The sequence below is a fragment of the Pinus tabuliformis genome, chromosome 4_2, assembly GCF_031772625.1.
Source record: "Pinus tabuliformis cultivar Carrire ecotype Pingquan chromosome 4_2, CPIR1, whole genome shotgun sequence".
NCBI classification, from domain to species: domain Eukaryota; kingdom Viridiplantae; phylum Streptophyta; class Pinopsida; order Pinales; family Pinaceae; genus Pinus; species Pinus tabuliformis.
This window is the reverse complement of record NC_142304.1, coordinates 672,807,097-672,951,275: the sequence shown is the minus strand read 5'-3', so window position 1 is coordinate 672,951,275 and position 144,179 is coordinate 672,807,097.

The following is a 144,179-nucleotide window of genomic DNA, read 5'->3' as shown; positions in this document are numbered from 1 at the left end:
GTGGTGGTGCATTCTTTATGGGTTCCAGATTAGTATCTTGGTTCAACAAGAAACAGAGTTCGATTTCTTTATCTACAGTTGAAGCGGAATATGTGGTTGCTACATCTTGTTGCACTCAACTCCTTTGATGACGCAGACCTTGCAAGATTTTCAAATCACTTGTACACCACCTATCTCCATCCTATGTGATAATACAAGTGCTATCAACATTTCAAAGAACCCAGTCATGCATTCAAAGACAAAGCATATACCTATCAAATATAATTTTCTTCGGGAACAAGTGCTTGAACAAAAGGTCAAGTTGGAGTATGTTCCTTCTAAGGAACAAGTTGCTGATATACTCACCAAACCATTGCGCAGGGAGACCTTTGAATACCTCAGGCAAAAGCTGGGGGTAGTTGATGCATCATCTTGTTGTTGAATCTCATCTGTTTCAAAGATTGTTGGTTGTACGCGAGTTTCATATGGGGTATACGCGTACATTTGCTGGGTTATGGATTGGTCGAAGATTGAATGGCACAAGTTCAGGGGGAGCATATATTCTTCTAATAATGCATTGTTGGCATTATGGTAGAAGATCTTGGAGGAGAAAGTACAGGAGGAGAGCATGGATGCTGATCTGAATATTGCTGCTAATATGTCAAGGTCATGTATGGTGGATTATGGTTCTTCTTGAAGAAATTTTCTTTTGCAGATCTGGTCTATAGTGAGGGGGAGCTCATTCAGAAATTTCAGCAAGCAATTAGGGGGAGTATGGACAGCAAAGGAAGAGAATATCTTGGTCCACCCTTTGCCCTTGATGTCAAAGGGGGAGAATGAATTTGAGGATCTTGGGGTTGCCATCAAGTCCAAAGGGGGAGATTTTTGGCATTATGATTCAGGTTTAGCACTATGGCATAGGTGTTGTACTTGATGGCAACTCACTCAAGTGGCAAATCTCTATTCTGGCTCTCAAAATGATGGAAAATAGGGGGTTCGTAGGTACAGCATTCAAAAGGTGTGGACCCGCAGGCACGCCGTTCACCAAGTGCGGTCATGTCCGCAGGTTATCCGAACAGAAGGTGCGGACCCCAGTCCACTCACTCCAATGCAGAGAAAGCGTGCACACATGGGAATTCTTATGTCTGGCCCATGGTATTTAGCCCGACGTTCATGATCCTATGGTTTTGGCCCGTGGTATAGGATCTAAATTATTGAACCCTGGTTTGGATCCCTTGTATTTGTTTTCGATGGTTTTGTCCCATGGTGTGAATAAGGGCTTGCCTATAAAAAGGAAAGGAGATCACTTGGCTAGTCACTTGTGAAATTTGAATATCTTAAGATCTGAAATTTTGGGTGATCGGTTTGAAAAGCTAGATCTAAATCAAGGTGAAATTTAAGGCAAATCTATTAATTGGTCGTGATCTCTCGGGCGCATGATCAGATCTGTGGATCTGACTGTCTGTGGCACATTGGAGGACTGTTAATTTGGCTCTATTCAGAGGTCCGCAGGCGATCCACAGCGTAGGTGCGGGGGTCCGCAGCGCAGCAGAAGGCGCAGGTGCGGGGGTCCACAGCGAAGCAGAAGGCGCTGGTGCGAGGTACGCAGCACAGCAGAAGGCACAGTGTGGAGGTACGCAGAGGAACAAAAAGATCAAGTGCGGAGGCACGCTCTCAGGCAGACAGTGCAGGTGCGGATTTGAGCAGAGGTACGCAGTGCAGCAGAAGGAGTAGGTGCAGAGGTACGCAGAGTAGAAGAAGGACTAGGTGTGGATCTATGCAGTTTAGACACAGAAGAGCTGCGGATATTCGCAATTTTATATTGGTGAAGTTGCAGACTTTTCTTGAAATATTTGTTGGCTGCCTTTTATCTATTGTTGACGAGTTCTGGGTTTAGATTACTGGTATTGCTGTTCTGGTTACTGCATTCTGAGAAGTTATTGGTTGATTGAAAAAGGAGATTGGTTGATTCACATGTACTTGATGATTATTTGATGTTTATGGATCCAGTTTTAAAATTTATGAAAAGTGGTCCTTGGAAGAAAAGAAGTAGGGGGGTTGTAGCTCCCTTCCAGGAGAGACTGGAAAATGAGAGAGGTTTGTAGCTCTCAGCAGGTTGCAGCCTGCGTACTGGTAAAGGACTGCACCAATACAAAATCATTGTAAAAGAAGTTTCTAATTGCAAGAAGATTGAGACATATTGTAGCAGGTGGTTTTCACTCACATTGGGTTTCCACCATATATCTGGTGTTCTTTGGTGTGATTATCTATTTTTCTTGTTCTTTCTCATTATTATATGGTACTAATATACAAACTAATGATCAATATCTAAAGAAAAAATTAAAGTATAAATCTGGAAGATATATTGAAAATAATTTGATAATACTGATTCACCCCCCCCCCTCTCAGTATTATTTCCAACATAGATTTGAAATATTATAACTCATGTGGATTTTTAGAAATGTGAAAAAGATGTTGAAATCTTCCAGCCAAGAACTCCCATTAAACTTCATTTTCTAGAAACTTAAAGTAGTAATGAATAAAACAATCATGAAAATCAAAGGGATTCGTCAAGTGTTTTTCGTAATTTCAAAAGTTTATTATTAAGGGATTTACAATCATAGATAATGAAATCATGACATGATTCTACAACAAACTGTTTGAAAGAGTGTCCGGAGGCTACAAGGAATGTGTAACACCATTTATTTACGTGCCCTTTGAACATGAGAGAAAATAACCCATAGGAAACATCCTCAGACTAGATGTCATGCCTGTACCCAGAAAAGAAAATGTGTACTTGAGCAAGGTTGTTCCACCCTCGCCAATGAACTTAAATTTGGACAAGTCATTTAAAATGCTCACCGAGACTTTAAAATTTGTAGAGTTAGAAAAACATGTCAAGGTTATGATTTTTAGAGAAGTCATCAAATGTGTTCAAAAATTCAAAATAGACTTCAAGGGCTCATATTTTCATCTGGTCCTCCTTCTAGCACCAGAAATGTTGATGGTGTTGAACCCGCCAACATTCAGGGGATCTCTCGGATATGAAGTCCCAACTAGACCTCACACCATTTGGAGTAGAAGTCTTAGGAGTGGGTGGTAATGTTATTCCTTAACCGCGGAGATGCATAGAGAAAAGTATCATAACTTTGGGTAAGAGCAAGTGTGTGAACTTGCAGAGATTCAAGTGCGACGTATGAAGATTCTATTGTGGCCAACAACAACCCCCCTTCTTATTTAGTTTTATTACTAATACTAAATAAGTGGGGGCCATTATTCAAAAAAATAAAAAAATAAATTAGTTCTTGTATTCCCTTTTTGAATAAAACTTACTATCATAAACTTATGAGAATACCCGAAAAATCTCAAAACACTGAAGTTTTATGATAAAGTTTGAATAAAATCATTCCCTTAATAAAAAGCGTCACATTGCAAAAAGGTAATGGAGGCCTTCCTACAAGCGGAATCAGAAGATTGCAAAATCGTGATGTGAAATCACGCATCAAAAGACCCTCATCACATCGCATGCCTCAAATATCACTTAAGCTAAAATGCCTCAAACCTCCAATATGTGATGGCACATCTCGCAAATCGCATTTCGTAGAAAACACATTGTAACGAATGATTGCCACTTGCAACGATTTGCGATGTTGTAATCCGCGATATTGCGATCTGCGATATTGTGATTTTGCAATATTGCGATCTGTGATATTGCGAAGCAAATCACAAAATTGCCTTATCGCAGATCTTCAGGGCTCGTTATTCAAAAAAGCGTTTTCCATAAACCGATGCCCAGTTAATGTTAATTAATGAGTTAGTTGGCAATCATTAATGAAATATGGTTTTGATCTAATCGAGGAGCCATTTCGTAGGGTGATATATTTTATATGTTTTCAACATTTAAAGCTTTCCTATCACCTTTTTCTTATCATTACTCTTGCCTCATTTGTAAACTGCAGGAGCAAAGAACAGAGAAGTATACATAGCAGTGTTTAGAACATTATGGGAAAGAAGGGTAAAGCTTCGAGTTCTGAAGATAAAGAAGTGATGCCCTTATACACGGACACCACCTGTAATAGAGATTCCAGCATTACTACTTGGGAGGGCATGTACAGTCTACTCGAGGAAGAAAATCCCAGGGTAATGGAGGTTACAGCAACTGCAGACTTGCACGGGTCATCTGAGGCATCTATTACAGAACTGGCATGATCATTCTTGCACCGGATAGCGGCAAGGCCCAAAATTCTTCCATACATGGACATGGTCAAATGGGTAATAGACTATCTTGACGTAACAGACAAAATTTAAAACTCAGAACCAAGAACTCACGGAGTCGTTATTTCTACAAAATTTAAGGTTTATATCCTCTAACAAAAAGTGCGTAAGAGGTGAAAATAGAACCAATGAAGCCTGGACCGAGAAACGGAGGTAGTTTCCGATGCGCGATCGCCAGGCAAAACCCCTCCGGAAGGAAAGCCTCTAATCGCTCAGTCGCCTGTAAGCCTAGAAATTTGTAGGAAAAAGTGCTAAAGGCAAAAGGCAAAACTTGAACTCTAAAACCACTAGTATTTATCAAGAATATTCTCAAGTGGTATGTAAATATCTACCAAATGTACAACATCTACAAACAAGCTAGAGACAGAAGGCTCAAAGAAAAGCAGAGTCCATCAAAAGGTTAACCAAGTTGAATTGGGATTCTTACTGGACGTACTTGGTAAAACCACACAGCCAGTACATGACTCTCAAATGTACCATTAATTATACTGAGAAGATGGTGCTAGCTCTTGCCGATTTCGTTTTCGCAGGACAACTAAAGTCGGAAGTCGGCCAGCCAAATCTCCTCAAGAAAATGTTGAACGCTTGTGACTACAAGGAACAGATACATAGATAGTTAGTTGTCAGTTTTAGTTTTAAATTTAGTTTTAGTTTTAATTTTTCTTTATTTTTTCCTGAAATGAGGACGGTCATTTAAACAGCATCCTACATTTTTGTAATAAATTATTTTTAGATTTAGCTAGTAGTATTTAAACCCTTCTCATGCATTTAGAGAAGGGTCCTGAAATTTGTCAAAAATTTGTCCTCAGAACATGCACTTCTACACCCTCCGAGGAGGTTTTGATGAATGAATGGAACAATGTTTATTGATATCTGCATTTAATATCTACTACTAATGTTGCACTTCTGTACTCTTAGTAGATGTTGGATTAAGAAGAAATAGATCATTATTGCTGAAGCTCATGAGTAGAACTAGTTATAAATGGTACTTTTATCTCTTAACTATTTCTGCTTATGTGTTAAGGTGATATTCATGTTCAGTTATTTATATATGAATGCTTGAATGCTTGAGTTATCATTTGGCACTTCTGTATGGTGATAACTATTTATTTATGCTTTAATATATGAGTAACTTATTATGCGATATGTTTTTCACAATTGTTTCGTCTAACTTTTTATACGAAATGGTTTATCTTTATTGGATCCTTTTCTCATAGCAGTTGAATGATCTTTATTACCAATTTCCATTTGAAATTATTGTAGATCGCATAACAGAAAGATTACATCCCAGGTTAGTTTTAGAATTAGATATTTCTGTTCATTAGAATACAATTGCATGTTGTTAGATTAGATTTAGAATAAAAGCATTTTACTTAGGAATTATTAGAAAGGAAATATCAATTCTCAACACACACACACATAGATTGGGAAACTGGTCCCATATCCCCAGTCAGATCCACTATACCAAATGGAAAAGGAGTTGCTAACCAAGGTCTGGACTGGATGGGTATCCCCCTTGTTGTAGACCCGATTTTCGGGGCTTCAACATATTTGGCGCTAGAAGGATGGCCCCGAACTGTGAATGACAAGTAAATCTAAATCTAAATACCATTCTGAGAGTAAACCGCCCTCACCATCTCCCCCGACTTCTCCATCGCATTTAGAATCTTTAAATTTTGAGCAAGAATTCGATAAAACAATAAACACTGCCACAAACCCAAATATTTCAGAGAAATATGCTATTGAACCTCCTGAAGTTGAATATTTGATCCATAAACTTCAGTGATTTTCTATATCACCCCAAATATCTAAAAAATCTCAAGGTAGTGTGACTTTGCAATATAACCCTGCTCAGCCTCTTACCAGATTGAAGAGTGAAAAGTTTGGTATTGAACCAACCGAGTTACCTCTACCTACAAGGAAGAGAGCAAGGAAATCACCTAAAGGGTATGATAGTGAGACTCTTTCATCATCATTATCCATCTCAACCTCTCCATCGCAAAGTCAACCATACACCCCTCCACTTTAGATTATTGTCCACTAGTCCACTGGAACTTCCACATCTCCTTCTCAATCATCTGGAACTGTAATATCCTCATCTTCCCAACCGCAGGGATCATCTTCTGCACTTTCGTTTGTTAGTAGTTTAACGATGGCCCAAACTCCATGGAATAACCCAGGGGCAGTCTTAATGCCTGCGTCCTTGAGTCAAATATTGACCCATCCTGAAAAATGGCTGCCTAAGTTTAATCCTGAAGCAGGCATGCTAGCAGAAGAACACATTAACAACTTTATGTTATCCATAAATCTCAATGGGGTTACTAATGAAGACTTTGTTGTCCGGCTCTTTCCTTACACTTTGCAAGGAGCAGCCGGATCATGGTATTTCTGATTACCATCTGTATCTATCACAAGTTGGGATATTTTCCAAGAACAATTCTTAACTAAGTTCAGTGATGACAGGTCTACTGCAACATTGATCAATGACCTGTCTAACCTTAGGTCTGAGTCAAAGGAACCTATCAAAGATTTTAATTCGCATTTCAATAAACTGTTGAACAAAATTCCTACTGCTTCCAAGCCTAGTGAAGAAGTTCGAAGTGAATGGTACATATCTGCTCTACCATCAAACATAGCAATCTTTGTCGATAGGGCTAACAAAACAAATTTAGCTGACAATATGAAGGAAGCAATAGCAGTTGAGAAACGTATCATAGCCTTAGAAAAGAAAAATGTTGTAGATGAATGACAATCTAAGAAGGTTACATTTAAAGAAGATCCAAAGAAAAATCGAAAGACCCATTCGATCTAGAAGGATTGCAGAAAGTTTTGAAAACCATGTCTAACGAAATGGTTGACATTAAGAAACAAGTAGCAGAAACTTCTTCTAAAAAACCATACAAGCCTTATAGAAGAAATCCTTTGACTGATTCAAAGCCTCCCAATGTTATTACAAATGTTGAATCAGAAGAAGAAGAAGAGGAAATTGCTAACGAAGAGCCTACTGATGAAGAAGAAATTGTAGAAGTACAGGGAATGTGGGATTTTATCCTCCTATACGAAGAGGATCAAGAGGCATCACTAGTTAGTACTAGAAGTAGAAATCAACTTGATCCTCCTCAACCTACTCCTAATTCAAAGAGCACAAGCTCAATGCCTAAGGATAAAGTCGCAGTTAAGAAAACATCACCCAAAGCGACTCAAACAAGCCCAGTCCAAACAGATTCACCAACTCCATCTAAAACGTTGATTGTTTGTAATGAGATGGAGTATAATATTATAGAAGACATGAAGAAGACTAAGGCTAACATTAATTTTTATGAATTGAGCAAGTTAAAACATCAGCAAAAGATACTTTTGAAAGAATTGCATGCAGTACCAGTTGCACCTATGCCCGCCGTTGTAATCTTGCAAGCTTCCCATGAGATGGGAAGACCTCCAACTAATGTGACTAATAGAGTTGATCCAAATTATATCACTTTAATTGGAGGAAGGTCAAGATATCATACTCCCCCATTTCTTCTTACTTACGAAGTTTTCAACAAAAATTTGCATAATTGCTTAGTGGATTTAGGAGCTTCATCTAATATCTTACCTAAATCAATATGTGCAAAGCTGAACATTCAACCTCAAAAATCAGTAGTACGCATAGTTCAGCTGGACCGGTCGCAAGTTGAAGTGATCGACGAACTAAATCAGGTTACCATAAGGCTGTCATCTAACTTGAAGGTATGTCAAGTTATCGACATTTTAGTTGCAGATATTCCAGAATTTTATGGCTTAATTCTTAGCAGAGATTGGTCTGAAAAGCTTCATGGATATTTTGCAACTGATTGGTCGCATATGTGGCTCCCTTACAATGGTAAACCAAATCAAATAAAGGTTGAGCGAGAAAGACATCAGAAATACATAGTGACATAATTGGAAGGAGAAAATGAACCTGTAGCATACAACAACAATATAATTGGCAACTATTCTGTTGATTCCTTCTTAGGAAATTTCAATCCTCATACTTCACCTTACTTAGAACATTCTATTTTATCTCAAGTAGAAAATTTTTCTCAAACAGATAGTTCTAAATGTATTAATTTCATAGATAGTCCTATAAGTAAATATTTATTTTGGAAGTTATATTTTGACGGTTTTAAGTCTAACGAAAGAGCAGGAGTAGGATGCGTATTAATCAGTCCAGAGGGAAACAAAACTATGCTAACTTGTATACTTGAGTTTGATTGCACCAATAATACTGCAGAGTACGAGGATTTAGTCCAAGGATTATACAAAGCAATCGAATTAGAAATCAAATATCTACAAGTCTTCGGAGATTATGAAATTGTTATTAGACATTTACAAAATACTATACATTTCCTATCAGGTCATTTAAAGCATTATCTCTTTAGTACAAGATCTGACTGAACATTTTATAGCATTCAATATCTCATCAATTCCCAGAATCCAAAATGCTAGTGCTGATCTCTTGGAAAATGTAGCTTCCAAGCTCATTCCCTCAGAAGACTTTAGCCCTGATAGATTTTTAGTCAAATTAATCTTTAGACCCTCGATTCCTGATAACATTACGAATTGGAGGATATTCAACGATGATCCTGATATAGTAAGCTTCCTCACATCAGAGGGATCTTACACCAATCAGATAATTGATGAGGACCAACATGACAGACAATTGCAACAAGATAACACTAATAATGCTATGCCAAAGTCAGTAGTCAAATTGGAAGACCTATATGATTTGAAAGATTGATTCAAAATATTTGCCAATTCAAAACTTCAAAGTTCAACTTTGAGCTATGAATTAGTAAATCTAGGAATTGATACCAAGCCGCAGAATATCAATCTAGGTCTTGGCCTAGCTCCTGAAGAAATATTAACGTATGTTCGTCTCCTGAAACAGTACAAAAACGTCTTTTCCTGGAACTACGACGAACTTAAGACTTACGACACTTCTATCATTCAGCATACAATCCCAATGATAGAAAATGAAAAACCTGTCCAGCAAAAACTGAGAAAGATCCATCCTAACCTAGAAAACCAGATCAAATCTGAGCTCAATAAATTATTGAAAGCCAAAATCATTTTTCCCATTCGACATTCTAGATGGGTTTCCAATATCGTTCCTGTTAGAAAGAAAAACGGAGATATTAGAATTTACAATGACTTTCGAAATCTTAACAAAGCCTGCCAAAAGGATAATTTTCCTTTGCCTCCCATGGAGAAAATATTACAAGTAGTTGCAGGATCAGAATTAATGTCCTTTTTGGATGGTTTCTCTGGCTACAACCAAGTTTTGGTCCACCCTAATGATCAATTAAAGACTACATTCAGAACCAAATGGGGCACTTATGCATATCAAAAGATGCCTTTCGGTCTGATCAATGCTGGTGCCACATTTCAAAGGGCCATGGACATCGCATTTAAGGGATTAGTAAACAAATTAGTAGTAATCTACTTGGATGATATAACTGTATATTCCAAAAAATGAGGTAATCATCTCAAATATTTGAAACAAATCTTCCAACACTATCAAAGGTACGGAATTTCACTTAACCCGAAAAAGCCCTTTTTTGCATTAAGTGAAGGAGAAATTCTTGGATTTATAGTGTAAAAATTTGGAATCCATATTGATCCCGACAGAATCAAGGAGATTTCTGAAATACCCTTGCCTCACAATAAGAAAGCTATGCAATCCTTCCTTGGCCAAATTATTTTTATAAAGAGATTTGTTCCCGACATTTCAAGAATCGTATCTCCCTTACAAGCAATGATTAAAAAGAATTCAATCTTCAAATGGGGCCAAGACAAATATGAGGCATTCAATCTGATTAAACAAACGATTGTTAACGCCCAATCTTTGGCCACTCCAAATTTCTTCGATCCTTTCATTTTATATACATTTGCCTCTGATAGATCATATGCTGCGGTACTTACTCAAGCAAATCAAAATAAGGCGGAAGCCCCAATTTCCTTTTTCAGTTCAAATCTACAAGGGGCTGAATTAAATTATTCTGACGTCGAGAAGCAAGCTTACGCTGTTTTCAAAGCGATCAAACATTTCAAACCCTTCTTACTTAAAACCCATACAAAAATTATTGTGTCGTTTCCAGTGGTAAGAAATATTTTAGTACAGAAAGATGTGGGTGAAAAGAGAGAAAATTGGGTTACTGCTTTACAAGAATACGACGTCGAGATTAAACCAGCAAATATTATAAAAGGTCAAGGTTTTTGTAAAATGCTAGCTGGAGCATCGCTCATTTCCAAAATACCATCTGCAGAAGTACAAATGTATGAGGTAAGCCTAAACGATCTTGAATCATTATACGCTGATATCATATTTTATCTAAAGAATGGATATGCTCCTTCAAACCTAGATTATACAAAGAAAAGAGCCCTAAGGTTGAAAGCTAAGCAATATCAGCTCGTGAACGAGGTACTTTTTAGGATGAATTATGATTTTGTTCTCCTTAGATGTCTTGAGAAATCTGAAGCTGAAAAATTGTTGCAAGAACTCCACAATGGACCAGCAAGTGGACATTATGTTGGAGATGCTACTGTACATAAAATCCTGCATGCAGGATATTATTGGCCTACACTATTCAAAGACGCACATAGCTACATAAGGAAATGTCAAGTTTGTCAAACTGCTATTGGGAGACAAAAGAAACCATCATTTCCTTTGCAACCAGTCAATATTGAACAACCTTTTGATCAATGGGGATTGGACATAATAGGTGAGATCGTTCCTCACTCTTCTAAATAGCATAGGTATATCCTTACAGCTACACATTATTTTACTAAATGGGTAGAAGCAGTTCCTCTCAAGACAGCTAATGCTTAACACATCATTGATTTCACAGATCAGTTCATAATCACCAGGTTTGGTTTACCCTCTGCTTTAATGTTTGATAATGCATCGTTTTTTTCTGGCAATGCTATGACTGAATTTGCACTCAAAAGAGGTTTTAAACTTAAATAATCTGCCAATTATTACCCACAGGGGAATGGATTAGCTGAATCAACGAATAAAAAATTAATTAGAATCATTGAGCGAACCATTGATCAAAATCATAAGAATTGGCACAAATCCTTAATATATGGTCTATGGGCAGACCGAATAATGCAAAAAACCTCCATTGGCACTTATCCCTTTAATTTAGTTTATGGAAAAGAAGTGGTCCTTCCAACTCATCTAGCGATTCCCTCTTTGGCCTTAGTTCAATATATTGACGAAACACCAACCTCTTCCTTACAACTAAGGCAGCTACAAATCCTTAAGCTAGAAGAGCAACGAGAACAGGCTAAAATAACTCATGCTCATCACCAATCATTAGTAAAAGCTTCTTTTGATTCGAACATGATATCCAGAAAGGACTTTCAGATTGGAGATCTAGTTTTAAAATGGGATAAGGCTCACGAGGGAAAGGGAAAACATATGAAATTTCAACGAATGTGGCTTGGCCCTTTCCAAATTGCAGAAATCATAGGTCCATATTCTTTTATGTTATAGGATTTGACAGGAAAAAGAGGGTCTTTACCTATTAACGGGCAGATCCTCAAAAAATACTTTCCATAGGAGATCATTCTTCTATTTTTGTAAATTAGTTTTTCCTTTTAGTTTAATAATAAAACCAGTTGTAAATGGTTACGTTTGGAATTCAAAAAAAAGACAAGTATTTATTTTAGATTTTGTTTTTTTTTTCGCTTGTATAAATAGAACTGATTTAGAAAATTGGACATTATTATCGAAAGATACAGTCAAAGGCGATAAGGTAGAATATGATACTAGTTTCAACCTTGTAAATTTTGATAAAAAACGACCTTTAGTGGGAATTTGTTTTATATCAGTCAAATGAAAGGTATCAATAACAAAACAAAGATTCTCTGTAGAAAATCTCTTTCCAAAAACTCTACAATTGTCGTCCAGAGCTATTCTTAAGGAAACAATGACTTCCTCCCCACCTAGGGAATTACGAGCTTCAACGAATAATACAGCGATACACTTTAACTTAAAGAATAAGAGGTCTCGTCATGAGTTGACTTATCATGATCATAGATATTATAGCTTGTTGACTTTGGCAAACTTCATATCACAACAGGGAAATGACTCGAGATTGTTGCAATCAAAAGACAAGGGATCTCATCACAAGCGAGCTTGTTTAGCAAAGTTATAAATCAAATGCATAGCACTGTCATAATTTGGCTACCAAACCAAGGCATTGTTCTTTGAGGATTAAAAGAAAATAAAAGCAATAAGTGTGGATATGGATTTCCCTTTGAAATTCGTACATTTCTCCAAGTAGGATACAGGATCATTGCTGGGTAACAGGTAACCTTGTCGAGGCTATAAATGCCTGCTGGCAGCAGAGGATCTACCCACAACAAATGAGCATATTTAAAACTGATTTACAGAGAAGGCTTTGCTTTTATCTTTATAAACCAAGTAGTGACTGATGTAAATACAATGACTAGCTCTAGGAAGTAAATAACCAAAGTTAACATAGAAGAAACAAACTATCATTGACAGTTGAAAGCATGGTGAACTTTATCTTTCTATAATAAAGTTTGATTTTCTGGAAAATTTTCTGTTTTGGAAGTTTAGAAAATTCAAAAGAAAAGCAAAGATAACTGGTTCTTCCAAGTGAATCGCCAATTGTTGTGGCCAACAACAACCCCCCTTCTTATTTAGTTTTATTACTAATACTAAATAAGTGGGGGGCCTTATTCAAAAAATTTTAAAAATAAATTAGTGCTTGTATTCCCTTTTTGAATAAAACTTACTATCATAAATTTAGGAGAATACCAGAAAAATCTCAAAACACTTAAGTTTTATGATAAAGTTTGAATAAAACCATTCCCTTAATAAAAAGCGTCGCATCGCAAAAAGGTAATGGAGGACTTCCTACAAGCGGAATCCTAAGATTACGAAATCGCGATGTGAAATCACGCATCAAAAAACCCTCATCGCATAGCATGCCTCAAATATCACTTAAGCTAAAATTCCTCAAACCGCCGATATGCGATGGCGCATCTCGTAAATCGCATTTCGCATTGTAACGAATGATTGCCACACGCAAAAATTTGTGATGTTGCAATCCGCGATATTGCGATATTGCGATCTACAATATTGCGAAGCAAATCGCAAAATCACCTTATCGCAGATCTTTAGGGCTCGTTATTCGAAAAAGATTTTTCCATAAACGGATGCCCAGTTATGCACGTTAATGTTAATTAATGAGTTAGTTGGAAATCATTAATGAAATATGGTTTTGATCTGATCGAGGAGCCATTTCATGTAGGGTGATATATTTTATATGTTTTCGGCATTTAAAGCTTTCCCGTCACCTTTTTTTTATCATTACTCTTGCCTCATTTGTAAACTGCAGGAGCAAAGAACAGAGAAGTATACATAGCAGTGTTCAGAACATTATGGGAAAGAAGGGTAAAGCTCCGAGTTCTGAAGATAAAGAAATGACGCCCTTATACACGGACACCACCTGTAACAAAGATGCTGGCATTACTACTTGGGAGGGCATGTAAAGTCTACTCGAGGAAGAAAATCCCAGGGTAATGGAGGTTACAGCGACTACAGACTCGCGCAGGTCATCTGAGGCATCTATTACAGAACTAGCATGATCATTCTTGCACCGGATAGCGGCAAGGCCCAAAATTCTTCCATACACGAACATGGTCAAATGGGTACTAGACTGTCCTAACATAACAGACAGAATTTAAAACTCAGAACCAAGAACTCACGGAGTCGTTATTTCTACAAAATTTAAGGTTTATATCCTCTAACAAAAAGGCACGGAAGAGGTGAAACTAGCACCAGGGAAGCCTGGACCAAGAAACAGAGGCAATTTCCGATGCGCGATCGCCAGGCAAAACCCCTCGAGAAGGAAAGCATCTAATCACTCAGTCACCTGTAAGCCTAAAAATTTGTAGGAAAAAGTGTTAAAGGAAAAAGGCAAAACTTGAACTCTAAAACCACTAGTATTTATCAAGAATATTCTCAAATGGTATGTAAATATCTACCAAATGTACAGTATCTATAGACAAGCTGGATACAGAAGGTTCAAAGAAAAGAAGAGTCCATCAAAAGGTTAACCAAGTTGAATTGAGATTCTTACTGGACGTGCTTGGTAAAACCACACAGTCAGTACATGACTCTCAAATGTACCATTAATTCTGCCGAGAATATGGCGCCAACTCTTCCGATTCCATTTTTGCAGGACAGCTAAAGTTGGAAGTCGACCAGCCAACTCTCCTCAAGCAAATGTTGAATGCTTGCAACTACAAGGAACAAATACAAAATAGTTAGTTGTCAGTTTTAGTTTTAAATTTAGTTTTAGTTTTAATTTTGCTTTATTTTTTCCTGAAATGAGGACGGTCATTTAAACCGCATACTACATTTTTGTAATAAATTATTTTTAGATTTAGCTAGTAGTATTTAAACGCTTCTCATGCATTTAGAGAAGGATCCTGAAATTTGTTAAAAGCTTGTCCTCAAAACCTGCACTTTTGCACCCTTCGATGAGGTTTTGATGAATGAATGGAACAAGATTTATTGATATCTGTGTTTAATATCTACTACTGATGTTGCACTTTTGTAATCTTAGTAGATGTTGGATTAAGAAGTGTTGGCATTATGGCTAAAGTGTTGTCCTTGATGGCAACCCATTCAGGTGATAGATCACAGTACTTCAAGTCAGCAGCAGAGATTGATGATCAGCTATCAAATATTGAAGAAAATAAGGGGTACGCAGGTACACGTTACATAAGGTGCGTACACGCAGGTCGGTGTTACATAAAGTGCGTACATACCCGCAGTTATCCCGTTCATGAGGTGCGTACCCCCAGTGCACACATTTCAAGGCAGAGAAAAGCACACGTGGGGTTTCTTATGTTTAACCTTTGGTATTTAGCCGACGGTTTTGTGTTATTATGGTGTCGGCCCGTGGTATTGATCCATGATTTAAGGAAGAGCTTTCCTATATAAAGCAAAGGAGATCATTTGGCTTATATATGTGTTTGGGTTGAATATCTTATGAGGGCTAGATCTGAAATATTATGATCTCTTGGGAGTATGTCTAGATCTAAATAAGGCGAATCTACTGATGGATTGAGATCTCTTCGGCGCATGTTCAGATCTGTAGATCTGACTGTCTGGGTTATTTCTGAAGTCTTGAAATCATCTATGCCCGAAGGTACGCAGGTACAGTGAAAGAAAAGTGCGTACATATGCAGGAACGAAGCGTTTTGGGTGCGTACATACGCAGGCACAGAAGGGTTGCAGGTGCGTACATACGCAGGCACAGAAGGGTTGCAGGTGCGTACATACGCAGGCACAGAAGGGTTGCAGGTGCGTACATACGCAGGCACAGAAGGGTTGCAGGTGCGTACATACGCAGGCACAGAAGGGTTGCAGGTGCGGAGGTCCGCAGGCAGTTCAATGGATACAGTGCGCATGTAAGCAGGCGAGCAGTTGAGCAGGGTGCGTACGTAAGCAGGCGAGCAGTTGAGCAGGGTGCTTATGTAAGCAGGCGAGCAGTTGAGCAGGGTGCTTACTTCTCTTAAAATCTTTGTTTATCATTGCTGTGTTCTGGGTTTGGTCCTATTATTGTTGATCTGGTTACTATAGTTGACTGGGTGATTCTCTTATACTTGATGATCATTTGATGCTTATGGATCCAGTTTGAAAATTTATGAAAAGTGGTCCTTGTAAGAAAAGAAGTAAGGGGTTGTAGCTCCCTTCCAGGAGAGACTGGAAAGCGAGAGAGAGAGTTGTAGCTCTCTGCAGGTTGCAGCCTGCGTACTGGCAAATGACTGCACCAGTACATAACCATTGTAAAATGAGTTTCTAATTTGAAAGAAGATAGAGACATATTGCAGCAGGTGGTTTTCACCCACATTGGGTTTCCACCTTACATCTTGTGTTCTTTGGTGTGACTATCTGTTTTCATTGTTCATGTTCATTACTCTCAGTATTATTTCCAACAATTGGTATCAGAGCAGGTCCTTCAGAGAAGCTTGATCGCTTGAAGGTAGATCGTTCATCATGAGCAACTACGAGAGAGAAGCATCAATCAGGCCACCGGTTTTTGATGGGACAAACTTCAGTTATTGGAAGGTAAGAGTTACTGCCTATCTTCAATCTCTTGGTACAGAAGTTTGGGACATCGTAGAGACAGGCTACGCTTTTCCTTCAGCCACTCCTACAGATGCAACCGAGAAAAAGAAGTATGAAACAAATGCGAAAGCAGTCAGTACTCTATTAGGATGTATCTCCCAATCAGAATTCATGAAGGTAATGCACTATAAATCCGCAGAAGAGATATGGGACAAAATCGTCACGAGCTATGAAGGAGATGAACAGGTAAAACGTGCTAAACTTCAAACTCTCAGAATTCAGTATGAGACTCTCAAGATGTATAATGATGAAAGTGTGGCTAACTATTTTCTTCGGGTAGATGAGGTTGTTAATTGTATGAAAAATTTGGGTGAAGAAATAAAAGAGGCTATTGTGGTTGAAAAGGTTCTAAGATCATTGTCTCCCAAGTTTGAATCTAAAGTATCTGCAATAGAAGAAAAGGAAAATCTACGAATCCTTATTATGTCTCAGCTACATGGAATTCTAACTGCTTATGAAATGAGAAAGGGAGGTCCATCAGACAGAAGAGAAGCTGCTTTCAAGGCATCAGGTAAAGGAGATTATTATGAAGCAAGCCACGTCCCAGAAGAAGAAGAAGAAGAATCAAATTTTGTCAGAAATCTTCAAAGGGGTTCTGGAAGGTTCAGAGGTAAGTTACCTTTTAAATGCTTTTCTTGTGGAAGAGTAGGTCATTATGCTGCAAAATGTCCTTATAAGGATAAAGGAAAGGAACCTGCTAGATGGAACAAGAAACATAATGCAAATAAGAAAAGCTACTACACTCATGAAGATAGTGATGGTCTATCAAACAGTGATGAAGATGAATGAGGTAATGAATATAAGTTGTTAATGGCATTTGAAGATGATGATTATATGGATGCTATAGATGTGGATAACCTTTATGATGAAATTACTAGACTCAAGAGATGTATAGAAGAAAAGAATATGATCATTGATACTCTACAATTTCAAATTGATGAAAAGGAAAAACATCTTGAAAAATTAGAAGGTGAAATTGTTGGTCTTAGAAAAGAGATTGAGAAAACAAAAGCTATTAATCTTAAGTTTGTCAAAGGGTCTGAAACCTTGGATGAGATTATCAATGTGCAACGGTCTCCTCTAAACAAGACAGGTCTGGGCTATAATGGAGAAACTTCTCAAGCATCCACCTCAAAAAGTTATCTTGATGCAGCAAGAAGAAATGAGCAAAAGCACAATGAAGATCATCAGGTAAAGCAGGGACGAATTACAAACAGAAACTATCAGGGGCAATCCATCTTAAGGGTGAACAAAAGCTACAACCAGCCACAGGTAAAATCTTCTCAATTTGGTTCAAGAATAGATGATAATAGAAATTACAATCAATTGGCTGGTAGATTCGATAACTGCAGAAGTTTCTTCAATGGACAATGCTTTTCTTGCCATAACTTTGGTCACAAAGCAACTCAATGTGTTGCATATAAAACGATCATGACTAGGGAAGCTCAAAAACAAAGAAGTATGACGGGGATTACAAAAAGGACCTATAACAACTTTTCGGTTCTTGAAAATGAAGTTGAATGTTCTATTTGCAATAACTTTGGTCATGAAGACTCTGAATGCAGGAGCAGGTTTCAGCAGAAAAAGGAACAAGCCTCAAGCACCAAAACATGGAGAATAAAGGAACCTCAAACAGAAAGATGTGGGATAGCATTTTATGCAGAGGGACAGGAAAATCTATGGTACATTGACAGTGGATGTTCGAAGCATATGACAGGTGATAAAGAAAAACTTGAGTCTTATTCTGCTCTAGAAAAGGGAAAGAAAGTCTCTTTTGGAAATGATACTCCTGCAACTATAAAAGGAAAAGGCATTGCTCAGTTAAAAGAAAAGGTTAAGGCTAGAAATGTTTTGTATGTTGATGGATTGAAGCACAATCTTCTAAGTGTCAGCCAGATGTGTGATCAAAGAATCGAGGTTATATTCAGATCAAATGGATGTCTTGTTCGTGATCTTGATACAGGTAAAACAGTGATCAAAGGAAAAAGAACTCCAAATAATCTGTACATATTTGAAGAAGGACAACAACAATGCTATCTGAGCAAGGATGATGAGCACTGGTTATGGCATCGGAGGTTGGGACATCTAAGCTTTTCACAAATAAGGAAAGCATGCAAATATCAGGCAGTTTGCGACCTTCCAGATATCAAAATTCTTGACAACACCATATGCAAATCATGTCAGTTTGGAAAACAAACCAGAACTAACTTTCCAGAGAAAGAAGGATTAGCTAGCATGCCTCTTGAGCTAGTACATACAGATACATGCAGTCCTTTCAGGAAAAGAACACCTCGAGGAGAAGAATACTTGATATTATTCATTGACGATTTCTCCAGGTTTGTCTGGTTAGGACTTATGAAGCACAAAGATGAAGCATTCGAAAAATTCAAATCCTTCAAAGCCTTGGTTGAAAATGAATCAGGTCACAAAATTAAGTGCCTCAGATCCGACAGAGGTGGGGAATTTACTTCAAATGAATTTTTCAATTTCTGTGAAGAACATGGGATAAGAAGAGAATTCTCTACAGCAAGAACTCCTCAGCAAAATGGAGTTGTGGAAAGAATGAACAGAACAGTCCAACAAATGGCTCGTGCTATGCTTGATGAGTCAGGAACTCCCGCAACTTTCTGGGGTGAAGCTGCACATGCTGCGGTTGTTATTCTGAACAAAACAAATGTCCGGGTGAACAGAACTCAAACTCCTCATGAGCTCTGGAGTGGTAGGACTCCTTCGGTAAAGCACTTCAAAATCTTTGGGAGCAAATGCTATATCAAGAATACTGATGAGCAGCTTGGCAAACTTGAACCTAGAGCAGATGAAGGCATTCTTCTTGGTTACTCTCCACATAGCAAAGCATACAAATGCTACAATAAAAGACTTGGTAGAATTGTTGACAACATTGATGTAGTGGTTGATGAGAAGGGATACATTCCTAGGCAAGTACATCATGAAGACATCGAAGAAGATGAAGGCTACCCCCAACGACAGAATGATGAAGAAGAAGAACCTCAAGAAGAACCTCAAGAAGAACCAGAGGAGCAAACAAGAATAGAAGAAAAGACTCCATCCAGATATGTTCAGAAGAATCATCTAGAATCTCAGATTATGGGGCAGAAAGAAGCAGGTGTACAAACAAGAAGAACAGTTGCAGAAGCATCAAGCTATTTGGCATTACTCTCCTCTACTGAACCACAAAATGTGAAAGAGGCATGCAAAGATGAATGTTGGGTGAAAGCAATGGATGAAGAACTTGAGCAGATCGAAAAGAACAACACTTGGGAGCTGGTTCCTAGACCAAAAGATAAGAATGTTATCGGAACAAAAAGGAGGAGGAATCTTTTTATCTCAAACCAAGTATCTCAAACAGATTTTGAAGAAATATGGTATGGAAGATGAAAAACCAGTATGTACACCCATGGTCACAGGATGTAGCCTCAGTGCAAATGATGAATCTGCAACAGTACATCAACCAACCTACAGATCTATGATTGGAAGTTTACTTTATTTGACAGGTACCCGACCAGACATCATGCATGTAGTTGGAATAGTTGGAAGATTTCAGGCAAATCCGAAGGAGACTCATCTTCAGGCAGTGAAGAGAATTTTCAAATATCTTCAAGGGACTCAAAATTATGGCTTATGGTATCCTAGAGATACAGATCTTACACTTCATGCTTATACAGATGCAGATTGGGCCGGAAGCGTGGATGACAGGAAAAGCACAAGTGGTGGTGCGTTCTTTATGGGTTCCAGACTGGTATCTTGGTTTAGCAAGAAACAGAGTTCGATTGCCTTGTATACAACTGAAGCGGAATATGTTGCTGCTGCATCTTGTTGCACCCAACTCCTTTGGATGATGCAGACTTTGCAGGATTTTCAAATCACTTGTACACCACCAATCCCCATCTTATGTGATAACACAAGTGCAATCAGCATCTCAAAGAATCCTGTTATGCATTCAAAAACCAAGCACATAAAAATCAAGTATCATTTTCTCCGGGAACAAGTGCTTGAACAGAAGGTCAAGTTGGAGTATGTTCCTTCTAAGGAACAAGTGGCTGATATTCTCACCAAACCATTGCCCAGGGACACTTTTGAATACCTCAGGCAAAAGCTGGGGGTTGTTGATGCATCATCTTATTGTTGAACCTCTTCTGATTGATGGTACAGGTTCAGGGGGAGCATATAATGCATTGTTGGCATTATGGAGGATGTGCAGAAGGAGATCTTGGAAGTAGCTACAATATGTCTCTATCTCTTTCATGGTGGATTATGGTTCTTCGTTGCAGATCTAGTTCATATTCAGGGGGAGCATGTTCTTAGGGGGAGCATAACCCTTTGCCCTTGATGTCAAAGGGGGAGAATGAAGCTGAAGTTTTGAGGTTGCCATCAAGTCCAAAGGGGGAGATTGTTGGCATTATGGCTAAAGTGTTGTCCTTGATGGCAACCCATTCAGGTGATAGATCACAGTACTTCAAGTCAGCAGCAGAGATTGATGATCAACTATCAAATATTGAAGAAAATAAGGGGTACGCAGGTACACGTTACATAAGGTGCGTACACGCAGGTCGGTGTTACATAAAGTGCGTACATACCCGCAGTTATCCCGTTCAGGAGGTGCGTACCCCCAGTGCACACATTTCAAGGCAGAGAAAAGCACACGTGGGGTTTCTTATGTTTAACCTTTGGTATTTAGCCGACGGTTTTGTGTTATTATGGTGTCGGCCCGTGGTATTGATCCATGATTTAAGGAAGAGCTTTCCTATATAAAGCAAAGGAGATCATTTGGCTTATATATGTGTTTGGGTTGAATATCTTATGAGGGCTAGATCTGAAATATTATGATCTCTTGGGAGTATGTCTAGATCTAAATATGGCAAATCTACTGATGGATTGAGATCTCTTCGGCACATGTTCAGATCTGTAGATCTGACTGTCTGGGTTATTTCTAAAGTCTTGAAATCATCTATGCCCGAAGGTACGTAGGTACAGTGAAAGAAAAGTGCGTACATACGCAGGAACGAAGCGTTTTGGGTGCGTACATACGCAGGCACAGAAGGGTTGCAGGTGCGTACATACGCAGGCACAGAAGGGTTGCAGGTGCGTACATACGCAGGCACAGAAGGGTTACAGGTGCGTACATACATAGGCACAGAAGGGTTTCAGGTGCGTACATACGCAGGCACAGAAGGGTTGCAGGTGCGGAGGTCCGCAGGCAGTTCAATGGATACAGTGCGCATGTAAGCAGGCGAGCAATTGAGCAGGGTGCGTACGTAAGCAGGCGAGCAGTTGAGCAGGGTGCTTACGTAAGTAGGCGAGCAGTTGAGCAGGGTGCTTACTTCTCTTAAAATCTTTGTTTATCATTGCTGTGTTCTAGGTTTGGTCCTATTATTGTTGATCTGGTTACTACAATTGACTGGGTGATTCTCTTATACTTGATGATCATTTGATGCTTATGGATCCAGTTTGAAAATTTATGAAAAGTGGTCCTTGTAAGAAAAGAAGTAAGGGGTTGTAGCTCCCTTCCAGGAGAGACTGGAAAACGAGAGAGAGAGATGTAGCTCTCTGCAGGTTGCAGCCTGCGTACTGGTAAATGACTGCACCAGTACATAACCATTGTAAAATGAGTTTCTAATTTGAAAGAATATAGAGACATATTGCAGCAGGTGGTTTTCACCCACATTGGGTTTCCACCTTACATCTTGTGTTCTTTGGTGTGATTATCTGTTTTCATTGTTCATGTTCATTATTTTATGGTACTGACATGCATAAATAATACAAGGAACAAATAAGGAAGATTTATTAAAAGAGTTAGATAATACTGATTCACCCCCCCCCCCCTCTCAGTATTATTTCCAACAAGAAGAAATAGATCATTATTGCTAAAGCTCATGAGTAGAACTAGTTATAAATGGTACTTTTATCTCTTAACTATTTATGCTTATGTGTTAAGGTGATATTCATGTTCTGTTATTTATATATGAATGCTTGAATGCTTGAGTTATCATTTGGCACTTATGTACGGTGATAGCTATTTATTTATGCTTTAATATATGAGTAACTTATTATGCGATATGTTTTTCACAATTGTTTCGTCTAACTTTTTATACAAAATGATTTATCTTTATTGAATTATTTTCTCATAGTATTTGAATGATCTTTATTACCAATTTCCATTTGAAATTATTGTAAATCGCATAACAAAAAGATTACATCCCAGGTTAGTTTTAGAATTAGATATTTTTGTTCATTAGAACACAATTGCATGTTGTTAGATTAGATTTTGAATAAAAGAATTTTACTTAGGAATTATTAGAAAGGAAATATCAATTCTCAACACACACACATAGATTGGGAAACTGGTCCCATATCCCCAGTCAGACCCATTATACAAAACGGAAAAGGAGTTGCTAACCAATGTGCGGACCGGGTGGGTATCCCCCTTGTTGTAGACCCAATTTTCGGGGCTTCAACAGGTTCCAACACATAAAGGGAAAAGGAAGTGCGCCCCTTAAAAGCATGTAATAGTACACAACTTGAAAGGAAAACACGAGAAAAATGACATCAAAAGCTAAGATACGGAATAGTCCACAAGTTAAAGTGATGAGTTAATCTAACAACATGCATTCAACAGGATTCGTACAAATGCAAAAAAAATAGTTCATAAGCATATGCGTAAGTTAAATAACATACATTTCCAATACAACAAGAATAGTCCTACTATATTAACAACATATGCATGAAAGTGTGATGGCTCTGATTTTATTATGATAAGTGAAAGTTTCATCCATATATAAACCATTGATGACCACTAGCCCCAATAGTGGAACATTACGATCAAGAACCCCTACTCCTCCAAAGAAGTATACTTGCTCTACACTATGGAGAAGCCAAGGCTCTTCACAATACTCCCAAGCTCTTTCTAAGCCTAATCCTAGCCAAAAGCTTGGCTCCCAAAATATTGTTACATGAGTTATGAGGTTCTATTTATAACAAGAGGGGGTGACTCTTCAACTCCACTTTGTGACCTTTGGACTACCCTCATGACTCTTCAAATTCTTTACAAAATGGCACATTACATTACATGATGGCTCTTCATATTCCAATATTGACACTTGGACTTTCACTTATAACATAATTATAAATAATATTACATTTTCCACTCATACCCATATGAGACAAAATAGGGTAGATACAACTTGACAGCTTAACAAGAAACAACACTATGATGTTGGAGTTTGGGATAAGTCTAGCTTAACAAATTCCACTTGCTACTTCTGGGTCACATATTGGTGACAAGCTCGGTATTGTATGATGGTGTCCCAAAACTGCTTAATGGTGTCTTGCTGGAAGCAGAATATAGCCTCCATGGCATCTGGGTACACTAACTTGGAATCTGTGTCCAACTTGGTTTGAAGCATGAGCATCATTGTTTTGACTTTGACAGGACCACCGATAAACTTTTGCATGTTGTGTGCACTCAGATTCAAGTCTTTTGTTGTGGCCTCCTGTCTTAGCTTCTCCAAGTACTCTTCGACCTCTTGTTGGACTTGATTCTTGGGTTTAGATTTCACGAGGGAACCGATTGATGGGAACAGGGAAAATTTTAATGATGGAAATTTATTTTAATGTTTGGAAACCTTGGAAAATCTCACAAGTTCATAATATGCAATATGCAAAATGTTTAACAATATTTTTGTGAAAATATTTAAATTTCTAATAATTTTATGCAATCTCTATATATATTTTTGGCAATTTTTACACTGAAACAATTTTATACTATAAATTTTAGGAGAATACCTTTTAGAAAAAATGGAAATTAGCGAATCTTTTTTTTTTTTTAAGCAGGGAAAATTAACCTAGTTGCGAATATTATCCCCTAAAATTTTCCCTGGATGGGATTTGGTGTGTTCTCACGAAGACATCCAAACTATTGTACCACCACACATATGAGGCCTATGCATTGCTAATCAATGAGGTGAGTTGCTTGTTGTTATGAATCAACATTCAAACCTTCACTTTCTCTAGCTCTTCCTATTGCTTCGCTTTCTTCACTAATTCATGCGAGGCCCCTTTGAACCACATTTTCCACTCCTGTACATGGGTGATGCTAGCATGTATGTTTTTGAGAGTTTGAAAACTCTTTGCTCTATTGTTGTAGGCTATGCAAACATATAACTACTTTTTTCATGGTAAAAAACATGTCATAGAGCTTCCACATGGTTTCTTCAAGTGTTTATACTTCAAAAAGCATCACTGCTCTCGTCTCCCCTGATGCAAAAACTACATTATGCGCTACTACTCAATGTTTTTCTGCTTGTTTCCTAGTAGCCTAAAATTTTTGTGCCTGTTTCTATTGAACATTTGATCTTGTTTCTCATGCATATTCCAAGCTAGCCTTGACAATGGCAATTGGATTCTTCCTGGTATCTGACACTATCACCCTTTCTTTGAAGAATGCAAGTGAAATGTGATCTAAAGAAAATGCTTCCTCGACACTTGTACAATCATCTTTTGGAACTCATTGAATGATAGAATGTACCCATGCATGACTGAACCATCATCAACAAGAACAACATCTCCTTACTCGCTCAGGGTTAGCTCTACTGTTGAAGGTGGTGGAGACTGAGAGATGACCTGTGGTGCTCTTAGCATCAGGTAAACATCTTCATGTTGCAGCTCCTATTCCAACTTCATGTCTGTCATTTCAATCAATTGCTTAATCTACTAAGAAAGTTCCCAATTCTGCATCTATTGATATTCCTCCTCAGTTATTGGTTGTCCTAATTCTTCAACCTATATCGGCGTTGCTTCCTCTGTCATGGTGCCTTGCCTTTGTTCTTCTTCTTGCTTTTTCTTCTCTTCTCATTCTCTCCTTCTGAACTCATATTCTTCCTTCATCTTATTTTTTGTCTCCTCAACTTTAGTTCTGCTTCCTGTAACCCCTGCTTTTCTCTCTTCCTCCGTTGTGCTCTTTGCGTCCTTTACTTCCTCTTTACTTCCGCTACCAAAGCTTCTTTCTTGATAATAGGATATGATTTCATTTTGAAACTTTTCTCTCCCTTTTCACTATCAACAATTTTCCTCTTTCCCTTTTCCTACATGGGATTGTTTCCTTCTGCTGTTGTTGCTTCTGGAACTGCTGTTGTTTGTGGAGCAGCCTTTGAGTTCCTTTCTATATTTCCCTGATCATTAAGCTTGAAGTCATTGTAGTAGTACCTCTGATGGTCCTCCTATGGCCAATGAAATTCCCTGTTGATCCATGGAAAGTAAACTCTCGTACATTGGTCCTTGCAAATACTATTCGGATCATACAAATTAAAGTCCTTACTATCGAATTCAAATCTCACTATTTATTTATCCTCGGCATCTATGACTTTCAAGTTCTTTATCTCGTATAGTATGATTTGTAAAGGAAGAGTGGGCATGGTGCTTTCTTCTCCCTATGCAGTGCTGCTGACAACCCTGTAGTGAGATGGTATGATACTTCTTGCACGATCAGTTTGTCAATGGAATACCTTTGTAAGACATGTGGAGGCTTCTCTCCACCAAACACTCAGATGAAGGTACCACCTAATGAGGCATACCAATCTGAAATGTTTACTATCGCTTCCATTGCTTCTCGGGAGATGCAAGGTGGATCTTATTCAAATATAAGCTTATATGGCAGGATGATAAAGTGGTGAGTTAGCTATGTAATTAGTCCTCAATAACTACATTTTGAAAGAAACTTCCAATAGATGTTCACAACAATCTCTCATGGTGTCCATGTCTAACTCATGCTAGGGAACTATTCTTGCACACAGATTGCATCCAGTAAGTATGTGGACATATAGAACCTTGCTCACTCATCCTTGGGCAGATTTCGAGCCTGTGCTACATGGGCCTTCAATTTTTGAGCCAACAGATCTAGCCAGTTGAATGACATCCCATCATTCACCAATTGATCCAATAAGACTACCCACACTTTAGGAAAGGTTTATGTGCTCTCTTGACCATGGATTCTGCAAGCGAAGATAATCAAGAGCTAGTAAGCCTTCTTGAGGGATTTTGTCTTTTGCACATGGGTGGGTGTCTATCGAAACTTTTATGCCTCTTTCTCCCAGCGTTTGAAAATGTATCTTGTGTTCACGTAGTTGTGGGTGGCATAGAAGAATGATTCCATGTGCTTTACTGGCTCAGGCAAGTGATACATTTGTTGAAAGTCTTCTGCCCTAAAGGTGGAAAGCTTCTACCCACTCACACTAATCAATGTCATAGTATGGTCATCCATATGTGAAAAAATCCAGCTGATGATGTGCATGCATGGGGAGGCGACATACCTACATGCAACCTTGAATAGCCTTGACTATCAAACATTGATATAAACCTGTCGATCCTCTAAATCTACCTCAAAGTCCTTTACAAAAGTGTCTTTGATATGTTTCCATGTCAATGTTCTTCCCTTCTATAGAAACATTTAAGTATCTGCATACACTAGTAAATCAAGTGATGTCTTCTCAACTGCTTCCCCAGTACTACTCTCAGTGGTTTCTTTTGATGCAACTCTCTTAGATGGCATGCTAACAGTGACTATTGGAGAGGTGCTCAACAATTGTTGTACACGTGGGACATAGAGGGAACTCATGGCAAGAAAATGTCGTTTTGAAGTAAAACAACTTACAAGGCAAGTTCAAGAAGAAAATCGGGCACTAGATGGGAAGGATTGTTCAATGTTTCCTAACAAGGGGGATTGGATACCCACGGGAACTATGCACTGCACAGTCCCAACTACTAATGTGGAAGCCTGTTGGTTGAAATTGTCCAATGCATAGTTCATCTTGGACAAAGGCCCGGGAGAGACTACACATTGCAGAGTCTTAGTACCCAAGTTGAGAGGCTAGCTCCTGGAACTACGCATTGCGTGTTAAGGGAATAAGTCCCCTAGGGCTTTGGGTCAGAACCCTAGCAGAGCAGGAGTAATCTACAGTAAGAAACAAGCATTCAACTCAGGCAACATGCTTAAATGAACTAACTATGAGTAGTTCCAGCCAGGGTTCAAACCCTCTACAACTCCTGATGATCTTCGAATCTGCAAATCAACCAATTCGAATACACATAGCAGCATATAGATAAAGCATTTTAGTGAAATCAACTTTATATCATATAATGGTTAGTTATACATCAAAATAGTCATGCATACATAAACCATAACGATAACATCTGATGCATAAACAAAGTCAATATCAGGAACAAGACAAGGTTTCTTTTATTGTAGAAAACTATAATAAACATGGAAAGAGTTCACTTGAGTCTTCCTCTTCCAGCTCCAAGTGGAAACATCCTCCAGGTCTGTCCAGTCCCAGTCTTCAACAACCTCCTTCCATAACCAATACCATGATATCTCAACCAAGTGGGAGAATATCAACACTCAAGGAAATAAGGGTTTCCTGAACTTGGGGAAGTGCTTGAAGCACAGGGATACTTCAGACTTGATTAGGGGATAATCTCATTATATTAATTCTATCTCTTCTCTCCTCCTTAAGGCCTTCCCATAGCAGTTTTTTTATACTTCTCCCAAATTATTTTTTTAGTTGGGAATAGTTGGGCCATGGGCACTAGGAGGTAATCAACAGGTAAAACCCGTGAACTCTACCCATAGTTAAGGAGATTTAATTTTTTTAAGTGTTTTAACACATATACGCAGGTTGGGTATTGACGAACCCATGTGTACACACTTTTAACACAGGGAAAAGTAGCGTAGAGGGAGTAAAACATTGTTTTTAAAATATTTGGACCAAGTCTAGAAGGAGGGGTTTCCCTAGGCCATAAACCAAGCATCACAAATACAAAGGGTGATATTTGGAGCTATAACAGATGCCCCCTAATATATGAGGTCAGAAGGGGTACATGGTGGCCGAAATGTATTAAGTATATGGAAAGGAAACCTGTCAAAAACTGAGAAGGACTTCACCAGATTTTAGCTTGCCAAGCCAACAAAAGAAGATCAGAAAGAAACAACTTTCTGAGGCGTTCATACCCATGCTCAGAGAAAGTAAAGCATGTCTGCATATCGAGTACAAGTGGATCCATTATGTATACAAGTATAAAGAACTAAAAGTACATAATGGATCATCTAATTGTGATCGAACGAGTACATGTCTGAATATCACATATAAGAAGATGATCAATGAAGCTGATCACCGATGTCAAAAACTAATCCCAATAGTACCAAATGAACATGATGGAATAAGATGATACTACATTGCAACTCAGATGCCAGCATATAGGATGTCGCTGTGAAGGACTGCAACATATAAGGTGGAATGGTGTCAACTAGCAGCAACAGGAGCAACTGACAAGTGAACCAAAGAATGTTGATGCAACCCGAGGTCTTCACCGACTGCCATGGTACATTTCTACACAATGGGAATAAATGATCTGAATTCGACCATGTGAGAAATCATTTTATTATCGGTCATTGATGTATACCATTAACAAACGCGAGACTACTCACCAATAATGATAATGAGAGTCAAGGTACCCAGTACAATCTAACAAGTGCAAATAAATGAGTCGAGGTTGAACACCTAGAAGAATCTGTCAATTAGGGGACAATGATTGTTTCCCACTGTCGATAGTGAAGGATCTACCACTGATGATTGCAAACCCCAAGGTACTGCCAAATGGACTCTAGATCTTTGCCCCAGAGCAATGAGTCGTAGTCGATAGGAAAAGATCCACTAGAATGAAGGAATTAAGGCATCCTTCATCAATCTAGCACGAGTGTAATCTGTAGGCCAATAATGTGGAAGGAATCAGACGAAAAAAGATGTAGTAACCCAACCGAAGCACGTTTCCAGCATACACAAGATGTAGCTAGAGCACGATAGAAACCCTCTAAACCAACCAATAATGAAAGCTGACACATAGGCGAGGAATCCAACAATAGGGTCAAATGGAAACCAAGGCACTGCATGAATCCCAACATGTGATAATGAAAGTTGATGTCGAACACAAGGGAAACCACTCAGTAAAAGACCCATGATACTGATCGATGCTGAGCACAAGGTGACCTATCAATAATGAAAATAGGGCCAGGGTGTGGCTCTAAGCCTACCCTCAGAGCAATATGTCATCGTCGATAAGGACAAGACCCACCAACAAGAAGTCAATGGAGACCTTCTCAAACTAGCACGAGTAAAGGACCAATATAACTGATGTGATGACAAACAAGACACTGACAACCAGGGATGATCAACTGAAAAATAGGTCAAGAGACACCACAGAGAGGTCGACTCAGGCTTACTTCCCTTGAACAAAAGCACGACTCAATGATGACCATGTGGCATCATATGATGACTCTATATAAGCTCATCATGCAGGAGGCACGAACGAACTCTCCATATGATTGGAAGAGGTAATCAATCGGAGGAGAACTGACTCAATGACAAGGTTAAGGCGTACCTAAGTTAAAATAAATCTCACCCAAAATGGAGGAGAGACTTTCTTTTGAGTGCTTTGTTCAAGGGCGACACAACTGACTCTAGCTGCCAACAATATATGGAAGTGTTGTCTCGTTTCCGCTCTTTTTTGGAATATATAATTTTTTTGTCTTTTTCTTTAAGTTGTAAAAAGAATAAAAGAATGCTATAGTATAGTGGAAAGAATGAGTGTCAGTGAAACAAATGATCTAGTTCCTGGGATGGGAACATCCCTATGCTCAATGCAGGGAGGTGAAGCTGGTTAAGGACACTCAAAGGGATGTTACTTCCACGAGTCTGAGGGCGTGTCAAGTTGCAGAGGCTAAGGGATTGCAAGTTTGAGTTTGCAGAAGACATGATCAAAAAGTGGCTTAAACACGAGTCCAAGTGAAGTCATCTCAAGGCCAAAAGGTGAAAATGGTCAAAAAGCAACGCTGTAGTACAACTCAACACAAAGGAGCCTCTAGAGTATAAGGCCAGAACGAAGCGAAGAAGCAAAGAGGAATGAGTCTTCAACGCAAAAGTCATGGCGGGACTAAAGATGACTCCCGAGTCTACTCAATAAAACAACATGGGCAACCAATGTCAATGAGGTGCTAACTACGATGCCCATGTAAAGGATGGCTCTACCATCATGTCATGATTTAAAAATCGGCGAGTGAACATGGTTTACTAACCATAACACGATGGGATCGACCCTATGGCAAGTGTATCAACAAATGGAGGCTAGTATGCAAAATGCAACGGAAAAAATGGTTTCCCTAACCTATATGCCAGTGAGTAAATGATACCTGCCATGACGGGTCAGCAGTCATGGAACCGATGTGAAATTTTGAAGAAGCATCCAAAATGTCCTGAAAGAAAAACCTATTCCCAACAATCCAAACTCACAAGTTAAAATATTCATGAGACGAAAAAAATCAAGTTTTGAAAAAATTTGACATTTTCAAAGCTATAAAATGACCTTTTGACTCACCATTTGTACCATTTGTGTTGATAGCAAAAGCTGTGGAGAAAAAAGAGCAAACTTGCCCCCCAAAGAATTGGATGGTTCAAATTGGATCAAAATCATCGGGTAACCCCCAATTCAAGATTGCATTACTTTTTGAATGTCTTTAGAATTTTTAATTGAAGTTTGACCATAGGAATTTATGTTAAAAATTTCAATGTGGCGTATACATGGGTTGGATATTATAGACCATGTATACGAAGGCCCTACACATGACTGTGTGTGAAAGGGACCTGCGTATACGCGGTTTGAAATTTCAACACAAAAATCTAACTGTTGAAACTTAATTTTCTTTCAAGATGACAATCACATGGAGAGAGAGGGAGCATACTACCATTGATAATGAAGTTATGAATGATCAACAAGCCTTCGATGCATTGAGGGAATGTGGCTTATTGAAATTTTTCAAAATTCCCAATATGAAGGCCAACACCCACTTGCTTGAAATGCAAATCCACTATTGGAGTATCGAAGATGATGCATTTATGATTGATCAAATGCCTTTGAGGATATAGGTAGAAGATATTTACTTTATCACTGGTCTCTCCCGAAGAGGAGAAGTTATACATTTGACTGGCTAGACACGAGGCAGTCTTTCAGTGGAAGACTACATACATATATATTGTCCTAGGCATCCGGAAAAAAATTGAAAGCCAGATCCCAATAAAACATGTGGAGAGCTTGTCCCTGAGGATTTTATTGTTCACCATAGCTAGGATAAACAGATCAGCCTCATTGCACCAAGCGTCACGAGTATCCATGAGCTTGGTTGTGGAGTGTCTCACCACTGTTTTTGATTGGTGTACACCTCTTCTTACCAATATGAAGAGCCAGTTGTCCTCCATTCAGAAAGGACAGACCAAAAACTTTGGATATGGGACCATTTTGTACTCCTTCTTCGGGAAGGTTCCTGGGCTGCGTCCCAGAGTATTAGTCTCTATCAGTAGCCCCCGAGATCCTCGGATGGGTAGGTGGGCCGACCTGATGAAATGTCTTGGAGGCGAGGATGTGCCGAGGACTTCTTTCAATGATGAGTTATTCTCCTGTGGGAACAAAAAATCATCACTGTGGACAACTATCCCTATGCTGGCATGGATTTCAGAGGAGATCTGGATTTGGTGTTGCCAACAAACGGAACATGGGGAGAGATAGGTAACCATTTTTTTTTAATTTTTATCAATTTTAAGATTTTTTTTTGTGATTTTTAAATATGAAAATGAATGTAGAAATATTTTTGATGGGATTAAAATATTGATATAATGATCATGTTCCAGATGTAGGTCTGGTAAGACCAGACGAATTTCCGTAGTACAGACGTCGCGGAAGAGGTGCCAAAGAGGTGGCCGTAGAGACAAAGAGGGTCTTATACACAGTCCAAAGAAACTTGGTGAGATTGACTCACCTGGTACCGATGGTGGCTTTAGAAGACCTACCTGAGGAGATGCAGTGCCGTGTGATAGGAGTACCACCGAGACTGGGTTTTCATTCTTCGGCGTGTGGCCAACACAATATTCACCTTCTTAGCCGCTCATCCTGAGCCGGCTCATAAATAGATTGGACATGATTATGGGCATTTAGTCTCAATTTTGTATATTATTTTTGAACACTTTATGTACACACAGGAAGTTTTATGATATATATAGATATATAGATATATATATATATATATATATATATATATATATATATATATATATATATATAGATATATCTATATATATATATATATATATATATATATATATATATATATATATATATATATATATATATATATATATATATATATATATATATATATATATAGATACAGTTCCAAATTTTTGATGTTTGTTTTTATCTTGATGAATGAATGATATGCCAATCTAATGATTGATTAGCGATAGAATTCGTTAATGAAATTTCAGATCATGGAATGTGAAAATAAGTAATAAAAACAAATGATCATTGCAACATCCTCACTCTAAGAAAATTGGCGATATAAATAAGGATCCCGAACCTAATAAATGTTATTCAATTGTGACACTACCAGCTGTGAGTCAAGGTACACTACCAACGAATCAATTCGATAAGAAATAGCTTCGAATAGTAAATTAATGATGGAAGTATATTCGGAAATATTATTTGACGCAAAACCAATACACACTCCCCTTGACACCATCAACTGACCAGATGGATAATAAATCACCCAAGCTGTGGAAGTGAGATTCCGAGTGTACTGACTAGCACCATCGGCGAATCTGAAATAGACCAAGTTATCCATCAACACCTACCAAAGCAGATAAAAAAAGTGTCGATATCACAAAAACTCCCGATAAAATATGTAAAAAAATACAAAATATACAAAGAAGCCATTGCTCAGTCGTAACCTAAGCAAAGTACTTCTTAAGGTAGAGCCCATTTCGGGGCTCTGCCAACTTGTTTCCTTCAAAATCGACTAATTCATAGGCCCCTTTTTCTAAAACTAATTTCACTATAAAAGGACCATACCACATAGACTTTAATTTTCCTTCCCCCAAGGCGTCTTTATCTTGGTCATAAACCAAGACAAGGTCGCCTTCATAAAAGACTCGAGGACAGACAACTTTATCGTACTGAGTTTTAAACATTTTCTTATGAGCCTCATTGATTGTGGCGTCATCTCAATGCTGCTCATCGAGATGTTCCAAATGAAGGAGGTGCTCTTTGACACTAGAGGTCTCTAGAAGGAGCTCAATACCCAGCTTAAGGGATGGAATTTCACACTCAACAGGAAAAATAGATTCTAGCCTGTAAACTAACTAAAAAGGTGTAAAATCGGTGGCAATCTTTACCGAGGTTCGGTATGCCTAGAGAGTTGGATACAACATGAGATGCCAATTGGAGCGATTTTTGTCAATTGTCCTTTGCAGGATCGTCTTGAGGGACTTATTCATGGCTTCAACTTTCCCATTGGCCTGAGGATAATACGGAGATGAATGCTCCTGCTGGAAGCCCAACTTAAGAGCCAATTTGGACATCAGTTGGTTCTAGAAGTGACTGCCATGATCAGTGACAATCTCTCTCGGGATACCAAAACATGAAATAATCTGATTGAAGAGGAACAATGCCACTATCTCACTATCATTTTTATAAGTAGGCATGGCCTCAGCCCACTTCATAAAGTAGTCTACGACCACTATAATGTACTTGTGATTCGCCGTTGAGGGTGGATTACAAGTAGTAAAGTCAATACCCCACTTTGTAAAAGGACCGACAGTGATAATAGATAAAAGAGGAGCTAGATGCACACGCATCTTCCGAGTATAGACTTGACAAGGGTGGCAACGTTTGACCACTTCAATACAATCTTTGAAAATCGAAGGCCAAAAGTAGCCGACGCGCAAGATTTTTTGGGCTGTTGCAAGCCCAAATAGATGACCACCACAAGCTCCACTGTGGAAATCATTAAGCACAGACTCTGCTTCCTCTAAGGTTAAACAATGCCTAAGGATTGAATCAACCCCTTGACGATATAATGTATCACCAATGATGACATAGTTCTTAGCCAGGTGACGTAATTTTCGACGTTCATCCTTGGAGGAAGCAGGAGGGAACTTTGAAGTCTGGAGATAGATTATGATATCTCCATACTAGGGATCTTGTGAAGAGATGAGGAATAGATGTTCGTTTGGGAAAATTTCCTCATAAATAGTATCTTCTCCACAAGGCAGCTCGAAAATTAATTTCACAAAAACTAATGATTTCTTAGACTTGGCTGACAAGAACTCGAGATCGAATTCTTGTAAAATAACAATCCATCAATTTTATTTGCCCCCAATCACTCGCCTACTGAGGACAAATTGGAAAGGATTGACCGCCGCTAAGACAAATGTTTTGCGTAGCATAATATAATGGCGAAGCTACTGGACAACATGGACAGCTGCCAAGGCCAATTTCTCAACCGAAGAATAGTGTAGTTCAGGGCCTACCAAGCCTCGACTCAAGTACTAAATCACATGCTCTGTGAGAGCATCATCTTCTTGAACCAGAACAATACCTATGGTTGATTCTACGGCTGCGAGATATAAAAGGAAATCTCTACCATAATCCGGTGGACTCAAAAGCAGGGTAGAGATTAACGCCTACTTCAAGGCACCAAAAGATCATTGCGCAAAGTCATCCCATAAAAATGGAACTCTTTTCCTTAGCAAACGCATAAATCCTTTAGTTATCTCAGCATAGTTTTCTATAAACCATCTCAAGAAATTTGCCTTCCCCTAAAGACTTTGAAGTTGTCAAATGGAAGACGGGGGAGGCAACTGAATTATTGCCTCAACCTTGAAGGGATCAACTCGAATCCCTTCAGTTGATACAATGAACCCTAACAACCAACCAGATGTAACAACGAAAATGCACTTATTTGTATTCAACCAGATCTTGTAAAATCGACAACTCTCAAAAATTAACCGAAGGTGAATAGGATGATCGATTCTCTTTCGAGAACGAGCAGCTAAACCATCCAAGTGTGCTTCGATGACATGCTTGATGTCGTGGAAAGCGTAAGACATGGCCCGTTGAAATGTAGCTCTAGCATTTTTAAGACCAAAATGCATCTTTTTGTACATAAAGGTACCCCAGGGACAAATGAAAGTTGTCTTATGTTGGTCTTCTAGACGGATAGATATTTGATTATAACCATAGAATCCATCCATGAAGGAAAAAATCTCATTACCCGCACATTCATCAACTATCTGATCAATAAATGGTGTGGGGTAATTATCTTTCAGACAAGCTTTGTTCAAATCCCTAAAGTCAATGCACACTTAGATCGTTCCTTGTTTTTTATCAACTGGGACTGGATTAGAAACCCAATCCATTAGAGGAACGGGGTATATGAAACCTGCCTTGAGCAGCTTTTCTACTTCAGCTTTAATAGCTGTTGCTTTCCTAGGATTGACCAGCCGAAGCTTCTGACGAATTGGCTTAGCATTTTCATACGTCTTGATCTCATGCTGAACGATGGATGGATCAATACTAGGCATTTCTTCATAAGACCAAGCGAATACATCCCAAAACTCTTTAAAGAGGTTGGTGTAGATTTGAATCTCTTTAAGGAACACTCGGCTCTGATGAAGAAATTTTGTATCACATTAGGTTTCCTAGAGATGTTTATCGGTACGGTTTTTGAAATGACCAACATATTACCTGCAACACGAATGTGTGTTGGAGCTAAAGGGTTTGAAACCATACAAACATCACTAGTAAGAAGATTGGAGAACCTGGATTCAACTTCCTGCAATGGGGGAAGAAAATATGAACGATGATGTAAATCTTCCCATGGTCGATCTACATCCGTCATTACTTCTAAAATTGCTTCCTCATATGGTAAAATCGTACCTAAGCAATCCATAGTAGAAGTAGAGTCAAGGGTCCAAGTCCGGGCCACATCACCATCTAACTCTTCTTCTGAAAAAGGAGTAGGATGGTCATCTGCAGAGTTAACGATAGACTGATATCTAAGCTCTGTTGTAGACATAGGGAATGTCGTTCCACCCACTTGTCCTTCATATAATGTGGTTGTAGGTGAAGGCAAGGTCCAAGGGTCTGAAAAATAACGAGTCTGCAAGAACTCTTCCTGTGAAGACTCTTTGGAGGACGAAATGGCATTGATTCTAGCTATAGGAGTGGGAGGATCAAAAGTACCCATCAATGAAGAATACATCCCAACTCCTAGATTCTCGATAGGTTGACGGGGGTTATCCACCAATGGAACATTAGAATCCAAAGTTGCACGAGGGTCAACTGGAGAATAATCCAATTGATCAACTTTAACAATTCTCCCCTCATGAGAAAAACAAAGGACACAAAACAGAGTCAAAACGATGACATCCATTTCATAAATCCAATTCTGTCCTAAGAGGAGGTTGTAATCGAGGTTGGCATCAACGATTTCTACTTCGATATTAACGACCTTTCCTCCAACACATATAGGAAAGGTCGGGATAATCTCGTGCGGCCTATGAGAATGTCTATCAAATTCCATCAAGAGAGTGGTGAAGGAACAACCGAAGGCGATCCAATGGCCTTCCAACATGACATAGACATTACACATGTGGAAGCTCCCTCATCTATGACTGTTCGAAAAATATTATTTTTCCAGTAAGTAGACTTTATTTGAAAATCCATATGATGAGGAAGTCTCTTTTTGACAATGAGCATATCAAAGTGAGCACTAAGGAATTTTTTGGATCAACTGCCCCAATCGCTGAAAGCAAAGAACTTTGCTAAGCTGGACATGACTGGAGTACCTCTAAAGCAGACATAGCACATGGCCTTTGAGCCAGATCTTCTACAATGGAGTAGTTCTAGGCTTCCCTAACATTAGGGTTGATAGTCGCATGTTTGGTGGAACCTTTCGGTATCCCCAGTATAGACTCGACAGAGGGTCGCTCAATATGAAGTGGATCCATAGTTCCAGGAACAGATTTATCCTTAGATATTTCTGCTTCACCATATATTGTGACCATGTAGCCACATTGACATTAGAACTCATCATGAAAACATTTGAGGAATTGTCCCCCTCCTAGTTGCCCCCTGCAGAGGTATCAGGATTTGAGTTCATGCCAGCAAGTAGCTGCTGCCCTTAGGGGAAAGGGTTAGTTAAGACAACTTAGGAGCTAGAATACCCTTGCTACACTAACAAGCACTAAGCATCTTGAATTTTCGAGCAAAGATGAGTCAAATGATCTCCATTGCATAACTTTCATGGAAATTTAACTTTCTTCTTAGACTCTTTTCCACCCTCACCGGGACCATTGTCGGGCTTGTTCTCATTACCCTTCCCATCCTGATTCTTATTTTTACCTCGTCCCTTCTTCTTCCCATCGGAATTTTGATTTCCTTTGAGGTTATAAGCCTGAATAGTGTTTACGGAAGAAGGTTCGAAAGGAGAAGGAGTAGATGGTACAACTAGATTGGAAGAAGTAGTTTGTAGAGACAACTGCTACAATTGGTTTAAGAGGTTCACCGCATTTGCATCAATCAATCCAACAATACCATCAACATGAGGGCTTTGTTTCGGTTTGTCTATATCAACCATGGATCTAGGAGCATCAGGAAAGATTTTCTGAAGAGTCCCAGACTGAGAATATATCAGTTCTAACTACTGGGCATGAAAGATAGCCTGCTCCTCCGAATAAAAGTTGGACATAGAAACATCCTTGGAGATCTTGGGTTGTAATGATTTTAAAAACCATTCGAGATGGAATTCAGGTGGAATTTCAGCTTTGATGAGCCTCTTTCTCTGTCTCCATTCTTGGATGTGATCCGAAATGTGAGTAGCCGTGTCCTGATGAAAATTGGCCAGAATTTCAGTTCTGGCTTTGTAACGGATGGGCAAATGAAAATGGTTTAAGAAAATGTTACCCAAATTGGCGAAAGACGTAAAGGTGCCCCATGGAAACTTTATATACCACTTAACTGCATTCCTAGTTAAGGTGCACTGGAATAATCTCAACCTGATTGAATCATCGATCAGGGAGTTAGATGAACACCATAAATGGAACGTGGTTACATGGTCACCTGGGTCTTCACCACTCTTCCCTTCGAATTTTGGAATATCCGATGGAAGTTTGGTTGGGACCGGAGGCCAAGCCGAATTGCATCTGATTGGATCGTTCGTCAACTTAGTCAAGTCTGGCAGATTAAGTGTGGCCAGAAAAGGAAGTCGTGGAGGACCTTGGGGGTTCCACCTAGATTGGGAGAGGTTCCCAAAAGTCTGAAAAGAATGACCTAGATTTTGAAAGGCACCAAGTTGCCCAAAGTAATTAGTAGAACCTACTGAACCAAAAGGTGACCCTTGTGGTCCAACAAAACTCAGAGTTTGACCAACTCCAGCCAAAAAACCTCTGTAACCAGCAAAGTTTCCCCCTAACGAATTATTGTAAGGAGCTAACAGCCCCTGGTAAGGGTTCTAAGCATTAGCTAAGGGTGGAAAACTTCAAAATTAATTGACCGAGGAGTACGGCACATTCCCCTGTTAGCCAAAAAACGGATTCCCAGCTCTGATCCCACTAACTACAGGGTTAGTCCAACTCTGAAAGGGATTACTACCTTGACTCGTGAAAGGAAAAGGCGTAGATCCTGCCGTTGGATTGGAATGTGGTATATGATCACTTCCAAAAGGGAAACCCTGAAAAGGATATGATCCACTCATCATGGACGTAGAGGCGATTGATGGTACATTCAATGGAGCTGAACGAATACCTTGAGAGGGCATTCCAAAAGGGAAGAATCCAAAACTCGATGCATTAGCTTGGGAACTTCCACTCATTGACGGAATGGAAGTAGACCCAAATAAGGATGTGGTAGCAGTAGACCCAAATAAGGATGTAGAAGGGATGGAAATAGTTCCTCCCCCTTGCACTGATATAGGAGTCTGCATACTTGTAGCACTCGCGGTGGATGCCATGCTTCCAATAGTGGTCATCGAAGGGATAGATGTGTGTGGAACTGGGCTTTAAGAACTGTGTGTCGGAGTTCCAACGTATAACAATACGTCTGGATGATCAGAAGGGAGAGGAGAATTCAGAGCCGCAATTGACTCTAAAAGCTCTTCTACCTCAATACTATCTTCTGACTGGAAGAGCACTCGAGAAAGAATTGGTGTGTTCCTCTCTAGCTCTGTGGTAGTACCAGGTCTATCTTGTACAATAATGCCCCCAAGCGGAGGATCAATCTCCGATGCGCCAGCTGCCACTGGTTGAAAACCACTGGCAGAATCACTCCTACGCCTTCTAGGAGAAGGCTCTAGACTCGCAGGTGAAAGCCCACGAAGTCTACAGGACCGTCTAAGTGATTGGTCAGCCACTTTGAATTATTTTAATAAGATCTACTTAAAGACTCAAGAAAATTGAAAGCTAGGCTAACTAGGAGCACAAAACACACACTAAAAATGTGTCTAAAGAAATTAGCAGTCAAACAACTTCCAAGTATTTCTACTTCGGGTGATTAGGACTAGACACCAGAATACAAGAAATTGAATAAAAAGGGCCTTCTAAAAATAGACTGGGGTAATTACGCCCCAAATCTACTAGTGAAGGTATCAGAGGTAGTTACGTTGACCTCCAGACAACAACCTTTGCCGGTGCAAGCCCCCAAGCTTCATAAGGGTTCCCTCTATAATTATCGTTAAACGTGATGCAATGTCAACCTCAGGTGCCATGGGATTCCCCTCCGCAACCACCTGTGTAGATCCCTAGGATAAGCAACTAAAGATACAAACTCATATCAAAATCCAGGTGGAATAGTTGTGAGGTAAGATCAGACAAGTAAGAGAGGGGGTATCTATCATCCTTATCTTCACAAACCCTTTTGCTTAACTCCCAGTCACAGAGCTTTCCTGGTCTCCCTAACGCTATTGGATTTCACTCTTTATTCAGACTTCTACATTTTACAATTTAGAGTGGCCTTGAAGAGTTTACTCTCCTCTCGCCTAATCCAAGGCCCTAAATAAACCTAAAACTTGTTGGTGTATACTGATTGACAATATAAAAATTTATAGCTTATTTTATTAAGCGCTTGATTTTAAGAGGCTGTTCTTTTTAAGTCAAAGGGACAATATGGAAATGAAACTGATGGTGTTTTTATGACGCAAAAGCACTCAACATGCCACTAAAGACTCAAAGACAGAAAACAAAGCATAAGGAAACTTTGTAAGTTATCAATTCAACACGAATGAAAACTTGAACAAAAAAGGTGTTTCAACTTGCACTAAATGATCCAAAAGTAGCAAAATATCTTTGAGAAACTGATCAAGAAATCAGGAAAGACACACTTTCAAATTCATCAACAAGAAATTTTCGAAAAGCAAGAAAAATTGTATAGCCACAAAAATGATGAGAAGCAAAGCAAGAAGACCAATAATGAAGTTTGACACAAAGATTACAAACAATATTCTGTTCCGGAAGACCAGAACAATCAAGAACTTCTATAATAAGCCTTGTGTGTTCAAACACAAATCATAAAACTTGCTCTAAAGCAAACCGAGGCAAAAAAAATTTCAAAGCAAGAGAGAATTCAAAATAGTAAGCTCACTGAATAATTAAAATCTGAAGACAGAAACTGACCACTCAAAAACCACACAGACCAAGAAACAAATCTTTCTAGGCAGAAAGATTTGAAAAAAACATGCAAAAAATTGTATATGCAACTATGTCCCAACACAGGTGCATGTACACACGCTTCTACCAAAAGAAACTCGCGTATACGTGGTTTCAGTTCACAGAAACAGGCATGTGTACGCTTTTCTAAACAAACAAAGGTGCATATATGCAGTTTTACAAGAAAAATAAAAAAATGAGGCCTGATCAAAAAGATCAGACTTGAAGTCTGAGTTCCTACAGGAGCAGGTAATATAGTCACAACAAGCAAACTAAGAATTGAGCCCTGATTGGCACTGAATAACCCAAACTAGGAATAACAAGATTGTTATCCCCAGCGGAGTCGCCAATTTTGTTAAGGGAATAAGTCCCCCAGGGCTTTGGGTCAGAACCCTAGCAGAGCAGGAGTAATCTACAACAAGAAACAAGCATTCAACTCAGGCAACATGCTTAAATGAACTAACTATGCGAGGATGAACATACCTGGATGTCCTTCGTTTGGGTAGTTCCAGCCAGGGTTCAAACCCTCTGCAACTCCTGATGATCTTTGAATCTTCAAATCAACCAATTCAAATACACATAGCAGCATATAGATAAAGCATTTTAGTGAAATCAAATTTATATCATATAAGTAAATGGTTAGTTATACATCAAAATAGTCATGCATACATAAACCATAATGATAATATCTTATGCATAAACAAAGTCAATCTCATGAACAAGAAAACATTTCTTTTTATTGTAGAAAACTATAATAAACATGGAAAAGTTCACCTGAGTCTTCCTCTTCCGGCTCCAAGTGGAACCATCCTCCAGGTCCGTCTAGTCCCAGTCTTCAACAACCTCCTTCCATAACCAATACCATGATATCTCAAGAAAGTGGGAGAATATCAACACTCAAGGAAACATGGGTTTCCTGAACTTGGGGAAGTGCTTGAAGCATAGGGATACTTCAGACTTGATCAGTGGATAATCTCAGTATAGTAATTCTATATCTTCTCTCCTCCTTAAGGCCTTCCCATAGCAGTCTTTTTATACTTCTCCCAAATTAGTTTTTTTAGTTGGGAAACAGTTGGGAAAAGTTGAGCCACGGGCACTAGGAGGTAATAATAGGAAACCTGTGGACTCTGGCCATAGTTAAGGAGATTTAATTTTTAAGTGTTTTTAACACATTATACACGGGTTGGGTATATACAAACCCGCATGTACACACTTTAAACACAGGGAAAAGTAGCGTACAGAGAGTAAAACATTGTTTTTAAAATATTTGGACCAAGTTGGAAGGAGGGTTTGCCCTAGGCCATAAACCAAGCATCACAAATACAAAGGGTGATATTTGGAGCTATAACAGTGCGTAGTTGGAGCTAGCTTGAAATATGCACTACATAGTTTCGGCTGTGCAAAGTGATATCCGGCCAAGGGAAACCCATATATTCCCAAAGGAAGTGTGAAAACGATAATATATGAGAGATAGTGTGAAGATAAGTGAAGATATAACTATGTAGATGAATGCATGTGAATCAAGTGAAACAATTGATCAAATGGAAGGAAAATGAAGTAAGTGAGGAGAGTCTTTGCAACAACGACCATTAGTGCAAAAAGAGGAAAACTAATGCAACACTTGGAAAAGGCAATCTAAAACTTAAGAAAGCACTTCTATAAGTTAAAAAATTCAAAAATCCAGTAGCCATGATGAGAAAAAAGTGAAATAACACTCACACAAGCCAAACAATAAAAAGTGACATAAAAAGAAGCAAAAGACACTGAAAGAAAAACTCACCTGGAAAAGCAATGACGATCGTACTGAAGGTTCCTTGATCTCCTCGGGAATGCTAGAGATCCAAGATCAAATATGTAGATGAACTTTAGCAGCGTTGATTAAATAAATTTGGACAAATTAGGGTTTATGACGCGTATGCCTAAAATCAAGGAAAAAGTGACACTTGTGGAAGTTTCTAAAAATAACACAAGTACCTCCTTCGGGATACTAAAAATAGATCCCTATTTTTTAGGGATGTTTTTTTCTTTTTTACTTTTGTGCTTTTTCTGGGGAAGCTTGCCATGCACACCACCAAGAAATACTGTGAAGTTCTGAGGAACTGTGCAACTTTTCAGCTTGGTGCACTGCGCAGTTTCTAAGCTCAGTGAGGGTTCACATTTATGGGATTAGTTGTTCGATGCTCCTTCATGGTACACAATTTTATGAGCTCAAGGCTCATTGGCAGTTAGGACTGTGCAATTCGCATCATCAAGGTTGCTTACCCTTAAGGATTGCGCAGTTTTCTGGGGGCAAGCCTAGAAATGTTGTGGGACAAAGTCAGGAGATTAGCTTGTGAGCTAGAAAATCAACTAAGTAAGAAAACAAAAGCCAAAATGAAAATATGAGTCTAAGTCGAAGCACCAATACTTGGATCAGTGCAAGATAATTTGTTTGGTTAATAAGGAAGGCTCCAAAATCAAAGAATAGGCAAAATAGGGTGGTTGTTTCTGCTACAACAGGATAATAAATTATCACCCAAGTACCATAGTCCTTACAAGGTGTTGCAAAATATTGGTGCTATGGAATACAAATTGGAGTTTCTTGCATCTTCCTGAGTAAACCTAGTTTTCCATGTTTCATGCTTAAATAAGGTTATTGGTGACAAACTCCCAATTCAAACAGTATCTCGAGAACTTGACAAAGAAGGAAAAATCATATTGGAGCCTGAAGAATCATTGATAGAGGGAAATGTTCCCCTAGGGCTTTTTGGGTTGAAACCCTAGCAGACTGAAAGTTATCTATTCAAAGAAACATGCATTCACACAGCCATTATGCTATTATAAGCAAATTCTATGATAAGGGTACGTACCTTTGGTCCTACGTTTGAGAAGGCCTTAGGGTCCAAACCCTTCTTGGAGTTCCCTTCTTCTCTTTTGTCCTGCAAAACAACCAATTCAAAGAACACAGCAGTACATGGACAAAAACTTATAAAGAAACCATCTTCATGTTATAAAGAAAGGTAGTTAGTTATGAAATCCAAACAACCATTTACATATGAATTCTAAACATGAATATCATTAACATAAAGAAGATTCATTTCGGGAACCAAGACATGTGTTTCTTTTATTATAGACAAATAAAGTACATAAAAAGGAATATTTTCACCTGAGTCACCTTCAGCAGGCTCCAAGCAAAGCTTCCTTCCGGATCCGTTCCAGCCTCAAGCCTCTAACAAACTCCTTCCATGACTCTCTCCATGATGTCATAAATGGTGGATGAACATCAACACACAAGGAAACAAAGGTTTCCTGTACAAAATGGGGGAAGTGCAGAAGGCACAAGGGACTTCAGACCTGGTCAAGGGAAAAATCTCAGCATAATAACCTTTCTCTCTCTTCTCTCCTCCTTTAGGCCTTCCCTTTGAGGTCTTTTTATACCATCTCCAAAGTAGTTTTTTAGTTAGGAGTTGGTTGGGAACAGTTGGGCCACGGGCACTAACAGGTGATCAGCAGGTAAAACCCGCGATCTCCGCCCAAAATAAGGAGTTTTATATTTTTTTAAGTGTTTTAATACATACACGCGGGTTGGATATACACAGACCCGCGTATACACGCGTTTAACTCAGGGCAATGTCGCGTATAAGGGATAAAACACTGTTTTTTAAATTTTAGGACCAGGTCTGGAAGGAGGGGTTGCCCTAGGCCATGAGTACAGCATCACAAACCATAAGAGTGAGATTTGGAGCTATAACAGATGCCCCCTAATATATGAGGTCAGAAGGGGTACATGATGGCCGAAATATATTATGCAAGTACATGGAAAGGAAGTCTGTCAAAAACCGAGGAGGACTTCACCAGAATTCAGCCTGCCAAGCCACCAAAGGAGATCAGAAAGAAACACTGTCTGAGGCGGGCATACCCATGCTCAGAAAAAGTAAAGCATGTCCGCATATCAAGTACAAGCGGATCCACTAAGTATACAAGTATAAATGACTGAAAGATACATAATGGATCATCTGATCATAATGAACAAGTACATGTCTGAATATCACATATAAGACTGTCAATGATGCTGAAAGATGCAACGGATCACTGATATCAAAGACTGATCCCAAAAGGTACCAACTGAACATGATGGAATAGGATGGTACTACACTGCAAACTCAGGTGCCAGCATATAGAATGTCGCCATGACTGACTGCAACATATAAAGTGGAGTGGTATCAACTAGCAGCAACAGGAGCAACTGTCAAGTGAACCAATGAATGCTGATACAACCTGAGGTCTTCACCGACCGCCGTGGTACATTTCTACACCATGGGAATAAATGATCTGAAGTCGACCATGTGAGAAATCGTTTGATTACCGGTCATTGATGTATACGTTAACAAACGCGAGACTACTCACCGATAATGATAATGAGCGTCAAGGTACCCAGTACAATCTAACAAGTGTGAATAGATGAGCTGGAGTCGAACACCTGTAAGAATCTATCGATCAGGAGACAATGATGGTTTCCCACTGTCGATAGCGAAGGATCTGCCACTAATGACTGCAAACCCCAAGGTACTGCCAAATGGACTCTAGATCTTTGCCCCAGAGCAATGAGTCGGAGTCGATAGGGAAAGATCCGCTAGAAGGAAGGCATTAAGGCATCCTTCATCAATCTAGCGCGAGTGTAACCCGTAGGCCAATAATGTGGAAGGAATCAGACGAAAAAGATGTAGTAACCCAACCGAAGTACGTTTCCGGCGTACACAAGATGTGGCTAGCGCACGACAGAAACCCTCTGAACCAACCAATAATGAAAGCTGACACAGAGGCGAGGTATCCACCAATAGGGTCAAATGGAAACCAAGGTACTGCACGAATCCCAATGTGTGATAATGTAAGCTGATGTCGAACACAAGGGAAACCACTCAGTCAAAGACCCATGATACTGATCGATGCTGAGCACAAGGTGACCTATCAATAATGAAAATAGGGCCAGGGTGCAGCTCTAGGCCTGTCCTCAGAGCAAGATGTCGTCGTCGATAAGGACAAGACCCGCCAGCAAGAAGTCAATGGGGACCTTCTCAAACCGGCACGAGTAAAGGACCAATATAACTGATGTGATGATAGACATGACACTGACAACCAGGGATGGCCGACTGAAAAATGAGTCAAGAGACACCGCAGAGAGGCCGACTCAGGCTAACTTCCCTTGAACAAAAGCACGACTCAATGTGACTATGTGGCAGCATATGATGACTCTGTATAAGTTCGCCATGCAGGAGGCACGAACGAACCCTCCATATGATTGGAAGAGATAACCAATCGGGGGAGAACTGACTCAATAACAAGGTTATGGCGTACCTAAGTCAAACTAAATCCCACCCATACGGAGGAGACTTTGTTTTGAGTGCTTTGTTCAAGGGCGACACGACTGACTCTAGCTGCCAACAATAAATGGAAATATGTCCCGTTCCCGCTCTTTTTGGAATATTTATTTTTTTGTCTTTTTCTGTTAAGCTGGAAAAAGAATAAAAGAATGCTATGGTACAGTGGAAAGAACGAGTGTCGGTGAAACAGATGATCTAGTTCCTGGGAAAGGAACGTTCCTATGCTCAATGCAGGGAGGTGAAAACTGGTCAGTGACACTCAAAGGTATGTTCCTTCCACGGGTCAAGGTGTGTCAAGCTGCAGAAGTCAAAGGTATGCAAGGTTGATTTTGCAGACGTCATGGTCAAAAGTTGGCTTAAACACGAGTCCAAGTGAAGCCGGCTCTAGGCCAAAAGGTGCAAGTGGTCAACATGCAATGCAGTAGTACAACTCAACACAAAGGAGCCTCTAGGGTATAAGGCCAGAACAAAGCGAAGAAGCTAAGAGGAATGAGTCTTCAACGCATAAGTCATGGCGGGACTACAGAGGACTCCCGAGCCTACTCAAATCGGAGCAGCATGGGCAACAAATGTCAGTGAGGTGCTAACTAGGATGCCCATGTAAAGGATGGCTCTACCATCGTGTCATGATTTAAAGAATCGGCGAGTGAAGATGGCTTACGAACCATAACACGATGGGATCGACCCTATGGCAGATGTATCGGCAAATGGAGGCTAGTATGCATAATGCAACGGAAAAATGGTGTCCCTAACCTATATGCCAGTGAGAAAACGATACCTGCCATGACGGGTCAGCAGTCATGGAACCGTCTCGAAACTGAAAATCGTCCAAAATGTCCTGAAAAACAAACCAATCTCGACATTCCAAGCTCCCAAGTTAAAAGTCACATGAGGCCAAACAAAATAAAATTTTGAAAAAATTTTGCATTTTCAAAACTTATAAAAAGCATTTTGGACTCACCATTTTTACCATTTGAGTTTGAGAGCAAAGATTTGGAGCAAAAGGAGCAAACTTCCCACAGCCAGATTCAACCGTTCAAATTCGTCAAAAACCTCCAGGTAACTCTTATACTTAGCTTGCAATTGATTGTGACTGGTTTTAAGATTTTTGATTGATGTTTCACCGTTGAACTTTTGTCAAAATTTCCTCGCGGCGTATACGCGGGTTGGTAATATTGAACCCGCGTACACGCGGGCCCTATACGCGACTGTGTGCACAGGGACCCGCGTATACGCCGCGAACCATTTTTAAACAAAAACTAATGGTTTTAAATCAATTTTTTCTCAGGATGCCTGTCACGTGGCGTGAAAGAGAGCACGCAGCGGTAGATAATGAAGTTATGAACAGTCCAGAAGCATTAGATGCCCTACGGGGATGCGGTTTGCTTAAATTTTTCAAATTGCCAAATATGAAAGCGAACACGCGTCTGCTTGAGATGCTCATTGATTATTGGGATGTCGATGAGGAAGCTTTTATGATCGATCAGATGCCGCTCAGGGTAGAAGTGGAGGATATCTATTTTATCACGGGCCTTTCCCGAAGGGGAGAGGTAGTACAGTCCCGGGGCAGGACACGGAGTAGCCTCTCGATAGAGGACTATGTACAGATATACTGCCCGGGACATCCCAAGAAGGTTGGGAGCCAGATTTCCATCACACATGTGGCGAGTTTATCACTTAGGATAATCCTGTTCACCATGGCTCGAGTGAACGGATCATCCTCTCTGCATCAGGCATCACGGCTAAACATGAGCGTGGCAGTTGACTGTCTCACTACTGTGTTCGACTGGTGTACTCCTCTTCTGGCCAACATGAAGAGCCAGCTCACTTCTATCAGGAGGGGACAGACAAAAACTTTGGATATGGGACTATCCTGTGTACTTTCTTTTTCGAGAAGGTTCCCGCACTCCGCCCCAGGGTAGCAGTTTCCATCAGCACCCCACGCGATCCACGCATGGGCCGGTGGGCTGATCTGATGAAACGTCTGGGGGGTGGGGAGGTCCCAAGGACTGCCTTCGACGATGACTTCTTCACCTGGTGGGATCAGCAGATCATCGCCGTGGATGACTACCCCTATGCTGGGCTGGATTTCCGAGGAGATCCTGATCTAGCGTTACCACCGAATGCAGCATGGGGCGAGATTGGTAAGATTTTTTTGATTTTATGATTTTTTTTTTTTTTCAAATATAATGATGAATTTTGAAAAATATTTTTTGATGAGATTCAAATGACTGATATGATGATCATGTTCCAGACATTGGGCCGGTACGACCAGATGGATTCCCGCGGCATGGACGGCGCGGCCGAGGAGCCGAAGAGGCGGCTGCTGATACAGAACGGACTCTAAACAACGTCCAGCGACACTTGGCGAGACTGAGCTGCCGAGTACCGATGGCCGTCATAGAGGACCTTCCTGAGGATATGCAGCGTCATGTGGTTGGCATGCCACGTGACTGGGTTCGCATTTTTCGGCGTGTGGCCAATGCTATAGTTACATACTTAGACGCTCATCCTGAGCCGAGGCATTAGATATGCCGGACATGATTATGGGCATTTGAGTCCCAATTTTGTATATTTTTGGACACACATATGTACACTCGAGACGCTTTACGATTATATATATATATATATATATATATATATATATATATAGTTTGACTTTTTGATGCTTGATTTTATTGTGATGAATGATTGATGTGCCAGTCTAATGCTTGATTAGCGATAGAATCAGCTAACCAATTATGAGATCTTGGAATGTGCAAATAATTAATATAAGTAAATGATCTTTGCAACAACCTCACCCTTAAATACTGGCGATATAAAGATGGATCCCGTACCCGATAAATGTTATTTAATTGAGACACTATCAATTGAGAATCAAGATACACTACCAACGAGTCGATCCCATGAGAGATTGCCTCGGATAATAAATTAATAACAGCAGTATACTCGGCCATATTGTTTGAAGCAGGACCGATGCACACGCCTCTTGATGCCATCAATTGACCAGTTGGATAATAGAGTACCCAAGCTGCGGAAGCAAGATTCCGAGTGTGCCGACTAGCACCATCGGCGAACCCAAAATAGACCAAATCATCCATCAACACCTGCCACAGCAGACCAAAAAGTGCTGATATCAGAAAACTCTCGATGATATATGTACAAATATACATAAAATACAAAGAAGCCATTGCCTGGCCAAAACTAAGCAAAGTACTTCTTTAGGTAGAGCCCATTTCGGGGCTCCGCCAGCTTGTTTCCCTCAAAGTCGATTAACTCATACGACCCTTTTTCTAAAACTCGTTTAATAATGAAAGGACCGTACCACATAGGCTTAAATTTGCCTGCCCCCAAGGTGTCTTTATCTTGGTCATAGACCAAGACAAGGTCACCTTCAGAAAAGACTCGAGGACGGACAGACTTATCATACTGCGTTTTAACCCTTTTCTTATGAGCCTCATTCATCGTGGCGGCATCTCGACGCTGCTCATCGAGATGTTCCAAGTGAACTAGGCGCTCTTCGAGACTCGAAGTCTCAGGAAGGAGCTCAACAGCTAACTTAAGAGATGGAATTTCACATTCAACCGGAAAGATAGATTCCATCCCATAAACCAACTGAAAAGGTGTAAAACCAGTAGCCGTTTTGACGGAGGTTCGGTATGCCCAAAGAGCCGAATACAACATAATGTGCCAATTGGACCGATTTTTATCGATTGTCCGTTGGAGTATCGTCTTAAGAGTTTTATTGACTGCCTCGACCTGTCCATTGGCCTGAGGATAATAAGGAGACGAATGCTCCTGGCGGAAACCTAATTTAAGAGCCAATTCGGACATCAGTTGATTCTGGAAATGACTGCCATGGTCAGTGACAATCTCTCTCGGGATACCGAATCTTGAGATAACCTGATTGAAAAGAAACAATGCTGCCGTGTCACTATCGTTCTTATAAGTAGGCATGGCCTCAGCCCACTTCGTAAAGTAGTCTACAGCCACGATAATGTACTTGTGATTCGCCGCTGAAGGCGGATTACAAGTTGTAAAATCAATACCCCACTTAGTAAAGGGACCGACGGTGACAACGGGAAAAAGAGGAGCTGGATGCGCGCGCATCTTCCGAGTAAAAATTTGACAAGGGTGACAGCGTTTGACCGCTTCCACACAGTCTTTAAAGAGTGAAGGCCAAAAATAGCCGGCACGTAAGATGCGCTGGGCTGTAGCAAGCCCTGATAGATGACCACCACAAGCTCCACTGTGGCAGTCATTGAGCACTGACTCTGCTTCCTCTAAGGTTAAACAGCGCCGAAGGATTGAATCAACCCCTCGACGGTATAATGTGTCACCAATGATAACATAGTTTTTAGCCAGGTGACGTAATTTTCGACGTTCATCCTTGGAGAAAGTAGAGGGAAACTTCGAAGTCTGGAGATAGACAATGATATCTCCATACCAAGGGTCGAGTGAAGAGATGAGGAATAAATGTTCGTCGGGAAAACTTTCCTCATAAACAGTATCCTCTCCACAAGGTAGCTCAGAAATTAGCTCCGCGAAAACCATGGATTTCTTAGACTTGGCAGACAAGAACTCGAGATCGAATTCTTGCAAAATGACTATCCATCGATTATATTTGCCCCCAATCACTCGCCTACTGAGGACAAATTGAAATGGATTGACCGCCGCTAAGACAAAAGTTTTGCGTAGCAGGATATAATGACGGAGCTGCTGGACAGCATGGACAGCTGCCAAGGCCAACTTCTCAACCGGAGAATAGCGAAGTTCAGGACCTATTAAGCCTCGGCTCAAATAATAAATCACATGCTCGGTGAGAGCATCGTCCTCCTGAACGAGAACCATACCAATGGTTGATTCTGCTGCAGCGAGATATAAAAGGAAGTCTCTACCATAATCCGGTGGACTCAAAAGCGGGGCAGAGACTAATGCCTTTTTCAAAGCATCAAACGACCGCTGCGCAAAGTCGTCCCACACAAATGGAACTCCTTTCCGTAGCAAACGCATGAACCCTTTAGTGATCTCGGCATAGTTTGCTATAAACCGTCTTAAGAAATTAGCCTTCCCTTGAAGACTTTGAAGTTGTCGAATTGAGGACGGGGGAGGCAACTGAACTATTGCCTCAACCTTGAAGGGATCAACCCGAATCCCTTCATTGGACACGATGAACCCTAACAACCGACCGGACGTAACCGCGAAAACGCACTTGTTGGGATTCAACCGGATTTTATAAAAACGACATCGTTCAAAAACCAATCGAAGATGACTAGGATGATCAGTTCTCTTTCGAGAACGAGCAGCGAGATCATCCAAGTATGCCTCGATGACATGTTTGATGTCGTGGAAAGCATATGACATGGCCCGCTGAAAAGTGGCTCCAGCATTTTTAAGACCAAAAGGCATCTTTCTATATGCAAAGGTACCCCAGGGACATATAAAGCTGTCTTATGTTGATCTTCAGGACGGATAGAAATTTGATTATAACCCGAAAAACCATCCATGAAGGAAAAAAATTCATTACCCGCACACTCGTCGATAATCTGATCAATGAATGGCGTGGGGTAATTATCTTTCGGACAAGCCTTGTTTAGGTCCCTAAAATCGATGCATACTCGGATTGTTCCTTGCTTTTTATCCACAGGGACTGGATTAGAAACCCAATCAGTAAGAGGAACAGGGTATATAAACCCACCCTTTAGCTTCTCAACCTCAGCTTTGATAGCTGCTGCTTTCCTAGGGTTAACCGGCCGAAGCCTTTGACGAACGTTTCGCGTTTTCATACGTCTTGATCTCATGTTGAACTATAGAAGGATCAATGCCAGGCATTTCTTCATAAGACCAAGCAAATACATCACGAAATTCCTTAAATAGGTCGGTGTAAATTTGAATTTCTTCAGGGGAACACTCAATTCCGATGAAGATATTCTCGATGACGTTAGGGTCCCTAGAGATGTTTATAGGTATCGTTTTTGAAATTACCGACATATTACCTTCGGCACGAATGTGTGCTGGAGCCAAAGGGTTTGAGCAACAACATCACTAGTAGAAGAGCTCGAGAATCTAGATTCTACTTCCTGCAATGGAGGAAGAAAGTATGAACGATGGTGTAAGTCTTCCCAAGGTCGATCTATACCCATCATTACTTCGAGGATTGCTTCTTCAGAAGGTAAAACCGAATCTAAGCAGTCCAAGGCAGAGGTAGAATCAAGGCTCCAAGCCGGGGCCACATGACCATCTAACTCCTCTTCGGAAAAAGGAGTAGAGTGGTTGTCTGCAGAGTCTACGATAGACTGATATCTAAGCTCAGCTGCAGATATAGGGAATGCCATTCCATTTACTTGTCCTTCAACTAATGTGGTCGTAGGTGAAGGCAAGGTCCAAGGGTCTGAAAAATAACGAGTTCGAAAGAACTCTTCTCGAGGAGACTCCTTAGATGATGAAATAGCATTGATTTTAGCGAAAGGAGAGGGAAGATCAAATGTACCCATCAATGAGGAATACATCCCTACTCCTAAATTCTCAGTCGGCGGGCGAGGGTTATCCACTAAAGGGACAGTAGAGTCAGAGCTTGCTTGAGGATCGACTGGACAATAGTCCAATTGATCAACCTTAACGATTTTCCCCTCATGAGGAAAGCAAATGACACGAAACAGAGTCGAAACAACGGCGTCCATTTCGTATACCCAGTTCCTTCCTAATAGGAGATTATAGTCTAGGTTAGCATCTATGACTTCTACTTCAATATTGACGACCTTCCCCCAACACATATAGGAAAGGCCGGGATAATCCCATGCGGCTTATGAGAATGACCATCAAATGCAGTCAAGACGGTGGGTGAAGGAACAGCCGAAGGTGATCCAATAGCCTTCCAGCATGACATCGACATGACGCATGTGGAAGCTCCTTCATCTATAACGGTGCGAAAAATATTGATTTTTCGGTATGTAGACTTTATTTGGAAAGCCATATGATGAGGGAGTCGCTTTTTGACATTTAACATGTCAAAAGTGAGCACTAAAGAGTTAGCTGGATCGACTGCTCCAATCGCGGAGAGTAAAGCACTTCTCTGAGCCGGACACGACTGGAGAACCTCTAAAGCGGACATGGCGCACGGACTCTGAGCCAGATCCTCCACAATGGAGTAATTCTGGGCGGCCCTAGCATTAGGATTAATAGTCGCGCGTTTAGCGGAACCTTTCGGTATCCGTGGTATAGTCTCGACAGGGGGTCGCTCAATATGAAGGTCAGTACTTCCGGGAACAGTCTTGTCCTTGGAAGTTTCGGCTTCACCATAATCACGTGACCGAGTAGCCACATGGACGTTAGAACCCATCATGAAAACATTTGACGATTTTTCCCCTTCCTGGTTGCCCCCTGCGGAGGTTCCAGGGTTTGAACTCGCGCCAGCAAGAAGTTGCTGCCCTTGGGGAAACGGGTTGGTTAACACAGCTTGAGAACTAGAAGTCCCTTGCTGTCCTAACAAGCGCTGAGCGTCTTCAATCTTAGGGCAGAGATGAGTTAGATGGTCTCCACTGCACAACTTGCATGGAAACTTGACTTTCTTTCTCGACTCATTTCTACCACCACCAGCGTTGTTGCCGATTTATTTGCATCAGGCTTCCCATCCTGGTTCTTTTTCTTACCTCGTCCTTTCTTTTTCCCATTGGAATTTTGATTTCCTTTGGGGTTATCAGATTGGACGGCATTAATTGAAGAAGTTTGGGAAGCGGGGGATTAGACGATGTGACTTGGTTGTTAGAAGCAGTTTGCAAGGACAACTGCTGCAATTGATTCAACAAGTTCACGGTAGTTGTGTCTACTGACCCAACGATACCATCCGCGTGCGGACCTGGCTTCGACTTAGCTACGTCAACCTTAGATCCAGGAGCATCTGGCAAGTACTTTTGTAGGATCCCAGACTGAGAGTAGATCAATTCTAATTGCTGGGCCCTAAAAATGGCTTGCTCCTCAGAATAGACCCCAGACATGGAGACATCCTTGGAGATCTCGGGTTGTAAAGACTTCAAAAACCACTCGAGACGGTACTCCGGAGGGATTTCGGCTTTAATGAGCCTCTTTCTCCGTCTCCATTCCTGAATATGGTCAGAAATGTGGGTTGCCTTATCCTGACGAAAGGTGGCCAGAAGTTCAGTTCCGGCATCATAGCGGACAGGCAACTGGAAATGATTTAAGAAAATATTGGCTAAGTCAGCGAAAGATGTAAAGCTGCCCCCTGGCAACTCTATATACCATTTGGCCGCATTACCAGTCAAGGTGCGCTGAAAGAGTCTCAACCTAATCGAGTCATCGATAAGGGAGTTAGATGAGCACCACAAATGGAATGTGGTTACATGGTCGCCTGGGTCTTCACCACTCTTCCCTTCGAATTTTGGAATGTCCGAAGGGAGTTTGGTTGGGACCGGAGGCCAGGCCGGATTGTACTTGATTGGGTCATTTGTTAACTTAGTGAGATCTGGCAAGTTCAACGTTGCCAGAAACGGAAGCCTAGGAGGACCTTGGGGATTCCACCCAGACTGGGCAGAACTCCCAAAGTTCTGAAAAGATTGTCCTGGAATTTGGGAGGCACCAGGCTGCCCGAAGTAACCAGTAGAACCGGCTGAACCAAAAGGCAAGCCTTGTGATCCAGCAAAATTCGGAGTTTGACCAACTCCGGCCGTATAACCTCCATAACCAGCAAAGTTTCCTCCTAAAGGATTGTAAGGAGTTGATAACCCCTGATACGGATTCCAAGCCGAAGCTAGGGGAGGAATACTTTGAAATGAACTAACCGTGGAGTACGGCCTATTCCCTTGTTGGCCGATAAACGGATTCCCAGTTCCCGCGCTACTAACCCCAGGGTTAGTCCAACCTTGGAAAGGATTGCTGCTTTGTCCTATAGAAGAAAAAGGCATGGATCCTACGTCGGTTGGAATGTGGTATATGACCACTTCCGAAAGGAAAACCCTGGAATGAAGCCGATCCGCCCATCATGGACGTAGCGGCACTAAACGGAACCGATGGAATACCCTGTGAGTGGGTGCCAAATGGGAAGAATCCAGTACCAAAAGCATTGGTTTGGGCATTTCCACTCGTGGACGGAATGGAGGTAGACCCAACTAAAGATGTGCTAGCAAAAGATCCAAACAAGGAAGCAGAGGAGATGGAAATCGTTCCTCCCCCTTGCACCGATGTTGGGGTTTGCATAGTCGTAGCACTTGTAGAAGCCATGCTTCCAGTAGTGGTCATCGATGGTAAGCGCGTAGCGTAACCTGGACTTGACGGTCTATGCGTCGGAGTCCCAACGTATTGTAATACGTCTGGATGACTAGATGGTAGTGGAGAATTCGGAGCCGCTAACGACTCTGAGAGTTCTTCTACCTCTATGTTATTCTCCGCTTGAAAGAGAACTCGAGAAAGGACTGGAGTGTCCCTCTCTTGTTCAGAAGTGCCAGGCCTTGCTTGGCCGCTAATGCCCCCGAGAGGAGGATCAATCCCCGATGCGTCAACCGGCGTGGGACGGAACCCACCGGTAGTATTGCCTCTGCGCCTTCTAGGAGAAGGCTCTAAACTTGGTGGCGAAAGACCACGAAGTCTTCGAGACCGTCTAGGAGATCGGTCAGCCACTTTGAATTTTTTGTTATGATCTAACTAAAGACTCAAAAAATTGAAAGCTAGGCCAACTAAGAGCACAGAGCACACACTATAAAGTCCCTAAAGATACAGCCAGTCAAACAACTTCCAAGTATTTCCGCTCCGGGTGATTAAGACCGGACACCAAAATACGAGAAAGTGAATTAAGGGGCCTTCCGAAGATAGTCTGGGATGATGAGGGCCCAGTCCTATCAGCGAAGGTATCAGAGGAAGTTACGCTGACCTCCTAACAACAGCCTGCGCCGGTGCAAGCCCCCAAGCTTCGCAAGGGTGCCCTCCAGTAGTACTGTCGAGAGTGATGCAACGTCAACCTCAGGTGCCACGGGATTCCCCTCCGCAGCCACCTGTGTAGTTCCCTAGGAGTAGCAACTATGGATACCAACTCGTCGCAGAAGCCAGGCGGAACAGTCGTGAGGTAAGTTCGGACAAGTAGGAGAGGGGGTATCTCTCTTCCCTGTCTTCACAGACCCTCGTGCTTAACTCCCAGATCCGGAGCTTTCCTGGTCTTCCTAACGCTATTGGATTTTCTCTCGTTATTCAGACTCCTACGTTTGACGTTTATATGGCCTTGGAGAGTTAACTCTCCACTCGCCTAATCCAAGGCCCTAAAATCCTAATCTTGTTGGTGTAACTGACTAAAACAAAAAGTTCTAGTGAATTTTAGTTAGCGCTTGATTTTAAATTAGGCTGTTCTTTAAGTCACAAGGTAACGGAAGTGAAACTAGTGGTGTTTTTTGACGCAAAAGAAATTAATAAAAACTTAACTACATGCACATGCACTTTTTCGTTTTTTCGATGAAGAGCAATTTCTATAGGGTTCAGAGGTACTTCTAATAAAACAAATTTTTCTTTTCTTTTCGTTAATTCACACTTCACACTCACAAAAGCTAACAAAGCTATGTATGCCTAAAAGGGGATGCAAATCTATCCTAATGCAACAAATATATGCGATGCAAGATTTAAAACTACTAAAAACCAAAAATGAAAGTTGCTTGCTTATCAAACTTTATCTTGCCACTTACAATGTCTAGATGGAATATGAGATGCTACCATTCATTTCGTCTAAACACTAAAAACAAGTTCTAAGACAAACATAAAGCACTTTCACTCACTAAAAGGAAACCAAATGAAAAGCAAGTTCAAGAAAGCAAAACTAAGATTTTCAAAAGATTTTCTTCAAAAGCAACAAACAAAAAGTCTTTTAAAAAAAATGCTCTCAACAACACTGAAACTTGTGATTGAAGAATAGGCAATTAAACACTTTTGCGAATCAACACCACTCAATGGATGAAAACCAACAAAAATAAATGTGTTTAAAATCGCTCTTAACAATCAAAAGCAGCAATGAAAGCTTTGGCAATGAAAACCAAAAAGATCAAAAAGACAAATTCCAAGAAAGTGTCAATCAACAACTTTCATGAAACAAAGAAGTGGATGGTCACAAAAAGCGATTTTGTCAAGCAAACAAAAAGTCACCAAAAGCAAGATTAACACAAAGATTGTGATCAATCTCCCTACCCTGATGAATCAGAGCAGCCAAGATTCCTAGCAAGAAATCTTGCGTGCTTTAGCAAAAAACGATGACGCTTGCAATCAACAAAAAACAAGACCAATACTCCTTATAATCAGAGAGAATTCAAAACAAGATGCTCGCTGTAAAACAAATAACTGATACTGGAAAATGACTGTTTCAGACTGACTCAAACCACCAGACAAACCTTCAGAGACAAAAAGATTTATAAATCTTGAAAATTGCAATATATACGCGACTGTACTGATGTACAGATTGCGTGTATACGCGACTGTATCTGAGGAAACCTGCGTATACGTGGGTTCACTCAAAGAAACAAGCATATATACGCTTCTGTAACTAAGAAAAACAGCGTATATGAAAAGCTTCAAGAAAAAAAAAAAAAAAAAACAAACTGAAGAAACTGGCAAAGCTTAAAGTTCAAGAACAGACCAGACAGTAACAGCAAGCAGACAAGGCAGCTGAGCCCTGATTGGCTTGAAAACACCCAAACTAGGAACAACAAGAGTGTTGTCCCCAGTGGAGTCGCCAATTCTGATAGAGGGAAATGTTCCCCTAGGGCTTTTTGGGTTGAAACCCTAGCAGACTGAAAGTTATCTATTCAAAGAAACATGCATTCACACAGCCATTATGCTATTATAAGCAAATTCTATGATAAGGGTACGTACCTTTGGTCCTACGTTTGAGAAGGCCCTTAGGGTCCAAACCCTTCTTGGAGTTCCCTTCTTCTCTTTTGTCCTGCAAAACAACCAATTCAAAGAACACAGCAGTACATGGACAAAAACTTATAAAGAAACCATCTTCATGTTATAAAGAAAGGTAGTTAGTTATGAAATCCAAACAACCATTTACATATGAATTCTAAACATGAATATCATTAACATAAAGAAGATTCATTTCGGGAACCAAGACATGTGTTTCTTTTATTATAGACAAATAAAGTACATAAAAAGGAATATTTTCACCTGAGTCACCTTCAGCAGGCTCCAAGCAAAGCTTCCTTCCGGATCCGTTCCAGCCTCAAGCCTCTAACAAACTCCTTCCATGACTCTCTCCATGATGTCATAAATGGTGGATGAACATCAACACACAAGGAAACAAAGGTTTCCTGTACAAAATGGGGGAAGTGCAGAAGGCACAAGGGACTTCAGACCTGGTCAAGGGAAAAATCTCAGCATAATAACCTTTCTCTCTCTTCTCTCCTCCTTTAGGCCTTCCCTTTGAGGTCTTTTTATACCACTCCCAAAGTAGTTTTTTAGTTAGGAGTTGGTTGGGAACAGTTGGGCCACGGGCACTAACAGGTGATCAGCAGGTAAAACCCGCGATCTCCGCCTGAAAATAAGGAGTTTTATATTTTTTTAAGTGTTTTAATACATACACGCGGGTTGGATATACAAAGACCCGCGTATACACGCGTTTAACTCAGGGCAATGTCGCGTATAAGGGATAAAACACTGTTTTTTAAATTTTAGGACCAGGTCTGGAAGGAGGGGTTGCCCTAGGCCATGAGTACAGCATCACAAACCATAAGAGTGAGATTTGGAGCTATAACAGTCATGGGAATAAGAAACTCACACCTACGAAATAAATCAATTTTAGAGTATCTCATTAAGTGGAAAAACTTACCCGTTGAAGGGTCCACATGGGAGAATGATAATTTTGTACAGAAGCATCCATAACTACTCAAGCGTTGATAACGACACTTTTTTTAAGGACAGGGGAATGTTAGGTAACTATAATGCTAGTGTAGATACCTTAATTTTATTGTTAGTGTAGCCCCCTATTGCTATTGTTGTACCCATTTAGTCTCCATATTGCGTTTTTGTTCCCCATAGAAGCACACTATTGTTATTGGTGTTCCCTTACATTATTATTGTTATGTAGGCTGTGATTATACTGTGGACCCTTAGACTCCTATATATACTAAGGAGGTTTTGTCATTTGTATCATCCAAGAATTGTTCATTTATGTAATGTAAAGGAGGTTTCCCCCTCGAATATGATAATTTTTAAGCGGTTGATCTATCTTTTCTTCTATTTTGTGAGTTGGTTGCATAACACCAATGGAGATAAAGCTCAAAACAAGATTAGTGAAACTTATTTAGGCCAACCAATTCAAATTAAATGAGGGGATGGGTCATAGAGGAAGCCCATAGTATGTTGGAAATGCGGGAAAACCATTTGTGCAGAGACTTCCCCTAGATACAGAGAAATCAACCGAGACTACATATTGTTCAAGAAACACGGATGGAGGAGGACATTGCTCAAAAGGTACCTGGAACCCAATCGGCCATGAAAAATAGACAACTTGGTCACCTGGAATCAATGGCCAAGATATCTAATAAGTGTCACTACATGCCCATTTTTTTACTATATAAATCAATGTAATTAAATTGTGAACGAATTGTACAAAGAATATATGAATTGTGTAAAGGGCTGAGGTTGAGCTTGTACTAAAAAAACATTGAGAAACACCAAGAACCATGGGGATGGAGTGTTTTTATTATTGAATGTTTATAAAATTCATGAATTATCAATTGACTATTGGTTGGGAATAGTCATGCCACCTTGTTATGGTTTTATATCATTGTCGTGAGATGTTATTAATTTTCTTTCATTTTCTCCTATTTGTCTTCTACGTTTTGGCTCTTTGAAATATTTTTGGGTATGAAGATAAGATAATGAATATTTGGGGAAGAGATGAGTGGATTCTGACAAATAAAGTAGACCTGAATGAAGCCCAATGTATGTGTAAAGGGAAGTTAAATGTAGAAAGGAGTATGAGATTTAAGTGGGTTAGTTGAGTCCATAAGAATAAATGTGACATTGACTATAGAATCGCGGGAATGGCATAAAAGGGAGGTTTTATAAACTTTAAAATTGAATAACCAATATGTATATACATAGAAATTCATCCTTGTGTTATGAAGCAGTGAGGAAGAAGATATGTTGTTGGTATGACAAGCTTCTAGTTGAGAACCATCACAATAGCAGGATAAGAAAATTTTTCTTTAAATATTATGACTATGGAAAGAACAACAAAGAGTTGTAATTGTCATGTTCAGGAAACATTTTAAGGTTACTTAATATGTTCCTGGTAGTAGGGAACACCATTGGGCATATGGGAAGGAAGGGTCATTATTGGGAATCATGAGTAATGGTGCTCCTGAGAGTTGCAGCGGCATGAATAAAGAGAAATAAATGCAGTCTAAAAAAAACGTTGGTGTGTGAACAACAAGAAAAAGGAATGTTGATTTTGATGAATTGTTGTTCTCAATGTTATGCAAGACTTGCATGGATACATGAGGTTCTCTCAACCTTGACATTATGACATAAGTAAATATGTGTTGAGTTCATGAACATGTTGATGTATCAATAAAGTGTGAAATACCATTGTGATTGAAAGATCATTATCAGGGCTCATCCTTGTGAAAGAATGACTTATCATGTTTCTAACTCATATTGCAAGGATTAGCCTCATGGAGGGATCAATTCATGAGGGAATGTTTTGATTTCATTGTAATTCCATATACAATGAATCTCATGACAAATTCTATGTTGTGATGAAGGACATTCGACTGTCCAATTTAGGTGAATGATGTTGATGGAAAAGAGGAACAAAAATATATTGAAGATATCATAGTGCATATAAAACACACCAAAAAGATGGAAAAAGAACCAATTAAATGTTTACTATTTAATGGGTATATATCCATTGAGTTATTGGGAAAGAAACTATGTATGTGAAAACTAAATTTAAGTGGAGTTGTAACTATAAAGCTCCAAACAATTTTTCGTTGTTTAAAGAATATTTTATTTTGTGTTCAGTCATTGAACGCTAAGGATGATGTTCCTCCAAGGTGAGGGGATTTGTGACATCCCTAGGCTAATTTCCCCTCATTCTAAATGTTTCATATTGTTTGGTAACGTAATTGACCTTAAATTACTTACATGAATTATCAACCAGGGCTAGTAAACTAATGAAGTGTATGTGCATTGTATGTGCTAGAACTCTTTTATTACTTGTTAGTACTTTGTAATTCCTTCAGGCTGAGGAGAGGAACCTAGAGGTAACCACAAATTTCTTTGGTTTGAGAGATGGTCTTCTCCAACCAGAGGGGGCTCCCTCACTAAACAACATAAAGTTTTAAGACTTTATAGCACAATTTCTATAGAGACCGGGTCTAGGAAAAATGATTTATATGTATCGAGTTGAAGTAAAAATGGTATGGAAGGTGATAGCTCATGATCAATTGTTTTGTCATTCATTTTACTTATGCAAGTAAAATAGACATCTTCTACAAGGCATTGTTAGGCATGATTTTGGACACAGTAGCAGGCTGTAGTATAGGGGAGAAAAAAATTAAGAAATAAATCTTTCCTATGCAAATAATCATACTATTCATTCATAAGAAAGAAGGATTAAACAATAGAAATAACAGTGATAAGTATAAAACATTTAATTTGCAACTAAAATCTGAAATCATTTGATGATGAGCACTAGTATTGTAGCAATAATGTTGCAACTCCTGGGGCTATCAACTTTACTTTATCAACCTGGGGTTCGTACAAACTTGGAGGCGACAGTATTGTATACACAAGTAAATGTGATGGGTCTGCTCTTTGTCACTGCTAAGTTGGCGATAGACCACTAAGGTTTTTCAAACCAGGCTTCTATTGATTGAGAAGAATCTTGATTACCAATGAGGAAAAAGGGAAATATACACTAAAAGAAATCTTGTCCATTGCGGTAAGGAAAAATATTGAAATCAAATGCTTAAACACACCATTCATCCAATCCAACTGCTAAGATGCTTTGCTTCAGGAGAATGCTAAATTATCACATGTCCAATCCTACTATCCTAGGAATGCAATTTGAAACATCAAACATTCTATTGTTGTGCATGTAAATGAACAAAATAACTATTTTTTCCTTTTTGTCTTTTTTGTATGAAAGTGTGAAAGCTAACTTCTTTTGGTGATGTGGTAGGTGGATTAGGGATGATGGTGAATGGTCAAATGGATTGGGAGGCAATTAGGGGTCCTTTTCTAGCTTCCTAGGGATTTTTCCACAATTCGGCCTCAAAACAGGCCACTACAGGTCAACCTACAGGATGTCCTAATTCGTCCTATGGGATGTCCTAATGCTCCTACAGGATCCCTTGTATTCCTACAGGATACAACCAAGAGCAAGAGGAGGGATTTGGAAGGTGATATAAGGCTTAGGGAAGGTGGATGGTGGATGAAATGAGGCAAGGGGGTGCCTATGACTCCTTCAGAGCTCAAAACCAGAGTTGTGATATCGTTCTATTTCTCAACAAGCTTGGAGAATTATTCATGTGGAATGATGAATTTGGTGAGGGATCTAGTGAAAGAAAGTGATAACCATGTATGGATGAAGTTAGGATTGGGTTTTTGATCATGAAATCTCTTTGTACTGCTGAAACTCCTGCACTACATCAATCATTCATATTTATCCATAAATCATGTAAACAAGAAGCTTTTCAATTAACTAAGGAAAACATAATTTCATGAGCTAGTTGCCTATTTCATGCATGGGAAAAATTGCAGAATAATATGAAACCTTGATGAGATCTAATGTAAGACTAAAGATAGCAGAAATGAAAATTAAATATTATTCTTGAAAACTAGTAGAATGTTGACCTAAGTAACAGAAAACCCTAAATTCCATGAGAAATCAGAATTCTGTCTTTTTGAGGCTACATAGGAGTTGTTTCCTCAAACCATGGTCCCTGAAGAGAGGAGTGAGGCCAAATCCACCTACTAATATATTTATGATATTCCTTTATATTCCTAAGCTAATGCTGAAGCAATACACAAATGGAAGCAAACTAATCAGATTCACAACTACTTGCAATGAAATGATGCTAAAGACAATTCAACCATTAATCTATGAAATCAACTAAGAATACAAATACAAGAAGAGGAGCCCCTGCTGCTAGGGTTCGGCCCTAACCCAAGAGATTCAACCCTCTGAGTCAATTCAGTGTTGGATCAAGGAAATGCTTATTCTCATTATCAAATTAGAAAATTACATAACAATGTCTTCCACATGTCTTGAACTCGAAAGTGCCTATTGTTTTTACATAAAAAAAATTGAATCCTAATTAGGCTCTAGGCCTCCTTATGTATACAACTAAAGTCTCCAATGACTTCCTTAAATCTAGGGAGTCTTGGCTCCCAAAATCGAGATGAACTGGCTCTTTAACTGTCACTGGCTCGGCTTCCTTTTGATCTTCATGACTTGGCTTCTTGTAACTTCGAGCTAGTGTGATTTGATGGAGGAATATTTGAATCAGTGAGGAGTAAATGAGGAGGATATATCCCCTACAATCTCTCCTCCTTGTCTCATTTGAGTTTCAACCCTTAATTAGCCAAAATTTCCATGAATTTCTCTCAAAAACCTGCAATCAATGCACATTAGTCCACTAGGCATAATATCTCACTTTGACTCATCTCATTAAGCAAAATATAATCAAAACATGTAAGAAATTATGAGAAGAGTTGATTTGAATAAGCTAGGAGGTGTATTAAGGTCCATATAGTTACCCAATGATGAGGCTCATCATCACCCCCCTACTGAAAGTGTTTCTCATCCTCTGAGCAACTCAATCTATATCCATGTCTTTCATTGCTCTAGTGGCCTCCCTAACATCCCATGCTTCTGTTGTAGTTTCCTCTTCCTATGCATAGAATCCTGCCTTCCTCTCTATCTCCTCCCACTGCTTTCTTTCTTCCTCTTCCTTTCTGTTGAAGCCCCAAAAATCGGGTCGACAACAAGGGGGATACCCGCCCGGTCCGGACCTTGGTTGGCAGCTCCTTATCCGTTTGGTATAGCGGGTCCGACTGGGGATAATGGGACCAATTTCCCAATCTATGGGTGTGTGTGTGTAGAATTGGATGTTTCTGATCTAACAGTTCCTATATAATCTATTCTAATTCAAACTTTAATCTAATTCTATGCTATTGTAATATAATAAAAACAACACATCTAATCTATGCTAACCCGGGATGTAATTCTTTTATTATGTGATCTAAAGAGATTTCAAATAACAATTGATAATAAAGATCATTCAGCAATTATAAGAAAGGAAATCAATTAAGATGAACTATTTCGCATAAAAAGTTAGGCAAAACAGTTGTGAACAACATATCGCATAATAAGCTATTCATACATTAAACATAAATAAATAGCTACCACCGTACAAAAGTGCCAAATGGTAACTCAAGCATTCATGCAATAACATATAAACAACTAAAAACTGTATATCACTTTAACATATAAGAAGAAATGGTCAAGAGATAAAAGTACCATTTATGACTGGTCCTACTCATAAGCTTCAAGCAATAATGATTTATCTCTCCTTGCTCTAACATCTACTAAGAGTACAAAAGTGCAACATCAGTAGCAGATATCAAATGCAAACATCAATAAATCTTGATCCATTCATTCACCAAAACCTCCTCTGAGGGTGCAAAAGTGCATGTTCTGAGGACAAGTTTTTGATAAATTTCTGGACCCTTCTCTAAATGCATGAGAAGGGTTTAAATACTACTAACTAAATAACTTAATTACACATATTCAGGATAGGGTTTAAATGGCCGCCCTTTTCTAAGCAAAATTATTTCTAAAAATTAAATCTAATATCTAACTATTTCTGCATTTGCTCCTTAATCTTGCGAGCATTCAATATTTGCCTGGGTAGAGTTGGTTGACTGTCTTCCGCTTTTGGTTGAGCTAAGAAAACAGAAATGGCAAGCGCTGGCACCATTTTTTCCAGCAAAATAGCAGATATACTTTGAAAATGATTCTCTGGCTATGTGGATTTACTGTTATGCTCAGTAATAACCCAAATTCCACTTGGTTAACCCTCAAATTGCTTCTGCCTTTTCTTTCTTACGTTTCCAGGCTTATGAATGACTAAGAAGTTAGGGACTTTGCTTTTTGAGCAATTTTCTCAGTGATGCGCGATTAGCGCCTAGCGCTAATCGCGCATCGAAAACTACCTCCGTTATTTGATCCGGGACTTTCGGTGCGTTTTTCTCCTTTAGCTCCTTTCCTTCACCGTGTATAAGCTTCAAAATTCTGTAACATACTACTTTCGTGAGCTTCTAGCCTTGAGCGTTAAATCGCCTATTGATATCAGCATTGTTCAACTACTCATTCAACCATGGCTCTGACTGACAGATCTGTAATGGATAGCTCAGTAGCGCTTTGGAATTTGTGGCTCTGTTGCATGTGGTATCTGTTCATGAGGGCATCTATTTTCTACTTCCGAGCATTGGAGCTTTACCTTTTTCCTTAATCGCTCCCTGCACATTGGTTCATATTGTTTCTGTTTTTTCATTCCTCCAGTTCACACATAAGGAGAGAGTAATGATAATAAAAATCGACAAGAAAGCTATGAGCTCTATGGATGTAAAAAAAACATGCCACCTGACATGAACTAACTCTTCGAAAAACATAAAACTATCTTTCATTAACACTTGGCGTACATTCATTAATTTTCTTTAAAGCGCATATCCAATTTTTGGTTTATGGACAACTTTTCTTGAATGTTGAGCTGGGGAAAATCTGCGATGGACAATTTCTGCTATTCGTATCACAGCATCGCATCATCGCGTTATCTAATTTTCATCAAGATGTGTTATCGGAGGGTTGCCCGATCACGTTTATCACAGAATCGCAGATTGTTGTTTCGCGCGATTGTAAGATCGCCGATCGCAGTATCGCGTTATCGCAAGATCGCAGATTTGCTATAATCGTTAAATAGTTATGTGTTGTTTATGCAATGTTGCAATATGCGATGTCGCATATCAGCCATCGGCGATTTCTTAAGTTTTTCGAATATGAGCATTTCTTAATGCATGAGATGCGATGGATTTCTCATCGCACTTTAGCAGTTTATCATTTTACTCACAAGGAAATGTCCTATCCTCTTCGCGCGATGCGATATTTTTTTAAGGAGTATAATACATGAGTTTTAGTTGAATTTTTGAATTTTTTGCTAAGGGTCCCCACTTACCTAGTGTTATTTCTAATACTAAATAAGGAAGGGGGTTGTTGGTGGCCACAACAATTGGCGATTCACTTGGAAGAACTAGTTATCTCTGTTTTTCTATTGAATTTTTCAAACTTCCAAAACAGAAAATTTTTCAGAAAATTAAACTTTGTTATGGAAAGATAGAGCACATTATTCTTTAAACTGTCAATGATATTTTGTTTCAACCTCTTTTTATTCTAATTATTTGCTTCCTCAGGCTAGTCCTTGTATTTACATCAGCCATTACTTGGTCTTGTAAAGATAAAATAAAGTCTCCTCTGTAATACCAATTTTAACTATGCTCATTTGTCGTAGGTAGAGCCTCTGCTGCCAGCATGCATTTATAGCCTCGACAGGGTTACCTGTTACCCAGCAATGATCCTGTATCATACTCAAGGTGACCTACAACTTTCAAAGAAAAATACATATCCACACTTATTGCTTTGATTTTCTTTTTATTCTTAAATAAAAATGTCCTAGTTTGGTAGCCAAATTATGACACAGTCACTCACTTGACTCATAACTTTGCTGAACAAGCTGGCTCGTGATGAGACCCCTTGTCTTTTGATTGCAACAATATTGAGTCAGTGCCTTGTTGTGGTAGACAGCATTGGCAAAGTCAGCAAGTTATAATATCTGTGATCATGATAAGCCGGCTCGTGATGAGACCTCTTATTCTTCAAGATATAGTGTATCCTTGGATTATCCCGCTGAAAGCTGCGATTTTTCGTAGTAGGGAGGAAGTCATTGTTTCCTTAAGATAGCTCTGGACGACAATAATAGAGTTTTTGGAAACAGTTGTTCTACAGAGAATCTTCATTTTGTTATTGATACCTTTAATTGTGCTGATATAAAACAATTTCTTCACTAAAGGTTGCTTTCATCAAATTTTTTGAAGTTGATAATAAAGATCAATTTTCCAAAAGATTTGCTATTTATACAAGCAAAAAGCTCAAAATCTGAAAGAGAATTGGTGTCTTTTTCATAAATACCTAATGTAACCACTCACAACTGGTTTTATTATAAAAAGAAAAACTATTATACAAAAATAGAAGAATAATCTTCTATGGAAAATATTTTTTGAGAATTTGTCCATTAACAGGCAAAGGATCCCTCTTACCTGCTAAATCCTGTAACACAAATGTTGATGGACCTATGACTTCAACAATCTGAAAAGGGCCAAGCCACATCCTTTGAAATTTTGTATGTTTTCCCTTTTCTTCATGAGCCTTATCCCACTTTAAAACTAAATCTCCCATCTGAAAATCTTTTCTGGTCATTATGTTTTAATCAAAAGAGGATTTTACTAGCGCTTGATGATGAGCATGCATTTTCTTAGCTTTTTCTCGTTGTTCTTCTAATTTAATTATTTCCATTTGTCTCAGCTGTAAGGAGGAAGTGGGTACTTCATCAATGTATTGTACTAAAGACAAAGAGGGAATGGCTAAGTGAGTCGGAAGAACCACTTCTTTCCCATAAACTAAATTAAAGGGAGAAGTGCCAATTGAAGCTTTTTGCGTTATCCTATCTGCCCATAAAGCATATACCAAAGCTTTGTGCCAATTCTTTTGATTCTGGTCAACTGTTCTTTTAATAATCCTGATTAGGTTTTTATTTGTTGACTCAGCTAACCCATTACCTTGCGGATAGTAATTGGATGAATATTTAAGTTTGAATCCTCTTTTAAGTGCAAATTCAGTCATTGCATTTCCAAAAAAGTATGACGCATTATCAAACATTAAAGTGGATGGCAATCCAAACCTAGTGATTATGAATTGATCTATGAATTCAATAATATTTTCAGAATTAGTTGTCTTGAGCGGAACTACTTCTACCCATTTTGTGAAATAATCTGTTGCCGTGAGGATGTATCTATGCTGCTTAGAAGAGTGAGGAACGATTTCACCTATTATGTCCAATCCCCATTGACTGAAAGGTTGCTCGATGTTTACCGGCTGTAGTGGCAGGGACGGCTTCTTCTGTCTTCCAGAAGTAGTTTGGCAGACTTGACATCTCCTCACATAACTGTGCGAGTCTTTGAACAGCGTGGGCCAGTAATATCCTGTGTGTAAGATTTTATGTGCAGTAGCATCTCCAGCATAGTGTCCGCCTGTTTGCCCATCGTGGAGTTCCTACAAAACTTTTTCAGCTTCAGTTTTTTCAAGACACCTAAGAAGAACAGAATCATAATTTTTTCTGAAAAGAATATCATTTATGAGCTGATATTGTTTAGCTTTCAATCTTAGAGCTCTTTTCTTAGTATGATCAAGGTGTGAAGGAGCATACCCGTTCTTAAGATAATAAATGATGTCAGCATATAATGATTCGGCATTGTTTAGGCTTACCTCACACATTTGTACTTCTTCAGATGGAATTTCAGAAATTTGCGATGCTCCAGCCAGCATTTTGCAGAAGCCTTGACCTCTTACAATGTTTGCTGGTTTGATCTCAAGGTTGTATTCCTATAAGGAAGTAACCCAATTGGCCCTTTTCTCACCCACATCCTTCTGTACTAGAAGATTCCTTACCGCTGGAAACGGTACTATGATCTTAGTATGGGTTTTAAGTAAGAAAGGTCTGAAGTATTTGACCGCTTTGAAAATAGCATAAGCCTGTTTCTCCACATCTGAATAATTTAGTTCAGCACCCTGTAAATTTGAGCTAAAAAACGCAATTGGAGCTTCCGCTTTTTCTTGATTCGCTTGAGTTAGTATTGCGGCATATGACTTATCTAAGGCAAATGTGTATAAAATGAAAGATTCTGAAAAATTCGGGGTTGCTAAAGATGGAGCATTAATAATAGCTTGCTTGATCAGGTTGAATGCTTCATGTTCATCTTGACCCCATTTAAAATTTGAATTCTTTTTAATCATGGTTTGCAAAGGAGACACAATTCGAGAAAAATCTGGAACGAATCTCTTTACAAAATTGATTTGACCAAGGAAAGATTGCATGGCTTTTTTGTTATGAGGTAGGGATATTTCAGAAATTTCTTTGATTCTGTCGGGATCAATGTGAATACCGGACTTTGACACTATGAATCCTAGAATTTTCCCTTCACTTAGTGTGAAAAAAGATTTCTTTGGGTTAAGTGAAATTCCATACCTTAAACACCGTTGGATTTGTTTTAGGTCTTTGAGATGGTCGCTTCGCTTCTTGGAGTACACTGTTATATCATCCAAATAAATTACTACAGATTTATTGACTAAACCTTTGAATGCGATGTCCATGGCTCTCTGAAATGTAGCACCAGCATTAATCAAACCAAATGGCATCTTCCGATATGCATATGTGCCCCATTTAGTTCTGAATGTGGTTTTCAACTGATCATCAAGATGTACCAACACTTGATTGTATCCCGAAAATCCATCCAAGAAAGACATTAGTTCTGAGCCTGCCACTGCCTGCAGTATCTGCTCCATAGGTGGAAGAGGAAAATTGTCTTTTTGACAGGCTATGTTAAGGTTCCGAAAGTAAATGCAGATCCTAATATCTCTGTTTTTCTTTCTAACAGGTACCATATTGGAGACCCATTTGGAATGTCTGACGGGAAAGATTATCCTGGCTTTCAGTAACTTATTGAGCTCAGTTTTTATCTGATTTTCTAAATTGGGGTGGATATTTCTCAGCTTTTGTTGGACAGGTTTTTCATTATCGATCATAGGAATAGTATGATGGATGATAGAAGTGTCGTATGTTTTCAGCTCATCATAATTCCAGGAAAAAACATTTTTGTATTGTCTTAAAAGACGAATATACGCTAGTTCCTCTTTAGGGGCTAGGTTGAGGTCTAGATTAATGTTTTGTGATTTAGCATCGGTCCCTAGGTTTATTAATTCGTAGTTCAAGATTGAATTGTAGAGTTTTGAATTGGTAGACCTCTTAAACCGATCTTTCAAATCGTATAAGTCTTCTAACTTGACCACCGACTTAGGTATAGCATTATTTGTGCTATTTTGTTGCAATTATCGATCGTGTTGGTCTTCGTCAATTATTTGATTGGATTATGATCCTTCAGACGTGAGGAAATTTACAATATCAGGATCATCATTGAATACTCTCCAATTTGTGATGTTGTCAGGAATGGACGGTCTAAAGATTAATTCTATTGAGAATCTATCTAGAGTAAAATCTTCAGAGGGAATAAGCTTAGAAGCTATGTTAGCCAAAAGGTATGCACTAGCGTTTTGGAGTCTGGGGATTGAAGAAATATTAAACGCTATGAAATGCTCAGTCAGATCTTGTATTAAAGATTGATAGTGTTTTAAGTGGCCTGATAAGCAATGTATAGTGTTATGTACCTGCTTAACCACAATCTCAGAGTCTCCAAAGACTTGAAGATACTTGACATCTAACCCGATTGCTTTGTATAGGCCTTGAACCAAAGCCTCGTATTCTGTTGTATTGTTTGTGCAATTGAATTTGAGTCTGCATGTGAGGATGACCTTTTCCACTTTTGGACTAATCAGAACGCATCCTGCTCCTGCTCCTTCATTAGATCTAGAGCCATCAAAAAATAATTTCCAAAACAAAGATGTATTTACAGGTTTATCTAAAAAATTAATACATTTCGAACTATCAGTTTGAGAAAAATTTTCGACTTGGAACAAAACATAATTTTCTAAATAGGGTGATGCATGAGCATTGAAATTGCCGAGGAAAGAATCTACCGAGTAATTGCCAATGATACTGCTGTTATACGCTACCGATTAATTTTCTCCCTCTAACTCCGTTACTATGTACTTCTGGTGTAGCTCTCGTTCAAATTTTATTTGATTCGGTTTACCGTTGTAGGGCAGCCACATGTGCGACCAATCGGTTGCGAAGTATCCATGGAGTTTCTCTGACCAATCCCTGCTAAGAATTAAGCCATAGAATTCTGGGATGTCAGCAACTAGAATGTCAATAACCTGACATACCTTCTGGTTGGATGACAATCTTATGGTTACTTGATTTAGTTCGTCGATCACTTCGACTTGAGATCGATCAAGCTGAACTATGCGCACTGCGGATTTCTATGGTTGAACATTTAACTTGGCACATATAGATTTGGGTAAAATATTCGATGAAGCACCAGAATCTGCCAAACAATTGTGCACATTTTTATTGAATATTTCATAAGTAAGGAGAAACGGGGGAGTGTGAGATCTTGATCTTCCTCCAATCAAGGCGATGTCATTTGGATCAATCTTACTAATCGCGTTAGTTGGAGGTCTTCCCATGTTGTGGGAGGCTTGAGAAAGTACAGCGGCAGGCAAAGGTGCAACTGGCACGGCATGTAATTCTTTCATCATTATCTTTTGTTGATGTTTCAACTTGCTCAGTTCGTAAAGGGTGATATTAGCCCTAGTCTTTTTCATGTCATCAATAATATTGTACTCCATTTCATCCGACACTATCAGTGTTTTCGATGGAGTCATTTCATCTTCTTGGACTGGGCTAGTTTGAGTCGCTTTAGATGTCGTTTTCTTTGTCGCGACTTTATCCTTTTCTGCAGAGCTTGCGCTCTTCTGCTTAGGGGTACTTTGGGGAGGATCAAGCTGATTTTTACTTCGTGCACTAACTGGAAATACTTCTTGATCTTCCTCTTGTGGGAGGATGAAATCCCACATTCCTTGTAATTCCACAACTTCTTCGTCATCGGTCTGCCCTTCAGTGGCAATTTCCTCTTCCTCTTCCTCGGATTCAGCATTCGAAATGGAATTGGGTGGCTTTGCATCCGTTGAAGGACCTCTTTTAAAAGCTCTGTAGGGCTTTTTTTTAAGAAGTTTATGCTACTTGCTTTTTTATGTCGACCATCTAATTGGACATGGTCTTTAGAACTTTCTGCAATTCTTCCAAATCAAAAGGATCTTTTGCTTGTTTCTTCTTGGAGTCTTTCTTGAAGGTGACTTTTTTGGACTTACGTTCCTCTATCGTGGATCTCTTTTCCAGGGCTATTATTCGTTTTTCTACTGCTATCACCTCTTTCATGTTATCAGCTAAGGTTGTTTTATTTTCCCTGTCCACGAAGATTGCTATGTTTGATGGCAGAGCGGTAATATACCATTCACATAGTACTTCTTCGCTAGGCTGGGAAGCAGTAGGAATTTTGTTAAAAATTTTGTTGAACCGTAAATTGAAATCCTTAATAGGCTCTTTAGCTTCGGCTTTAAGATTGGATAGGTCATTGATTAACGTTGTCGTTGATCTGTCCTCACCAAACTTGGTTAGGAATTGGTCCTGGAAGATTTCCCAACTTGTGATGGATCCGGAGGGTAATGAAAAGTACCATGACCCGGCTGTCCCTTGCAGTGTATAGGGAAAAATCCGAACAACAACATCTAAATTAGTAACTCCATTGAGATTAATGGAAAGCATGAAGTTGTTTATGTGCTCTTCTGCTAGCATGCCTGCCTCAGGATTGAATTTAGGCAGCCATTTCTCAGGATGGGCTAGTATTTGACTCAAGGTTGCAGGCATTAAGACTACGCCAGGGTTGTTCCATGGAGACTGGGCCATTGTTGAACTGCTAATAGAGGAAAGTGCATAAGATGATCCCTGTGGCTGGGAGGATGAGGACACTATGATCGTAGATGATTGAAGAGGGGTTGTGGGGGTTCCAGTGGATGGATGGACTATGATCTGGAGTGGAGATGTGGATGGTTGACTTCGCGGTGAAGTAGTTGAGATGGATGATGCAGACGAAAGAGTCTCACTGTCAGACTCTTGCGGTGATTTCCTGGCTCTTTTCCTGGTGGGAAGAGGTAATGCGGTTGGCTGGACGCCAAACTTTTCACTCTTTAGCCTGGTTAGGGGATGAGCAGGGTTGTACTATGAAGTCACGCTGCCTTGAGATTTATCAGACCTCTGAGGGGAGATGGAAAATCGCTAAAGTTTGTGAATCAGGGATTCAACTTCAGGAGGTTCAATGGTAGATTGGTCTAAAATATCAGGGTGTGTAGCAGCGGTTGATACTTGAGCGACTTCTGATTCTGGATTTAAATGTAATGGGGAAGTCAAGGGAGATGATGAGGGCGATTTACTCTAAGAATGGTATTCAGATTTTGATTTATTTGCCATTCATAGTTCAGGCCCTCCTTCTAGCGCCAAATATGTTGAAGCCCCGAAAATCGGGTCGACAACAAGGGGGATACCCGCTCGGTCCAGACCTTGGTTGGCAGCTCCTTATCCATTTGGTATAGCGGGTCCCACTGGGGATAATGGGACCAGTTTCCCAATCTATGGGGGTGTGTGTGTAGAATTGGATGTTGCTGATCTAATAGTTCCTATCTAAACTATTCTAATTCAAACTTTAATCTAATTCTATGCTATTGCAATCTAATAAAAACAACACATCTAATCTATGCTAACCCAGGATGTAATTATTTTATTATGTGATCTAAAGAGATTTCAAATAACAACTGGTAATAAAGATCATTCAACGATTATAAGAAAGGAAATCAATTAAGATGAACTATTTCGCATAAAAAGTTGGGCAAAACAGTTGTGAACAACATATCGCATAATAAGCTATTCATACATTAAACATAAATAAATAGCTACCACCGTACAAAAGTGCCAAATGGTAACTCAAGAATTCATGAAATAACATATAAACAACTAAAAACTGTATATCACTTTAACATATAAGCAGAAATGGTCAAGAGATAAAAGTACCATTTATGACTGGTCCTACTCATAAGCTTCAAGCAATAATGATTTATCTCTCCTTGCTCTAACATCTACTAAGAGTACAAAAGTGCAACATCAGTAGCAGATACCAAATGCAAACATCAATAAATCTTGATCCATTCATTCACCAAAACCTCCTCTGAGGGTGCAAAAGTGCATGTTCTGAGGACAAGTTTTTGATAAATTTCTGGACCCTTCTCTAAATGCATGAGAAGGGTTTAAATACTACTAACTAAATAACTTAATTACACAGATTCAGGATACGGTTTAAATGACAGCCCTTTTCTAAGCAAAATTATTTCTAAAAAATAAATCTAATATCTAACTATTTCTGCATTTGCTCCTTAATGTTGCGAGCATTCAATATTTGCCTGGGAGAGTCGGCTAACTGTCTTCCGATTTTGGTTTAGCTAAGCAAACAGACATAGCAAGCGTTGGCACCATTTTTTCCAGCAAAATAGCAGATATACTTTGAAAATGATTCTCTGGCTATGTGGATTTACTGTTATGCTCAGTAATAACCCAAATTCCACTTGGTTAACCCTCAAATTGCTTTTTCCTTTGCTTTCTTGCGTTTCCGAGCTTATGAATGACTGAGCAGTTAGGGACTTTGCTTTTTGAGCAATTTTCGCATTGGAAACTGCCTCCGTTCTTTGATCCGGGCCTTTCTCGTGCGTTTTTCGCCTTTAGCACCTTTCCTTCACTGTGTATAAGCTTCAAAATTTTGTAACATACTGCTTTTGTGAGCTTCTAGCCTTGAGCGTTAAATCCCCTGTTGATATCAGCATTGTTCAACTACTCATTCGACCATGGCTCTGACTGACAGATCTGTAATGGATATCTCAGCAGCGCTCTGGAATTCGCGGCTTTGTTGCATGTGGTATCTGTTCATGAGGGCATCTCTTCTCTGCTTCCGAGCATTGGAGCTTTACCTTTTTCCTTAATCGCTCCCTGCACATTGCTTCATATTGTTTCTGCTTTTTCATTCCTCCAGTTCACACATAAGGAGAGAGTAATGATAATAAAAATCGACAAGAAAGCTATAAGCTCTATGGATATACAAAAAACATGCCACCTGACGTGAACTAACTCTTCTAAAAACAAAAAACTGTCTTTCATTAACACTTGGCGTACATTCATTAATTTTCTTTAAAGCGCGTATCCAATTTTTGGTTTATGGACAACTTTTCTTGAATGTTGAGCTGGGGAAAATCTGCGATGGAGAATTTCTGTGATTTATATCGCAGCATCGCATCATCGCGTTATCGCATTTTCATCAAGATGTGTTATCGCAGGGTTGCCCAATCACGTTTATCGCAGAATCACAGATTGTTGTTTCACGCGATCGCAGTATCGCGTTATCGCAATATCGCAGATTTGTTATAATTGTTAAATAGTTATGTGTTGTTTATGCGATGTTGCGATATGCGATGTCACATATCGGCCATCGGCGATTTCTTAAGTTTTTTGAATATGAGCATTTCTTAATGCATGTGATGCGATGGATTTCATGTCGCACTTTCGTAGTTTATCATTTTACTCACAAGGAAATGTCCTATCCTCTTCGCGCGATGCGATATTTTTTTAAGGAGTATAATACATGAGTTTTAGTTGAAATTTTGAATTTTTTACTAAGGGTTGCCACTTGCCTAGTGTTATTGGTAATACTAAATAAGGAGGGGGGTTGTTGGTGGCCACAACACTTTCTTCCTTCCAACATTCCTAAGAGCAGTGGTGGACTGAGTCTCAAGCCAATCGAATTGACTTTGAGTCTTTGGAAATCTTCCTTGTACATGGGTGTTCTGTTCAGTGCCTCTCTCATTCTCTGAGGAGAATGGTACTCTCTGATTCTCAAGTTGTAGGGAAAATTGTTCCATCTCCTTTGGCAAGCTTGCATGTTGTCATCCCCTAACAGCTTGAACATGTCCTCAAAGTGTGTGATTGCTTGCTCTTGGGCAGCAAGGTACCTAGGTGCAACTTGAGGGTCATTTGCAATCAAGTTATGGGTAATGATGACAACCATTGGATTTGATTTCTCAGCTCTTAACACGAGGGGTTTTGTTTCTTCTCTTGCCATTACTTTCTTCATTTCTGTGGCCCTTGCTTCTTCATGATTCATCCAAGATGCCAAATCCATCAACTGTAAGTCCCCCAGTTTTGAATTTGGATCCCACACATTTAGATCAGTTAAGGCCAAGTTGTGGAGGTAAAACTCAGACATTTTAGCTCTATCCTCCAAGGTGCTTTGATCATAGAGATCAATGAATTGTCTATAATCTTGGAAGGGCATAGTGCCTCTCTATGCTAAAGTTTTGATTTGGAACTGCAGCCATTGTTCCTTAAGATACAATGCATAGGACTTTGTTGGCATCCTGCACTAGATTGCCTCTAAGGATAGACTGGCCATGGATTCCAATTGATTCTCTCTCTCTTGTAGTTGTCCCCTTAACCATGCATTCTCTTCCTCCAACTGAGCTTTCATCATTGCCTCTTTGTCCCTCAGGTTGCTCAGTTCTCTGCCCATCTCCTTTACTTTCTCCTCCATGTGACCTATGTCCTCCACTCCTTTAGATTTGGAAATTTGCATCCACCTATGTGTTATTTCCCTTTCTTTCTCAAGCTCAAAGAATAAGGGGATGGAAAATTTCTATGGAATGACCCTACCCCCTTCAATGAACCTGTAGTAGGAGTCAAGGTTGGGTTGAGGACTAGGTTCCCTCAGTTCTGGATCCTCCTTCTTTGTTTCTTACTGCATGATCCCTTCTTTGTCCAATTTTTAAGTTTCCTATAGGTTTAGCAGAGTTTCCTGTAGGATGGCCTCTGCTTCCTGTAGGTCCTTTTGTGTCTCCTGTAGGAGACCTTTTCCTTTGGATGAGGCAGATCTAGTGACAAGCCTCCTAACATAAGTGATAGGAGACTTGGGAGAGGCTTGTCCTGATGATCCTTCCCCTTGATTTTTAACAAGAGGAGCTATATTTTCCAGTTGTTTTGGTGAGTCTTCAATGACCATAGTAACTTTGGTGGGTGTTTGAGGGTTTCCTTGCCTAATACTTGTATGTTTTCTTGTCTTAAAGTACAATGGAGTGTGCCTCTGTCTCTTCCCTTTTTTCTTGATAGGGGTACTTAGGGCAGTGAGGGAAATTGTTGCCTCCTTCTCAGTGGCTTCTGGAGATGCCACAGGTGAGTCCTCCCCTTATTTGCCTTGAACTGTAGACCTTTGTTCTTTCTTGTCTTTTGTCTCCCCTTTTCCTGTCTCCTTCTCACTCTTGTCTTTCTCCTCTTCTTCTCCTCTGTTTCCTGTTCATGCTTCTCTGTTTCTTATTCATCCCTATTTGTTTCCTCTTCATCCCTTTCACTAGCAGTGGTGCTTTTGTCATATTCAAGATTTTTAAGGCTCCCTTTGCCTGCATGTCCCTAAAAGTTGCCCATGTGATAGGGAGTCTTAGGTTTTAGAGGGAATCTTCTATGATAAGTCTAAGTAACCCATGATGGGCTAGCTGTTGATGGTTTCCTCCCTGCACCTTAATGCTCATATCTATCACTGATTGAGGAAGGAAGTAGGGTATGTGTAGTCTGTTTTGAGGAGGTGTGTCTACTCCAAACCGCAGCTCTTGGAGAAGCCTAAAATGGTACCCATATACCACATTGTACCTACCTTCACATGATATATACTTAATGAGGTGGTAGCTAATTTAATTCCCAGGATATGGCAGGCTTTCTCTTCTTACCCAATTTTTGTCTTCCATTTCCTCCTCTCCTTCCAAAAATAATTTCTTCTTTACAATTTAGTTGTTACCGTTATCTTCCTTTCTCCAAGGCAACCCTAAAGGAAGTGTGTTGATTTTGCCTATGATTTCAGGGATGAGTTCTACAAAGAGTCCTTTCACCACAACAGTGGCATGGGTCCTAGTCAGTGGTATGAGGGAGAGAGAAAAGTCTCTGGCCACTTCATCATCATATCCCCTCAACTTTTCAAAGAAACCCATCCAATTGTGCCTTGTGAATATCTCTAGTACAGGAGGACGCTGATGAATTCTCACTATATTTGTGGGTTCCCTCTTGTTAAATCCCCTTGTCATTTTTTTTTATGGATGTGGAGGGTTGTATATGTCTAATACCAAATTCTAATGGATGAGGAATTTTAAATGAAAATTTTGTGTATAATTCCCTTAGACTGTAATCTTTTCAACAAAATAGAAGGCTTTTCTATATTCTTTTTACTTGGAAAATGTGGGAAGGTGTAGCTCCTACCTCTTTGTCACTGCCTAATGAAGCGAACCTTTGGTTTTTCCCTTTAAAAATGCTCACTGCCAATCCTGTAGGTGACTGTTCTATATCTTGTAGGATCCCCTGTATGATCCTGTAGGTTTTTCTATAGGATCTTGTAGGTGCTCCTGCGCTGGAAAAAACCACTCACTGTCTTTCCTGTAGACTGCTTCAGGGGCCGAGAGAAACTTTTCTTTGATGTAGCCTTGAGATTGCAAATGCCTCTATGCATGGGAATCAGCATTTTATTTCCTCATATGGGTGATTTGAATGGGATGGTGTGCTGGAAACTGAGGTACGAGTATCCATTTTTGGATCATTGGTCCCACTACCACATTATCATTCTCCTTACCTCGTAATCAACTAACGCTTTAGGCATCCGTAGCTTAACCACTTTCGACCTCATCTCTCCTTTCTCCTGACTTGACTACTGCCATGTGTGTAATGAACTAACTATATTCTCCTCGTTGACTAACCGAAGGTGGCCAAGTTAACTGGCCACCTTTTTCTTATAAACCCAACTCTTTAACAACTCTACATGTTTGATCATATTATGCTAACGAGAAAGTGGAAGTGAGATAACATACCTGTGGTAATGATGCCTTGATGCTGTTTTTTGGAGAGTGAATTCCTTGTGTATTTGCTACATGTGTTTTTTTCTCTTTTTTATTGTCCTCCTTTGATGTTTTTCTTTGATGTGCAGGTACTGGATGGTGATGCTGATGATCCTGTTACTTTTTCTAAGCTTTGTAGGAGATTCTTTGACCTCTAGATCTCCATGTTGAAGCTAACTGTGACCTGTGATTTGTTTGTTTAGTGGGATAGGTTGCTACAAGATTTCCTACAAGATGTCCTGTAGTTGCTTGTCCCTCAAATTTTTTAATCAATCCTTCACTTTTGGAGCATGAGGATGGTTGGAATGGGTAGAGAAGAGGTCTAGGGATTCGTGAATGAGAGGTATAGATTTCAAGTGTTATCTCCTTGTTCTCTAGCTTTTCTTTTTTTTTTTTTTTTTTTTTCTGAAAACCTATAATAAATCTTTTTTAAAACCAACTTTATTGGATGAATGTAGGGGTGATCATGGTGGAGAGATACATGGTGATGACATGGTGAAGTAGATACTTATTTTTTTTACATAAGCAAGTCATCCCCTTTCTCTACTTGGGATTCCCAAGCCACTGTAATTTCGGTTTTCAAGGAATCATGTAGGTTTACAAGGAATCCTGTAGAAAACACAGAACCCTTGCAATGCGAGCAAGATGAGTTCAAAAGTGGAGGGAATGATGGAATTTTGAAGGATTATGGAATGGAGGAATTAAGATGTGAATTATATAGGCCATTTTGATCCTCTCTTATTGCTCTAATCCTCCTCCTACTAACCTACACACAACATTTTGAAATTTTTTTCTCTTTTTTTTTAATCTCTTTTTTGTTTTTTTTCTTTCTTTCTTTTTTTGAAAACAACTACTCTGTCTACAATAAGTTTTCATCCTAGCTACTTGCCCTGGGTGCCTCAAAAGAGGTTTTCTCCTAGAGATCTTTTTATCTCTCTTTTTCTCTTTTTTTTTTAGACCATTGGGCTGCCTCAAGAGGTTTTCAACCCCACAGTGGGACTCAGGTGCCTCATGGAGGTTTTTTTTTTTTGGTGACTAGCGAAATCGACAACGACGGTGGTATCGTACTCGGGTTACATGGGGTCAAATCCCACCGGCTACCACTATAACCTCTAGGAGGAACCGCCCAACCCGCAAGGATGGCCCTTGGTTAAGACGAGACTTGAACTCGTGACCTGCACAGTAGCACAGATGACTTAATAGATCGTCTGCTGGCCACGAGACCAAACCTCTGCGGGCTCCTCATGGAGGTTTTCACCTGAGTCTCCTTATTTATTTATTTATTTTTATTTTTATTTTTTTCAGTGACTTGATGGGGTGGAAGCTGAGACTTGCTTCACTACCATCACTGTCTTGTTGATGCCATTAAAGGAATATCCTCTGCATCAATGTTTCTTATCTGCACTGAACCATTATCATGACATTTCTCTATGATATAAGGCCCTAACCATCTAGCCCTTAACTTGCCTTTAAAATCTTTTTATCTGGAATCATACAACAAAGCTCAATCACCTTCTTCAAATTGTTTTTCCTTTATGTTCTTGTCATTCCAAATCTTCCTTTGAACTTGAGTCACCTATGTGTGCAGGAGGGCCTACATTATAAACTCATCTAACCCATTCAGCTGGAGCAATATCTATTATTGTGCACTGGTGAGATCTAGATCTAGTTGTGCTGCCATTCTCAATGTATTGTACTCAAATTCAATGGACAGCAGGGTCTTTTTCCCATATACCAACTCATAGGGATTGAATCCAATGGTGGTCTTCCAGGTGGTATTGTAGGACCAAGTGGCCTCAACTAATCTATCTACCCAATCTTTTCTGTTGCTGCTAATCACTTTGGTCTGAATGCCCTCCAGCACTCTGTTGGTTACTTCCACTTTCCCATTAGCTTGTGGGTGTTAAGGAGTGGATGTTCTATGCTTGATCTTGTGTTGGCATAACAAATTTTCAATCATGTGCAATGTAAATTGGCTGCCTTGATCAGTGACCAGTTCTCTAGGGTACCCACACTTATAAAATACATTTTCCCTTAAGAACTTGGCCACTTTCTCCTCTATTGCTGCCTTGATTGCATTGGTTTTACCCACTTAGTCAAATAGTCAGTGCACACAATGATGTACTAATTTTTCCTGGATGGAGGGTCAATAGGCCTAATGAAATCCATGCCCCACTTATCAAATGGCTCGAAAGTCAATTGAGGTTACAGAGGCATTTCATCCCTTGGAGTAGGCTTTCCCATCCTTTGGCACTAATCACACTAACTATTATACCTTCTCACATCCTGATGAAGAGTAGGCCAATAATACCCAACTTGTAGCACCTTGAATGTTGTTCTTTTGGTTGCAAAGTGACCTCCATAAAGCCCATCATGACAGGTCAAAAGGATGTCAAAGACTTCCTCCTCCCTGACACATCTTCTCAGAATTTGATCTGGGCCTAGTTTGAAGAGGTTTCCCCCAATCCAAGTGAATGGGGTTCTTTTCCTCACAGTCTTGATTTTCTCTTTGGAGGACAAATTCGGTGGGAACTGTGTAGACACCAAGTAGTTTGGTATGTCAACAAACCATGGAGAGAGAACTAAAATGGTGAATAATTGTTCATCCGATAACTGATCATCAACCATTTCTTCCTCCCCTGCAAGAAACGTTAATCTGGATAAAAAATATACAACAACATTCTCCTTGCCAAACTTATCAATAATAGTTAGATGAAGTTGTTGTAATAAAAGTAAACTCCTAATAATCTGGGCATTCACATCAGGTTTATTCATTGAGTATCTAATTGCAGCATGGTTAGTATGTATAAATCTTTGGTAACCTATAATGTAATGCCTAAATTTGTTCAATGAATGCACAACAGTTAGGAGCTCCTTCTCAGTTACTGTATAGTTCAATACGGATTCTTATTGATGAAGTAAATGGCATAAGGTAACTTGTCATCTATCTAGCTTAGAGGTGCTCCTATGTCTTTGTGAGAGGCATCAGCATGTATATGGAAAGGAAGGCCCAATTTGGGCCTCGGAGAATAGGTGCAGTGGTCAACTTGTCCTTTAAGGTGTCCAAGGCCTCTTGACAGCTTTTTGACCATAAAAATTCAAATTATTTGGCCAATAACCCAAATAAAGGAGAAGTTAACTTGTTGAAGTCTTTTATGAACCTCCTATAGTATCCAACTAAACCTAGAAAACTCCCAACATATCTCTGTTTTTGCAGAGGTGGGGCCCTTTGGATGATGGCTATTTTATTTGGGTCCACCAGCATACCTTTCTGGGATATTGAATGACCTAGAACAACCCCTGTAGTCATCAAGAACTCACATTTTTTGGGACTAAGGGACAGGTTCATTTCAATGCATTTTTCAGCACCTTAACTAAGTTGGAAAGAGACTCTTGGAAATCACACCCATAGGGTGTAAAATCATCCATATAAATTTCTATTGCATCATGGACTAGCTCGGAAAAGATACTCAAGACTACTCTCTAGAAAGTGGCAGGAGAATTGCATAGGCCAAAAGGACGGACCCTATAAGCGAAAGTTCCCCAAGGACAAGTGAAGGTGGTTTTATCTCGGTCTTCCAGACTTATCTGGATTTGATTGTACCTGCTGAACCCATCTAGGAAAGAGAAACACTTTTTCCCTGCCAGACCATATAGAACTTGGTCAATGAAATGGAGAGGGAAATGGTCCTTCTTTGTTTCTTTGTTTAACTCTCTGTAATCGACACAAATCCTCCACTTCCCATTTTTCTTTGGAACCAACACAAAAGGAGAGACCCACTCACTGTCTGAAATAGGGTAAATGAATCCTGCATCTAGTAGCTTTTGCAGTTCTTCTTTGATTATATCCTTGAGAGCTAGATTCATTCTCCTTTGGGGTTGTTAGACTATTTTGCAACCTTCTTTGATATAAATGTGGTGAGTACACACCAACGGGTGCACTCCCTCCATTTCTTTGTAACTCTGAGCAAAGGCATCCAAATGTTCCTTTAGCATGTTGCACAACTTTTGTTCTTAGTGTACAAAAAGAGATGGCTTGATTTTCAAAGTTCTCTCAGGGCCGAATTCTATGGTTTTGACACGAGTAGGGTTTGAATCAACTAAGCATAGATCAATCTGATGGCTATTCTGGGTGGAATTTGGAGTATGTGTTCAATCAAATCACCTTCATTCGGTTCTCCTCCTCCCATGGTTGTTTCTAAGGTATAGAGTTGGGTTGAGTAGACTTCATCCTCTTCCTCCTCTTCTAGCCATAAAGGTAAGTCATGTTATAGAGATGGATGAGCAGGAGGGTACAAGACTAACTTCTTGGACATATGCCCATATTTTATAGTCATATTTCCCGCCCTGCAGTTGATGTAGTCATCAGCAATGGCTAACCAGAGCCTCCCAAGGATGAGAAAATAACCAGCAATCTTGGCCTTAGGTTGGAGAACTAGGAAATCTGTGGGGTAATCCCAAGAGTCAATGGAGACCATCAAATCCTCCACAATCCCCTCAGGGGTCACTGTGGAATGGTATGCAAGTTGCAAGACTGTTGTGGTATTTCTCAATGAACCCTGGAGATTGAGCTTGAGCATGGTGTCCTTAGTCATTACATTGATGGCAACCCCAAGATCAATCGAAATGTGTGGGACAATGGTACCATTGATGTGCACATCTACTATAGGGCTTCCAGCGTCCAAATACTTTGGGCAAATTACCTACCCCAGCATTAAGTCAAAAAATTGTCCAGTGACGTTAATGGTAGGGGTGTCTCTTTTTCGCCTCCCTGGATATTTGAAGCACTTATCCTTAATCAACTTGTTGTAAATAGGTACATCCTTTATGGCTTGGAGAAGTGGGATTTTGACACATAGATTTTTCAATTCACCCAGAAGTTCATTCCCTTCTGGGGTAGGCTGGATTGGTTGAGTTAATCTCTCAGGAAAGGGTGGTGTATTTACTCTAGGCATGCTTTCCTCTCTTTCCTCCTCACTCTCCCTAGGTGGAGGTGGAGGTTGGTTGTGTGGGAGTAATCTCCCAAATATCAAGTTGATTTCCTGAATCTCCAAAGCATAATCAGGATAGGATGTCTCTCCATTTTACACTTGTTGTTCCTGCCTATTGTTTGGGTTCAAATATGGTTGGGCAGGAATCTGAGGTTGTTTAGGTCAAGCAGGGTGTACAATTTGTGGTTGAGTAGGTAGTGAAGGCAATAAAGCTGGAGCATTGTTGTATGGGGGCCTCCACCCCTGGGGCGGTTTATTCCACTAAGGCTATGGTGGAGCATATGGCTAAAATGACTGGATGGTTGGCTGGGAATGGTACTGAGGTGAAAAATACCAAGGAAGAGGTGTAGACCAGCAAGGATGAGCAAGGGGCCCTAAAGAGGGAATGGATGTGGTCTGGTTATGGTTGTAATATGCATGGGATGACCCTTGCATGCCTTGTTGGCATGGCCATGGCTCATGAGGTCTCCTTTTATTTATGTAGTAGAGTTGTTCAGTCACTCTCCAGTTCCCTGATACATAGCTTTTAGTCCAGGTAAAGAATGGCACTTGTCTGTGGAGTGGTTTACTTCACAGACCAAGCAGAATTCAATCAAATTCAATGGACATTCATTCTTAGGGTGCCTCCTTATGCATCTAGGACAGAAAATGGCTAAGTCTCTCTCTGCTTCCTCCTGCTTTCTCTTGATGTGCGTAGTGTCTATCTATAGGGAAAGGGTTTGCAACATTTCATTCTTGAAATCTTCCAGCATATTTCCAATTTCACCTTTGATGGATGTATTGGAAGAGGATGGACTGGCCATTGGTTGACTACCCCTACCCTTTTTCTTAGCTTCCCTAGAATGGTTCCTAAAGATAGTCTTGACATCTTCATAGGGTAGCTAGTAGATGTCCCCTCTTGCTAGCAGGTTTAGGGTATCCATAAGATCTTCCCTTACCCCTCTGAGAATGACTAGCTCCAATGACTCGGGATCAAGTGTGCACATGGCCCTTTTGTAGCTAAGCTGGAATATTTCTTCATAATCCTCTAGGAATTCATCATGCCCTAAGGTCATCCTAAACATTTCTTCTTTAGTGTCTTTAGACCTACAGTAGTCTCGATACTTTTTGTTGAAGTCTTGATACATCTGAGCCCATGTTGTGATGTTATCCCCAAGTAAACCCATGAACCAGCATAAAGTTACATCCTTGAGAGTGGATGGGAATAGTTTCAACTTATGCTCATCATTAGCGTAATCATACGTTCTACATATGACAACAAACTCAAACAAGAAAGTGCCTGGATCTTCTAAGGCCAGGCCATGGAAATGAGGAAGAGCAGAGGGGCTTATGTTTTCCATCTTGGTATCCCCATTAGTTTCTTTTATGGGAAAGGCACCTTCAATTCTTTCTCTATCTCCTTTGTCATTTCTATCTTCAGCCATTAGGTCATTTAGAATGGGTTCTCCTTCTTCTTCTCCCCCTGTAGGCTCTTCAAATATCTCTGGTTTTTCACTAAGGGGTCCTCCAATTCACAACCACCGAAGAAGATGGAAGGTTGGTTGTTTGAAGTGGTGGCAGTATTTGGTAGAAATTTTCTAAGTTATCCCTATTCCTATGAGGCATGAAAGAAGTGATTTTGTTTTGTCTTGTTTTTTTTTCCAAGATTTGAGAATAATTGTAGAATTGAAATAACAAACTAAATGGAAACTAACTGACTAAATGAAATCTCACTTGAAAAATGGAAAAGAAAGCAAACTAAATTACTTTTATAGAAATGAAGCTAATAGAAAAATGTCAGACATAAGAAATTTAAGAAAGAAAGCAGAAATCACATATTACTTAGACACCTCCCCGGCAACGATGCAAAAAAGTGATGAGCACTAGTATTGCAGCAAGAATGTTGCAACTCCTGGGGCTACCAACTTTATTTTATCAACCCGAGGTTCGTACAAACTTGGAGGTGATAGTGTTGTATACACAAGTAAATGTGATGGGTCCACTCCTTTTCACTACTAAGTTGGCGATAGACCACTAAGGTTTTTCAAACGAGGCTTCTATTGATTCAAAAGAAGATTGATTACCAATGAGGAAAAAGGGAAATATAAACTAAAAGAAATCTTGTCCACTGCAGTAAGGAAAAAGATTGAAATCAAATTCTTAAACATACCATTCATCTAATCTAACTGCTAAGAGGCTTTGCTTCAGGAGAATGTTAAATTATCATATCTGCAATCCTACTATCCTAGGCATGCAATTTGAAACATCAAATATTCTACTATTGTGCATGTAAATGAACAAAATAACTCCTTTTTAATTTTTGTTTTTTTGTATGAAAGTGTGAAAGCTAACTTCTTTTGGTGATGTGGCGGGTGGATTTGGGATGATGGTGGATGGTCAGATGGCTTGGGAGGTAAGTATGGGTCCTTTTATAGCTTCCTAGGGGCTTATTCCACAATTCGGCCTCAAAATAGGCCACTACATGTCAACCTACGGGATGTCCTAATGCTCCTACAAGTTCCTCTGTATTCCTACAAGATACAGCCGAGAGAAAGAGGAGGGATTTGGAAGGTGATGTAAGGCTTAGGGAAGGTGGATGGTGGATGAAATGAGGCAAGGGGGTGCCTAGGACTCCTTCAGAGCTCAAAACCAGAGTTGTGAGGTGGTTAGATTTGCTCAACAAGCTTGGAGAAGTATTCTTATGGAATGATGAATTTGGTGAGGGATCTAGTGAAAGAAAGTGATAACCATGGGTGGATGAGTTTAGGATGGGGTTTTTGATCATGAAATGTCTTTGTACTTCTGAAACTCCTGCACTGCATCAATCATTCATATTTATCCATAAATAATGTAAACAAGAAGCTTTTCAAATAACTAAGGAAAACATAATTTCATGAGCTGGATGCCTATTTCATGCATGGGAGAACTTGCAAAATAATATCAAACCTTGATGAGATCTAATGTAAGGTTGAAGAATGCATAAATGACAATTAAATCCTATTCTTGAAAACTAGTAGAATGCTGACCTAAGTAACATAAAACCCTAAATTCCATGAGAAATCAGAATTCTGTCTTTTTGGGGCTGCATAGGAGTTGTTTCCTCAAACCATGGTCCCTGAAGGGAGGAGTGAGGACAAATCCACCTACTAACATCTTTTTGATATTCCTTTATATTCCTAAGCTAATGTTGAAGCAATGCACAAACGGAAGCAAACTAATCAAATTCACAACTACTTGCAATGAAATGATGCTAAAGACAATTCAACCATTAATCTATGAAATCAACTAAGCATACAAATACATGAAGAGGAGCCTCTACTGCTAAGTTTGGGCCCTAACCCGAGAGCTTCAGCCCTCTGAGTCAACTTAGTGCTGGATCAAGGAAATCCTCATTCTCATTATCAAATCAGAAAATTACATAACAATGTCCTCCACAAGTCTTGAACTCGAAAATGCCTATTGTTTTTACATCAAAAATTAAAATCCTAATGAGGCTCTAGGCCTCATTATTTATACAAGTGAATTCTCCAACAACTTCCTTAAATATAGGGAGGCTCGGCTCCCAAACTCGAGATGAACTGGCTCTTTAACTATCACTGGCTCGGCTGCCTTTTGATCTTCATGATTTGGCTGCTTGTAACTTTGAGCTAGTGTTCTTTAATGGAGGAATGTTCGAATGAGTGAGGAGTAAATGAGGAGGATATATCCTCTACAATCTCTCCTCCTTGTCTCATTCGAGTTTCAACCCTTAATTAGCCAAAATTTCCATGAATTTCTCTCAAAAACCTACAATCAATGCACATTAGTCCACTAGGCATAATACCTCACTTTGACTCATCTCATTAAGAAAAATATAATCAAAACATGTAAGAAATTATGAGAAGAGTTGATTTGAATAAGCTAGGAGGTGTATTAAGGTCCATATAGTTACCCAATGATGAGGCTCACCAGTTGACTAGAGAAACTTAACTGAATTCTAATTAGTCAATATCATTATACTCATAAAACGAAAGAGTATAACAGAATAACTGAGAAATACACAAACATAACTCTAGACATCATAACATAAGAATCCTCTCAAAGTATAGCCAATAACCCTCAAGTCATAAGTATTATAACCATGAATTGACCACAAATTCTGAAAAAATTGAAAACCCAAAACAATGTTGAACCATCAACAACCATTTCATATGTATTTTTGAGTTTAAATAGGCATATACAAAATATGATAAGAGTCTCAATTCACTACATACTTGATCCAAACAATGGATCGATCCAAAAAAGAGGAAAACTATTATTTTAAATGTTTTTCCTCAAAAACAAAAATAATAAAGTGTTTTTCTACTTTAAAACATAGAATTTTTCCTAAAAGAGAATAAAATTGTCTTCTAATATGACTATCATGAAATGAAAATAGAAAAAGCTCAAAAGTTGAATGTTGATTGTGTAAAGGCTGCGTAGCAGCTACACAACGACCGAAGCTTTTTGCTTTCAAGAATGGTACTTGCCTGATAGCTAAAGGCTTGACATGGCTGCCACATATACTCCATGTCAACCCCTTAAAATCTTGACGGGTAGCTTCCTTCCAATACGTGTGCAAGAGTGTGGGCATGGTCTGCGCAACAACTGCGTAGCGCCTTTATAGCGGGCCATATCTCCCAAAAAGTAACACATTTGTAAAACGTAAAGGAGGTTATTGTACATGATATTTTTATGAATATAAATCTCTCTCACTTTATCTCAATTCTTTCCCAACCTCCCAAGAAATACTCTGTAAAAAAATGACTTAAAACAGAGTATTTGTGCAGTCTGAAAAATAAGCTTTGAAGATGCAATCAAATCTCCCAATCTGTGACACTTGTAGAAAATCTGGAAGAGGTTATTGTGCTCGGGTCTGTGATTAAGAAAAAAATCTTTCCAATTTCCAAAATTATTCTCCATGTTGTTCGAAACCGTTCTGCAACAAGGTGACTAAAACAGTCAATTTCAGGGGAAATTGCATTGCAGAGTGTAGAAGCCCTCCATGCTTGGCATGGGTGTGGGGAGTATGGGAAATGATTAGGGTGTAGGGAGTATATGAATGATGTTCACTTATCATGGAAATGATGCTAAATGAATTTATGCCTAGAGTAAAAGGGGACTTAAACTTAGGATCAAAGGGAATTTAGGCCTAAAATAGGAATAAGGGATAACATGAATATTTGGGGATAGGGAAATTTTGAAAGAATAAGGGGATGAAGGAATAGGATTAGTAGGGATAATGAAGCAAATAGGGAATAGGAAATGAGGGAAATAGATTATATTAGAAGAGGGAGAATATTTTGATATTTGTGACCATGTTTCTTAGACATCATTCCTTTGACTGTAAACACACATTCAGGTGGACATCCTAACAAACCATCAAAATCCTATCTCAAAAATCATAATGACAAATATCAAAACTTATACACCCCTTCCCTTGATTTAGCTTTAATGACCAAGTGATTTCCAAGCTCATGATGACTTTCCAGGCAACAAATGAACTCATGACAGTGAAAATGTTTATGAATTTGACCTTTTCCATGACAAAAAAATTATTTTCGAATACATTCGACTACTAATAGACTAATTGACTCCAAAATTGGCTCCATTTGGGATGGAAGCTTCCATGTGAGGTACCAAGATGCTCATAGACTAGAATCTTTTCCATTGGGAAACAGAAACAATGTACAAAAAAAAAAAAAACTAACAAACTGGAAAAAAAATATTGGCTGAACTAACTAAAGATGACTACTAACTGACTGAACCTAATTAACTAATTGACTTATATATGGCAGTAGATCACTAGAATCTCAGGGCCTTCTCCTCAGGCTTCAAACTCTGATGATAGTTTCCCACACCTGCTATATTGCTTGCTTAACTAATCCACAAGTTACTTGATTCAAACAACCAATGCAACCACGCAAGCACCTTATCCACTGGTTGAATTCTCTGCCTGTGCTTTCTCCCAATCAAAAAAGGAAAACTAATGAATGACCACTCCCATAAAAACTCACAAACAATTTCAACTATGATGAGATTAAAGAACATGAGCCCACTAGTTGACTTCAAGAATGTTGCAAAAGGATCCTCATAGGAATGCACACTGAATTCTAGCTCCACTAGTAGATTGCAATTCTGTTATGATAAATCTTGATCTGCAACATTACTTCCCTGCAACCTCAACTTATATCTATCCTTACAGGGCTGCAAATTTTTCTGTGAGCTTTGTAATGAATATGATGGAACCACTACATCATGTATAATGGTAGTGTCAAGAGTTAACCCTTCATGTACATCAACAAGAGTGTCATCTCGGCTTTTAAAAAATTCTGAAAATGTCAAATCAAGAGGTGTATAATCATGAATAAATTTTTCACTATCCAAGGAATCTAAAACAATCTTCTCTTCATTATCCTCTTGTAAATGTGGAATGCTGCCAACATGAACTAGTTCACTACTTGCCTCTTGATCACACAACAACTGACAAACTGGATGCAAATATTCACCTATCTCAGGAGAAAGGACATGAACATCTACATCAAGTTCTTGATTGATTTCATCTTCAACTAAAAGAGAAATTGTTGTCTGCTGTAAATTTTCTTGAATGTGATGAAACTAGTTTCTATTATTCCATCCTGATGAAAAGATAACTCAAACAAAGCTTCTTCAATTTCACTATACATTAAATCCTGATCATAAATGTCAATTCCCATATGCTGAATAAGATCATCAAACTTTCCACATAAGCTTTCTATAAACACTATAGAAGGGTAATTTTGCTTATAATTTTTACAAAATTCTGCATAAAAATCCTTAAGTGAACATAAACTAGTAGCAGGCAATCCTTCATACCATGATCTTGTGTTGTTCTCCAAAGTAGCCATGAACATTTTCATTAGGAAATCCTCATGAAAATCAACCCCAAGTCTACATACATGCATGTGAAATTTGATAAGATGTAAAGCAGCATCATCACCATTCTCATCTCTGAATTTTGGCAAATATGATTGCCTATATAGGGCATGCGATTTGGAAACCTTGAAATACTAGATCTGTCCATAGGAGCATACATGTGTTCCCATCTTGAACTCATATTGAAAATGTGGAGACACCAGTGGAACTCGAAAAGTTGGTTTCTGCTTTATTGGAGTTGCCAGGTGAATGGTTAAGCCTTCCTATGTCTAATTGTCGTTCACCATCAATAGCCAAATCTGAAACTTTGAAAATATGACCTGGGGAATATGAAACCGTTTGATCCCCGATGACAACGCCAATATGTAAGAACTCTGTAATTACTCTAGATGAGGAGAGGAACCCAGAGGTAACCACAAACCACTTTGGGTTTAGAGACTGATCTTCTCCAGTCGGGGGGCTCCCTCACTCGAAAACGTAAAGTTTCAAGACTTTATGGCACAAATTATATAGAGACTGCATCTCAGAAAAAGGATTTAAATGTATTAAGTTGAAGTAAAAACGATATGAAAGGTGATAACTCGTGATCAATTGTTTTTTCATTCATTTTACTTATGCAAGTAAAATCGACATCTTCTACAAGGGCTTGTTAGGCATGATTTTGGACATAGTAGCAGGTTGTAGTATAGGGGAGAAAAATTGAAGAAACAAATCTTTCCTATGAAAATAATAATACTATTCATTCATAAGAAAGAAGGATTAAACAATAGAAATAACAGTGATGAGTATAAAACATTTCATTTGCAATTGAAATCTGAAAGCAGTTGACTAGAGCAGCTTAACTGAATTCTAATCAACCAATATCATTATACTCATAAAATGAAAGAGGATAACAGAATAACTGAGAAATACACAAACATAACTCTAGACATCATACCATAAGAATCCTTGCAGAGTATAACTGATAACCCTCAAGTCATAAGTATTATAACCATGAATTGACCACAAATTCTTAAAAAACTGAAAACCTAAAACAATGTTGAACCACCAACAACCATTTCATATGCATTTCTAAGTTTAAATAGGCATATAAAAAATATGATAAGTGTCTCAATTCACTCCATCCCTAATCCAAACAATGGATTGATCCAAAATCAAAAGAGGAAAATTGTTATTTTAAATGTTTTTCTTCAAAAACAAAAATAATAAAGTGTTTTTTGACTTTAAAACATAGACTTTTTCCTAAAAGAGAATAAAATTGTCTTCAAAGATGACTATCATGAAATGAAAATAGCAAAGGCTCAAAAGTTGAATGTTAACTGCAAAGGTTGCGTAGCAGCTGCGTAGGGTCCGGTGCTTTTTTCTTTCAAAACTGGTACGTGGCTGATAGATGAAGGCTTTAGATGGCTTCCACATCTACTCCATGTCAACCCCTTGAAATCTTGAAAGGTGGCTTCCTTCCAATATGTGTACAAAAGTGTGGACATGGTCTGCACAGCAGATGTGCAACAGCTACGTAGAACCTTTACAGCAGGTCATATCTCCAAAATAGTAATACATGTGTAAAACTTGAAGGAAGTTATTATATATGATATTTTTTTAAAGATAAACCACTTTCTGTTTCTCTAAATTATTTCCCCACTTCCCAAAAAATACTCTACAAAACAATGACTTAAAACAAAGTATTTGTGCAGTCTGAAAATTAGGCTTTCAAGAAGCAATAAACTATCCCAATCCATGACACTTGTGCAAAATATGGAAGATCTTATTGTTCTCTAGTCTGTTCTTAAGAAAAACCTCTTTTCCTTTTCCCAAATTATCCTCCATGTGGTCAGAAACCATTTTGCAAAATGGTGACTAAAATAGTCAATTTCAGAGGAAATTGGATCACAAAGTGTAGAACTCCTCCATGCTTGGCATGGGTGTAGGGAGTATAAGAAATGATTAGGGTGTAGTGGATATGTGAATGATGTTCACTTATTATGGAAATGATGCTAAAGGAATTTATGCCTAGGGTAAAAGGGGACTTAAACTTAGGATAAAAGGGAATTTAGGCCTAAAATAGGAATAAGGGATAACATGAATATTTGGGGATATGGAAATTTTGAAAGAATAAGGGGATGAGGGAATAGGATTAGTAGGGCTTGTTAGCCTCGCTGGAAAAAGACCCAAAAATGGATCCATATATGCTCTTAAAGTCTCCAAATTTGCTTAAAATCATGCCAATGGATCAAAAAATGCTCTTGAATTCTTCAAGATTTGCTCAAATATCATCCAATGATCAAAATCAGCACAAGAGGAGAGCCATTGTAAGGGAGGAAATACACTATTTGGAGGCAAAAACGCTTGAAAACCATGAAAAACCCACAATCGCAGGCTTAAACAGAGGAATGAACAGCAGCCGTTAGATCTGGCCGATCAACGGCCCAGATCTAAGCAGCTAATTACAATCGGCTGAGAAGAAAGTACAACTTAAAATTGGGCGCATGACACCAATGATCAGCAATCGCCGATGATCGGATCGGCGGGTCGCATCAGCATGGTATTGGCGATTTAAATAAAGGCCTAGGCATTGAGCGATTAGCAATTGCAATTTATCGCATCGCTATATTGCATCGGCACTATACCATGGGGCGGGGCCTAGGCACAGGCAAGTGTGTGACCTGATGAGCCAGACCCGATGGCATTATATACGATATTTGATAAAATTTTAGGTCCATGGAAAGGCCAATTTTAATGCATTTTCCATGTATTTCATTATATCACGAAATACAAAGGGAAATAGGGGCAGTGTGATAGCGATGGAACCCGAACCCGATGGGTTTCCGGAATGAAAATATATAATCTTTGAAGTCTGTGGGAAGGCCTGTTTTCAATGTATTTTGTGTGTTTTCTTTGTTTGAACGAAATACGAAGGAACCTTTGGCCAATGCTGATTGCAATGAAGCCCGGACCCGAAAGGGTCCAGGAAGTGAAATATATATAATCTGAAGTCCACCAAAGCCATTTTTCATACATTTTCAATGTTTTTTGCGTATTTTCATAGGCCCGAAGAGCCATTTCACCACAAAGTAGAGGCCGAATCAACCCAAAGCAATCGTGGAGCCATAGCAAGCTAGCTCGAAACAGAAATATCATGGAGTAGCATAGTGCATCAATAGCCCAACACAACACATCAAAACAAACATTATGGGGCATCTCTGGCATGAGAGAGCTCCCAGATAGCTCAACAAGCTACCCAAAATATCTAAATGTGGTTATTCTTCTGTTAGAAGAAGAAACCTCCAAGCCATGTTGCCTAGTCAGAGATCAAACAGTTAAACAAGACAGAGAGATAGATTAAGACCTCTCAAGCCTCAGAAGGCTCAGCATCATTGTAAAGAGCTATAAATAGCTGAAAACTAAATGTAACAGAGGTTCAACTTCTGGAGATTATTCCTCCTCTGTTCCTTCAAGCTTCTCATTTTCATTCTAGCAATATAAGCTTCTTTTGCTATTATATGTTAAATGTCCATTCTCTTTGTTGTTCTATGCTTGCACTTGAATAGGTTATTCAGGTTTTCTGTTGTGTCTAATGCCATATAACTGTCATCTTATCTTTGCATTGATAAATTAGGTTTGTAAGTCTCATTTAGTTCCTGTAGTTGGCCATTCATATGTGCTTATGTATCCAATCTTCTGGTATAGCTAGTATTTTCCATCTATCCATTGAATTTATAAATTATTGAGCATTAGTGGTCTAAAGCCTTGTATTGGTGAGAGTGTTCACGTATGTCTTGAGTGAGAATAGGGCTAAAATGGTTATCTGACTTGATCCAAACCATCATCCATTCCAATAGTTCTGAGAACAATATTGAAGATTATATGTTACCAAGCATCTCCAAGCTGCAACCTAGGAGAGTTTCCTGGTGTGCTAACATAATTGGCACTATTGCTGAGGAGAGGAAACTAAAGCTCAGCTTACCTGGGAAATGACATAGATCCAGCTTTGATGATAGACAAATTCTGGGCATATTTTTTGTTGTAATCATCTATCTGGCAACTCTACTGGAGGCTGAACCTCTTGGTGACTTCACTTCATAGTTCTGGCTCAGTTTGTGAGGCATACTCGGAGAAATCCTCAGAAGCTATAAGCTGACCCAGTACTTGACCTTGAAAAAATCATCAAAGAGAGAAAGGTATTGCAAAAAGGAGCATCAGGTTCAGGTAAACCTAAACAATCTCCCATATCTCTTGAATAATGGCCTATAATAGAACAAATGCATGTTGAGAGTATAGCATCTAATACTAGCAGTGAAGAAAAACTCTTAGAGATTTATAAAGCTCCTTATTCTTTAGGTTCTCCTTTTGTTGTAAGCCCAAAGGAAACCTCACTCCTATCCATCATACTCATTTAGTCTTATCAATCACTCCTCAGCCCTCTATCATTTAGACTGCCAGTACTCCTTTAGCCACCACAGCTATGGCAGGTCCATAAACACCTACCAAAATGGAAAGAATCATAGCTGCTAGGTATGGACATCTAATACTGCCCACTCCTTTGAATGCCATGCCTACTGGAGAATATCAGAAATATAGGCCTAAGTTCACTGGGACTGAAGCTGTTACTGCTAAAGAACATATTGAGTCATTCTATAGCTATGCTAATAATCTAGACATTAGTGAAGATGATGTGTGGATGAGAGTCTTTATCCAAAGCCTAGATGTAGAGGCTAGAAAATGGTTCTGAGAACTGACCCCAAGATCTATAGCAGATATTGAAGCTTTAGATGATGCATTCTTAAAGCATTGGGGGGATAAGAAGGATCTCCTCTACTACCACACTGAGTTTGGGAACTTAAAGATGGAAAATGGTGAGTTGTTGTCTGATTTTAATAAGAGGTTTAACCGTATGTATAGCAAGATACCATTTGAAGTAAAACCCACTACTACCTCTGCTAAACTCACCTATTCCAGTGCTTTTGATTCTGACTTCTGCCTATTGTTGGGAGAGAGGCAAAGTGCTACTTTGGCTGACATGCAGGATGCAGCCTTGGAAGTGGAATCAAACATCATGGTTGCAAATAAGCTCAAGGGAAATGTTGATAGAAGAAGACAGAGGGGCGAGTCTTCATCATCCTCTGATCCTAAGACAGATAAAATGATCAAAATGATCAATTCATTAACCTCTGAAATCTCCAAATTAAAGGTTGAGCAGCACCTGGGGAAAGGAAGAGTGCCTAGTACCTTTGCTCCTAGAAATCCAAATCCAAATCCATATAGAAGAACTAATGAGCAGTTGCAGATTTTGCAAAGAAACAAAGATGCAAATGAAGACCAAAATGTGAAGGCTCCTTTTCAAAATGCAGTCATGGAAGAAGATCAGTTTGAAGAAGATGATGAGATCCATTGTCTGGAAGACAAAGGCAATGCTTCCTTTTTGACCTCAGCTGCCTATGAAAATTCATTATGTAATGACTAGATCAGCCAAGAATGGTATGGTAAAGCTATTCTACAAATTGTAGATTAGCGAAGATATAATTTGAGTTCAAAGATAAATAATGCCAAAGAAACTCCTGTTCAAAGAGTTATTGTCCCTGCAGTACAGCAAACTAATAAGCAAAAACAACCAACAATTGATCCTGTCATCGTCAAATCTCCAGCCCATGAGGTAAGAGGCCTTGAAAAGTCTCCTTCTCCTTTCAGTTTTCAATCAGAAATTCAGAAGATAAGAATACCTATGCCTCTGATTGAACTAGTGAAGAATGAGTCCTCCAAAAGATCCATCCTCGAGGCCCTTGAGCCTAAAGCCTTCCAAGCCTCCACTGACCATGTAAATCTATAAGATGACAAGCCAGCTGTTATTCTCAGCCCAACGATTGAAAATTGTGAAGACAACTCCCCATCATTCTATGTCTCTCTGACTATTCATGAAAAAATCCTTCACAACTGCCTTTTGGAAACTAGATCCAGCCATAATCTAATGCCCAAAGCTGTCATGGATGAGTTGGGTCTAGACATCACCAAGCCTTATCATGACTTGTTTTCTTTTGACTCTAGAAAAGTGAAATGCCTAGGATTAATCAAGGACCTAGCCATCACTTTGTCTTAGCTACCTATGAAAAGTGTGATGATGGATATTATGGTGGTAGATGTACTCCCCAAGTTTGGCATGTTACTTTCCAAAGGTTGGATCAAGAGATTAGGTGGATCATTACAAAATGATTTGTCCTATGCTACTGTCCCAGTTTTCGGAGGTGAGAGCAAGAGATTATACAGAGAAGCTCAGTTGCCTTATATAATCAGTGATGAAAAGAATCCCACCAATCATCCCATATATGTTGTTGAAACTGATTTCGAAGCTTGCATTCTTCATATTGAAGAATCCCAGTTGGCCTCCACGCAGCTCAAGAAACCAGTTTGCCAGATCACAGAGGGAGAAAACCCATAGATTTGGGATATGTTTTTTGATGGGGCTTGCTCTAAAGAAGCTACAGGGGTAGGTGTAGTCCTTATGTCCCCAACATAGGAATACATTCATTTATCTTTCAAATTAACCTTTCAGGTCACAAACAACATAGCAGAGTATGAAGCTTTGATTCTGGGATTAAGTGTTGCTAAAGAAATGGGTATCAAAGGCCTGAAAGTGTTTGGAGATGTAGACCTCATTATTCAGTAGGTAAATAAAACTTTCCAAGCTAAGCATCCAAGGCTGAAAGCATATAGAGATGAGGTATGGAGGCTCAAGGATTCTTTTATTAATTTCAACATTTCTTATATCCCGAGAATGAAGAACCAGCTTGCCGACTCCCTTGTTGTGTATGCTAGCATGTTTAATCCTCCTTTGCCTCCTAAATTGACATATGAAGTTAAAGTAAAATATAGATCGTCTCTGCCTGACAATGTCAAATATTGGAGAGTTTTTGAAGACAATGAGGAAATTAACAGGTTTTTACAAGTTGTTGAGGAATTTGCTGAAATGCACATTGACCAAGAAAATGAAACCATGGAAGAACGCGGCCAATCGAAGCTAAAAAACGAGGTCAGCCGAGGAAGCATTGTCCAGCTACCTAGTAATCATATACCAAAAGGATTGGTGCCTCTAGAGGAATTGTTTGACCATAATGATGTGGCCTATAAGCTTGCCAAAACAAAAAATGAGTCTGTTGTTCGTAAACACAATATAGGGAGCCCAGCCCATCCGAAATACATTAATTTGTCCACTCATTTGTCTTCTGCCCAAAATTCCGAGCGTTGTGCCCTCATGAAGTAATTCGCTGATATTTTTTCCTGGGAATACAGTGATCTTAAAACTTATTATACAAACATCATATAGCATAAGATTCCACTAGAAAAGAATACCACCCCTTTTAAGCATAAATTAAGACCTATCAACCCTCTCTTATTGCCTTTGATTGAGAAAGAAATCAAGAAGTTGTTGGATGCCAAAATCATAGTTCCCCTAAGGTACTCAAAGTGGATAGCTAACCTTGTGGTAGTAAGAAAGAAAAATGGAGAAATCAGGCTTTGTGTTGACTTCATAAATCTGAACAAGTGCTCTAAAAATGATAACTACTCGCTGCCTAAGATGGAACACTTGCTGCAAAAAGTTTCAGGGGCCAGAGTCATGTCTTTCTTAGATGGGCTTTCAGGTTACAATCAGGTTGTTGTACATCCAGAAGATTAGGAAAAGACCACCTTCACTACTCCTTGGGGCACTTTCATGTACTCAAAGATGTCTTTCAGACTGATGAATGCTGGGGCTACTTCTCAGAGGGCCATGAGCATAACCTTCATGCGAGAGAAGGAAAATTTTGTCCTTATTTATCTTGATGACATAACAGTCTTCTCCAGCAGCCACAAAGACCATTTATAGCATTTGAGGAAGGCCTTCCTAAAGTGCAGACAATTTGGAATTTCATTGAACCCAAATAAGTCACAGTTTGCTCTAGAAGAAGGAAAACTTCTGGGAAATATTGTTTCTGCTGAAGGTGTGAAGATTGATCCAACAAGGGTTCAAGCCATTCAGACATTTTCCATCCCAAGGTCAAAAAGGGACATTCAATCCTTCCTGGGTAAGACTAACTTTGTAAGGAGGTTCATTCCAAACTTTGCAAAGCTTGTAAAGCACATCACTTCCATGCTGAAGAAAGGATCAGAAATAAAATGGACAGATGCTTCAAGAAGCTCTTTTGAAGCCATCAAGCAAGCTATCATGGAAGCCCCCACTCTAATCAGCCCAGATTACACTAAGGAGTTTTGTATCTTCTCTTTTTCCTCTTATGATACACTTGCAACAGTTCTGTTGTAGAAAAATCATGAAGGCATAGAGCACCCCCTCGCCTTTTTCAACAAAAATTTAAAGGATGTTGAACTAAGGTATGACCTTATTGAAAAACAAGCTTATGCTCTCATAAAATCTTTAAAGGCATTCAAAATTTATATTCTGCATTCCAAAGTAATTGCATATGTACCTTCAGCCTCAGTAAAAGATGTCTTAGCTCAGCCAGATATCAATGGAAAGAGAGCTAAATGGATTGCAAAATTCATAGAGTTTAACATAGAGGTGAAGCCCACTAAGCTTGTTAAAGGCCAGGGATTGGCTAAACTTATGGTTGAAGAAAATTGCAGCCTATTAGACATAAATTGCATGGGTCTAAATTCAGATGATGAGAAGAAATAGGGAGCAGTAGAAGAGCAAAAGCAGAATCAGTCTTTGGCTGAAAATCTAGCCACATGTGAATGGTATTACAACATAGTTCATTTTTTGCAAAAGCTAGAATTCCCTCCAGGGCTTAGCTCAAGTCAAGCCCGTGCCATTAAACTCAGATCAACCAAATTCTGCATTAATAAAAATCTTCTTTATTGGAAAGACCCGTCAGGAATCCTCTTGAGATGTCTAGATAAAGAACAATCTATGGAAGTCATACACCGGTTCCATTCTAGCATCTGTAGAGGGCATCATTATTGGAAAACCACAGCCCACAAAATCTTGAGGGCTGGATATTATTGGCCTACTCTGTTCTTTGATGTGTTTTCTTTTGTGAAAGCTTGTGACAAGTGTTTGGTCAATTTAGTGTGTCCTAAATTGCTATTTAAAATGTCAATCCAAGAGTCGTAAACTGCTGAAGTGAAGTGCACTGTATATGCAAGATAACCAATTTCTTAGTTCTTTGTCGTTTTTGAGTTTTTTGGTTTTGTTTTTGGGTTTATCTTCTATGGATTCCCTAGTGTGAGATGGAAAAATTGAAGGTCAAGTATGGATGGTAATGGTGATTTCTACAATGATTTTCCAAACTTTAAAGTTCTCAAAAAGAAGGTTTCAACCTGGCCGTGATAAAATCAACTCTCAAAAGAAAATAAAAATGTACCAAAACAGTGAACTAGTGACAATGAAGCCCAGTATCCTTACTGCTGTGTAAAAAGAAAATAAAAACTGAACTCAAAGCAAGTCAAAGACTAAAAGCAAAGCAAACTAAATCACACTACTTCAACCCATATTCTGACCCTTCACCTTTCGACTCGCTCTGGCTATAGGAAGTAATCATAAACAAGTTGAGTAATATGATATCTAAATTTCAGGAAATGAAATTGCATAAAATGAAACTAAGATTTAACTACTCATTCATATTTCAATGCCTGAAAATGACATAAGTAATTTAATCACTAACTTGCAGGAAAGTAAACTAAATCATACTACATCAAGTAATATTCTGATTCCTCACTATTTGAGTCACTTGGCTATAGGAAGGAAATCATAAACAGATGAGTAATATGATATATAAGTTGCAGAAAAGTAAATAAGCAAAGCAAAACTGAAAGAAATGACAATGCTGGAATTAAAACCCAGTAAATGAATCAGCAGAAAGGACAAGATGATCTCATGTCATTAGTCATTAAAACCATGTAATTTGCCTGGGCTGCCTACAAGAATCTGAAAGAAAAATACTGATCAGCTAGCAATCATGAGAAATCATAAAAGAAAAGATGAACAACAGTTAGTGTAAATATCAGGACAGCGTAATATATACAAGCAAATGATTATAAAAGCAGTAACATAATGAAAGCAAGTAAGAAACTATACAGTAAATACAGAGCCTTGGTGTATAGGGGCCCTCTGCAACCTCGGACAATCAATACTCAGTCACAAATCGAACTTAAGAATGTTGTCTTCTCATATATTAAAGTTCAGTAAAAACATAAAGATAGAGCACGCACAGTGGGCTCGTAAACATAGTCAAGATTACATGTAAAAGATAGCTATCCAGCGTATGATAACGCGTTATTTATAAGTGAAAATGCTATAACTGATTCCTAAATTCTACGCTGCCAAATAGACACGTAAATCTCCACGTCATGAGATCTAGCAGTATTGTAATCATGACAAATAAATCTATGGAGTGGTGGCTGTTCGATTTGGTTCACGGATTGATCCACAGGTGTTAGAACACCTCCAGAGATTGAGGATCTTGCCATGCAAACTTCACGTGGGAAAAACAGAGTCGTGCCACCGCAAAACTCTTGGTTTGACCACTCCTTTGACCGTCTTTGACCATGGCTGTTTGTGAGTGATTCGGCTGAACCAAGGGGACATGCTCCATGTACATGTCATTTGCAAGTTGCCCATGTGGCCAGATTCTCCATTGGACACCTGTAACATAGTCTTTAACAAAATGGCTGCGGAAACTTGAGCTGGCTGCGGAAAGTGACAAGTTTCCGCAGCTGATTGAACAAAAATCTAAATCAAACAGCAGTCATAAACATAGTTAGGAAACCATTTTATAAGCTCTTTTTAAACTAATATGCAATGATTTGACAGCTTGGTGGGTCAAGTAAATGGAAAATAAGGCTGAAAAGGTATATAGGGAAGATGCAAGTTTGGGACTCAACAACAAGTGTCAGAAGTTTGTAGGAAGACAACAACTAAAATCTCTACCCTTGAAGCCAGTACATGTCAATGGTCCCTTCCAGCAGTGGGGTCTTGACTTTGTAAGTGAGATCAACCCACATTCCAATGGCCAACACAAATGGATCTTAGTAGCCACTAATTATTTCACCAATTGGATTGAGGCTATACCCACTAAGAATGCCAATCACCAAGTTGTCATAAAGTTCTTAAATGAGAATATTTTCACTAGATTTGGTTGCCCAACCAAACTAGTCACTGATAATGCAGCAGCATTCAAGGCAAACGAATTGGTGGACATGACTGAATCCATGGGCATTCAAGTGGTGCATTCTACCTCATATTATCCTCAAGGCAATGGCCTGGCAGAATCATCTAACAAGAGTCTGGTAAGGGTAATCAAAAAACTATTAGAGGACAAAAAAAAGAGCAGGGATTCCAAGTTGAAGTTTGCACTATGGGATGACAGAGTTACCATCAAAAATTCCATAGGGAATTCTCCATTTAAACTGGTTTATGGCGCTGATGTTGTTTTCCCTATCTAGTTGATTCTCCCTGTGGCTAAATTCTTGCAAGAAGAACAAGATGAAGAAAATGACATGGTAAGAAGAATGAATAACCTAGTTGAACTATAGCAGATAAGAGAGCAGCTGGTTGAGAAGTCAAAGGATCATCAGAAGAAAATCAAAGAAACCTTTGACAGGAAGGAAAAAGTGGACAATTTCCAAGTTGGTGATTGGGTACCTAAATGGGATGCATTTAAGGAAAAGAAAGGTAATCATGGCAATTTTGACTCCTTATGGACATGTCCGTTTGTCATCGCTCAAATTCAGAAGAACAATACATTCATTCTGCAGAGTCTGGAAGGAGGAGATACTTTTGGTAGCCCAGTAAATGGGCGGTTCTTGAAACTTTATTTTGTTTAAGGCTTTAAAGACTTGTCATTGTAAATATGTTTTTCCAGTTTTTTATTTTCATTAAAAAATAGACTCCATGCCCAATGGAACACTAGAAGGAAGATTTGATTTTGTTTTTTTAGGAAAGGCATTTATCTGTGATCCTTGAAACCTCACAGGAAGGATTTCATCCCCAGAAGGAGCCAGTGTTAGCCTCGCTAGCAAAAGGCCCAGAAATGGATCCATATATGCCCTTAAAGTCTCCAAATTTTCTTAAACTCATGCCAATGGATCAAAAAATACTCTTGAAGTCTTCAATATTTGCTCAAAGATCATCCAAAGATCAAAATTAGCGCAAGAGGAGAACCCTTGGAAGGGCGGAAATACACTATTGGGAGGAAAAAACGCTTGAAAACCATGAAAAACCCACAATCACAGGCTTAAACAGAGGAATGAATAGCAGCCATTAGATCTGGCCGATCAGCAACCTAGATCTAAGTGGCTAATCGCAATCAGCCGAGTAGAAAGTACAACTTAAAATTGGGCGCATGGCACCGACGATCAGTGATCGCTGATGGTCGGATCGGCAGGGCGCATCAGCAAGGTATCAGCGATTTAAATAAAGGCCTGGGCATTTAGCGATTAGTGATTGCGATTTATCACATCGCTATATCGCATCGGCACTATACCATAGGGCGAGGCCTAGGCACAGGTAGGTGTGCGACCCGATGAGCCGGACCCGATGGCATTATATACGATATTTGATAAAATTTCAAGTCTGCGGAAAGGCCAGTTTTAATGCATTTTCCATATATTTCATTATATCATGAAATACAAAAGGAAACAGGGGCAGTGCAATAGCGATGGAACCCGGACCCGATGGGTTTCCGGAATGAAAATATATAATCTTTGAAGTCTGCGGGAAGGATTGTTTTCAATGTATTTTGTGAGTTTTAATTGTTTGAATGCAATACAAAGGAACCTTTGGCCAATGCCAATTGTGATGAAGCCTAGACCCGAAAGGGTCCAGGAAGTGAAATATATATAATTTGAAGTCCACCAAAGCCATTTTTCATACATTTTCAATGTTTTTCGCGTATTTCGTAGTACGAGGAAAATACACAGGAGCGGTCTTTTTTGTGACTTGCGATGGCAACAAGGGCGGACCCGAGAGATTAATAAACTATTTTTGAGGACTTTTGAAGTCCAAAATACACAGAGAAGGCGAGATTTATCAGTGATTACAACGTTTTTTGTATAAAAATAGAAAACAATCATTGGAAACATTTAAAGGGATTTCATAGGCCCGAAGATCCATTTCACCACAGAGCAGAGACCGAATCAACCCAAAGCAATCATGGAGCCACAACAAGCTAGCCCGAAACAAAAATATCATGGAGCAGCACAGCGCATCAAGAGCCCAACACAGCTTATCAAAACAAAAATTATGGTGCGTCTCTGGCACGAGAGAGCTCCCAAACAGCACAGCAAGCTACCCAAAATATCTTAATGCAGTTATTCTTCTGTCAGAAGAAGAAACCTCCAAGCCGTGATGCCTAGTTAGAGATCAAATAGTTAAACAAGACAGAGGGATAGATTAAGACCCCTCAAGCCTCAGAAGGTTCAACATCATTGTAAAGAGCTATAAATAGCTGAAAACTAAATGCAACAGAGGTTCAACTTTTGGAGAATTTTCCTCCTCTGTTCCTTCAAGCTTATCATCTTCATTCTAGCAATATAAGATTCTTTTGCTATTATATGTTCAATGTCCATTCTCTTTATTGTTCTATTCTTGCACTTGAATAAGTTATTCAGGTTTTCTGTTGTGTCTAATGCCATATAACTGTCATCTTATCTCTGCATTGATAAATTAGATTTGCAAGTCTCATTTAGTTCATGTAGCTGGCCATTCATATGTGTTTATGTATGCAATCTACTGGTACAACCAATATTCTCCATCTATCCATTGAATTTATAAATTATGGAGCATTAGTGGTCTAAAGCCTTGTATTGGTGAGAGTGTTCATGCATGTCTTGAGTGAGAATAGAGCTAAAATGGTTATCTGACTTGATCCAAACCATCATCCATTCCAATAGTTCTAAGAACAATATTGAAGATTATATGTTACCAAACATCTCCGAGTTGCAACCTAGGAGAGTTTCCTGGAGTGCTAACAAGGCTAAGCAATCAAACAGGGAATAGTAAATTATGGAAATATATTTTATTAGAAGAGGGAGAATATTGTCATATTTGAGACCATGTTGTTTAGACATCATTCCTTTGATTGTAAACACACATTCAAGTGGAAATCCTAACAAACCCTCAAAACCCTGACTCAAAAATCATAATGACTGCTCTCAAAACTTATAGACTCCTTCCCATGATTAAAATTTAATGACCAAGTTATGACCAAGCTCATGATGACTTTCCAAGCAGCAGAAGGTCAAACTCGTGACAGTGAAAATGTTTATGACTTTGACCTTTTCCATGATAGAAAAATTATTTTCCAAGACATTCGGTTGCTAATAGACTAACTGACTCTAACATTACTCACACAAATTTTAAATTAAATTGAGTTATTGAGATGCACATGTCCTCTATGAGTAAATAAATTTTTCCTAGAAAATAATATTAACTCTACAATGATGATCACACTCTCTTGCTTTCAAACAAAACTACTTTTGCTTATAAAATTCCACACTTTTCTTTGAAATAAAAATCTCACACTTCTGCATAAATATAAATCAATCCCACACTTTGCATAAATGAAAATTATATACACACTCATTTGCAGAAATGAAAATTACTCTTAATCTCATACTTAAAGAAAATCACACATATGCATAACACACTTGCATGAAAATAAAATGAAACAAACTCTTGCTTTAAACACACTCACATCTGCTTAAATTAAAGATCACACATGTTTGAATTTAACAATTAATTATGCGAATGAATCTATTGTTTATAAGAAAGATGAAATTCTATCTATTTGACTACACTATGTCACTGCTCCTATGCTTTATCCATGTTCATTCAAAATCTAAATAGTAGAAATGATTAGCAAAATGATCTTGACTCAAATCTAAAAGAAATCGAAAACGTAAATACTCAATTGAATAAACATAAATCTATGAAGATAATTACTAACTATAAAAATTAAAATCCTTACTGTCTCGAGGGGGTCCTCCAAGAGAAGCAGGCAATCACTATGTTATCAATGAAGCACTTAACCATGCATGAATTCTTACTGAGAAAAGGAAATGATTCTTTAAAAACAATGTATCGATAATAGAATTTCAGTCTCGCTGTCACGTCATTACTACTGTTTTCATTTCTGCTGAGAGGCATATTTATAGAGCTCATGGAAATTAATTGTTCGGAGTTATACGCCTAATCCATATCAATAGAAACTAAATTTAACTTGAAAAGATAACATCATATAATTCACTTATGATTTGCTATCATCGAAGCAAATCATGAGGCACAAATCTCGTTCCTACTCACCTGTTGCTGACTATAGAGGTTGAATTCACCTTTGACTACATTACTAGGACCTGTTTCCATTTTTCTAGCTCATGAGAGTGAGAGGAAATTGTTGAGTGCACCAATTGCCACCTACCCATATATTTCTCTTCCTAGCTAGCACCTTGGAACCTTCAAACCACGAACTTGGCTGCAGAATAATGTATTAGCTGCAGAATCATTGTAATTCGATAGTTGAAGTATACATTAAACTAAAATAATAAAGAACATTATCATTTTATGAAATAAAAGGCAATTGTATACCTGCCATGTCATAATTCCTGTAACTTTATGCCCAATGTGCTATTATGAAAATCAAAAAGAAATAGATGGGGTGAAAAAGGATGTCAAAAAGAAGCAATTGTGAGGTTCAACATTCCTCCAAATAGAGGTCATTGTATGTCCTCATGCAAAATTTCAAATTTGATGAACCCTTCCTATTATTGAACTTCTTCAGATACTTGAGCCAAAACATCTAGATTTGTCCTCTTTGCTTTCTTCTTGGTGACTACCATTCTTGGTTTCTTCATTAGAATCTTATACTTTAGACTTATGAATTTTCTCTTAAGGGTTTTGTTCTTTTCTTTCATCCTCTTACTCTTTTATTACCTAGCCCAAGAAGTAAGAGAATGTTGTCATTCTTGGTTCTCTGTATTTCATTGTTCACTTTCAATGTTTCATGCTCCTGTTTTAAGTGCCTGTTTAGTGTATCCAATTCATAAATATCTTGTTTGAGAGTATTTATAATTGGAGGTTCTTGTGGACTATCAGAATGAATTTCTTTTTCCTGATTTGAAGGGGATGTAGTGGCCTTTTCTGTAGTTATCTTCTCCAAAGATTCTATATAATAATATATTTCTTGTTGGACCAGATCAATTTCGATTGTTCTTCTTGCTAGACTACAAAATAGTGACAAAATGGTTGGTGATGGAGCCCTTGTCTCTTTCTCTTCCTCCAGACTGACAAATATTGTGGATTGTTGAGATGGTTCCTTCATTTTTTCATTGAGTCTTTCACTCCTCCTTACAGTGGATGAGGTCTTAGTAATATGAATTTTCCTTTGTTCTGTGTTTGCTTGCTTTGTTTCCTATGTTTTTCTTTTGGGTGTGCTATCTTCCTTATCACTGGTTTTCTTTCTTCTAACATTTTTTTTTGAGATTCTTTAATACATCTGCAAGGGGAGTTTCATATTTTGAGGGTTTCTCTTGTTCTAGAGGTAGGTTAGCATTCGGATTTATAAATAATCTTCTTCTACTTCTAATTTTTTTGTTGCTAGGTTCTTCTTGTTTTACCTCCTTAAAGAGGTTCCTGACTAAGAAATTTTCCCAATCATCTCCTATATTTTTGAGGTGGGATTCAATTATCATTTTTATCAGACTGTGATGATACATGGTATTCTCAATAGATTGTAATTTTCTCTGAGTGTTACTGGTCATTTTCTTCAGACTATTGAGTAAGAAATAAGGAAAATTAATTTCATTCCCCTCAAGGAAATGCATCATCAAACGTACATGATAGAAAAAAATACTGCCAAATCTACCTTCACAAGTAATAAATTTTTGAATGAACAGCAAAAATATTCTCCATTTGTTTTTAAGAGTTGTACTTGGGATGTCTTTCTTAAAAACTAAAATGTCCATACCTGGGTTTTTGAGAAATTTTTTCCATTCACTTCCTTCAATTCCTCTGCTCTTGAACCATCTTTCAGCAACCCTAGGTAGCCCAGTTACTTCTGATATGAATAATTTTTTCAATACTATCTTCACATCTCTAGTTTTTGCCTCAACTCCATCGAATGCTCGAGCAAAGGACTTTGTAAATTCTTTGTCATAGATGTTAAGTTTCTCTATAAACTCTAACCATCATGCCTATTGTAACACCTATCTAACTTATGGATAACCCTCCATGAATTTTTTCCCATTCGACTATGTCCTCACAATAACCCCCATGTTAGAAAAGTCTTAACCTTCAACTGCTTCTTTTGACAAGGTTATTGAGCGAAAATGGCTTCAGAAAATAGAGTATGGATGAGGGAGAAATTGTCAATGGAATGGAGTGAAAAGGGTTTCGGGAAAACGGAGTATGAATGAGGGTGGAACTATCAATGGAATAGGGTTTATGGAGTGGAGTATATGCACCATGAGAGCGATGAATGGGCTTATGGCCAACTTTGTTGACAAGACAAAATATTTATGTTTAAGTCTAAAGTTGGAATAGTAATGATTACTTTAAATGGCGGTAGCAACATCTATTTTATTTCATAATCTAATGTTTCTTATCTTTATTATTTAATTTAATATTTACATACCTTTAGATTCATGATTCTAATTTTTTGATTGATCTTTTGTAGGTTGTCCTTGGATGCCTTCAACTACAAGCATGATCATATTCTTCTTATGCCAAGATCTTCAATTGTCCTAGTTGATCCCTGTCAATATTAGTTGTAGAATTTTGTTGAAGCTGTAGATTCTCAACAATTCTGTAGTTGCTTATTTTGAAAATAAAAAGAGGGTTACAAAGAAAATGGGATTAGAACAGGGTTTAAAAATAAAATCTAGGGTGCCAAGAATACTTGGTTTTCATCCTATATTTTTTGTATAAACATGCCAACAGTGTTGGTTTTCATGTTTATACAATTTTTATTATATATATATATATATATATATATATATATATATATATATATATATATATATATATATATATATATATATTTATTTATTTTATTATTATTATTATTATTATTATTATTATTAGAAAACAAAAGGCTTTTGTGAGTCAAGTTGGAGAGGAAGGAGAATCCTTCCTAATAACCTTCAAATCAATATTGTCTTGCAGATATTTAACAAACTCTTCCCTTGTCAATGGTTTATGATAAATTCGCAATCAATGACCATTTACAAGGAAGGTCACCTTTTCTTCATCAATTATTTTAATCCTCACTACACCATTATCAAATATAGTTTTAATCTCATAAGGTCCAAGCCAATGAGTTTGAAATTTTCCTTGAAAAGCTTTAAACTTTGAGTCAAAAAAGTAATGCCCAATCTCCTAGCTGAAATTTCCTTTCATTTATGAACTTGTCATGTTATCGAGATCTTTGTTTTTGAACTATGTTAGTTCTTTGAATATCATCCTGTCTCATCTCATCTAGTTCATTCAGTTGCTCCATCCTTTTTTTTGTGCTTCTGATAGATTAAGACCCAATTTGATTGGTGCCTTGAAAGTCTTTATCTGGAACTCAATAGGAAATATGACTCGCTTCCCATAAAAAAGTTCATAAGGAGTATGTCCTGTGGTATTTCTACATGTGGTACAATATGCCCATAAAGCTTCTGGAAGATTTTCTGCCCAATCTCTTCTATGCGAATGCACAGTCTTGGTAAGAATTGCTTCAATTAATTTATTGGTGGATTCAACCTGTCCATTTTCTTGTGGATGATATGGAGTGGACTTTCGATGTTTGATTTTGTATTCCTCCATAATCTTTTGTACCAACTTTGATGTAAATTGAGTACCTTGATCTATCACAATTTTCTTTCGGAGACCAAAACGGGTAAAATAATCCTAAAAAAGAAATGAAACTATAGCATTTTCAGTAGCAAAAGGAAGTGCTTTAGCTTTTACTCATTTTGTAACATAATTAGTGCAAACAAGAATGTACCTTTTTTGTCTTGATGGTGGATTAATTAGACCAAAGAGCCCATTTCTCAAAAGGTTAAATGAGTACCTGAGGTTGTAGAGGCATTTCATATGAAGGAACATGTTTTCCCATTCTTTGACAATTGTCACATCTCTTAACATATTCCTTGGCATCCTTAAAAAGGGAAGGCAAATAATATCCTAAGAGAAGGACTTTATACGTAGTTCATTTATCAATGAAATGTCCTCTACATGGCTCATCATGAAAAACCTTCAATATCTCTAGTACTTCATCTTCTCTAACACATCTTAGAATGATTAAATCGAGTCCTATTTTGTACAATTCTTCATTTATCCATTAATAGGATGCACTGGTTTGAATAACATGTATTTTCTCTCAAGGAGACAAATATGGTGGTAACTTCCTTGTAGCCAAATAATTAGAAATATCTGCAAACCAAGGATATTAAATAGATACTGAAAAAAGATATTCATCAGGAAAATTATCTTCTATAGGAACACCATTATCTTTTAATCCTAGATATAAAATCAACAACTGTATTTTGTTTTCCAGGTCGATCCAAAATATTAATATTGAATTATTCTAAAGATAATAACCATATTGTAATTCTACCATTAGTGATTGGTTTATTCATTAAACATCTAATTATAGAATGATTTGTATGTACAAAGGTTTCACAACTAGTGATGTAATGTTTGAATTTATTGATGGCATGGACAACATATAAAAAATCCTTTCTGTTACAGTGTAATTTAACTCTACATGAGTCAAACTTTTAGTGGTGTAATAAATGGTATAAGGAGTTAAATCATTCTGCCCTAATACATCTCCTAAAGTTGTATCAGAAGCATCAGTCGAAATGTGAAAAAGGTAGTTTCCAATTTGGTCCTCTTAGAATGGGTGCTTCAGAAATCTTTTCTTTCAATGTTTCAAAAGCTTTTTGGCAATCAAAATTCCAAATGAATTCACAATCTTTTGTGAGAAATTTGAAAAGTGGAGAGGAAATTTTTGTAAAGCTTCCTATGAATCTTATATAATAACCAATAAAGCCAAGAAAATTTCTAACATCTCTTTGACAAGTTGGAATTGATAATTTAGAAATAACTTCTACTTTAAATGTATTCACTCTAATTCCATTTCCTTAAATATGGTGTCCTAAAACAATCCCCTCAGTAAACATCATAAAACATTTTTCATGGCTTAATGAGAGATTTACTTCTTTACATCTAATGATAACTCTTTCCAAATTTTTAAGATCTTCTTGAAAGGAATTTCCATAGACAGTAAAATTGTTGGGCGTGGGATCCCCCCAAGGCAAGTTTTGGGGCTTAAAGCCCAAGTTTTGACTAAGTCCATTGTAAATACTCCGCGATTTGTGGGCTCGAAGTGCAAAGTTGTAATGGAGTCATAGGGTTGTCTGCCCTTACTTTTGTAAATATAGTGCCGGCTTGAGAGATCTACCCATGGTCCATGGACCATGGGATTGTATAAATAGAGTGAGGCTCTAAGTGTAAAGGAGATCTAAGGAATCGAAGATAAAAGATCTAATGAGGGAGCATTGAGTCTAAGTGTAGAGTCATTTCCTTGGGTCGTAGAGTAGGAGAAGGCTCTGCAGCTAAGCGCACAGACACCTAGTAATCCACAGCTGAGTGCATGGACCCCTGCAGCTGACTGCACAGGGAAGGTTGAGTCTGTAACCACTGGAAGCATTAATAAAGAGAATTTTTACCATATTTCTATGTATCATTTCATGTTTTATGCATTGAAGTATATTTGGTGTGAATTGCAAGTTTACTGTTTATTTATTGCGTGAATTTATATGAATGTGCTGAATAAGTGAATATAATATAAGGTATCTATTTATGCGAAGATAACTAACTGTTATAAGAAGATAAGTAAGATCCGCGGGGTGACTTGGGGAAATAGTGCAGATTACTACTCTCGTAGTGTAAAAGCTCCTTAGCCCCTGGTTAGGGCTACACGAAGGCGAATATAACAGGGCGCAAGGTAACATATGTGAAGGTATTCACAGTTCGACTAAATCAACCCCTCAGACATCTCAAGGGCGTGGAAACCTGGTTCCAACATCCCCCCATATTGCTTTTGGTGAGACCTCAATCCGTGCTCCGTGGGCTGTTCCCGAACGGGCCAGTAGTACAGGGATTTGTTTGGCTAATTAACTCTGAACCTATTTTAGGCCCCAACAAGCCAACAAATGGTTCCGTTGTCGGGACCAGAATCTGCATAGAGATGTCTGATGTCGTATCATTGGAATCCAGCTAAGAAAGAAATTGAAGGTTGGATGGACAAAAGAATTCACGAGTTCACGGTGTAGGAGAACAGGAATCCGTGAGTATCAAAAGAAGAGTAGTTAGAATGCTACCTGTACACAGAGATCCATGAAATTTTCTTCGCATCTTTCCGTACTGAGTTGTATGAGTGGATAGCGAAGCTAGCAGATAGCCAAGGAAGGTGCAAGCTCGACAGTCCTATTATGTGGACCCCAAAGTTGGTGTGCAGATTGGAAGCATCGGAGGATAAGATCGTGCACGTTGTTGATCACTAGCTCGATCGGATTATAGGAGGATTCATTACTGAGTTCACAGTAGACACTACGGTAAGCTACAGCGAGGCTGAGAAACTCTTTCTCAAGGGACTCCGAGGTAAGTACGTTAAGTCACTGAACACTTGGATTAAAATGCTACTATGTGAAAAGTGGATTATGCAAATACATTTATGTTCGGGTTTACGCGAAGTGGGAGAATTTACAAAAACGAAGTTAGTGTAGAACTAGAAACTAGCCCCTTGATTTCACCTCTACGAGGGGACGAGGAAGAGCTCAGAAAGGTCTCACCAAGAAGTGTGATCAATTTCGTAAGGCAGAGGATTTTGTGCATACCACCCCTTCCCACACCACCACCAGCTTCATCGCCTTCACCCCCATCTTTTCCCATACCACTTCCACCACCACCACAAGTCAATATGGCAAGCGCGATAAAGTTGTCAGTGTTCAAGGGAGTAGGAAATGAAGATCCGGACCAGTTTTGGTTCATGATAAAAGCCGTATGGGAAGTGTAGGGAGTTACAGATGACAATATAAAGAAGGTGACACTGTTCAGCACTCTGTAGGCTCGTGCGCTGACCTGGTACATTAAGCATTCTAATGACAATCTGAATGCGGGGATTGCAGATATCCAAATTGCACTGAATAGAGAATTTAGCAGGCCGAAGTCAGAGGCCAATTCAATAATTGGGTTCAATGAGATCACAATGCTACCAGGCGAGACTCCTTAGGAGTTGGATCAGAGACTAAAGTGCACAATTCATGAAGCTAATATGACTTTGATGGATGGAAAGCACCACGAATGATTTGTAGCATCGCTAACGCCACATTTAAGGAACGCGTTGTCACAACTATGGTTAACAACTCACGAAGAGGCCTTGGAGATCGCGATGAGGCTACATGAGACCCCAATACAGGATCCTAACCTGGGAGTTCAGCAGATCCACGCGCAGTTGAAAAACTTATGCCTTGAGATGTAGAGTCTGAAACAGGACAGGACAGCTCGCTCAGAAGTGCACGAAGAGGTATGGTGTGTTAAATGTAAGGGTCAGGGTCATGATAAGGACCACTGCCCAGTATTCATGAATTACCTCGCGGGAGGAGGACCGATGCTGTTAAGACCAGAGGCACAAGTAGGACCTAGCGCAGTACCTACTTTGTGGTGCGCGATTTGTCAAATAGGAGGAAAGCATGCTATAGACAACTACCATTTGTTGTAGAAGTACACGGAGAATTCATAATAGTTGTTTTGTAATTTTTGTAGATCGGTTGGACATGATGAGCGCACTTATAGAAGTTATGAGCTGATGATGGATAGGACTCCTACCTACAGAGTTCAGGGCGAAACGCGGCCCCTTGACCAGAGCACAGGAGTGGTGCAAACCGGATTTCAGGGGCGCAGACGAGGCTGAGGTGGAGGAGGACCTGCAAGAGGTCGCGGAAAATTGATATGTTACAATTACAGGGGGCCAAGACATTATGCTTGTGATTGTACAAATCTAACACGTCCATAATGTCTGTATTGTACCTTGTTTGATCATGAGACGGAGGATTGTCCCACACTGATAGCAAGGTTACGCGACAAGGGAGCGCTCCAACCTCCCCCGACTCAGAACCTATAGATGATAAGGTTTAAGTCACACAAGGAAGAACCTAACGTGAACATTTTGCTCCAAAGTGGAATTATGATAGGAGATGATAAAGGCAAATAGCCTGAAGATAGTACTTAGGTTTGTAAGGCTTCGACGAAAGAACCAGAGTTTGATTTGGAGCGCGCTAAGGAAACCTTCATGGAAGCTGGGAAGAGTTTCATTGATGCCTCCACTTCAGGAAGCAAAGACAGACCGTTACCAGAAATAGACCCATCAATGCTCACGACGTTCCTACAAACATGCATGAAGCTACTGCACGACAACAAGGTTGTAAAGGGATTGCAGAAACTCATAAATAGATGCGTCGGGACCACGTTAGGAGAACCCCGCGTAGTCCAGAAGATTGGAAAGCATGCGACAAGGACGAGAACAGAAATGAGGTTGACCATGCAGATTGGAGAATATGAGATGGACCAAGTAATTCTGGACCTAGGGTTGGACTCGAACGTTCTGCTGAAGTAGACATGGGAGCGCATAGGAAGGCCTACGTTGCAATGGTCTCCTATCTAGCTATGAATGGCGAACTAGAAAAATATCATACCTATGGGGAGATTGTAGGGAATCATCGTGGATATTGAAGGGGAAAGCGTGCTAGCAGACTTTGAAGTGATAGAGATATTGGATGATAGCAATCCCTACCCCGTGCTATTAGGAATTGATTGGGCTACTGATATGAACGAAGTGATAAATATGAAGAAGCACAAGGTGATTTTTGAGAAAAATTATCTGCGTGTAGTCATACCTTTGGACCCTGCTGAAAGATCACGCTACACTGAGCCAGTGCGTGACTATGAAAGTGATGACAAATTGGACTGCATCTACAAGATAACAGTGTGAGAACAAGAATGGGTAAATCCCACCGCGAATGGATGAATCTCATGGGAGCATGAAAGCTCCTGTACATCGGATTGTGATGAGGAAATAGAGTGATGGCAGAATTGGTTGAACGAGGTGACCACACTGAACTGTAATATGATGACAAGATTGTTGCACTGCGTATCAACAGAACAGAGAGATCTACCTACTTAATATGGGTTAAGTGAGGTAGATGCTTTCCTAAATAGATTTGAAAGAGAGGTGCCAGAACAAAAACGTTTTGAGGCTTTGAAATGGGTACTACGCACTACGCCCGCGAGGTGGTGGGGTACGTGTTAGGTTTCTATACCAATAGGAGTCATAATTTTTATGACTGAGATTAACCCTGTAATATGTACATACCTTTGCCTTTTGCAAATGTTTTCCATATTCAAAAAATTAAAAAATGTAAAGAGGGTATGTCCTAAAAGAAAAATCAAAGGACAAAAAGAATAAAAAGGTCAAAAAAGATGAAAAATATGAACCCCAAGAAAAGAAAATACCATGAAAGTGTGCAAGTCAAAATGCCACTACTATTTACTTTTTGTGCAAAATAAATGATTGTGTGTAGTTTGTAGTCTTTTCCATAATCCATGATAGTCAAAATGTTTAAACTTGGCTATTTCATGTTTTCAATTTCATGTTTATAGAGTCTGACCAAACAGTGTAATCTTGGCAGATAATTAGATAGGTAGAGTAAATAAAAGGAGCTCAACTGTTTAATTTAAGCCCTTGGATGTAATAAGGTTAGATTTAGTTAGATTACCATTGTAAAGAAAAGAAAAATGTTTATAAGGGTTTGCTAGCTTAAATGCACCCTAATAAAGAGAAGTAAAAATGGTAGGATGAGTAGATGGGTAAGTAGAAGAAAGGTTGTAGAATTGTGATGATTGTTAGACAAAAGCATATTTATCACCCTCATCATGAAAGTTCTAAGTATGAATGAGAAATTGGACTAGAATAAAGTTCACAAAGTCAAATTAATTAATTTCCCCTCACTCATTTCACCCTTTACTTAACTAATTTCCCACAATAAGTTTGAAGTACCCAAAATCTTAAGTCAAAGGGGCTCAAAGCATTTCTCTGACTTCTGGAGGGACCAGACCCTCGGCCCAATGACTTATAGATCTTAAGTACTAAAATCCAATCATAAACATTTACCCCCCTTAATTTCATTCATTTTCCCTAATAAATCCCTTTTCCTAAGGTTTAAACTCTATTTTTCCTAAGGAAAAGAAATCACCCCCATGAATACCCCTTTTTTTAATAAAAAACCCACAAAAATACACTTAGCCTAAGTTCTAATGTTTCTATGTAAAAAGAAAATGAGTTACAAAAACACATTATGCTTAGTGCAATCCATTTTCCGCCCTTTTCATATTAACTTCTGATTTTATTTATATTTATTAATTCCTGAAAAACCCCCTTTTTCCCAATATATTTTATTAAATCCCTTTAAATATTAATATCCCTACCCCAAAGTTTGAAATATAAACTTTACTATATCCAACCCCAACTAATTAACATAATTAATCGATCTGCGATTAATTAAAGTCAACCATCCACCAATCATATCCCACCCGATACTTTAACCTTTACCTTAATCCCGAAATAAATCATAACCACCGTGTTTAAATGCCCATCGGGCCCCCCTATTACCTTCCGTGCAACTCCATTGACCTACCACCACACGATCTCCCCCCTCCCCATTTGATGATCCATGTTGATTTTGGAAGGGCCCGAAATCCAAAAGTTACCCGCCCGAAATGGATTGTTTTTGCTGGGCCCCCGAGGCGACGTGGCGCTTGATGAATGGAATCGGGCAGCCTCCCCCCAATACCGCCAAGCGCCCAAAAGTTGTGCGAAGTAAACCACTTACTGCCAGCGCACTACACGCCAAAACTGCCACTGTTCACTCCGCTATGCGACAAACGGTCACTATACACCCATACCCGCCAAATTGACTTTTCGCGCATAAATCCAAAAAAGCCCCAAATCATTGTTTTTATCATTTTTTTCAACTAAAAACTTCCATGCACACGTCTATGATTGTCCAAGATGTCAACCTACATACAATTGCACCACTGAAGATGCTACAAAGCTCCCAGATTGTCTTCCAACATGTTTAAATCTTTTTCAACTATTCATAGTCGCTAGTTCACCTGATTCAGACCGAGTTTCTTCAAATTCCAGGCATTTAAGCCAGAATCTATTGAAAACCCTTTCAATTTTTGAACTAGTCTCTAAGTTTTCTTAATTGAAATTAAAGGGAACTTTAGTAACATAAAACCCACCTAGAATTGAACCACCATTACCTCAAAGACTGAAAATTTACCTTCCCCATTCTTAAATCCACAAGAACTAAGAATGGTTGCCCCAATTGCCATGGATGTCAGACCAATTACCACTCCTCACCTGGACCTGGACTACCTTCCCCTTGCTGATAAAGATTTCCAAATCAAGGACACCTTTGTCCATGAATCCCCTCTAAAATTATACTACCAATACAGAGATCAATACCTAAACCATGCTGATAAAATAGGTCTTTAGGAGTCTAATTTGCCCAAGTATCAATTCCCTGAGGTGCACATATTTCCAGAGATTGTCCATTATTGCCATGCAAAATACATCCCCAGTCAAAGAGCAGTGATGTCCCCTGACCAAACCATACTTTTCACCATCACTGCTGAGTCAATCAATGAAATGATGCAATTACAACCAAGGCAAAACCCAAACCATATTTCAATTGGAGACCTACTAGACAGATTCCCCAAGCTAACCACTACAAAGCTTGCTGAAATGTTCCAAAATTTTATTGTAGAAGAAAGACATATCCCAAAATATCCTCCCCCATATATATACCATATTTTCTCAATTTTTCCAAGACATTATATCAATGATATCTAGTATCTTAGCCTATACTACCAGTGAATACATAGATGAAATCATCTTAGCCTTCATGTCCATTTTCACTCCAGGATAGCCCCCTGCTGTCATGTATGATTATGCCAAGTACATAGCTGATAGGATGCATGACCAATTCCTTAGAATGATTAATGAAAGAGTATTCAAGTATTCTTCAGTTTTGTACCATCCCTTTCTATATTACCAAGCTGACAATTTCCCCTTCACTCTCCAAAAGCTTGATACCAAAGGTCATCCTAGGTCAGTGATTTTTTGGACTCCTTTGATCCATAAGTATGACTCACCATATCCATACATAGACTTCATAGATCTTTTTGTGCACCCTGTAGTGACCATGCTACTAGGAAGTCCTCCTCCAAGAATCAATTCAGATATCACGAGGATCCTACACCTTTCAAAACAACACAAAGTGGGAGATTCATTGTACCAAAATCACACTGAGATTAGAATCTATGGTTGTGAATTGGCCCCATATAAACTGCCCAGACACCTCGCAATGAGATTATTTTATCTGGAGTACTACAGGAAGATAATCCATTCAGATGAGATGCATTTTTTTAAAGCAAAAAAGAAGGCCCAACTTAGAATCAAAGATCAACTAGGCCCCTTTCTGTGTAATAGCTGAGAAGCTGGAAAATAAGAAGAGAAAATCCTTCAGAGACTTAACCTAAAACATAGATTCATGTGGAGATATGATCCCCTGGACTTTATCTGCAACAGAAGACAGAAAAACAAGATGGCTCCCTACATTCACCACCGAATCCCTGAGATAGAGAAATATGAAAATTAATTGGAATGGGTGGAGAATACTTTAGTGGATAGGGATAGCACTGAAGTTGCAGTTGAAAATGCTCTAATTGATCTAGAGAAACGGCTTGATGAAGGTTCCTTTCCTGCAAGTTCCAGGAAAATCTCAAGTCCAAGGAGAAGCTCAAGTCCAAGAAGAATCACAGGCACAAGGAGAATCATAGGCACATAGTGAATCACATATAGAAGAAGAATCCCAGGTGCAAGAAGAGTCAGAACAATCAGGCCTATCAGAGGAATTAAATCAAACAGGTATACCAGAGCCCATCATGAGTACTCCCCCTACCTTGCCAACTCCTCTAAATGAGGAATAAGGCCTCAAAAGAAATAGGGAAGAGGCTACTACTTCAGGCAAGGCAACCACACAGACATATGCAGAGACCAGCTTGGTCAAAAGGTAAAGGTTAAATCCTGTCTCTGAACAAGAATTCACAGAAGAAGTAGTTGGGGCCACTAGCATAAAGGCCAGGAATGAGAGGCTAAAATAATAGACTTATGCACAACACCTAAAGATGGCACCTACAAATCAGACAAGGCTTATGTTAGCCTATGATGTGAAAGAAGGAAAAATGCAAATGACATTTGTGAAACCTACCACTCAGCAACCAAGAACAACAGTAGACTTCAAAAAGATAGATTTCGAATTACTGGCAAAGGACATACTTCCTATTGACCAGATTGAGCTGCACAAGCAGATAGGGGAGATGATTTACTCCACCTTGACAGGGAAATCCATCGCAACTCACCAATTGCAAAATTCCCTAAATAACATATCAGCTCAGTTCCAGTTGGAGAAGGCCTCTTCCCAAGCAAAAGACACCAGAATCAAGTCCTTAGAGGACTTAATCATTGATTTGGGACATGATCCCAAAGATGTAAAGTCCACCAAAAGACCGATAAATAAGAAGAACGATGACATAGCTGCCTTGAAGAAGCAACTCAAGATTCCACCCCTACATCACCCACAAACAACAGAAGTCCTGGAGACACAAAAAACACAAGAAGAGCTTATGGACTTGGTCCTGAAGCTAAATGACTAGTTGAAAGAAATAGAGAAGGAGTTGGACATATTGATTCAGTCCAAACAAAGTGACTTGGCCACCACCTCTAGGACTGCCATTCCCGTTGTTTCTACTACATTTCCTTCAACATTGGCAACATCACTGGCACCCACAGCTCCACTTGCCACAACACTGCCTATTACTACTGAATCTACAACAACAGGTGCTTCAACAGAAAAGACAGCAGAGCTGGTAAAGGCCATGGAGGATATGTCAATCCAGGCAACAGAGCTTAAAAGGCTTAAGGAGAAAGTGGCAAGCTTAGAAACTGACTGTAAGCTTGCCCAAATACAACAGAGAGAAGAAACACAGAAATCCCTAAGGATGGGTGAGAAGATCAAGGTATTAGAAAAATATTTAACTCTGCAAAAGCCACTAGGACAGACCAAGGAGATGCTCTGGGCCAATATCATTGACTCTGTCAATGATATTTGGCCATCAATTCAAGTAATATTTGAGCAAACTGAATTGGTAAAAGTGGCCACTGAAGCAATTCAAAAGGTAAAGGAAGACTTAGGAGACCAGCTTGAGGATGCTAATCGACTCATCCACTTCTTGAACAGCAAGAACAGACATGAGCTTAATGAGATGGGTGTAGAGGATAGAACTGAAGCTATCATAGAAGTTAAAAAGGTTCTTTCCAAAAGAAACCTTATGGTCAACTTAGAGGGAAAATGCCATAACATGAAGGTAGGCATTGACAGATTCATGGCCAAATTTCAAATTTTGAGGGATAAAGGCCTTCCCAGTCCTATGGTCATCCATGAAAAACTTATGACCCAATTGGACTACACTGATAGATTAAGGAAGTTGGCCAAGGAACAAGCAAGCACCTCAGGTATCAAAGCCTTACCAACAGGGAAAGTATTATATGATACTTTAGAGAATCTGTTTTTCCTAGAGCATGAGGTGAAACATTTGTTTGTCACCAAGCCTAATTTTGCCAAATACATAGAGGCAGACGAGATCTATAGAATAATGCTTAAAGTAAAATTACCTAAGGATGAATGGTGGGAAAAAATGATAGATTTACTATAAGTTACCATAGTAAATCTGAAGGCAGCCAGATGAAACAGGTGAGAGATAGATTAACAGGGTCAAAGAGTAGTAGGTTAAAGAGTATCAGTAAAAGATTAAAGATAAAGATAACTCCAGTGTACAAATATTAGCCAGCTTAAAGGGCTCAATTTCAACTGCAACAACCAACACTACCACAATAAGAGGGATAGCATGATGCATTTTTCCATCTATCTCTATCTTCATGCTTGAAGATATTTTTATTTCCTTAATTAAATCTCAAACTGTTATGAGATATTTTGTAATATTTTTTGTATAAATACTTCACATTTCGAAGTATTTAGTGTGGATTCAAAGACATTTCTATAGACTTTTATCTAAAATCAAAGTGCTATTGTATCAAAACTGGACTGGCTTGTTGGATCATGGAATAAAGCTCAAATATTTTTCAGCATTCTTGTGTAAAGCAAAAATCAAATAATTATTCTCTCATGTGTATTATTATTTTTCCTTATGTTTCTTAATAATCATATGTGTTGCTATGAAATCTGAATGGTAAACTAGGAATGATATTTCAAAACTTGCTTTAATGCACTCTGTCTTGACTGTTTACATTCTTAATGTTTTCTGCTAAACTATCTTAGTTAGGGAATTCTTAAATGCTCCCTTACTTCCATAGTTTCCCCCCTTGGTCTATAGCAAAGGATTCTTGATTGCCCTTTGTTCATGATCACCTATTTTCTTTCATTCTGATCCTGATCTAAGGATTCTTCATTTCCCTTTCACCCTGGTTAGAACCATCTCATCCATCAAACCTGAAGATTTTCCTTTTGCTTTGCTATCCTGCCCTGTGAACATTCCCTTTAATGATCTGGTCCAGTTAAGTTATCCTTTGATTGACTCCATAGCCCAATGGCTTGAAGACCTAGCTCTATCCATCTATTCCAAGAATTCCACCACTCAACTTTCAATCAAAATCAAAATCCTCATGAACACTAAGAACTAGCCTAAAATCTAATAGAAATAAAGTTAAATTATAAAGAGAGAGCCCTCTCTGGACTTAGGTTGGCTAGAACCTGAGTCTAAAATATTTGGTTTGTGGTTACCTCAGATTTTTCCTTCTTTTGATAACTTTTAGGGAAAACTTCTGAGTGATAACATAGTTGCGACCATACTGGGGATTCAAATCCTAGTAGTGGATAACCCCAACCTGATTTCGAGAAGATCCAGAAGACAAGAAATTTCAGTCATTCCAACACCTTCAATTAAAGCAGATTCATGCCTTGATGAGTGGTTTTTTTAGAAGACCTCCCCTTTGATGAGTCATTTGAAGTCCAAAGGGCAAACCTATCAATTGATCAGTATATTCTAAATTCCCCTCAGTCATCCCTTACTACTGTTAAGATCCCTGAGCTTTCTGAAACAGTTTCAACTCCCTTTAGTTCACCATTATTCCCTTCCACCTCTGAAGTTCATTCCTCACCTCCATTTATACCTTCACTTCCCCACCAACCTATCATTACACATCAGTCACCCATTACTCCTAGTTCTCCATCACCCACTATATCATCTCCTAGTACCCAAACCCCACTTCTTAGTCCTGCCCAACTTAGAGCCATGGAAAATAGATATGCTCCTCTTGTGTTACCTGCTCCACGTGGTGCCATGCCACAAGATTACCAGAACAAAATTGTCCAATTCGATGGCATAGGAACTTACACAGCACAACAACACACAAACAAAATGACAGATTTCTTTGAATTACATGAAATTGATATTGGAGATGTCCAAATGAGACTTTTTTCTCAAACTCTAGCTGGTGATGTAAGAACATGGTTTAGATCTTTACCTGCTAATAGCATAGAAACTTTAGAAATATTTTATCAGTAATTTTTAAATAGGTGGGAAAAGAAAAAGAACCCTCTACAGATCCTTTCAAAATATGAAAACATCAAGAGAGGACCAAATGAAACAGTCCAGGATTACTGTACTAGATTTAACAATATATACAATGTAATACCAGTCAATCTCAGACCCCCACCTAGCTTAGCTCCGATAAAGTTTCCTGATGGGTTTGATACTGATATGCCACCAACTTAGAGAGAGAAATCCTCCAACTCTAGAAGACATGCAGAGTGTAGCAGTTAGTGTAGAAGCTAATTTGCTAGCAAAAAGAGCTAGGGTTAGGAATGAAAGGAGAGGACCCTTGAAAGATGAAGCCTCATCCTCTGACCTTAAAATAGATGCCCTAGCCAAAGGAATGGAAAAACTGATGGATAGGATAGAGAATATTGAAAGGAATCGTCATTGGGATAATAAAAAATCACCTCTAGTGAGAAATCCAAACTTTAGAAAGAATCAAAATCAAAATACTGGAAAAAAATGGACCTAATCAGAATATTAGGCCTCCTTTTCAAGAAAAATATGTTGAAACTTCCCATTCAGAAGACCCTGAACAAGACACACAAATTAACTTAATGGGATTAGATGATCAGGAAACTGTCTTTTTGACCCAAGATGATCAGGAATTACATATGCTTCAGCAATTGCAAACCCAATCCGAAGAATCATTCGATTACAAGCAAGGGTATGATTCTTTTATCTTCAAAGTGAACAAACAGTACAACTTGAGGAGTAAAAAGAACACTGATACTCCTGACCAAAACAAAAAAGAAGTACCAAATCAACCTAAGAAAATCAAAGCAGTTCCAATTACTAAAACTCTCCAAATCCTTCTAGTCCCACCATTGTAGATATAACCAATGACAAACCCGCTGATGATCAACCATCCACTTTAATTCCCTCCAAGGAGATAGTGGAGGAATCACCAAACATCATATTAGAAAATCCATAGAAAAAGACTTCAAATGCAAAAAAAGAAGAGAAACCTACTCCAAATCCTGCCATGAAAATTCCAAATCCTCAAACAGAGAAAGCCCCTTTGCTTTTCAATTTGGGAACAGAAGTGGCTAAGCTAAAAATTTCAGTCCCTTAACAAATTTGATTAAAAATGAAACTTAGAAGTCGCAAATAAGCAAATCCTTAAACTTCATTGAGAATGAAGACTCCGTTAACTTATTTGATGATCAGCCTAAGCTTATATTTGGTCCTGATGTTAATGGCAAACCATTTTTTTTTTCTAAATAAGACTAATTCTATTAAGAAAAGACATATAGTACAATCAGAGCTTTCATAGAAGCGAAGCTAAAGAGCAAGGGAGTTGGAAATGATATGTTATAAACCTCGATCCCAAAGAGCAACCATGGCATAAGAAAAACATGACAGAGAGGACAAAAAGAATGAGCTAGTCTAGGGAGTCTACCCAGCATGGGCAGAATCTTCCAATCTACATTTTTTTACCTTTCTTTTTACTGACTTTGACCCAACCATTTTGATCTGGCTGGACCGAAACTACTTGTAGACTGTTCTGTGCTAAAGGAGAAGACTCCTTGTCTGAATCAGAAGGCGAAGACTCATGAGAACGTTTTTGCGAGAACAGAGGCGCAGAAGGATCCTTGGTGCGGGCTAAGGGCGAGTCCTTCAGTTGATCCAAATTCTCCTCTTCCACTTCAATGTCCTCCTCATTAGAGCTAGAGGACTCTATGTCATCCATAGGGGGACTATCACAAGGTTTCCAACTCTTGGATTTCGATTTGCGAGTGATATTCTTCTTTTTTCGAAGAACGTTGCACAAGAGTTTTGGAGATGCCTTGTCTGATGGCAATGACGACACTTGAAGGTTGTGTTATCATAGTCCAAAGTTTGCGTCCAATGGAAGTCCCCGACTTTGAGGATGATCTGATCTGGCAGCCCTTTACTAATGTTTATTTCTGCACAAATTCTGCCAAAGGTATATATTCCTTTCTCCCCCCTTGAGGTATCTATTGCCAGGAAGCGGCCAAGGGTGTTCCCGATTCCTTGAAAGATAGCAAAATGCCATAGATGCGTAGGGAGATTTGGAAGCCTGACCCATATAGGAAGCTTGGAGATGACCACAGTGGAGGGGTCAAAGTCTGGGAACCAGGGGGTGAGGAAAAGTCTAGCTGATCCCTAGAACCAGGGGCCTCCCGTTAAGGCTTTCTGGTAATCTTCGTTGAAGGCCAAGGCTACAATAAAGAAGCCTTTCAAGCAGAAGAAGACTTTGCAGTTGTTGGTCCAATTGGACTCGATCCATTGGTATAGATCAGCGGTGCGGGGTCATAGGCCATTAAATCTGCAAATGAGGGTTGTTTCTGCAAATGTCTGGTATTAATCATCCAGAGATGGATGAGTGATTTCAATGGCAAGGGTTTTCTCCATTTTTCCCATCAAGAAAGGTTTGGGAGCATCGGCAAATTGGGCAGACTTCTTGGCAGGATATGCATGTACTGCCTCTTTGTAGGAAAAACCTTTGGAGGCAAAGGATTGCCCAACTGTACCTCCCCTTAGTCGAAGTGATAGGATCACTGTGGCATTTCTTTCAATATTATAAAAGGAAAGAGGCAAATTGTTATCAAGCTGCTTACCTACAAAGAGGAGTCGCAGAAGGGAGGAGGGGATCTCCAACCTCTGTTCGAGTATCTTTGAGAGATGGCACACTGTGAAAGACGGTTGGACCCCAAGGAGTAGGGTTTTGCCTGTCAGAAGAATTATTTGAATCTGAAAATTCGCTTGCTAGAGATGAATCGGATCTTAGCTGCCTGAATGAGGAATCGAGGTTGAAACAGTGAGATTGCGGGGCTACCGAGCCAGCTCCAGATCCTGGCAATACTGCTGTTGCATGTAGAAGAGTGCGGTAGTTGCCAGGGGTAGGAATCTGCAGGCAAAGACGTGGAGTAAAAAGAGCCGGCGGCCCAAATAAGTAAAGGCCAGATTGATCCATCTTGCCATCGCGCCATTGGATGGCCATATAGAAATGGCGGCCAAAACAGTCTCAAGCTGAGGGGCTAATGCGCCGAGGAACCCAACCCTCTTTCTCCACGTCGCCCACCCTTTCTGCCATGGCATACAGTCTAATGGGCAACGTCTCACACAGTACTTATGCCCGGCATGTATGCAGGGGGCCCAAGTGAAAACCTCCGTGGGAAGTCGGTCCCGAGCCTCAGGTACCATCCCTTCTTTCTCATGGCTGCAAAAGGACAGAGACACATTTCTTTGCCCCGCATATACCTCCCTGCATTCAGATCCATGGCCGCACCTCCAGGTCGGCTCGATCCAGCGAGCAGCGGCAACATTTGGGAACTGAAACCCTAGGGCAAGTGAAAAAACGCCCGTGCTCTCTGTTTCTTCCAACGCAAAAAAGAATTAAACTACTAACCGTTAATGGCAAACCATTAGAAGGAGGGATACCACCCTTTTATATTAGCCTTAACATTCATGATAAGATCTTACACAATGCAATGTTAGATTCTGGGGCTTCACACAATTTAATGCCTAAATCTGTTATGGAAAAATTGAACTTAGACATCACTAGGCCTTACAAGGACCTGTTTTCATTTGATTCAAGTCAAGTAAAGTGCCTAGGGCTGATTAAAGACCTGTGTGTTTCCTTAGTACAATATCCTGCTAAGACAATTCTCATGGACATAGTTGTTGCTGATATACCACCTAAATATGGCATGTTATTGTCTAGATCATGGGGGGCTAAACTCCAAGGATCTTTGCAACTTGACATGTCATATGCCACAATTTCAGTCTTTGGACATCCAAAAAAACTGTACAGAGTAGCCAGGCTAGGCCTCAAAACTTTCCTATCTATTCCATGCATTCTGACATCGATTCTTTTATTCTGTACAATTCTGAACAAACACAAGAAACCACTTCAAACAACATTATTTTAGAACGAAAAGAAATTTCAGTTACATTTTAAAATGAAATTGTCCAAACTCAAGAGCTTCGAGATAAAAAGGATGATCAAGATACCTTAATCAATGAAAATTTTTTTCCCCGAGATAGCAAGAATTATGAACATGAAATATTATGGCATCTTGAATTTGATGGATCAATGAACAAGTTAGGAGTAGGAGCAGGAGTGTGGATTTATAATTTAGAAAATGATTACTCAGAGGGCCATGCCTACAGACTGAATTTCAAATGCACTAACAACATGGTTGAGTATGAAGCACTTCTTTTAGTTCTCAAATTGGTTAAAAAGTTAGGAGCTATAAGAGTTTCTATTATGGGATATTTTGAGTTGGTTATAAAACAAATTAATGTTGTATATATGACCAAAGACCCTAGATTAAGTTTTTATAGAGGAACAGTTGTAGAAATATTGAACACTTTTCTAGAAACTAAGCTTGTAGTCATCCCAAGGAAACATAATATGTAGGCTCATAGTTTAGCAATTTTTTCTGGCACTTGTAAGTTACCATTCCAACCTAACCACCAATACACTACTGAGGTTAGATACAGACCTGCTATCCCAGATAACTTGAAAAACTGGCAAGTATTTGCTAATGACCAACAAATAAACATTTTTTTAACCTTAGAGGAGGAATTTGTAAATAGTAATATAGATACTGATATAACATTAGATCCCTGTTTTATAGATAAAATAGAAATTAACAAATTAGAAGATGAAGAAATAGATAGATTCCATCTCACAAAATTTACAAAATCAGATGTACAAAACCTAAAGCAAGTTGAAATTGAAGAGATAATCAATGAAGATTCTGAAATCATTAATCTCAAAGACAAATTTTTGCCCAAAGTATTAACCCCTTTGGAAGACTTGTTTGATTCAAATGATGTCCCTAGAAAACCAAAAATGGAACCCTTAAAATCTAATATAGAGGAGTGTAACATAGGTACTGAGGAAAATCCAAAATTGATAAAACTTTCAAAGTCCTTACCTCCTACTGAAAAAGTAAAATGCATTGAATTACTAAAGGAATTCCAAGATGTCTTTGCTTGGAGTTATGAGGACCTCAAGTCCTATGACACCAACATAATACAACACACCATCCCCATAAAAGAAAACCATAAACCTTTTAGATAGAAGCTTAGGAGGATTAATCATATTCTATTGCCTTCTATTGAAAATGAAATCAAAAGAATGTATGAAGCCAAGATAATAGCACCAATTAGGTTCTCTGATTGGGTTTCAAATTTGGTGCCAACAAGGAAGAAAACTGGTGAGATTAGATTGTGTGTTGATCTCAGGAATCTCAATAAAGTTTCACTCAAAGACAATTACCCTCTCCCTAAAATGGATCATATATTACAAAGGGTAGTAGGATCAACCAAAATCTCATTATTGGATGGGTTTTCTGGTTACAATCAGATTTTAGTTCACCCAGATGACCAGGAAAAAACTGCATTCACTACTCCTTGGGGCACATTCATGTATGTGAAGATGCCTTTTGGATTAAAGAATGCAGGGGCCACCTTTCAAAGAGCTATGGACATAGATTTTGCTAAATAAATTCATGACTTCCTAGTAATATACTTAGATGATATCACTGTATTCTCTAAATCTGATAAACAACACTTAGATCATCTAAGGCAGGTTTTCATCAAATGTAGGAAGTATGGAATTTCTTTGAATCCTAAAAAATCTTTATTTGGGTTAGAAGAGGGTAAATTGCTAGGCCACATAATCTCTAAAGATGGTATCTGAATAGATCCTGCAAGAATTGAAACCATTTTACAGATACAACATCCTAGGAGCATTAGGGAATTACAAGCCTTTTTAGGAAAAATAAACTTTCTTAGGAGATTTATCTCTAACTTAGCAGAATTAATTAGATCATTGAATAACATGTTGAAGAAAGATTTGACCATAAAATGGACATTTGAGGCTAAGAAGTCCTTTGAAGATATTAAGCTAGCCTTAACAAAAACACCATTTTTAATTAGTCCAAAGTTTTATAGGGATTTCATTATATGTTCTTTTGCCTCGGAACATACAATTGTTGCAGTCCTACTGCAGAAAAATGACGATGGTTATGAAAAACCTATTGCATTTTTTAGCAAAGCCCTGAAAGATTCCCCTTTAAAATACAATATAATGGAAAATCAAGCTTTTGCTTTGATCAAAGCTATCAAATATTTTAGAGTTTACATTTTATATTCTCATGTAATAGCCTATGTCCCCAATGCAGTAGTCAAAAATATCCTAACACAGGATGGTCCAGATGGAAAGAGAGGGAAATGGATTGCTAGTATATTAGAATATGACCTAGAAATCAAGCCAACAAAGTTAATCAAAGGTCATGGTTTAGCCAAGCTCATGGCTGAATAGAACTATCAGGCCTTAGACATAAATTTTATTGCAGAAATGGATAATAGAGAGGAGATGGCAACTCCACCAATCAGCCAAGCCTTTATTAAATCACCATGGTATGCTGATATCATATATGTTTTACAAAATTTACAAGCTCCTCCTGAATTACCCAGGACCAAAAGCAAGCTTTTAAAAATGAAATCTTTAAAATTTTGCATAATTGACAATGCTTTGTTTTGGAGGAATCATGAAGGTATCCTTCTTAACTATTTACTGAAAGAAGAATCTGACAAGGTGTTACAAGAGTTTCATGCAGGTGACTGTGGAGGACATATTTACTGGAAAACCACTGCTGACAAGATTCTTAGAGCCGGTTTCTATTGGCCCACTTTGTTTTTTGATGTAAAGAAATTTGTAACCTCATGTCATAAATGCCAAATTTTTGAAGGAAAGAAAAATCTTTTACCCCTGCCCCTAAAACCAATATCTGTTGAAGCACCTTTTCAACAATGGGGTCTTGACTTCATTGGTGAAATCCACCCACCTTCCTTTGCCCAACACAAATGGATTCTCACTGCTACAGATTACTTTACCAAATGGATAGAAGCCATACCATCAAGGCAAGCCACTGACACTGTTATAATAACCTTCCTTGAATCCAACATCCTATCTAGATTTGGGTGCCCAACCAAGATCATCACTGATAATGCAGCAGCCTTCAAATCTAAGAGAATGATTGATTTATGTAATAAGTACCATATAAATTTGGGCCATTCCATAGCTTATTAACCCCAAGGAAATGGACTATAAGAGTCCTCAACAAAATTTTGGTAAACATCATCAAAACATTGTTAGAAGACAACAAAAAAACATGGAACAAGAAGCTAGTGAATGCCTTATGGGTAGACAGGCTAAGCACAAGGAAATCCATTGGTACTAGTCATTATCAATTAGTTTATGGAATGGAAGCTATTTTCCCATCTTCTTTGGGAACACCAGTGATGAATTTTCTCCAAGAGTTGCAGGTTGAACCAAATGACATTCAAAGGAGAATAAACAAAACAATTCACTTATAGAAGACCAGGGAAGAAGTGCACATCAGGTCTCATGTTGTGCAGGAAAGGATGAAGAAGGCTTTTGACGTAAGGACTAAGGCAGAATATTTTTACCTAGGGGACAAAGTTTTGAAATGGGACTCAAGAAGAGAGGATAAAGGTAAACATGGGAAATTTGATTTCCTATGGAAAGGCCCATATATCATCTATGCATTCAGAGGTAACAATTCTTTCTTCCTCAGAGAAATGGATGGCACAGAAGTAGAAGGAGGACCAGTTAATGGTCGAATGCTTAAACACTACATTGAACCTAGTTACTAATTCCACTAATCATTTGTACATATTATGTTTTTCAAAGTTTAGAGTGGATTGGATAGTAATTTTTGAAGTTGAAGCCTGAAGATAAGGCCCTAAGCTTCAAAGGTTTTACTGTCATAAATAGCAATAAGGCAGAAAAGTGAAAGGGAAAAATTTGCAGGAGAACATCACAAAAATTCAAAAGGCCATTGATCTACAAGTTCTTGACATTTCACCAGGAAATTCCATCCCCAAGTGGAGCCACTATTAGGTTCCTATACCAATAGGAGTCATAATTTTTGAATGATTGAGATTAAACCTATAATATGTACATACCTTTGCTTTTTGCAAATGTTTTCCATATTCAAAAAATTAAAAAATGTAAAGAGGGTATGTCCTAAAAGAAAAATCAAAGGACAAAAAGAATAAAAAGGTCAAAAAAGATGAAAAATATGAACCCCAAGAAAAGAAAAGACCATGAAAGTGTGCAAGTCAAAATGCCACTACTATTTACTTTTTGTGCAAAATAAATGATTGTGTGCAGTTTGTAATCTTTGCCACAATCCATGATAGTCAAAATGTTTAAACTTGGCTATTTCATGTTTTCAATTTCATGTTTATAGATAGAGAATAAAAATCTGACCAAACAGTGTAATCTTGGCAGATAATTAGATAGGTAGAGTAAATAAAAGGAGCTCAACTGTTTAATCTGAGCCCTTGGATGTAATAAGGTTAGATTTAGTTAGATTACCATTGTAAAGAAAAGAAAAATGTTTATAAGGGTTTTCTAGCTTAAATGCACCCTAATAAAGAGAAGTAAAAATGGTAGGATGAGTAGATGGGTAAGTAGAAGAAAGGTTGCAGAATTGTGATGATTGTTAGACAAAAGCATATTTATCACCCTCATCATGAAAGTTCTAAGTATGAATGAGAAATTGGACTGGCATAAAGTTCACAAAGTCAAATTAATTAATTTCCCCTCACTCATTTCACCCTTTACTTAACTAATTTCCCACAATAAGTTTGAAGTACCCAAAATCTTAAGTCAAAGGGGCTCAGAGCATTTCTTTGACTTTTGGAGGGACCAGACCCTCAGCCCAATGACTTATAGATCTTAAGTACTAAAATCCCCTCATAAACATTTACCCCCCTTCATTTCATTCATTTTCCCTAATAAATCCCTTTTCCTAAGTGTTACACTAAAATTTTTCACCATGACTATTTGCAGTCAGTATGGCTCCATCAATAGTCATACTGTCCTCCTTGGCAAGTCTTATACCTCTGCTCCTCATGTCAAATTCCAAAAAAGAGAGAAAGTCTTTAAAAGTCAATATAACTCTGGTTACGCAGTTTCTCCTACCCTTACCTGCGTGTACGCACCTCAAGTTCATAATACCTGCGTACTTGTACGCTCTGTCTGTAAAGGGGTGGGTGTGTACTCCTGTAAAGGTCAAAAGGCGCAAGTTTTACTTCAAAAAACTTACTTGTGGTCGATTCTAGAGCATTCTAGAAGATGGTTTGACGTGGATTGAGCGCCTCCAAATGTTTCATGCATCCCAATGAAAGAGGAACTTATCCCATGAAGAGGGGAGCTATCCCTTTGAAAGAGGGGCTTATCCCATTGATGGTGGACCTGATTAAATTCCTCCAAAGCACTATAAATATAGGCATTGGGCCAGAGGGAGGGGAGGTTGAAAGCTGAACATTCTTAAGGGTAGATGCTGCTGAAATTAGGACTCCCTTTTAGAGCTTGAGAGGAGAGATTCCAATCCTTTCTTAGCTTCATTTGGAAGTGGGTGAGCTGATCAAAGTAAAGGAGAACTCTTGCTGGACCCTGGGAGGGACCTGCACAACACCAAGGCACTGGTTGTAATGGTTTCTTTTGTTTCCAATTAATGCAATTAAGTTCATTTTTCTCAACAAGCTGTTATATATAATTTGTTTCATAAACTCCTTGGTCTTTATGATGAATATGTTTTATTATATGAGTTATTCAGGTGCTATGTAATCGTTTGCTTGTTAGTGAATGAAGGCTTCAAGGAGAAGGAGCTCGTTTGGATCGAAGAGGCTTGGCTGCTACAAACAAGCGTTGGACTAAAGGTAAGCCTTAAACACCTGGTTGCTTTTATTTTAATGCATATTTAGGGAAAGATAGTGCTTGATTGTTTTGTTTGTCACTAGAAAAGCCTTGTTTTCTAGGGAGGTCGGTTTTGTCCGCAAAATTGACTCTTTCCGCATGACAAAATGGCGACTCCACTGGGGAATCCATGGATTTGATTGATTTCTCTTTTGATTGATACTTTGATTTGAGAAAATCTGATTTCTTTCTAGTTTTTGACTGATTGACTGTGAATTTGGGTGGAATAGCTTAGGGTTGAGTTAGTTTTTATTTTTCTTGATTTTGAGAGCAGTATGCACCCTCTGCGTTAAGCACAGTGCGTACCTATACGCACTTCTGCTTTGTACACAGAGCGTGGTCGCACCTGTGCAAACAGGCTGCCTGCGTACCCTGTCAAAAGTTTAGAAAATTTCAATTTTTTCCTTTTTTTTCTATTAGATTTTGTTTATAGCTTGTTTATTACTGCCCAGATACACTGGTTACCTGTCAGAAGTTTTCATCTAAGCTTGTTTCATTAGCATCAAGGGTTTTAGTGAAGTTCATAGAAATTCTAGCCCTAGGTTTGATTTTTGTATTGGTCTTGTAGTGACTCTGGCTTTAGAAGTTGTAAAAACCTTGGATATCCCTGGTCCTTTCAGTCTTCTTAGGAGTCGGACCTTTCGTAAAATCCACCTTTATTTGAGAAACCTACCGTTGTGTTGTCTCTTTGTGGAATTTCGAGAAGGCTTGTCTGTTAAGCTGTGAATTTCATTCTTAAGAAAAAGAACAAGAGCTTTTTGTTTTTGTTTTTGACTGATTTATGATTCTGCATGAATTAGTCCTTGGTTGAATTGTAACTGAGTAAAACAACCTGGAATTATATTTTGTAGGCTTTTACCTCATTAGATTTTCTTTTAGGTAAATTTCTCTTAGATTTTCATAGATCTTAAAATTGATTTGATTTTCATAGATCTTAAAATTGATTTTTGTTAAGTAGTTTTACATGCTTTGTTAAAATAGGAAAAAAATACAAAATCTCTTTTGAAGAAAGTTTGTTTTAGTAGCATTTGAAGTCTTTGAAAAGAGAAAGGAAGTTTTCGTGAAATAATTAGTGGTCATGAGTTGTGTGCTTTGGAAAAGATAAAGAGATTGTTTCTTTGATTTTCATTGCCAAGAAAGTTGTCTTTAAAAATTTTTCATTCTCCAACTCTCTTAGCTAGGGAATTCATTGAAAAGGAAAGATTGTTTTTTCATCCTAGGTGCATCTTTTTAGTGGATTTGAGTCGAGTCTACACACCACCAGTTTCATCTCCGCTACCTTTTGTCCTAAAGAAAAGCCATAAAAATTAACGCTTAAAGTAAAATTAACTTAGTAACTTTTTATTTACTAGGGCTCTGATACACCAACATAGATCAGGCTAGTGGCTTGGAGTAGGAGAGTAGTTAACTCTCCAAGACAGTAAAAACAAACAAGTAACTTATCTTCCGATAGGATAAATCCAACTGTTACATTTATGCTCTGGGAAAGCTCCTCTTAAAGGAGAAGCACGAGATCGTGTCCGAACCAGTGAGGGAATCAATCCTCCTTCATTGGGAACGACGCCAGATATGCATGTACTACAAAAAGTAAACCTTGGATTAACCATTGTCGAGGAGCCTGGGGTCACTTGTCGGTAAACCTTGGATTATTGTCAAGGAGCCGGCAAGGGGATTGAGCTTGTTACTCTGCCCTTGCATGCTATCGGATCGTAGATTGTTCCCCCAGGTATATTTGTTGCTGTTGGTGACCTTAGTGACTATTATCTTTAGGATTCTTCCTAAGGTGACGGTGGAGGGAAGATCCCACTGTACCTGGAGCAGACGTCGGCTAGACTCACTTGGATTTTCTGGGGGGTTCACTTCACTCGAGACGGTTAAAGTGGAGGAACTTGGTCCAATCTATTCATTAAGCAGGTTGTCGGGGTAACTGTTCCACCCGCCACTTCTGTACTGAATTCTGCGATGTTGGATTTCATCACCAACTAGTGTTTTCGGTCCGGAAGGTTACTGTTTGTGTGTGGTTTGGTGCCCTAGATTCTTTAGGCGTGTGATTCAAATTTGTTTGGTTCTTTAGAGACTTTAGGCAGTTTGCTTTGAGATTTTACTTTGTTTGCGTGTGCAGTAGTTAAAAGTTTTTAGCTGTGGCTGAATTACCAAGACAGTCTCGTAGACTTCGTGGCCAGTCTCCTGAGGTTGTAACTGTGGCTGATTTGTTGAGGAAGTCCCGTAGACTTCGGGGCCAACCTCCTGAAGAAGTCCCGAGCCATTACGAAGGTTTGAAAGTCCTCGTAATTCCTAGTGGCAGTAAAGTAGGGTCACCTGACGAAGGAGAGTATTCGTTGGTTGTTCATCCTGATTACCAAACTCTAGAAACAGGTTATAATCCTGAAGCTGTTTCAGTTTCTGAACTTGCTGGTAGCTTTTCATCTACTAGTGATATAAGCGAAGAACCTGAGATATCTGAACCTGTTACTCCAACATCGGGGTTAGTCTCTCCAACTTCTAGTGCTCCTGATTCACCTAGGGTAGAAAGAGTAATCACCAAAAATCTTCCTTCTGGTTTGATAGCTATTGAAGAACTTGCTCCGGAAGAAGAAATAGGCATCCCTATCCCTGAAAATCAACCTACTATTGATCTAAGGGAGCGTGAATCCATTTTTTACAATCCACCTAGAAGTACTACTTGGTATCTTTCTTTAACTAATTATTTGGACAACTCAGTGTCAAGTTTTTCACCACCTCGTGCTTCTTATCCACCTAGGGGAATTTATACTCCCGTAAATATGTCAGGTCAGTCGTCCATGTTTACTCAATCGCCTGAATCTTTTTTGTATGGCGGTCCTTCTGTTCCCGCTAGATATCAGTCTCTTTCTGGTACTTTTTCAGGAGCATCTCCTCAGCCCATTGAACAAAGGATATTCACTGGAAGCAATGCTGCAAAGCCGTTGAGTGTAGAAGACATTCTTATGATGTCAGGTTCTATTCCCGCTTCTCAACCTCAAGGTGGCCAGTTACTGCCTGGGGGGCAGCCTCAATTAACGCCTGGGGGGCAACCTTAAGGACAGTACGTGCCTATGGTACATTACGTTCCTCAAGGTCAACCCCAAACTCAATATGTACCCCAAGGTCAACCCCAGTACCAATTTATACCTCAAGATCAACCCCAGTATCAGTACATGCCTCATGGGTATCTACCCCAAGGTCAGTACTCGAGTCAAGGTTTCCAACCACCCCAAGGTCAATCTTATGTTCAAGGTACGGGAAATGTACCTTTCACTTATCAATCCTACCCTCAACCCAGTTATGGATCTCAATATCCTCAACCTGTTATGGGTCAATACCCCGGAATGACATAGTGTGGGATCCATCGCAAGTTCAACAGGTGTTGCAGCCAAATGTACAGTTGTCATCTCAAACTGGACAACCCTTAGTTTCTGGTTCACCCCAGCAACCAGTCCAGTCTAATATTAAAACTTTTGTACCTTCAGTAGTTTCTCAGTTTGGGCCTATTTCGCCTCGTACTCCATCTCAAACGACTGCTGCAACTGCCGCAACATCTGTTCCATCTACCCCACTTACTTCTAGAGTATCGACAGCTCCGGTTTCTATTGTTCCTGTATCTACTCCTCATACATCTTTTCCATCGTCTGGATCCACGATTCAAACTACGGTTCAGATGCCTGTAGGACAACCTGGTTTAAGTACGGTGGTCACAAGTCAACCACAATTCACTTACCAACCGTACCAGGGACAGTACCAATTCGGTCCTGCTATCCAGCAGCCAGTTTACCAGTGTCAACCGTATCCTGGGTACACTTATCAACAACCACAACAACCCTAGTACGGTCTAGTTAATCCTGGTTTTCCAGGAGGATACAATATCCCGAACGCGATTCCTATTCCTAGTTATCCTGGATATCCTCCTCCTGGGGCTGGTATAATGACCCAGAGTTTTAGGGATCCTAATCGGCAGCTACCATTTATCGCAACTTTGAATTTACCAGACTTGTCACGCCTAACGAACGATCCAATTAATTATCTTCCATTTTGGCCGCCAATGCCGAATAAGTTGCCCAGTGACATTCCCAAGTTCGAGGGTAAGTCTGGAGAGGACCCGTTGAATCATGTGATGACTTACCACCTCTGGTGTGCCTCTAATTCCATCTCAGATGATTCGATCCGCTTACGTCTTTTCCAGCGCACTCTCATTGGTCTTGCGGCCAAGTGGTACAATCAGTTACCACGAGCCTCTTTTTATAATTTTAGTCAGTTAGCTACCTCATTTTTAACTCATTTTCAGTTCCCGGTCAGATATCATAATGGCACGGAGTTACTAACTTCATTAAAACAATCGAAGTCCACTTATATTTCCGATCATATTCATGAATGGAGACGTCGAAGGCGGTTAGTGAAAGTTTTTATCCTGGACCAGATCTTAGCTGAATGGTTTGTTAAATCATTGTTACCGAAGATTACTGAAGACGTAGCTAAGGCCGGAGTAGTTACTGAGGAGCAAGTGATTGCTCAAGCACAGTACCTTGACTTAGTTTACACTCAGTCAGGTACGTTACACGAAAAGATCTCAGATCTTCCAAAGTCAAATCAAATCACTGCAGCTCCTTCGGGATCTCATGTCGCTGATGGCATGATTGGTATGGTGAACACTAAAAGTAAGAAGAAGTCTTCCAAGAATTCTTCTCCTATCATAACCTTGCCTGATTCCCCGATAGGAGATTCTTCTGCTGAGGTTTCCGCCGATATTCTTGCTGTAGAGTCATCTACAGCTAAATCAAAATCCGGTGGGAAGGAGAAAGGGAAGAAGAAGAATAAAGCAGACAAAACTCCAAAGGAGAAAATAGAAAAAGCAGAATCCAATGATGAAAAGTGCAAACCTCGTTATCTGTGTCTCATTTGTGAAGAGGAACATTTTACAAGAGACTGCCCTCATCGCGCAGAGGTTGCGAAAATCATCAAAGGGTCCCAAATTCCTGCTGTCTTGAAGGATCCATTTCCAAAAGACAGCAAAAAAATAGGTTCTTCCTCGAGTGCCAATGAAGAACCCATTTTGATGATGTCCCATGTAAGGATTGCGACTCGATCGCAAGATTATGTTATTAAAAGTCCTGTTGATGGCAAAGAAGCAGAATCTTCTCATTCTAATCCATCAACCTCAGCTCCCGGTTCCGATCCGCTACAGATCGAGAAACCTAATCCATACTTAGTAATCAAGCTGCCCGCCAAGGGTGTACTTCGAAGGTCTGCTTTCAATCCACATGTGAGAGCGGCCCAGAATTATAACATTGTTGAGGACTTAGCTGTTTCACCCTCAGCAATGTCGGCTTTGGAAGTGCTGCAATCGTGCCCAGCACAATGCAAATTACTTTTGTCGGCTATAGGAGCTATTGATGTTCAGGACCCGAACCTAATAATCTTTGATCTAGAAAATAGTACACCACGTTTGCCTCATCAAATGGCTTTCCAGATCCCAGTGATAGTCAAAAACAGGCCTATTCATCAGACTGTAATTGATGAGGGAGCTTCAACGTGTATTATGTCGATACAGTGTTGGAGATCGCTTGGTTCTCCTTCACTAAATCAATCCCCGACAATTCTTAAGGCCTTTGATGGTCGTGGGTTTCATCCTTTTGGCATTCTACAGGATTTTCCTATAGGGGTTGAAGGAAAAACCTTTAGTCTAGATGTGGAAGTGGTTGATGCCCCTCTAGACTACAACCTTCTCTTGGGTCGAAGTTGGACTTACGCTATGACATCAGTCGTTTCATCGGTCTTCTGAGTAATAAAGTTCCCACATAATGGAAAGATCATAACAATAGACCAGCTGGCTTACTTTTCATCCGACCCAACCTCTTCAAAGAGTATTCAGCATGTCGGTAAAACGACTATCCCATATAAGGATGTTGGTGTAGGATTAGTTAAAGATGTCGGTTTACTGGGAACTTTTCCTTTTCCTCCGCTCAACGCATCATCTTCATTTGCAACCATTCATATGATTACATCAGACACTATTTATTATGACGATCCTTGGATCATTCCTTCTGAATTTGAAATAGAATCATTTGGTAATTTCATGCCTCTGAGTCCATATGAAATTGCCTATGAAGCCGTGCAGTCTTTTACCGACCCGTGTTCAACCAAAATCGACCAAATGAATGTGGTCCGTGAGGAATCACTTTTCACATCAACCTCGGAGATAATAGCGTTTCCCGAAGTTGTGTCATCTGATGAGCAACTTCATGAAGTCCTGTGTATAGATGATTTACCATGGGAGGATCTCCATCATAGATCTTCGTTTTTACCTGAGGATGATCATTTTGAAAATGATTTCTCATCAATTTTTACAGCTGAATATGTCAAGGAAGCTCAGAATCCCATGAAACATCCTAATTCTGAGCTGAATTTGGGAAATATCTCTCGAACTATTCCCATTGACATTTCAGTTAAGCCTGGAATTGTTGAAAACATTCATATAGGTGCCTCGTGTACAGATGACAAAATTCAGACATACAAGGCCCTATTTCAAGAATTCCGCGACGTGTTTACCTGGTCCTATGAGGAAATGGCAGGAATTGATCCCACGATTGTTGTTCATGAGATCAAGACTTACCCGGATGCTAAACCCGTCCGGCAACGTTTGCGTCAGATTCACCCAAGAAAAGCTGCTGCAATTAAAACAGAAGTTGAAAAACTGTTGAAAGCAGGTTTCATTTATCCGATCCCGTTAACAGATTGGGTATCAAATATTGTTCCGGTTAACAAAAAATAGGGAACAATAAGAATATGCATCGATTATAGGGACATTAATCGATCTTGTCCAAAGGACAACTACCCAACACCCTATATCGATCAAATCATTGATGATTGTGCCGGCAGTGAAATATTTTCCTTTATGGACGGTTTTTCCGGTTACAATCAAATCAATATTCTACCTGCCGATCAACCAAAAACGGCTTTCATTTGTCCATGGGGGACATTTTCTTATTGCAAATTGCCTTTTGGGCTAAAGAATTCCGGAGCAACTTTTCAAAGGGCGATGTCTTATGCGTTTCATGACATCAAACACATTGTGCAACCGTATCTCGAAGATTTGCCCGCTCATTCATTACATCGAGCTGACCACCTTGTCCATTTACGAGCAATCTTCATGAGGTGTAGGCATTATCGTATTCGATTGAACCCACACAAATGTGTCTTCTGTATAGAAGTGGGTCGATTACTAGGATTTTTAGTTTCGAAAGCCGGCATTCGCGTCGATCCCTCGAAGGTAGAAGCTATCATCAAATTGCCTCGTCCTTCGAGTCTTCGCCAACTCCAAAGTTTGCAGGGGAAAGCAAACTTTTTATGACGATTCATTCCTAACTACGCCGAGGTTACAAAGGGTTTTACACGGTTGTTGAAACAGAACGCTCAATTCTCTTGGGATGAGATAGCTCAGAAATATTTTGATGCACTCAAACACGCGTTGGCCCATGCACCGTTGTTGCATCCTCCCAACTACAACCAGGATTACTTTTTGTATCTCGCCGCCTCCCATTCCACCATTGGAATGGTCTTAGTTTAGGAAGATGAATTTGGAATGGAACATGTGATATATTACCTTAGTCGGATGTTAAATCCAACTGAGCTAAAGTACTCACATGTGGAGAAATTGGCATTGGTAGCCGTTCAAGCTGTCCAACGTTTTCGTCACTACATTTTACTCCGTAAAACTACAGTCATTTCGGATTGCAACCCTATGATCTACATTTTGACCAAACATATGCTAGGGGGCAAGTACTCCAAATGGATTGTTATCCTGCAGGAGTTCGACTTAGAGTTTGAGAAATATAAGTCTAAGAAATCTTTAGTTTTTGCAGAGTTAATGTGTGACTTCCCGCGTTCTGATATGGAAACTGTGGCAGAGGAGCCCATTGCAGACGAATCTTTGTTTCTAATCAGCACTTTAGATCCGTGGTATGGGGATATCATTGTCTATCTCCAGACCCAATCCTTTCGGCCTGAAGCTTCAAAGTCGGAACGTTGGAAAATTCGATTCCAGTCCCAACAATACAAAATTATTGGAGATACTCTTTATCGCCGTGGGGCGGACTCTATCTTTCGACATTGTTTAACTCACGAAGAAGCTGAAAGGGTTCTAAATGACTGTCACTCTGGAGCGTGTGGCGGTCATATGTCTGGGTATGCCACAGCCCAAAAGATATTGCGTGCTGGCTACTTCTGGCCATCCTTGTTTAAAGATTGTATTACCGCGGTCCGAAAATGCCACAACTGTCAAGTGTTTGATCGAAAGATGTGCGCTCCACCTGCTCCTCTCCACCCTATAATTGTCATTGGTCCTTTTGCCAAATGGGGTATCGATTTTATTACATGTAACCCTCACTCGGCCGGGGGGCATGCGTATATCATCCTTGCGGTAGATTATTTTACTAAGTGGGCCGAGGCGATGCCTACATTCGAGGCAGACGGCAAGACAGCTGCAATTTTCGTATTCAATCATATAATTGCTAGGTTTGGTGTCCCACAAGCGATAATCATTGACCATGGGCGCCATTTTAATGGATGTTTTCTGGTGTGTAGATTGTTCACCATGCTTGATTGGCACGAGAGAGAGCACGAAGATGTTGATTTGGCCGCCATTAATCATCAATCATCAATTGATGCTTTGAAGGCATGCGGTCTTTATAAATACTGGGCCACACCTGGCATGAGGGCCCAAGTGAGCTTTCTAGAGTGGCTGGTAGAAAGATGGAACGTTCAGGACCAGTGTTTTTATATTGGAGGGCACCAGCTCGAGATGGAGCCCACAGATATTTACTTTCTCGCTAGTTTGCCCAAGAGAGGCAAACACTTGACTCTGTTCGGGACTAGGCCGGGTGGCCAGTCCATTGCTAGTCTCTGACTAGAGTGATGTAACACTCAGACTCAGGAGAAGGGGATAGAGATCAAAACTATATCTCGTCCTGAACTTAAGGTGATTGCCTTTACAGTTACCAGACTTTGCGAGGCTACCGCTTTACACATTGCTACTGGATCCCAGATGCGGATGGCTATTGATTGCTATCGAGGTACCATTTTCAACTGGTGTGATGCTGTGTTGGCCAATATAAAAGGCCAACTGACTAGAGCCAAAAACGGACAGCTAAAGACTTTTGGTTATGGGCCTTTAGTTGTGAGTTTTGGCTTAGAGAGGGTTCCGATGCTGATCCCACAGCAGCTCACTGTTGGGGCTGGGCTTCCTCGAGAGCCCAAATTGATGCAATGGGTTGCAATTATGGCCCGTCATCCTGATGAGGGAACGGAGGTTGTCCGATTTACTCCGGAGTACTTTCACTGGTTAGAAAACCAGGTCTTTTCTATACAGGATTTCATGGAATCTAATGGATGTTTTCTGGTGTGCAGATTGTTCACCATGCTTGATTGGTGCAAGAGAGAGCACGAAGATGTTGATTTGGCCGCCATTAATCATCAACCGTCAATTGATGCTTTGAAGGCATGTGGTCTTTATAAATACTGGGCCATACCTGGCATGAGGGCCCAAGTGAGCTTTCTAGAGTGGATGGTAGAAAGATCGAACATTCAGGACCAGTGTTTTTATATTGGAGGGCACCATCTCGAGATGGAGCCCATAGATATTTACTAAGTGGGCCAAGGCAATGCCTATATGCGTATATCATCCTTGCGGTAGATTATTTTACTAAGTGGGCTGAGGCGATGCCTACATTCGAGGCAGACGGCAAGACAGCTGCAATTTTCATATTCAATCATATAATTGCTAGGTTTGGTGTCCCACAAGCGATAATCACTGACCATGGGTGCCATTTTCAAAACGTTATGATGACAGAACTTACAGGCTAGCTTGGTTTGCATCACGATAGTTCAACTCCTTATTATCCACAAGCAAATGGTCTGGTTGAGTCCATCAACAAAGTTTTAGTTATCATGATCCGACGAATCATTGGTATTCATCGGTCGAATTGGCACAACATGTTATTTTCAGCGCTTTGGGCGTACCGAACCTCAGTGAAAACATCAACAGGGTTCACTCCTTTCCAACTAGTTTATGGTTTGGAAGCTGTGCTACCCATTGAATGCGAAATCCCGTCACTGCAAATGACCATCGAGTTACTTCCAGCTACTTCCGAAGAGGAGAAGCGTCTATTATACTTAGCTCAATTAGATGAGAATCGACGTGATGCTGCATTGGCGATCGAGACTCACGCAAAACGTATGAAAGCTCAGTATGATCGAAATGTGACCCCTCGAAATTTTTCGGAAGGAGACCTAGTGTTATTATATGATCAAGCTAATGATAAATTAGGTGCTGGAAAATTCGTTCCTATGTGGCATGGGCCCTATATTGTCAAGCGAAAGCTAGCAAAAGGGGCCTATGAGCTGGTAGACTTTGACGGGGACTCTTTAGGTAAACCCAGAAATGGACTTTACCTAAAGAGGTATTATGCTTAAAAGATGGGTATGGAGATTTTTAGTTAGGTTAGTTTTTCTTTCTAGCTGGTGTGTTTGTTAGTTTAGACAGTGTGCTTAGCTTAGAGAGTGTGTTTTCGTCATTATTTCTGCTTATCTTGGTTTTACTCTTGATGATGCAGATGTCGATGCCTCTCCAAACATACATTGGTTTCGCTAATGGTGCTTGTCGTAGTACATGGAATATCTCTTCCGCAGCTTGGGTTATCTATTCACCCTCTGACGAGTTAGTTTCTATGCATGGGGTAAGCCTCGGTCAAACAGCAAACAACATTGCCGAATACAGTGCAGTGATTGAGTTATTGTCTGAATCTATTTCATTTGGGATTCGGAGTTTGATAGTGAGGTTAGATTTTGAACTCGTTGTATTACAGCTTAATAGAGTATATGCCATTAGAAATCCAGTGTTATTAAGGTTATTTTTGAGAGTGCGTCTCTTGGAACGTGAGTTTGATTACATTGAATATCAACATATTCCAAGGTCTTTAAATACATTAGCAGATGCAATTGCTTCTCGAATGTTAAATAGACGTTTGCAATAATCATACATGTAAATTTAAAACCATTCCATAACATGATTTACAAGATAAGCCAGTAATAATGATATATATATAGGAGTGTGTCAAAAAATACATCGTCTTTGATCATAGGTTGAAAAACACCTTATGATTGGCAAAAATGATAAGTACAAAAAACCAAAATGTCACATCTGTCTACAAAACGACCATCCAATCACTGGTGATGATCTCTATATGACACCACTGCATGGGCTACCCTACACAAGAACCTCCTAAAAGGTCCTGGGACCCCGACTACATAGCGCTGAAGCCTGATAGGAATATCATCTATGGTAGTCTTCGGTATATCTGCTGTAAGACGCTCTAGGTCACTTTCCAACTCAGCTAAAGTCTCTGTGGCCTCGTCCTGTGGGGCCGGTGCCGCTGCAACTGGTAGTCTCCTCTCATAAGGAAGGAGATTGGCTGGACGTCGTGGGCCTACATCTACATGTTGAAAATTA